Source organism: Bacillus rossius, chromosome 1 (assembly GCF_032445375.1).
Source record: "Bacillus rossius redtenbacheri isolate Brsri chromosome 1, Brsri_v3, whole genome shotgun sequence".
Taxonomy (NCBI): domain Eukaryota; kingdom Metazoa; phylum Arthropoda; class Insecta; order Phasmatodea; family Bacillidae; genus Bacillus; species Bacillus rossius.
In genome coordinates, this window is record NC_086330.1 from 213,390,285 (window position 1) to 213,534,463 (window position 144,179).

The window sequence follows — 144,179 nt, forward strand, 5'->3', positions numbered from 1 at the left end:
TCGGAAGAGCCAGGAACATTATTATCGTAATGCAGATCACTATTCCGTAGTCTAGTAGATTCATCGTTGTCCTCTAGCTTGTACGCAGGCTTGACGTTACAAGTTCTGCCATGTCTTTTTAAGCTCTCTCTCCGCGTAAACGACTTGCTACATCGAACTCAACTTATCATATTACGTAGTGGATTTTTAACACAGTCATACTTCTCGTGTTGTCTTCCATTCTTTCTCAAGATAAATTCTTTGCTGCAAAACTTACACTTGTGTTCTTTCGATACAGTGTCCGATCCCAAATCGGGATTCATATTAGTTACTGAGACTAATGTCAGATACCAATTGAGCGTTTTAAATAATATCAATTACTTAAATAGAAATTTTTTCATATTTCATCAGCGAGAATTAATATATCTCATGCAAAGGTACTTGATGCATGTAGTTATGCTTTTCAACAACAGATGTCGCTACATGTTGCTTGCAGGTAAATCATATTTAGCTCTTTTATGCGGGATGCGGGATGCTCACTAACGATCGCAAAAGAAGGATGGCTTCGCTAGACACCAAGGAGAAGGAATTTCGTCTTGTACGTTAAAGCTTCACAGAAGTCTCATGATATATTATTTGCCCGAGCAATGATTTTTTTTTATTTCCACCTGATAAAATCCTTCATGCACAGATCAACTTCTCATCTGTAACCAGAAGCACTCGGAGAACACAATCAAATGTCTAGTCAGGAATAATCAGTAGCACTCGGAGAAAACCACCAGATGTCTAGTCAGGAATAATCAGAAGCACTAAGAGAAAACCATTAAAAATATTGTCAGGAATAATCAGGAGCACATGGAGAAAACCACCATAATATTGACAAGAATAATCAAGAGCACACGGAGAAAACCACCATAATATTGACAAGAATAATCAGGAGCACACGGAGAAACCACCATAATATTGACAAGTATAATCGGGAGCACACGGAGAAAACCACCACAAGTTTTCTTTGATATCATTAAATTACAGAAAAAAATTTTAATAGAAAATTTAAAATAAATACAAAAAAATACAAAATCAAATACTACTAGCTTGTGAACTTATCATTGACGTGCAAAGATAGAGTTTCAGTACAAGCCAGAATTGTATTCTGATTTCTAACTAAGACTTAGTTCTTGTAACTTGTGCTTCCAAATGTGCTTCATTTTTTTGATGGAACTTCCAAATGTGCTTCCTTTTTTTTGATGGTGCTTCCAATATGTGCTGCCTTTTCGATGACGGTACTGCCTTTTCGTTGTCGGTGTTTCCAAATCTGCCGTCTTTTATATTTTATATACACGATAAAAGTAACGACGATGCCTGGACACAAACTGCTGCTATCTAGCGGGTATACCAGAATTTCAGGTGTACTAGAGTACATGTTCGATTTCAGTTGATGTTCTCGCTCATAGATGGTGCATTGGTCCAAAACTAAAACCTGGCTATTAGTTCAACAGTCTATCAGTTTAACATTGGTATAAACGGATAACGGATGGACAGTTGAACTGATCGCCGAAGTTTCCGGGTTGTGTTTTGCCCTTGCCTTAGGCACTTCTTCCCCGGACTACTTGAGGGCATGCATCCTCGATGAAGTCATTTTCATTGGCTGAAAATATGAATTCCCGCCCCATAATATATATTCCCCTAAAACTAGTAGAAGTGGGGGGTGACAGTGTCTATATTGGCTTACCAGAAAAGTACCGTAATGAAGGGGAAGGGCGGTCTCTGTCTCTATTGGCTCGGTAGAAAAGTAGGAGTGTCTTCGACTCACTGGCGATCACTTGAACAGTCTACCAGTTGATACCGGCCCCATCAAGTTCAGGGGACCTTCAGTGTTGATGTAGCTACTGTCAAGACATGCTCAGTACCACACATCTTCAAAATCCTAAGCCTTCTAAACCGATCCTTGTTAAACCTTACGACAAATGTCTCCGAAACAAGAGACCTACTCTATGAGTTTACAATAAATTTTTATGCGTGTCATAGCAAACATTGATAATTTTTTTTTAAATAAACCAAAATATTATCTAATCACTAGCATTCGATATATGTACATACAGTAACCACCAACATATCCATCAACACAAGTCCATTCGACATTAAGCTCCTCACTTACTTTAATCAGTCTACTTGGCTACACTCAGTACACAAAAACCAAAATAAATCAATTAAAAACCTATTATTTATTTACATTCGAGCATTCAACTGCATACCGACAGCTAGTTAAATAAGCCTGACAGTGAACATATTTATCAAAGTTTACATTTATAAAGTACCAGGGCCCTATTCCACGAAGGTACAAGTCTACAAGCTACAATTGTACACGTACAAGTCCTACTTTACACAAGTTACAAGTTACAGGCGTTCCACAGAGAATTGTTACAATTGTAGGAAATAAAAGTACAAGTACAAGTACAAAGTACAAGTGTACAAGTTGGCTGCATTTACTCTGTTGTTGTTGACATAACCAAACTTGTATGTATTTGTTTGAAAAAAGGAAATTGTTTAAAACGTGATGTCTGGAAAGACTATAAGTAAACTGTGTATTCTAAATGAGATTAAAGAAAAGAAGGACATACTGTTTTCTGCATTTTCTGACAAATGCAAAAACAAACAAAAATTGAAGGCATGGTTAGCAATTAATGGAAAGGCTTGTGGGTTGGGACTGATCCCTGCAGGCCAGGACTTCACCTACACCATAGACACATTTTGGCAGAACTTAAAAAAAAATGCAACAGTAAGTATATTTATATTACAATTTTTAATTTATTTTGGTACAGTCTTGTCAATATTTTGTGGTATATGTAGCCTACATTTGTAAATGAACTACCTAACCTCACTGGGGGAACAGCATTGGTTACGAATCCCATGTACAACTATAAAAGAAATGGAAACATTTTTGAAGGCACCTATATATCAAAGTCAACAATTCTTAAGTATGTTAATAGAGGCTAATTAATAATATGCATTTTTTGTTGCAGAAGAAAATTGACAACAAAAACAGACAGGTAGTGGAGGTGGGTTTGAAAGCAAAATAACTGATGTAGACAATGCAGTATTGGATATTATTGGCCGAGAAACGCCATCAGTTGTTGGATTATAATGCCCTGAAACATGGCAGGACGAACCTGTGTTAGAAAGTTGTGACCGTGTGTGGTCACAAGACGGTAATTTATGACCCTACACCACAAAACATTTAAGGACATGAAGAAGCTTACCTTCCATGTTGACGTGTAGGAATAAACTGACCTCTTGTGACGTCACGACTCATATATAGGCTACGGCTGTGTGCGGCAGAAGACAGTGCACTTTCAAACAAAATACCATAGACAAAGTGGAGACTTCATTCCTACACAACATCGAATTCAGTGTTACCAACTCCGGTTTTAGCAAGAAGAAGAATAAATCCCGGAAATTGGTTGTTTATCGATTATGTGAACTGGTATGAAGATCTTTCTAGAACATTCGAAAATCATCTTTATTAATCCCGAGATTTGGAGGGGAAATAGGAGGGAAAGGGGGGGGGGGTGAGAAATGGGTATATAAGCCCGGGATTTTGACCAGTTAAGCATGGAGCAGCAAGACCATCACCGACATCATTATGAGGCATTAGGGAGAGAGAGAGAGAGATTGACAGAAGGCAAGGTGTTTTGGAGAGCTAAGTATGAGTGTTGTAATTATTTGTTGTGAAATGGCCAGTAGAGTTTAAAGTTTTGATATGATGAAAATAACTTTGAGTAGTAACAATTGGACTTGTGTTATTTGCGAATATGATGCACCTGTTTAAACTTAGTGTTGCCTTAGGTGTTCATAATGTGGATTGGCACTTGGTAAAATTTGCTGCACCTCCTGTGCATTTTGCTTGTTGTTGGCGGCCATACTGCTTTCAATAATTAATTGATTTTAGCTCTCCAAAGACCTTTTCCTTGCGAGTTGATTAATAGTTTGTTTATTTTTGGTTTAAAGTCATTAAGCTTTTAAATGAACCTTGTAATAAATGTTGGCTCTTCTAGCCTAGAGTTTTGAAAACAAAGAAAGTATTAAAGTCAGGAATATTTATTGTGTGTAAATCATAAAATATGTTATTTATGAGATGTCTCTAGTCAATTATAAAATATTTGTGATATGTTTATGAGATCTAATTATTTTTGTACTATTTATGAGATATAAAGATTAACAATATTAACTTTGAAAATATATTTGTGTTCGGTCAATTTTTTGCCACCTTACATTTTTCAGCTTAGGTTTTGATTTTGGTTTTGATTTTGAATTTAATATGCAGGTTAGGCCCCATCTGGGCAAGTGTTACCTTGTGGAAGGAAACAAGAGTATGTGCTTGCAGTGGGAGTTGGGACTCTGATGGGGCCAGGCCTCAAAGTATAAACCATACAAGTAGTGCAGACACTTTGATGACACATGTCAGCAATAGCAAAACTCTGCCCTCTACGAGTTGCAAACAAGTTAACCAGCCCAAACCAAAAAGAGGAAATGATATGGGAGAAGAAATTAATTTACGGCTTAAGGAATTGAAATTACAGGTTGAACTTCTAGCCTAGAAAAAGTAAGCTATTTAAAAAGTCTAAAAATTTTAAAACTCGAGAAAGATCTGGGAATTTCTGGTTCTAATTTCACAAAGGACTTGCCTATCGATGGTGACACTTTTTATGTGACATTAGATGGTTCTATCCAAGAACACTGAGTAGTCACTGATCACAACTCTTGAATGGTTTTTCAAATTATTTATATTTTATGACTTTTTCGAAGTAATTTATTTCAACAATACATTTGAATGGAAGGTGTATTTGTAAAAGTGTTATTGAAATCTCAGCATTCCATTAACATATGCTATTATAAAAAAATTGAACAATAAATGAAATTGAAAATGTAGTCCTACATAAGAGTTTTTCAATTATTTCATAATAATTTGTATCTAACTAAAATTATGAATCATCTGTGTCAGCCGTTTTTGGGCTGCAGGGTGTATATTAACGTCATTGTGATCCATTTCGACATCGTCTTGCTCTTCATCTGCTTCTATCAAGGGCTGCACACCATCCTCACTTCGAGCAATGTTACACAGTACAGTGCAGCACTTAATACTTGAGCTTTAAATAATGGCTTTATGCATAAGTGCTTCAGACATGGAAATTTCTCTTTGCGAATTCCCAGTCAGTTTTCAACTAACCGACGTATGGATTTGTGTGCCCTGTTAAAACTTACCACTGCAGGATCTTTAAGGAGCATTCATGAACGGTGGAATCAACCATTCTTTCAATGGATAAACAGAGTCAGCCAAAATTATGGCACCAGGTACTGGTCTCCAACCTTTAGTCCAGTCAATAGAGGTAGAAAAGGAGGGTTCGCCCTACAAAAGGTGCGTCATTTTTAAATTTTTTAAATGTTGTTTAGGACCATTAGGTAGTGATTAATCCAAGTTTTCGTCATCCCCACCCTCTTGCTTCGTCCGCCATCTTGAAAAAACCGTACAAAATCGGCACTTTTTTCTGTTTTTGGAATCTAGCTCATTCCCAGTGCGGTTTTAGATATATATGTGTAAATATGAAAATGTAGACAACGAAATTTGCAACAAATCCGTTGCAGAAAGATTTGTTGTAGGACCAAACGTATTCGAGCTATGAGAAGGAGAAAAAGGAGGAAAATTGGCGATTCGGAAAATTGGCGATTCGGAAAATATTTCACTTTCTTTCCACTTCCCACCGCAAAAACAGGGGGAAGACTTTTTCTCAGCGAAATGTTTATTGAACGAAAGTTGTAGAAAATTTAAATACCTTTAAAACCCATGTTTCAAAAAAAAATTTACAAGCAATGGGTGGGAGTGGGGGCAAATTCAATGCAACAATTAGAAGTACAAGATTTGTTTACATAGTAAGTTAGTTAAAAGTGAAGTTTACAACAACGTGTCAATAAAATTATTATCGAAAATATATATCTACTGTAAATACTTAGGACATTACATTTACTCAAAAATTCCTAAACTATATTAAACTATGCCAAACATTTTCGAGAAATATCTGAAAGAGTAAAACATACATGGATAAATACATAAGCACAAGAAAAAGATTAAGATATTAAATTAAATATTGTTAAATGTTTAGGAAACTGTTCCAGAAAACCATTCTAAACCTAATAATGTCTATGCCTCCTACCAGAAGTTATAACTAGCTTAAAACTGCTGTGAAATATTATATATTTGATTGTTGGTCGCTGAAGTGGCGAGCCAAGGCAAATAAAAAAGACGGCAGGCCTCGTGTCCACCATGTGACGTCACGGCGTGCGGCGGAGAGAGGGAAATAAAAGCGTGCGAACCCGGAATAGCCTTGCCCTCAGTTAGTGTTAGAATCTCCAGTCGGTTACATCGGGTTCCGCCTACGTTTGGAAAGAGGGTTCCTGTGCAGTGAGTTGTAATGGTGAAGGATGGCTTCTTCATCCCTAACACCGGACAGTGACTGCTTCATATGCCGGAAGAGTTTGGACGAAGGAGTTGTGGTTACAGTGAAGAAGAAAGGAGTTCTGACTCTATTAAGCGCAAGTGTTAAAAGGAGACAAGACGACCATAGCCAGATTTTGAAGAATAGAGATGAAATTCAAGTTCACAGTGCCTGTTCGAAAAAATACCGCGATCCTAGACGAATAAACGTAGCTCTACGTTCAGAATCCCCTACACCTTGACCATCTTCTAAGCAACTCAGGTCAGTGAATAAGTTTATTTTCAAGAGTCATTGCTTTCTATGTGGGAAATAGTTCCTGAGGATTATTTGAAAACACAGAAAAAGCTTCCCATGAATTTGCGAAATCCAGTTCGCTTGGTAGAGAAGATGGAGGTAAGGGACATCATGTAGCAAGCCGCTCGGGCACGCGGAAATGAGTGGGCTCAACAAATAATTAATCGTGTTCCCCCCGAGTTGGATCTCATTGTGCTGATGGTCAGTACCACGATGCTTGTAGGAAAAAGTTATTCCAACCACCAAGATCCAGTCGGTATGCAAGAGGATACAGACCAGACCCCAAAGTAGACGAAGCAATGGAATGTGTTTATGCTTTTCTGGAGGGGAACAAAACAGAATGTCAATTCTCATTTGACACATTGATGGGGGCCATGAATGAAGGATGTGACATTGATGGGAGAACAGTAAAATTCCGTTTGCTGAAAAAGTACGAGAATGATATCATGTTCGTTGAAACAGGGAGTAAATCGACAGTCTGTTTCAAAAATACTGGATATAAAATATTGAATGACACTTGGTATGCCAACATAAAATCAAATCCCGAGGAAGAAAGAATGAGAGTGGTGGAAGCAGCTGCAGATATAATAACTGAGGACATTCGCTCCCCTGTGAACAATACCACTGACTATCCGCCCCTTGATCAATTTTTGAACACTGTCGAGTCAGACATTCCACCAACTTTACTGACACTGGTCCAAAAAATTATACTAAAAAACAAAAAAGGAAGTTTGGATAAACGGAAGAGGGTCAGTATTACCATTTCTCATGCATTCATAGCTGCTGGACGTCCTCGGTCGTTTCTCTCCTCCCTTCTTACAGGATTAAGTGTATTCATGTACAGAAAATTTGGTTCCAAACTTCTAATTGACATGATGTCATCGCTTGGAATTGCTTCCAGTCACCATGAGGCACAACTGCTTGAGACATCAGCTATTGCTCAACCTCAACCACCCCTTCTTAAACCTGATGCTCTGGGTTTTTGTCAGCTGGTTTTTGACAATGCTGACTTTAATGTCAATACCATAGATGGCCACGGAACATTCCATGCATGGGTGGAATCATGTGTGTGACTCCATTTGAGGCAGCAGGGGAAAGAGACAATATCAAATGTTCAGTGAGGATGACTGCCCCCCAGTTCGTAGCAAAAGCTGGTTCGACTGAGCTTCAAAGATTTGTAAAGAACCCACTAGGTGGCTTGAAAACAGTTGTAATCAAGGATCTTGATAGCCTGTCGTTGGCTCGTACTGACGTTATAACTCAGTCCACTGCAGACATCATGTGGCTTTATGGGAAGTCAACTGGTAGACATTTGCCAGGATGGAATGGTTTCTTGGAAAATGCCACAGAAAAAAAAAAGAATTCCATCGATCTAAAATCATATATAAATTGCCCCCCCCCCCCCCCCAAGCAACTATGACACTGTGTACACATCATTGCCAAAGGCTCGCCGAGAATGCAATAGTATCAAACAAAAAACCTGCTTTGTGACATTCGACCAGCCACTATATATGAAGGCACAGGAAATTCTCCACAATGGCACACAGCCACTATTGCTAGATGTCATAGCAAGACTTGGAGGCTTCCACTTGCTCATGTCATTCATGGGAGCTGTTGGCACTATCATGAGCGGCAGTGGAATCATCGAGCTATTTGCGACCATCTATGCTGAAAACAGCATTGTTAAAATGATGCATGGCCATGTGAGGGCTCATTTATTGACGCATCAGGCATTGGCCAAACTGATTCTGGATACGATTGAATTAACCAACGATGAAACGACTGTTGTCAACAGGCTACTAACAGAGGAGGACCAGTCCAGGGTTCTGGTATCAGGTGATCTTGAAGAAATCAAATCCATGAAGCAGCGATATATGACAACTGTCGACAATTTGCAAAGCAGAGGTCCAACAGCTCAGCTATGGATTCAATACTATAGAATGGTGACACTTGTGAATGAATTCATACAAGCAGAGAGGATGGGCGACTTTCAACTCCATTTAGACACTATCAAGAAGATAATGCCATTTTTCCATGTTGCTGGACATTGGCCTTATGCAAGAAGTGCGCATTCGTACCTTCAAGAAATGCCATGTTTGAAAGAAAGAATGAATCCGACCGAGTTCCAAAAATTCACAAAGGAAGGTTATTTCACAATCCGAAGGTCAAACAAATTTTGGTCAGGCATTTGGACTGACATGTGTATTGAACAGAAACTCATGAAAGATATGAAAGTTGGAGGTGGCTTGACTAGTGGAAGGGGAATGACAGACAGTACATTGTTGAAGTGGACTCTTGGAATGACTTATCTTCAGGATATAGCTCAACAAATGGAGCAATACACTGAAGTTACAGCATTGTCTTCAGAACAACATGTGGAGATGAGGCCCAGCAGGATCAGGCGAGACGACCAAGATGTGCAAAAGCTGCTTGAATGGTTTTCAAAACACCCCCCTTTCCCTGAAGCTGATGAAATTGTGAGCATAAACTCTGGTATAGTTGGAAGCGAGCAGGTGAATTGCTACAAGGCTCAGCAAGTCGGTATGGCTGGACTTTCAAGAATAGTGGGAACAACCTTTGGTGAAGTGTCCTTCAAAAAGAAGCACAAGGTGGTATCGTTAGCATCTGACAAGAACATCTTGAAGGTTAGGGAGAATAAGATAGCTGTGGACCCACTCACTCTCTATCACAGGATGTGCATCGCAAAACAACCCAGGACGACCTTAAGGAATACCTCTCTTATGAGCTTGCACCGATCCCTATGTCGTTGTTCAGCGAAGATGGCATGCGCAAGGGCACAAAGTCTGCTTTATATAGTGCATTCAGACCCCTCTCCACTGATTTTGAGCTCCCGTCAAATCACCTCACAGTCATTGATGGTCGGCATATGCTCCATAAAGATGTGTGAAATCGAAATTCGACTTTTGGGCAAATTTGTGAAGATTACATCAAGTACATCCACCAATATTATGGTACAGTGGTGGTGGTCATCTTTGACGGGTACCCAGACAATCTTCTAATGAGTACCAAGCATGCAGAAAGAGCAAGAAGGGGCAAGCTGAACGCCTCTGCAGATGTCATATTTGATGAAGCCACAGTGAATTCAACTCTTCAAGACAAATTTCTGTCTAATGAGCACAACAAAAAACGATTTGTTGCCTTCCTCAGAACAACACTTGATGCGTCAAACATAATGAACAAGCAAGCTGAGGAGGATGCTGACGTGCTAATTGTGACCACTGCAACATCGATGGTTTCTTCGTACGATGCTGTAATGATAGTGGGGGAAGACATTGATTTGATAGTCATCCTCACTGGGACTGCAAATACGATGAACAACTTATACCTTAAAAAACCAGGAATAGGCAATTCACCTGACATGTACTCCACCTCATCATTCAAGTATGACTTCGCTCAGAACCTACTGATAATCCACGCGATCAGTGGGCGTGACACCACATCAAACATTTATGGGTTTGGTAAAACCAAATTTTATACCCTGTTTCAGAGGAATCCATTATTGTTGGACGTAAGTGAGGTCTTCATGGACCCAGAAGCCAACATAGAGGATATCTCCGAAGCAGGAGAGAAAATATTGATCGTCCTCTATGGTGGGGAAATTGACCAATCACTCTCTGACCTCCGACACTCAAAATTTGTTGCCACCACCACAAACATAAATCTTGCAAAGCTGCCCCCAACCACTGATGCAGCGCGATACCACTCCTTGAGGGCATACCACCAAGTGATGGTGTGGATGAGCATCAAGAAAGACCCAAACATCTTCGGCTGGACAACAGGAAGCAGGGGCTTGATGCCTACAACCACAACAAGAGATGCTGCTCCTCTGGCCCTACTGAAGACAGTTTCATGCAGGTGCGTTGCAGGCTGTTCCACAACAGCATGTGGATGCAGTAAATCGGGTCTGCATTGCACCACACTTTGCAATTTCTGCCATGGACAGTCCTGCAGCAACCATCTGTTGGTCGTCGCCGATGAGGAAGTGGAGAGAACGTCGACGACCCGTCGATACAATTCGAAAATGAGGACCCTGCCGAAGAGTCAGCCTCCCCAATCGGCCCTGCGAAGCGTCCCCGGTATTTGTAATAACCCCCCCCCCCCTTCATCATTTTTTAAAGTTCGTATTTTACTGTGAATTCTTTATCATTGTAATGGAATATTTCATATTACACATTTTTTAAATACACACAAACTTTTCTTTACATATATGTATAACGAATATGTCCTCTCCTTCTTCCATGTAAATTATTCATACATGATTTATATGCATTGCTGTGATCTAAAAATGCTTGAAATATCTTGAGAACGAAAAACTTTCACCAAACGGTGCACAGAGCAAAATCACAACGTACACAGTTTTTCTGATTTTATTGAATTTTCCCCCACTCCTACCCATTTCTCGTAATTTTTTTTTTCGAAAGATGGGTTTTAAAGGTATTTAAATTATCTACAACTTCCATGCAATAAACTTTTCGCTGCGATAAAATCTTCCCCCGGTTTTTGCGGTGGAAAGTAGAAAGAAAGTGAAAAATTTGCTGAATCGCCAGTTAACCTCCTTTTTCTCCTTCTCGTAGCTCGAATACGCTTGGTCCTACAAAGAAACTTTCTGCAGAAAATTTGTTGCAAATTTAACTGTCTACATTTTCATAGTTACACTTATCTATAAAAATTCACTGGGAATGAGCTATAGGTCAAAAAGTGAAAAAAAGTGCCGACTTTTGACAGTTTTTTCAAGATGGCGGACGAAGCAAGAGGGTGGGGTTGACGAAAACTTGGATTAATCACTACCTAATGGTCATAAACAACATTAAAAAACAAAAAAAAAGATGACGCACCTTTTGTAGGGTGGACTTCCTTTATTGACTGGACTATCAGGCAAGTCAACTTCTTGGGGGAATTTTATTGCATTTACAGCAGTTACCACATTATGAACAGAACGACACACACTTGCCTTACCTATGCCATGCATATCTGCAACAGAATGATATTGTCCGCCAGTTCCCAACCAGTGTAGAGCAACACATCACTCCAATTATGCTGGTAATGCTTTACTCCTATTAGTGCGGCGATGAAGTCTATAATTGAAATTTGGCAGCACTCATTCTAAATCTCTCTTTAAATTCAAACATGCTTTCAAAACTGTGATTCGTGCATATTATGAATGTCCTTCGTCTAATAAGTGGATGAGAATTCTCATTTTCTTCATCTGATGAAGTATCCCACATGTTTTTTTCTGATAACAACACTTTAACCTACTTCAAGAGGTAGGTAGACTTGTATTAACTATTCTACAAGTTTAAGTTAAACCTTGTACTTTTTCTTTCCGAAGAGCTTGTACAATTGTAGAAAAACACCTGTAACTTGTTACAATTCAGTTGGATTTACAAGTCTTTACTTGTACTTTTGTGGAACACAATACCTACCACTTTTCTAAAACATGTGTATAATTTTGCCTGTAATTTGTAACTTGTACCTTCATGGAATAGGCCCCTGGGGGTTTATTCTAAGTTTCTCGGAAAAGAGTTCCCGATCGTGATTCCACGATTATCGGAAGCTTTCTACAATATAGTATTCTAAGTTACTTTCATCAACTCGGAACCTTTCGATTCTCGGAAGCCAACGATCGGTTTGTTTCGAGTATACAATTGCTGTCGAAAAGCCTTTGCCAATCGGGAATTAGCAGCCAGTTGAAATCATGGCGGATGCACGATTTATGTGTGCACATGGTCGAAAATAGTACATTTTTGGGCGTGATCTATATTTACGATATTTTACGTAGGAGTCAATTGTGTTTAATATTTTGTAAAAGGAAATTTTTTCCCAGTAGCATTGAATATGTATGTTTTTGGGGTCCTTTTCAAGTAGTTGACCTAACAGTCACGAGAGGGCAGCAGGGCTTGCGGGTGTGCGAGGCAGTAGCGCGCTGCGGCGAATAGGACTACTACAACACTTAATCGGAATTAAGTTTCGCGTCCATTACCGTTTCCCAAGTGGTAACAGTAATTACTGAAGATATTTGTAGATTTACTATGCATAAAATATTGATCCATAATACATGTACAAATATCTTCAGTAATTACTGTTACCACTCAGGAAATGGTAATGGAAGCGAAACTTAATTCCGATAAAGTGTTGCAGTAGTCCTACCGGCCGCTGCGCGCTACTGCCTCGCCCTTCCGCAATCCCTGCCATCTAGTAACTGTTAAGCCAACTACTTGAATACGCCCCAAAGTCACGAAAGTATTTCTTCATATGGAAGCTACTTCTAACCATATACATATCACAATGCCGTTTTATAGAATGATTTGATATGACGTATATAAGTAAAAGAAATGCATTCCGTTTTTTTTAGTTTTGCCTTCTTTCGGATGAGTCCTTACCATGGTTACCGCTTTAAGTTACAATAATTACGTAATGTAAGTAGTGCTCCAGATACATAATAACTAAGTGGGAATGTAAAGACGTTCTTTCTATAATAACAATATTATAACGGATATTTTATGCAAGTAAACTTAAAAATAACCCAACTTCCAAAATACATAGTCATAATTTATTCGCCTGTTTCAGATATCAAAAGTTTCAACAATAACTCAGCGTGTGTATTTTATTGCAGTCGTGAAATTCGATGAAAATTTTCTCCGCAAGAATTCGGGGTGATCCTCCATAAAATAAACCAACATTTTAATTTGCCTCTCACTCACACGAGATCGCCGAGCAGCCATTATTTCAATAATACAATGACCGACCACGTGCAAACAACTCTAAACATTTCACACCAAATATCCCGTAAAAATAATTTAAGAAATAAACATGTTTTCGCTTGCTCGAGCACTTTTAAAATTACTTAAGATTTTTATTAATACTTTTATCAACATTGAAACATCTGGAAAGTATATTGTCTTATAAAATCTGTGTTTTTATTTATAAATTTGTTAGAAATATGAAGTGTTTTTTGTTGTTATGTTGCAGTTTTCAAATCTCATCTTCGCTGCCAGAAAAATTGTAGAGGGGGAAATCGTAACCCTAACTTCGCCGAGATAGTTAGGCCTCGTAACGATACCGCGTTTAGAATAGCAATTTCAGTACCTTTCGATTACGATCGTTCGGAACCGTGTGTTGCCGATCGGCCAAAGAGCTATATGTCGGAATCGATATCGAAATGTTCCGATAGAAAACGCTTGAAACTTAGAACAAACCCCCCGGAGTCCAATGAACTTTCAGAACCTAGATACACATACACAGTGCTGGATGCAAGTAATTCTAAGCTCATTTTCCACCATCGTCACTCAATTTTATACTCATTTTCCATCATCGACATTAAATTTGACACTTATTTTCCATCATATACACTCATTTCCATCATAGACACACAATTCTACATACTCTTTCCAACTTCGGCACTCATTATCCATCATCTACATACAATAAAATGGAAACTTTCCATCATCCACACACACACGCATATATATATATATATAAATAAATTAAAATATTCATACCCAACTCAGCAACATTATAATGACTAAGAAGAGAAGGAGAATGAGGTGATGTTAAATGTTAAAGGTTTTTATTACACAATCTAAGATTTCGGTGCAGATGTAATGGTTAAAGGTATGATAATTTTGTCCAAGGTGGCGGTGGTGATTTCATTGCACATAAGTGTGACGTCACAGTCTAAGATGGTAGCGGTGATATCATAATTCAAAGGTGATGACGTTTACATAATCCAAGATGGCATAAAATTCTAGAGTTCAAAATGGATGGAAATGATTAAATACAAGAGAGAAGCAGTGATGCCATAGTTCAAAGGTGATGATGATAAAGCCCAAGAAGTTATAGGTCAAGATGGTGTTAGTAATGACGATAATCGTACTTAACAAAAGGCGATAGCAGAGCAATACAACGTTTTGAAATAGTGTTACAACATACCTAGATAATAATCTTATAATATTTAAATGTGATTATATATATATATTTGCAGATGCTTGGTCGTTTAAGTTTGCACAAACGAATGTATCGAACTTTAAAATGACATGTGTCAAAAAAGCAACAGCATAAAAACCAAAATATAGGACTTTAATAAATTTAACACCTTTGGTACGAGTATTATTATACATACACACCAAGGTTTTATTTTACACATTGGTGGTTATTGTTGTCACAAGCGTACTAGAGGTTGGGCTCGTGGCGGGTGAGTCAGCAAGGCCAGGAGGTACCGCGCCGTCCATCATCTTTTACATAGACCAGAAGAGATTAAAGCAATGAATCCCGAATAAAATAGAGCTATATGCATTTGTACAGTGTTTGAATATATATCTTTCTCCAACTGGCCATCTTAGCCTGACCAACCGACTTGACATGCGTGCCTGGCAAACCGACTAAATGCATAACTTACATCAAGGCATGACTGGTCACCAATTACATGCCTAGCCACTGAACAGAGATGCCTGACCACCAACTGGATGTGACTGCCCATTGACTGGGCGTACCTTGCCAACCTGCTTGATGTGCCTTTCAAACCTATCTCACGTGCCTGGTTAATCCACTGGCATGTAGAATGCCCTAAAACCAACTTGTCAAGGCATTTAAAGGTCTTTCTTCGTCTGTAGAATCAATGTAGAAATGAAAAAAATTCATGGACTTTGCTTTTTTTTTAGACTTGTAGAACATTTGTAAAATATTATTTTATTTATATAATGTGGTGTTTTTTAACCTGACATTTCTTTTGGTAATTAAAATTCAATTATATTTTATTGCATCAAACAAGAATCAAACAAAGAAAAAATTGGATATCTTTCGAATAAATAATTACTTTAAAAAGCGATTACTGTAATGATTTTTAGAATTATTTCGAAATTTCTAGCTTAAAATTTACAGAATTTCATGATAGTGGACAAGACGGCTACGAAGATGGCTGACGCCACGGTAATAAATACGTCTCCACTCTATCGGGCAAATATTAAACTAATATGGCGACAGTGCTCTCCAGCATACGAAAATGAGATTACGTCCTCCCCAAACGAAAACCAGATGGTGGCTCTCTGGCGGCTGGTGTATGAGGAATTGAAGACGCTTTAAGAATTTTTTTATGTTATTTTAAATAAGTTTTTTTACATAATTTTACTCTTATTTTTGTATCAAGCAAGGACCTAACCAAGGACAGGAAACAATAAAATTAATTGGTGGCTGAGAGATAAAAATTTATATATATGTACCTATATATCAGGATTTTTCACCATATTTTATTAAATAAATATATTTTTACCTGAAATAATTTTTTTTAATCAAGTATAAAACCAATGACGGGAATCAATCGAAACTATAATAATTTTTGTAAGAGAATTTGTTGATGATTTTTGGAAATAAATATTTTTTACCTGAAATAACATTTTTCTTTAAAAGGATCGAAACAAGGATGGGTATCAATCGAAACTAAAACTATTTTCATATAAGAATTGTTTGATGATTTTGGAATTTTTTTCCGAATTAACGGATAAATATTTACAGATATTCAAAATTTATGGATTCCATTATGGTGGATGTGGTGTCGTCAAAAAAGGGTGACGAGGTCCTGATCGTAGTCAAAAAGCAGCAGACACGCTCTTAAATTACCAATGCCTTACGATAGGCAAACCAAAAACGATCATATCATCAAGCTGTAGTCCTATAAGAATAAAATTGTTTTAGCTTACCCCATTTTCCATTTCTTTCGTTTATGAATATAGTTTAGGTAGAAAAATTATTACTGCGATGGATGGACATGTAATATTAAGCTCGCTTATTTCATTATAAAATATTTAGATGTTTTAAGTAAAATTTACAGAATTTGAACAACAACCGTAAGCTTCGGGCGTTATGATTTCATTGCTTCTGCACTTCAGTTAATGGTAGTACTTCTAATAATGCCGCACCACGCAATCGTCTCATAAGCGATTGAAGTGTTCGATGAATCAGTATAGGCTATGTAGACCGCAACTCTTAACTTAAGATAATTGCACGTAGTTAATTGACACCATGTGGCCCAATCTACATTTCTTGCGTGTTGGACTGTAATGCAAGCTAAACCAAAGTTTTGAACAATGGCAGAATACTAGACCAGAATATGTTTGATCCTTTTCTCAAAGTGTCAGTGCACAATGAGTGGCCTACCTCCCAGGTATATTATGAAATTTTGTTTAAACCTCGAGGCTTTCTTTACGACCACATTCTAAGTCTTTATCACATTTATTACATGTTTAACACTCGGGGGTATGTTAAAATATTTTACAAGTATGTATTCTCCATTCAACCTACAAAGTTAGTGTGCCGAATTTTGTTACATTCTGTGTAGGTTTGTTGCAAATATGTAGTAAACTATGTAAGTACTTAAATTGTTCAGCTTATTTACTTGATAATTTTGACTCATATTATGTACATCAGCACATAAACCTAAGAACGATTCGAGCTTTTCATGATAAAAGATATTCTAAGGGTTGAACCTACCACAGTATGACATCATTAAGATTAAGTTTATGAAAAGAAAAGTCTGTTTCAATTCCATGCTGCCCCTTGCAACGTGCCCCAACTTTTGAAGTGAATGCCACTCTATGGGGAGTTGCTGGGACGAACCAAGTGGCGCAGTCCTCGCGCCCACGCGAGTGGTAATTAATGAGGGGCGGAGAGAGTGCGAGGTGTTAACTGGGTGCTGATGACAGGGCGCGAGATGTGTCCAGTGCAACGAACGTGGTAATTGGCGAGGCAATTAGCAGCGCCCGCCGAGCACTGCAGCCAAGAGAGGGCCGCCTGATCACGGCGAGATCGGGGCCTGCTCTCTGCATACAAGGCCGTGTCCAGACATACATAGCTCCTTCCCCCACACAAAGCGTCCCTCGTCACCGCTCTATGGCAGTGAACACTTAGATTAAGTATGGTTTTATCCTTCGGAAAATAGAAAATTTATTTTTGAACAATTTTTACCTTAATATTCCTAAACAACTGAAGGAGAATAATTATTTTCAACATTGACGTAAAGACATTAATGAAATGAATTCGTAACAAAATAGAGTTCTATGTTTTTGTACGGTGTTTGAATAAATCTTTATAACAAAAAATTACATGTTTTAGCTGCAATGTAATGTCTAAATTTTAGACTTGCTGTAAAGCAAAGGGTTTCCCCTCTTTCAGTGAGTATTATTAAAACATCACAAATCCTTTAATAAAAAAAATTATGCAAAAATACACTTAACAACTCAAATATTCTCTACATTTCATACGAGAAAAATATAATAAAATTTCAAATAATACCTTAAGCTTAAGCCGTTCTTAGCCTTCATTGCTGCTGTGCACAATTTTCAAGTAAATAAGCTGAACAATTTAAGTACTTACATAGTTTACTACATTACTTGCAATAAACATACATAGAATGTAACAAATTTCGGCACACAATCTTTGTAGGTTGAATGGAGAATACATAAGTGTAAAATATGTTAACATACCTCCGAGTGATAAACACTAAATAAAAGTTATAGAGACATCGAAGGTGGTCGTAAAGAATGCCACTCATTGTGCACTGACACTGTGAGAACAGGACCAAACATATTCTAGTAGAGTATTCTGCCATTTTAAAAATTTGGTCTAGCTTAAAGCATTAAAGTCCACCACGCAAGGAATGCAGATTGGGCAACATGGTATCAATTAACTCCGTGCAATTGGCTTAAGATAAGAGTTGCTAAAATGGAAATATATCTACTCTCAGAGGTCAGGTCTACATAGCCACTACTGATTTATCGAATACTTCAATCATTAATCAGGCGATTACGTGGTGCGGCATTATTAGAAGCACTGTCATTAACTGAATGCAGAAGCAATGAAATCAGAATGCCCCAAGCTTACGGTTATTGTACAAATTCTGTAAATTTTACATCAAACAACTAAATCTTTTATGTTGTAGTAAGACCGCTGAAGGTTGTATGCCCATCCATCATAGCCTAAAGTTTTATACCTAAAATATATCCACTAACGAAAGTAAAGGAAAGTGGGGGAAGCTGGAGCAATGATATTCTTATGTTACTACAGTGTGATGGTTTGATGGTTTTTGGCCTGACTATCGTAGAAATGTGGTAATTTAAGGGCGTGAATGCTGCTTTTTGACTATGATCTGAACCTCTACGCCTTTTTTTGACGACACCAATTCTACCATATGGGAATCCATAAATTTTTAATATCTGTAAATATTTAGTTATAAATTCGGAATTCATTCCAAAAATAATAAAAAAAATTCTCTTACGAAAATAGTTATAGTTTCGATTGATTACCATTCTTGTTTAGATCCTTGCAAAGAAAATGTAATTTCAGGTCAAAAGATATTTATTTATAAAATATGGTGAAAATATCCTAAAAGAGTTATACATTTCTTATCTAACAGCCTACAAATAAATCGTTTGATTCCTGTATTTGGTTAGATCCTTGCAGATAAATAAAGGGTAAATTTATGTTAATAGGTTTGATTAAAAAAATCATAAAAAATTCTTTAAGCGTCTTAATTTCTTCATACACCAGCTGCCAGTAAGCTGCCAATGACACCTTGGCCGCCATTTTGTTGTCGTCTGGTGGAGGACACAATCTCATTTTTTGTATGCTAGAGGGCACTGTCGCCATATTAGTTTAATTTTTACCCGATAGAGTGTAGAAGTATTTACAAGCATGGTGTCAGAAATCTTGTCAACCGTCTAGGCTAATTTATTGAAATTCTGTAAATCGTAAGCTAGAAATTTCGAGAAAAAAAAGAAAATTAAAATCATTCAAAATCATCTCTTTTTTGAAAATAATGATTGATTCGATTGATATCCATTAGTCCTTTGTTCAGTTATTACTTGATGCAATAAAATATAATTTAATTAAAAAACCAAAAGAAATGACAGTTTAAAAATCATCACATAATATAAATAAAACAATATATTACAGATGCTCTACAAGACTAAAAAAACAAGCGAAGTCCATGCCTTTTTCAATTTCTACATTTATTCTACAGACGAAGAAAGACCTTTAGATGCCTTGACAAGTTGGGTTTAGGGCAGTCTACATTCTAGTGGATTAACCAGGCACGTCAGATAGGTTGGACAGGCACATCTAGCAGGTTGGTAAGGTACGCCCAGTCAGTGGGCAGTCACATCCAGTTGATGGTCAGGCATCTCTATGCAGTGGCCAGGCACATAATTGGTGACCAGTCATGCCTTGATGTAAGTTATGCACCCAGTCGATTGGCCAGATACGTAAGTCAAGTCGATTGACAAGGCATGTAGGTCAGTTGGTCAGGTAAACGGGCCCAGTCGGTTGGTAGGCTAAAATGCTCAGTTGGTGGCAAGGTGGCCAAGTCAGTGGCTAGATACGTGTATGCAGTAGCCAGGAAATATTGTCCAGCGCATCCATTAGGTAGTCAAACACAACCAGTCAATAGCCAAGAGGTATTTTTCATCAATACTCAGTGCAATTTTTAAACCAGTTCATGTACAAATAATGCATTAAGGCTAAGCATCTTTGCACCACGAGTCCAGTTCATATACATTGTTGGGTGTATAGGCCAAGCGGATTCAAACCAAGAGGTATTATTCCTCGATACGCGACCAACATTTTAATCAGTTCATGGTCAATGTCAGGTGTATATAACATTTGTCTGCGAGCCACAAGACCTATAATGTCCCGAGTAACATTTAAAAAAGAGGAATGTTCAAAAAAGAAAGCATATTCCTCAGAAAGGAACACTTTAAGAATCACATTTGACAAGATAAAAGCATACTTAACGAAAAGTACGCAATTTTGGCAGAAAATTCAAATCAATAGTATAGGATCTCATCACAGAGATACTATCTCATGGGAGGGAAAGGGACCGGGATACATTTTGATCTCAGGGATACGATCTAGTCGCAAGGATATTGCACAAAGATTAGATCTCGTTACAGGGATACGAGCTGATCACCAGTATATGATCTCGTCGCAGGGATACGGCACAATGATACGATCTCGTCACAGGGAGTAATCTCGTAACAGGGATACGATCTCATCACAGGGATACGATCTCATTAGTAGGATAAGATAATACAGGCTTGACTATGTACAGTTAACCAAAAGAATTTACCTTTTTAAAATAACATTTAACTAAGTAAGATACGATCAAAAATTTTGGCAGGAAACAATTCCTCCAATTTTCTTTGGCTCTAAACGTCATTGGTTCCAAAGGTCATCGGCTTTAAAAGTATTTGGCTCCAATGTTGTTAGGCTATAAAGGATTTGGCTACAACAGTCTTTGGCTCCAAATGTATTTGGCTGCAACAGTCTTTGGCACCAAAATACATCAGCCTAAAAGCCTTTGGCTCCAACAGTATTCGCTCCAATAAACATTGACTCTAAAAGACTTTGGCTCCAATAGACTTTGGCTTTAATAGTCTTTGGCTACAACCGTAGTTTTGACCAAAATTCATTGGCTCCAAAAGTTAACAGCGTTAAAAATATTTGGCTCCAACAGTCTATGGCTCCAAATGTCATCTGCTTTAATTGTCTTAAAAAACTGCTCTTGTAACATTTGGCTACAATGATATTTTGTTACGTAGCTACAAAACTTCATGACTACAAGACTATAAGGCTAAAAAACTACAAAGCTACAAGGATACGAGTCTACAAGGCTGCAACTGTCTACAGTAGTTTCATTCAGGAGCGAGAGTTATTTATCTCATGCAAATAACTTATTGCAAATAGTCCCTATTAGTCTAACAGTTGGCGCCACATACTATGTTATACAGACACCCGCTCATTCATAAAGGATGCGGAATACTCACTCACGATCGCAAGAAAGGAGGCTTCGCTCGGCATCAAGGAGAAGGAAGTTTGTCTTGCATAATAGTGATTCTCAGCCATCTTATGGCATATATTTTGACTGATTAATAAGTGCTGATTTAGTACCAGAAATTCACTAAGCTTATATAACTCTGAAAAATATTGCATGCCTAATTAGGTAAAACAAATTTTATGCAAAGATTGATTTCTCAGAATTAACTAGAAGCACTTGGAGAACATCAACAGACATATCGCTAGGAATAACCAGGAGCCAGGAGCACAAAGAGAAAACCAACAGAAGTGGTGCAATGAATAACTATAAGAATTTGGTCAAACCAACAATATATTGCTAGGAATAATCAGGAGCACACAGAGAAAAATAACACACGTTTTCCTAAAGCAGGATCAGTGAAAAACAAAACAAAATAAAATAAAAAATGGGTGCGTGCACTCGTGTACGCGCGTGAGAAGTTATACTTATTGACATCATTAAAAATATTTTTTAATTGCTTGCAAATAATTAATTACAATAAAATAATAAAAAGGCTGGAAAAGATAGTCAACACAGTCAATAGTTCAGTTTAAATTTGAAAAATTAAATAAATAAAATTTAGAGAATAATAAATATAAATGACATAATTTATACTACATATTATAAGAATCTAAATTTTAAATATTTATTATTGATTATTTAATATTTCAAAAGAAAATAAAAAAATTAATAATAAATTCAAAAATTTAATTTAAGTTTATTCTTTTTTAAGATATTTATTATTTTCTTAATTTATTATTCACTTTTTATTTTTATCAAAAGTTTTCCTAATTTGTTTATTTATATGTATAAATATTTATTATTTATTCCATTTAATAATAAATAATAAAAATTAATATTTTAATTTGACGTTAGATTTTGATTTACATCAGAATTTTTTTATTAAATATATTACTTTATGTTGTTAATATTAAATAACCAATAATAAATATTTAACATTATTAATTTAATAATATTTAGTATTATTATATTAAATAATAATATTTTAATTTATATAAATAAATAATACATACGGATAGTTAACCTCAATTATATTGTATCACTCGAAAAAGTATAAGGGCACAATATTTTTACTAATATCTACGAATGGTAAATAATATTAATCAAAATATTCAATTTAAATCACTACAGAATATAATTTATTAGCACATATATAATTCAAACTTGTATGAAAGTAAAACACGTGTTGTGAATGTAGAAACTAGAAACATGTGGATAAATATTATAAATATGAAAACAGTGATCAGAGTCGACGAGCGTGCCAATATGCGCGACTAATAGAGGTTCTATTTATATTTTGTTGGCAGCTTTTCTTCGAGACTTAATGAGCGGTTTAACGGGCAGCTTCAACCTGTTAATTTTGTGTTACAGTGATGCACGCCCATCTTAAAATTTCACTCTCATCATTTTTTCATAACGCGCCTAAAGAAGTATAACTTCAAAAAAAGTAAAAAAAAAAAAAAACCTACCGCCGAGTTTTGAACCACAGCCCTGCAGCATATTGTCACGTTCCAGAAATTTCTCGGTGTGGCCGGGTTCAGATTTCTGTGTTTCATGGCGCGAGCTGTGGGCGGGCCGCTGCGCCCGTGCGAGAAGCGGCCTCGTTTCGTCAGCGACCGGCCGGCGGCGCGGCGTGTCGTTTGTCCTCGCTGCACATTCCTCATGAGTCGCGTGGGTCATCGGCCCTCGCGAAGCGGCGGTCTGCTGGGTCGCAGCGCGGTGCTCGTTCAGCGGGCTCGGGCCCTGATTGCGAAGTTTGGGGGCGGCACCCGAGATTCTCTGGAAACGTCGGCGGGGCCAAGAGGGTTTATAAGCAGCCGCTGGGTTGCTCGGGGCTCACTCAGGGGGAGGTTATGCTTCTCTCCTGTGGTAACGAGTCGGTTAGGATGTTAGGGAAGTTAGGCTCTTTGAGGCGGAGGCTATGCTTCTCTCCTGTGGTAACGAGTCGGTTAGGATGTTAGGGAAGTTAGGCTCACTCAGGGGGAGGCTATGCTTCTCTCCTGTGGTAACGAGTCGGTTAGGATGTTAGGGAAGTTAGGCTCACTCAGGGGGAGGCTATGCTTCTCTCCTGTGGTAACGAGTCGGTTAGGATGTTAGGGAAGTTAGGCTCACTCAGGGGGAGGCTATGCTTCTCTCCTGTGGTAACGAGTCGGTTAGGATGTTAGGGAAGTTAGGCTCACTCAGGGGGAGGTTATGCTTCTCTCCTGTGGTAACGAGTCGGTTAGGATGTTAGGGAAGTTAGGCTCACTCAGGGGGAGGCTATGCTTCTCTCCTGTGGTAACGAGTCGGTTAGGATGTTAGGGAAGTTAGGCTCACTCAGGGGGAGGCTATGCTTCTCTCCTGTGGTAACGAGTCGGTTAGGATGTTAGGGAAGTTAGGCTCACTCAGGGGGAGGCTATGCTTCTCTCCTGTGGTAACGAGTCGGTTAGGATGTTAGGGAAGTTAGGCTCACTCAGGGGGAGGCTATGCTTCTCTCCTGTGGTAACGAGTCGGTTAGGATGTTAGGGAAGTTAGGCTCACTCAGGGGGAGGCTATGCTTCTCTCCTGTGGTAACGAGTCGGTTAGGATGTTAGGGAAGTTAGGCTCACTCAGGGGGAGGCTATGCTTCTCTCCTGTGGTAACGAGTCGGTTAGGATGTTAGGGAAGTTAGGCTCACTCAGGGGGAGGTTATGCTTCTCTCCTGTGGTAACGAGTCGGTTAGGATGTTAGGGAAGTTAGGCTCACTCAGGGGGAGGCTATGCTTCTCTCCTGTGGTAACGAGTCGGTTAGGATGTTAGGGAAGTTAGGCTCACTCAGGGGGAGGCTAAGCCTCAGAACAGAAATACGTTTATGTAAAGTTGGTTGGGGTCGCGGAAATAATGTTTAGGTTAACTTTAAGGACTTAGAATGTGTTTTAACGTCGTAGAAGATTTTGATACCCTCTAGCTGCTCGATGATAAAAGCGTTTGTAAATAAAGATCCCCTTTTAGTTCATTCAAGTTAAAGTTCTTAATTGTAAAGCAACTAATTAGACTGATTTTAAGATTACCCTAGATTGTATTTATTAAGTTGAAATGTAAAAGTTAATACTTCATGATTGACTCTCATAGACTAGTAACATTTTGTAAGAGTTTAAGGTCTCGTGTAATAAACGTACTTTCTTTAGAATTAAGTTTTAACTCTTTTAAACTAATTCCTTCTCTTTCCAGACCTCCTGTACAGGGGGCGGAACCTATTATTTTAAGATCCCGGGTTGTGAATAGTGTTGATTACAAAGTACCCTATTTTTATTGCCAAGCGAGTGTAGGTTTTAAGAGTTACGGATCCCCCCCTTCCCAAGTAAAAGATTTGTTATTGTTTTGATTAATCATCATCACCAATCTTTTGGTTCCTGGTCTCCCTCCAAACCTCCTGTTACAATATTGACCGCGCAGTATAACCACTGCTCTGACAGAAGGTTTCTCTTGCAGTTGTGAGTGAGCAACCCGCTTCTCACATAAAACAGGGTTTGATTGTACAGCACAGTATGTGGCACCAACTGTTGCAATAATCGAGACTACTTGCAACAAATTATTTACATGAGATAAATTAACTCTCGCTGCTGAATAGAGCTATTATAGCCACTTGAGGCTTGAAGATTAGTATCCTCGTAGCCTCGTATTCTTGTAAACTTGTAGTCTTGTAGTCCTGTAGCCTCATAATCTCGTATCCTTGCAACATTGTAGCTTTGTAGATGTGTAACTTCGTAGTCTTGTAGTGCTGTATATTCTTAGTCTTTTAGTCTTTGTTGCAATGCAACCACGTAGCCTTGCAGTCTTGTATTGTAGCTTCGTAGCCAAAAAGGCTGTAACCCTGTAGTCACGTAGCCTGCTACCATGAAGCCTCATAGCTCCGTAGCTTAGTAGGCTCTTAGTCACGTAGCAATTTGGAGCCTCGTAGACTCGTATTCGCATAGTCCTGTTTTCTCATAGTCTTTGTAGTTCTGTAGCCTCGTAGTCACTTATCATCGTAGACTTGTAGTCTTGTAGCTTCGTAGCCAAGCCACCTTGTTGCCAAATTTTGCTGGAGCTGCTAGGCCCAAGACAAATAGAGCTGATGACTTAAGGATACTATAACTTTTGGAGCCACAGTCTGTGGTAGCTAATGTCTTTGTAGCTCGAGACTGCTGGAGCTAAAGACTTTTCGAGCCAATGACTTTTCAAACCTATGAAAGGAGCCAAAGACTTTTGTCGCCAAAGCTTGTTGGAGCCAAAGACAGTCGGATTGAAATAATTTTTCGAGCAAAAGACTTGTGAAGCTTTAGAATGTTACAGCCAAAGACTCTTTGAGCCGAAGATTTATGGAGAAATAACTTTTAGAGCCAAAGACAGTTGGATGCATTAAAGTCTACTGTAAGTTATTGATCGCAACCTACGAAGTTTCAGTCTTCCTTAAACCATGAGTATCCTTCAATTTAAGTTCTTCGCCGCGATCGGGAGAGCTAATAACATCACTTTTCCTTAGTGTAGTATCTTTATCAATGTTCTCTATCCCGTAAGTGGGCTTGACTTTACATGTTCTACCGTGACTTTGTAAGCTTTCAATTCGTGTTAACAACTTGCTACACCGATTACAGCTTAATATTTAGCGTGGTGGATTTTTAACACAATCATTCTTTTCGTGACGTCAACATTCCTTCTCAGGTCAAAATCCTTGCTGCAGTATCTACACCTGCTTACTTCTTATTCAGCCGTAGACATCAAACCAGGAATAACGTTAACTTCGGTGACTAATGTTAGATGCCAATTGAGAGTTTTCAATTGGTTCAATTATTTATATAGTAATTTTACATAACTGAGAATTTTATTTCATACAAGAAACTTGTTGCAATAGTTCTGCTTTTCAACAACAGATGACGCCAGGTGTTGCGTAGTGGTCAAAATTATTATTTTTTGTGGGATGCGGGATGCTATCTCGCGATCGCAAGAGAATAAAGGTTTCGCTAGACATCAAGAAGAAGGAAGTTAATCCTGAATTAAACGTTTCTCAACCGTCTTATCACATATTATTGGAATGAAAAATTATTTTTTTGTTTCTGATAAAATTATTATAAGTGCTGTTTAAGTAGCAGAAATTCACTAAATAAATGTTAATCTGAATAAAATAGCATATATCATTAAGCAAAATATATTTCATGCAGAGATCTATCCCTCACAAATAAACCAGAAGCACTCGAAGATCATCAACAGATGTCTAGCCAGGAATAATCAGGAGCACTCGGAGTACCTAAACCAATAATAGATTGACAGAAATAATCAGGAGCAATCGAAGAGAACCAACAATATATTGGCAGAAATAATAAGGAGAATACGGAGAAAACGAAAGCAAAATTTCCTTAAGTTCATAAAATCACAGAACAAAAATTAAAAAAATAATAAAAAAATTGGTTGTCTGTAAAGTCGGTTTACGGAAAATAGTTTAACGTTACAACGTCATAACAAAACATTGATGAAATGATTGCATACTTTTATGAATTAAATTGAATCATTTTTATTGAATTATCACTATTTTGTTTAGATACAAAGAAAGAGTGAAATTAAATCTAGAATTTAATTGATAAATTTACTTTTATTTGCACTCATTAATTCAAATATGTTTATTACTTTAACGAAGAGATTATTTTAACTGTAACTTTTATACATGTTTGCTATTTAACTTCTTCCAATCTGTGTTATTCTGTTAAGGATAGGACGATGTTAGGAAAAGTAGGAAACGAACGGGAGTGATTCAAGGATGATGTGAAAAAAAAATGGCTTACCCAACACCAATATGCAGTAAAAAATAATATATTTGCGCCACGGACTCTGCAGCAATGCTAGGAGGAACGGGTTAACAAAGATCAATGAGAATATTACATTGAAATGCATGAAAACAGAATTACTCCACGGACTCGGTCGCAATGCTAGGAGGTTCAGGTTAGCAAAGAGCAATATAAATGAGCATAACGGGACACAACGAAACAGGACATTTTGCGTAACGGGACACTTTTTCGTGCGTGCAGTCGGCGTTCATCGATTTATTAGACGCTGTCACTTCAAAAATGAATTAAAAATTACTAATATCTGGCTTTCAATAGAACTATCCATGCTCAACAACGGAGAAGTTCATAAGTTTACGGCAACAGTTTTTGTAATTTTAAAATAATTTTTTTTAATTTAAATTATTATTATTTTGATATTAAATGATATTTTATTTTTTGGTACATACTGATATTAAGGAAAACTTGCGTTTGTTTTCTCCGGGTGCTACTGATTATTTCTGCCCATAAATTGTTGGTTTTCTCAGATTGTTCCTAGTTATTTCTGGTTAGACATCTGTTGATGATCTCCAAATGCTTCTGGTTATTTGAGAGAAATCTATCTCTGCATGAAATATTTTTTACCTAATGATTCATGCAATTTTATTCAGTGGTACATATAATTAATGAATTTATGCTACTAAATAAGCACTTACCATATTTTTTTCAGGGGGAATTCAAACTAATATATATTAACCCAGTCCAATAATATGCGATAAGTCGGTTGAGAAACGTTATAATGCAGGATGAACTTCCTTCTCCTTGATGTCTAGCGAAGCCTTCCTTCTCTTGCGATTGAGAGAGAGTATACCGCATCCCACATAAAAAAAGAATAGCCTATTATTGACCACTAAGCAACACTTGGCTTCATCTGTTGTCGAAACGAAGAACTTCATGCAACAAGTTTCTTGTAGGATATAAAGAACTCTCAATGATGAAAAATTAAAAAAAAAAAATTATTTCAGTAATTGTTTCAGTTGAAAACTCTCATTTTGCATCTAACATTTGTCACCGAAGCTACCACGTAACATGGTTTGTTGTCTGCGTCGGAATGGGAAGGACGCCGCTGTAGATACTGTAGCATGAATTTTGACCTGAGAATAAATGCTAGACGTCACGAAAAGAATTATTGTGTTAAAAATCCACCACGCTAAATGTCAAGCTGTAATCGGTGTAGCAAGTTGTTAACACGAATCGAAAGCTTACGATGACATGGTAGAACATGTAAAGTCAAGCCCACTTACGGGATAGAGAACATTGATAAAGATACTACACTAAGGAAAAGTGATGTTATTAGCTCTCCTGATCGCGACGAAGAACTTAAATTGAAGGATTCTGATGGTTTAAGGAAGACTGAAACTAATGGAAGTATCATCACCGTGAAAAGCGAGAAAACAATCAAGCCCATATTCAGTAGATCCTTCATACTTTGAAATAATGATGGACACTTAAAAAGGGCGATTTTATACAATGAAGAAGTTTCAACATCAACGATTTCGAGTTCTTACAGTAATTCAGGTGAAAACGCTGACTTCCATGGAAATGTTGACATTGACTCTGAAGCTGGTGACCTGATATAAGACTGTGCTGAAGCACGTAAAAAAATTAAATTATTATAATTTGATAATAATCACGGACATTTAAGATGGCAGTGGTAACGGTAACTGCAAGGGGCGACGTCATAATACTAGGTGAGGCTTATAGCAGGCTATATATGGAATTTAATCAGTTTTTAGGGATTTTGAAGCCATTAGGATTTTTAAGGACGAAAACGGGAAATGTTTCCTTAAAAACGGAAATTTTTCCTACGAAAATGGGATTTTTTAATTTTTCAAATTTTTTGAATTTGTTTGGCCAAATTTTTTTCTTAAAAATACTGGAAATGTTTGCAGATTTTGGCGTATTTTGAACAAAGTTTAGCAAATTTTGGCAAATTTTATATTTTAGGTCTAGGTAAAATGTTAAGGTCAAGTTCATACTAGTTGGTCGCTGTGACGTCATAATTCAAGATGGCTTTCGACACCACGGCACCACAGCCTGAAGGCAGGCGCCCGACCGTTAGTACATATTTATGTTCTTTCAGAGTTATTTGAATTTTCTAATTAGTTATTAAATCAGTGATTCAGGAAAAGGCACTTTCATAAATAGGCTTTCACCTTAAAAGTTCTCAAGTGTGTCGGTTGGGTCTTTCTTACGTTTTGGTTATGGAGATGAAGTTACCAGAATCTTTAACGAAGGCAGGTATTTGGAATGTGATAGATTCGACAAATTTTAGTAGATCTTTATAAGTATTTTGGCATGTAGAATTGCAAGCAAATGGTATCCTAGTTTTTGAAGAATTGGTTTGCAATAAATGCGAGGTGCGTGGTATGTTGTTCCGGTTATTTCTCAGAGAATAGTACAATCTGCATTCAGTGCTGGAAGTTGTATCTTTAATAAATTGTTTGCATTTTTCTGAGGTAATTATTTTGGTAATTTTATCATTATCATCTTTAATGTATGGTATGACTGCGTATCAGCTCTTTTCTGCAGAAAGGATGATGATGTCAAGTAGTATAGAAAAAAGGTTCCTGCGTCAGGCGCCAGGCGGAGGTCTGTGGCGGTTTCTGCTGCCTTGGAACTTACATCTCTGATGACGTCACGGCGGCCATCTTGTATGACCGTGACCTTGACCTTTATCCTTGACCTTTGACCTTAAACATGACCCCGGCTGACATCTTGGATCCGCCATCTTTAAATCGAGCGCCCCACTCACTATTGATGAAATTATCGTCATGGCCGCCATATTGATTATTTCTGTTCAACTGGAGGCTGCCATCTTGGATATCATCGACTTTGTTTCTGCTGTTTGTTCCTAGAGAGCGCCAGCGTCGCTCTGTCTCATCACATAAGGTCGATGTTCCATTACCTAACATAGCTATTATGGTCCTTATCGACATATTAAATTTAATTTTTTATGCAAAATACATTGGAAGCGCTGTGATTCGAACCATTGCAGCTCTGATCTCTATGTTGGAAAACTTACGCATTTAACCGCACGGCCATCGATACATTTACCAGACTGAGAATTAAATAAGGTATATATAAAAATAACATGCATATTCGTACTTGTAATTTTTTTTTAATTTGAAGTAATAATAGCACAACCTGTTTGAGACAGAACCACCATATTGAATCCTATTAATGTTACATGTTTCGTTACGGCCGCCATCTTGAAATTATTTATTTATTATCCGATGTTAATGAAAAAGTTCAAAAGTCATTAAAAAAAACTTATTAATATACTGATTGATTATATCGATTCTTGTCCTCGGTTCGATCCCTGGACGATGCAAAAAAATTAAATTTTATGTAAAAAATTTTTTTCAATAAATCATGATCAAAATTCTTAAAGAGGCTTAAAATCCTCTACTACCAGCCTCCAGTAAGCCGTTATGTCCGCTATCATGGAAATTTGTATTTATTGATGTAGAAATTCGGGGAAAATTCCATAATACACAGAAAAAAATCACTCATTAATTTACATATTGAATCAATACTTTGTTCTATCCCTGGGTGATACAAAACAACTTTAATTAAAAAAATACGACAAAATTTACAGGTTTGAGAAAATAAAAATACCACAAGTTCTTTTAAAAACAAAAATTTTATTACATAAATTCTACTCTACTCCAAGTAAAAAAAAAAACACAGGCAAATTACTAAAGTCTTGGTTTACCTAAACAAATTCTGTTCAAGATTTATTTTCACATTTAATTTTCTGCCATTCAAGACACTGTATAGCTTTGAGTCCTGATTTTAGAGGTTGATTAGTGAAATACTTAAATCACATCTTAGACACATAAATCTTACGTCCATGTTTTGTAATCTGAGGTCTCACATGTCGGGAGAAGATTTTGATGTAGCAGTAGTGTGCAGCACCGCTTTCATTTGCCACAAGCAACAAATCAAAATGATTTTTTTTTCCTTGTTTGGTTACCCGAATTGGACATACCTTATTATCCTCATTTAGCGCATACACATTAACTGAAACTTCAGGGTTAATTTTCTCAAAATTATATATTTGATTTAATGGTGGCGGATAGTACAGACCGTCAAAGTTGAACTTATACTCCAAAGCATAATACCTCTTATCAACACGGTTTTGATGACTTCCCTCGACCAATCTTGCCAAAATACTCCATTTAAAACAAAACTGATCCTTAAAGTTTAGGCAATTGACTACTGCTTTTTGTTGACTATTGTCTCAGGTAAAGCAATAAATGATGATGTCTGATGGTATGGAAGCATACTAGCGCTTGTTTCTTTTCCTATGCACATAATCTTGTGGCTATCCAGACTGTTACAATGCGAAAAAACTTTATCGAATTTGTCGCACTTATATGTCTTTCGAGAGATAGTCGGATACCTAATGCAGGTTATAAGATGTCTCTTCAAGTTATCATAATTATAATACAAATTGTTTATTATACTGGTTACACTGAAAATCAGTTATTTTCAGTAAATTATTCGTACAACTACTTCTTTAATATCCGCGCGCGCTTGAAGTGGTAGTGAATGATGCACCACAGTATTTGCACTGACGCGATGAACGTTCCTCATTCGTTGGAGAATTCAATGTTGCAGGCGAAACTTTAGCTGATAATGGAACAGCACATATCGAAGTCTCCTCTGCAGTCGGTATCGGGATCTCCGACTCCATCAACGTCTCTGTCATCGAGGTCCCTTTAGCTGACGGTAAACAGTCTATCCCGGTCGAAATGGGAACAGTAACTAAATCTCGCGAAACTAACTAAAGAGAGCAGGTACTGCACCGCGGCCAGCGGTGAACTGAGGGCTCAGTCGTCTGAACCTTGCTTATATACTCCAGGCCTAATGGTATAAAACATGAGTCAAAATATTGACTGTATTTAAAAATAATTTTTTATTAGGTACCTTAAAATTATAGCAATAAAAACACACATGTTCAAGTTTTACACATTTATTTATAAAAATTACACAAATGCATATTAGGTTAAGGAATTAAGCATTTTCGCAAGCAAAGTCTTTAATTCTGCACGAACTGCCTTGTCGACTCCGGTTCCAACTGGCTCGTCGACTCCTGTTCCAACTGCCTCGTCCACTCTGGTTCCAACTGGCTCGCCAACTCCGGTTCCAACTGGTTCGCAGGTCACGGGATCAGGAACACAGGTTTCCAGATGGTCATCTTCTGCGCCGACACCTCCGGTGAGACATGGTCGATGACGTCTGTGACCACGTCTGTGCCTGGGTTTTGGCTCAGTGCTAGTTGGGACCGATTCACTGCCTGAACTTCGACGACTAGACGCACGCCGTTTGGACGTCTGCGTAGAAGCATCACATGTCGCAACAGGTTGCAACACGCCCATGTTTGGTGTTTCACGTGCAGACGAGGCGACTACCTCAGCAATGCTAGCAGGAAGGATTGTGTGTAGTCTCATGTGATAGACGGCACAGTTTCCAGGTTCGCAACAATCTAAAATCTGCTGAGTTGATTCGTAGGACACAGGAAAGTACGCAAACCGCCAATGCTGAGCGCTTCCTACACAGGTTTCCGTATATGTACGTAGATACCCGGCATCCCAGTAGCTGTACTCGACACTGCTGAAGCTAGGTCTTATGCTCACGTACACGTTAGCAGGATTAAACGTAAACATCTTCTTGCAGGTCGAACGAAAACTGAAGGCATGGACGGATGTACGCCTTTTATATATGCAGGCTCCGACTAACACTGTGTGTGCCATTTCTGCATTAACTGTGAGTTTGTACCGGCACATACTCGTTCAAACTTGTCACATGGCTGCACGTCATATATTGCACTAAGCTTGTGCAGGGAAGGACATCCATAGTCGGTCTGTAGGTCTACAATTTCAAACTGACGCATAACACAACTTGCTCAGCAATTATTCTGCTCAGATCCAGCAAAATAAATTATTTCGTTTTGAAATAATAAATCTTCAATACCGTTTTTCAGTTGGTGGTACGAAATTTTACCTTCATCCCACTCCAGGCCATAGTATTAAGGTACCTGTACCGAATATGGCCCACTTAAGGTTAAAAAATCAGTTATGCCCATAGCAGTAATAAAAGTACTAAAACAACACATGGATGGTGTAAAATAGATGTTTGCGCATCAAAAAAATATATATGTAGTTTTATACCACCTCAATGGAACGAATAAAAATTCTGAAAAAATATGTGCAAATGGGACATATTAATAACATGGTGCTCCTAATATGGCCCACATTCATATTTGTCAAACGAAAGTTGAAAAAGTCTGAAACATGCATAATATACCATATTTATTATTATCATTATTACTTGTTAATTGTTATAAGTATTATTGACATACAATACAAATGAAAAACTTATTCCAGTGAATGAAATTTCAAGTGTCACAGTTAGGGCACAGGAATGACTCTCTGTCTTGTTTCGTCAGCCCGACACATTCTTCGTGAACATATTCTTCACACCTGATGCACTTTCGCATATCAAGAACACGATCCTCCTGACAAAGACCTCAAAACCATGACTCATGTTTGTGTTGACCGCTAACATTCTTCGCTGTGGCTATTCGTTTAGTCTTGCCTCGAACAGCAGTATGGGATGTGGGTTTTCTTTTTGGCATAGCACTATTTTTGCTGGTCTTCTTGGAGCCAGATGACCTCACAGATGCCGACTGTGATGATGTTCCAGGAATGGGATCTGCACGAGGTGCAGGGAATAGCTATTTTCTTAAAACTACCGCCTTGCTGTTGATGGCCAGTTTTCTATTGATGTGGTGATTTGTCTTCCTTTTAGGTGTTGGGAGTAGCTCATGAAAAGAATTATTGACATTCTGTTTCGGCTCCTCGTGTCTATCATCATCACTTGAGTCCTGGGCAAGAATTCTATGAATTATGACATCATCCTCCTCATCACTGAGAATTGCGACAGATGTGGCACCTAAGGGTTCTTCCGTCACTGCAGTTTGTGGAGCACTGAGAGACTTGGAAGTGATCGCTGTGCACGTACGACTAGACGTACTCGGTTCTGCTGTGTCAGGCACACAAGTGATACACGTAGATGGTATTTCCTCCATTTGTTGTTGCAGCTCTTCAATCGGAATTTCAGTCACGGAGCTTGGAGCAAAGGCTGCATCTGGAATTGAATCTGCATTGTAGGGGTATATACCGGTGGCACGGAAACCTGCTTTCACATTAGCTGGGGTTGTCGCCTTGTCCCACACAGGAGAAAAGAGAACTCCAAATCGTTGTTTGGTGATGCTACGATCACCATAATTGCTCCAATATTTAATAACTTCATCGTCCCAATATGATTCGAAGGCTCTGAATACTGCTTTGTCGAATGGTTGCAGTTCGTGTGTGGTGTTAGACGGGAGGCAATACAGTGTGACATTGTGCTGTGATGCTACCTTGACAATTTCATAGTCAAGGTGACATTTTGCACCATCAAAGATTAATAAACAAGGACCTGGAGTTTTATGATTGGCAAAATGGTGAAGCCAGTTCACAAATGATGTTGTCATCATCGAGCCTTTTGGTGTTATTTGACATACTGCTGATGGTGGCAGATTGTCGTCAAACTCTGGTTTCATCCGCTGCCCTTTGTACAAAATCATGGGCGGAATAGTTGTGCCTGTTGCATTTCCGCAAGCAACCACTGTTACACTTTCACCATGTTCATTTGCAACAATATGAACTCGTTTTACACCTTTGGTAGCTAAAACATAAGGTGGTTTGTGTACACTTAGACGACAGCCTTTCTCATCCATATTATAGATATGTTCTGGCCGGTTTGATATGTTGAGTCGAGCTAACTCGTAATGCAGCTTCTCAAAATGGTCGGAAACTACGGACCTGTTGAGCTTTTGTGCTCGAGCAGGATTGAGGTTCTGTGCCTTTCTCGTGGATATTTGTGGATTCCGAGCAAGAAATCCACGTAACCTCTTTCTCCCATATGAGGTCTGGACATCTGAAAATTGGTGCTGGATTGCATTCGTACAACAATATTTGTACACACAGAGACAGATCACTTTCGATGTCATTGGGTAACCCACTGCTGCCAATAGTCCTATCCGTGCACACAAGTCCTGTTCTTGGTCCTTTGTTAGGGTTGCCTTACGACCTAATGTACACTTTACCTGTTCGTTGGATTGCACATATCTTCTCAGTGTCCTCCGGGGAATTTTGTATTCAGTAGCTGCTTTCCTAACTGACATTCCACCTTGCTGAATTGCAGTCAGGGATTTCCGGAGATTCTCTCCTTCCCATTTGCCTCTCCTGCTTTTTGTCGTGGTTACTGCCAACATCTGAAACATATCGCAACCATACAGTCATAATTTGCATTTTACTTCAATTGTTCCCTAATTTACGAACATTCTGTGGATTGTTCTCAATATGGCCCACCCGGGCCATATTGCGTACATACACTTATACTTCGATTTACAATGACACATTCCTGACAAGTAAATATTGCTAAATAACAGAAATGTTATGTGAAAATAGAGTAACACAGCTATGCGTTACAATATTACAATGCATTACAACTTTCATTTCCTATTGAATATAATTATATACTTACCGCAACAGTATTATACTAGCAGTATTTAATAAACACGAATAAACATCACAGCTGATTGCATCCGCAGCCGAACATTTGTGCGACTATAACATCTATGGATGGTGTATATGCATACCCGAGACTAGTGTGTGGCGTTCCCACATCGTTCCCTGCATTACCTACAAAATTGCGACTAGTGGGCCATTCATTCGTGGGTTTACTTTTTTCGTCTAATAATTTCCAGGGATACGGATGTCGGAACCTGCGGGTTCGAGTCTTTTCTCCGGAGGTGACGCTAATTTCTTTGAGTACGAATCCATTTTGAGTCTGGAAACCTTGCAGGTTGCAGTACATCTTGTCGCTAGCAATGCTCGGTCTTAACTGAATTATTCTCGCAAACAAAACAGTATTTATGTCAGAATTTTCACAAGTTTGTCTCGACAAATGTAGGTACGATGGAAGCCGATCGTGAAGTATGACAGAAAGCATAGGTGTTTCGTGGAATATTTCCGCTAGTCGATATCTCGATTCTACAGTCGATGATGATTGAATTTATTAGATCATCCTGTTCGGAAATGTCAAACACCATTGACAGAGCCTTGTTCCTGAAACTGTCGGGACTCAGTATCGGTGACGGTCTCCGCCCACAGTATTCTTGCTGAAACTTAGAGTACATTTTGCACGATAACATGGTTTTCGTTCAGATATTGTTTATTTATTATTGTTAAATTAATTGTTTGATGTTAAGATATTAGTATTGTAATATAATTGTTAATTTATATTGTTAAATATGTTTCTATTAGATCCAGCCACGAACAATCTAAACTCTTTTTTATATTACATCAACAATAGACATTACAGCATTTACATAACATAATGTTGGAATCTATCCTGAACTGGATTTATTTTAAATTATTTTATGTTATTTTCTTATTTAACTGTCATTTATTGTAAGTTTATTAATTATTATCACTTACCTGTATCTTGCTGCTTACATGTGTACGAAGGCCTCCTATTATGTTCTTACAGCAGCCAATCAGCAACCATATTTTAAGTTAACAATAAGACTTTTGTTCAACAGGGAGGAAGTATTAGAATAGAAAAAAGAAATGTCTGAGGCGTACATCGTAAGGTTTAGCCCGACGCCGCCGTGTAGAAATTTTGATATTATATAAAATATTTATTACGTGTTGTGATAATATATTGTGCATCAGAATCTACACTATTCTAAGGCGTGCCGTGAGTAAATGTGGCAAGAAGAAACTATGTTGTACGTAATTATTTCAATATTTCGATGGAAGCCTATGCCATAGCCATTAAAGCCATGCTTCTCTAGTAATGCCACTTACCAATTTAGTAACTTCGTGGTAAATTTGTTTTGCATTACTAGCTATGCAACATATTGAAGATAATTGTAATTAAATCAGTTATAGCATTTTAAATTAAAATTTCGAGGACATAGTAAGTTGGAATAATATACCAGAGGTCTGTTTGTCATGTAATCATCGTTCACTCTGAACTAACTAGCCGTGGTACATTATAATAATTAATTGTGATACAACTGCAAAAAGCTAAATAAAGAAATATTTAAAGCTGAGTTAATCTTTTCTGGACTTATTTTAATTCCGAACTCAAGTAAAGAACTTTTGAAATGATCTATCGCACCGTATATCCTGTCAATTTGATCCAGTTACACATCACCAGGTCTGCCTTAATTACACTAAATAACAATCATATTTTTTTATTTTAATTTTTGTCAATCCAAAGCAAACTACATCAACGCCTGTGTTCTTGTGTTTACATTAGTTCTTAAGTCATTGTAAGCATATATGCATGTGTAAGTGTAGTGTTATCATTATATTAAATGTGTTTTGTGTCCTGTGCCCCAAACCATCAAGAACTTTTTACTACAGTATATATATTTATCCTATACCTTTTCCACACCATTAACATATTTTATTATATTATCAACCTATCTCAGTTTCATTTGTATTTATAAGCAATTTATGTCAGCTGTATCAATATTCTGGACGTTATCCCCTGGTGATCTTGATACGATCACAGTACAACACTATAAGTAAATCTGTACCGATATAACAGAAGAAAAATGGCGCCCAACTATACTTATAACAGTAATAGATCTAAATACAACGAGTATCAGCACAGAGAGAAATTTTTCTACCTCAACGTGGAGTCGTAATCAAGTACACACCAGACACATCATTTCCAGTAATAGTACAATTTGATATACGAGAAGAAATCTTTCACTTTCAAAGTCCATGTTCATATCAACATATGAATAGCCTTTTCTGCTTAAAATTATTTTTACATTATGTATTTGACAGTTATCGACTTACTCCTGCATTGAGCTGTCTTCTGGTCTGAATGTATCTTGGTTTTTTCGTAGCGAACCTGAACTTAACTATCCAATTGATACGCTGACTATGAAGCAAGCCAGGATAAGTTTCCAGGCTCCCAGATCGGGATGGCAAATCGAAGTTCTTGCCATTTTCTATGTTCTTCAACATCTTGACTAGTTCAACGGTCCTCACTTGGATGTGGGGCAGCTTACACTTGATAGACTGTAGTGCTAGCGAGACATCTTGAAGGTTTTCTGCAGTGGCAACAATTGCATTAATGTGCGTGTTGGCTAGAAGCAGTACGAGCTCTTGTTTCGAATTAATGATAATATGCTTGTAGTCCTCAGCGAATCCAAGAAGAATGGACAGAGGAACACAAACTTCGAATTTTCCTTCTGCATTAACCGGAAGCTTATAATCATCCTCAAGAGACCAACCGGGCATCTTTGCAGCAGACAGTTAATTTGGTGTGAGCGAAAGGTAATTTTTCATAGCAGATGTTATGACTACATCTCTCGTCTGGTCTACCTCCACACCATTGAGTATATATGTAATGCGCTCGATTAGGTGAAGAATACAATTGCAGGATATTGACGTTGTCGGATGTGTACCATCCGCTTTTGTCAACGTGCCTCTTATATGAAGAAATGACTCCGAAGGTAAAGTACAGATATCTAGATGCTGTACAGCAATACGTACTTTTGATGGTAGTCCGTACGGTCCGAGCCGGAAAGATTGTACTCGTGTAATTCAGTGGCGTCTCGTCAGGGCAAGCAAGGCAAGCAGTGCTTGCCCAGGCAGTTTCCAGACATTGTATTTTTTAAATAAATATTTTATTCAGAATAGTATTTTACTTTGGCTCGTGCAGTTAGGTGTATGTATTTTTTACACTATCTTCTTGGGACCCAATACTGTGCGCTGTGCGCTATAAAAAAAGAACTCGTTGACACAAAAACATGCTGTTTTAGAAGCGTTGCTAGGTTTAGAAGCGCTGGTAGGATCGCTTTCAGCAGGAAGGCTGCCGCAGTAGTTTCCTTGCGGTAGGGGGGTGGCATGGTACAAAGGTTCAGGGAGGAGATTGGCTGGAAAAATACGCGGTAGAAGCTACGAAGGTAACGCTTTCTTGCCGAACTGGAGCGAACATGGCCGAAGCAGACGGGGGAATTTTTCCGCCGACTGCTTCGGCTATGTCCGGTACAGTTCGGCACGGCAGGTGGCGATGTCGCGTTTCAGTCGGCGGTCGTCTCTCGGGGCGCGCGCATCTCTCCCGCGGGCTGTTGGCTGGCAGTGCGTGGGGGATTTGTGGGCGTACGATGATACTACACTCCCACTTAGTATATAAGTAATGTAGAGTAGGTATTTTACTATCAGAATAATTTAAGTCAATCATTATTTTTCAAAAATAATGTATTTAAAAAAAATGTCAATTTTTCTACCTGTGGAATAGTCAATGTTCAGTTAAGAAAACTACTTAAATAGCACCATTTTGTACCTTGAAATCCATATTTTCCCGGCGGAGGGTCCCCAGACCCCCCCCCCCCCCCAACCTCATCATGTTTTGGTGTGAACGGAGTTATTGCTTCCCCTCATGTAAACCTCACGCCTCGCCACTGGTGTAATTTCATTTTCGTAATGCTGTCATCAAAAATGACCGGATCTTCCACGTTGAAGATTTCGTCTTCCATTTATTCGGCGCTTGTCCAATACTAAAAAGATACTTTATGCTGTCAGGTGTAAATGCACCGAAGTCTGGTAGAGGACTGTTCTTATTCAAGCCAATCTGATTTCTTTTATAACTGTTTGGTGTTACGAACTTTATGCGCAACGCTTCAAGTGCAGACGTAATGTAATTTATTCGTCTTCAAAATTCACCAATCGTCCTCGATGGTCAAAAATTCTGACGACGACTTCCTGTGCGAACTTCACGAGGACTGAAACGTAAATGATACTTTGCGGTACTTCAACCATTTTATATCCTGGCGGGACCATCGGCGAAAAATCGTGCAGCATGTTGCTTAGTCTTCCGTTGAGATAAGACCCACTTGCCAAATTACATTTTATTCTTATGACATTCACAGGCAAAATGTTTACTGTACACGTAGATTCGTATGTTCTTCCTGTATCATACACGTTTGGTTCGATTCCGAGCATCGTACCTTTGGTCCCAGGTTATGTAAAGTCGACATTTACACTGCATGTTAGAATGCTTTCTTGAGTATTTGGATTTCCACACATTTGAAAGTCTACATTATGTGGTAACATATCCCTGATGCAATTTGCAATGTCGTCAATTTCATAAGAGCCAACAGGTAACTGTATTTCATGGACGGTCCCATCGCTTTTCAGGAAGCAGATCTTGCAATTTTCCTCGTCGATATTCGGTATGGCATTATAGGTTTAAAAATCTACGAGTCCGATACACTATTCTCCGTCTAAATCCAAAGGCAGGAAATGAACCGCCCGCAGCTCTGATGCGTGACCTGTCAAGGTAAGTGTCATCAATATGACTAATAAATTATCATCACTGCACAACATTTAAGTTGTGAATTTTTTTTTCAGCAAATCTTTTTATTTTATTTAAAAAGCAAAGGCACAAGTGTCCGCAGTTTGTTTGATTAGTTGACTGTTCGGTTTCGTAATTGTAGAACAATGTAGTGGCCCAGCCCAGGTACCACCTAAGTTCTGGCGGAGGCTGTAAATTTCCAAAATTATCGTAATACTCGGCCATGTTTCCAGACTTTATGTATGCCTCCCAGTGCGTGCCACGACACGACAATGTTTCTAAATTAATTATGGCGCACTCACGTGTCTTTGGCTTGCTGGGTAAAGTGTCTCGCATAAACACGCATCGGAAATTTGTTATTTTCAGTTTTCGAGCGTACTTGATTAAATTTATATTGGTGAGCGGACGTTTCAGCAAATAACTTAAGATATTTCATTCGTTTCTTTCTCATGCCTCGACCTGATTTGTGTGGTTGTAAGTAGAGTCCTGCGCCGTTTTTCTTACCCATGGCAATGGCTTCTAATGGCTGGCATTGTGTTGTTGTGCTTCTTTTAACTGCTTGTGCTCATTCTTCGAAGTGTTGACTGCCCGCACTATACCGTTCGTTGCACCGATGAGGCCGCCGAGAGCACCCAATGCAGGCAAAAGCAAAGGAAGAAATCCTCTTATAATCTTCTTGTCGAGAGTCTGTAATTTTTGCTTGGCTTTTTGCACGCCTGCACCAGTCTTGCGTTTGGTCTTGCGTGAATTAGTCTTTGACTTGATGGAGCCCGCTCGACGAGCATCCAGTCCTAATTTGGTCTTTGCCTTCATGATTTTGTAAACGCCCCAAGCTGCGATTTTCTCTCCTATTCCCGAGGTCGACGATTTACTAATATCTTCGGCTTCCTGTGCCAATATCTCGTCGGCCCGGTGTCTGGATTTTAGATCCTTGCTGAGTGAGTATGCAATATCGTGCTGCTTGCACTTTTCGTCCAGAGAATTAGTGCCCACGTCACCGTCAGCTAACCTTTTCGCTAGTTTAGTCCTGGGGCCGAAGAATCTGTAGCCGGAAATGTGTAGCTCGAAGGGTAGGTTGTTTATCAGCGAGTGAACGGGTCCTGAATCGATGTGTTTATTGTTTTCACCTATGCGAGTCATTGCGTACAACTGACCAGAATGTATAAATACGCTTCTTTTATACAATTTTTTTGTCAGTACAATGCATGTCGTCAAGCAAGAAGTGTGTTTGCCCGTGCGCATTACGCAAGAAGATGTATTTAGTGCGCGTGAATCACGACATGGCTTACTGTTGCCTTCTGCCATACGATGCATAATGACGGGTCCATTCAACTGCGGTAAAACATGCGTTCTACTGAATTTATTAAAGGAGCCAAACTGTCTTAGGTTCGAAAATGTTTCCCTCTATTCCAAATCGTTGCAACAGCCAAAGTACCAGCGACTAGCAACAGTTCTACAATCGGTGGATGGTCTGGAGTATTTTCCATTTAATGATAATGCGGATGTGGGACCTCCAAGCGAAACAAAAGCCAATTCCGTGTTTGTTTTTGACGATGTAATGTGCGAGAAGCAAGGTATAATACAAGATTACTTTTCCATGGGTAGACATGCTAAAGTAGACTGCGTTTACCTGTGTCAGACATACAGTCGTATTACAAAACATCTCTCTCGAGACAACGCGAATGTCATAGTACTTTTTCACATGGACGAACTTAATTTACGTCACGCTTATGGCGATCACGTAAACACCGACATTATATTTCAGGAATTTAATGACATGGGCTCCTTGTGTTGGAAAAAAGAACACAGATTCCTAGTTATAGTCAAACACTTGCCTCTATATAAGGGTGGGTACAGACAAGGTTTCGATCAGTTTATCGTCAAACATGAGTCAAAGAATTTCGAAATTCGGTCGTAGAAGTCGAGATTACGAACTGCTCTCAAGTCTCATGACGACGTTTCCGCAAATACATTTCGCTACTGGCTCAAAAAGTATATATTGTGAAAAACGAATTACTAGAGTACCTGCTAGCCATCGACCAGCGTGTGGAGGCTTCGGATTCTCGAATTAGCGACATGATTGAAGTACCAAATGCACAAAGACGCGACATTTAATGATTTTCCAAAGTAGTCTGAATGCATCACTACCTCACTTGTCAACAAATTCATATTTGGCCAAATACAAGAAAGAAGGTTATGCGAACGAATAAAAATGTATAAAAGGAGGTATTACAATATTTTTTCAGCCAGTACAATGTCGGACCTGGTCAGTGACCTTCATCGAGCTATACAGTCTGTTCGTGAAAAATATCAACTTGCTAGACGAAACAGACTTGCACGTGTAGTGTAAAATGAAGAGATATTTAAACCAACCACTAGTCGCCTTGACGAACTTAAAAATAAGGAAGAACCAGCCATCAATGTGAAGACAGAAGTTGAAGATGAAATGCCAACTGTAAATAAGAGAAAGTATGAACCAAATTGAGAAGAAGAGGACTTAACGGGTACAGAGTCCATGCACAAGAAAAAAATACGAAAATTGGACACCAAGTTAATGCACTGGTCCGACCATACCTGATATTGTTTACGAGTCGGAATAATGACACGACCTATGTAGTGTACAGAAAACATAATAAGTGGTTCCTCGGTTCTAAAGAAATATACTTTCTACCAGGAAATATCGTGCGCGTAGAAGAGTTCAAAACGTGCGGGACTCCGGGTCTGTACGAAATGCTGTTTCGCAGGGAGCCTAAAGGATATTCACCAAAGATTTACAAGAGTGCAAAAAACTGCTTGAGCTAACCAATGCACATTTTCGCGATAATAATCCAGATATTGCCGTATATAAAGACCAAGAATATGAAAAAATCGACATTCTCGCTAATTTCTTCAGTGAACTAACAATACATGTTGAAGGTTTAAAAAAGCTAGAAAGTGGTCAGAAATTTAACTGTGTATATTGGGACGACCCCAATGAATTAGTTGATCGTCTTAGATTTCTACATGCTTCGCTTAGTGTAGGAAACTATTCGCACATCAACGAAGTAGTCTCCATAATTAAAGAACTGAGGGAAGCCGGCTACATACAATGAGTCGAACTGAAATAGCTCGCGAACTTCATGCCCCTGCTAGACGAAAATACCTTCGTCGCAAAGCCATAGTTCGCGGAATTGATGATTTATTCCAGGCGGACCTTGTTGAGATTATACCATATACCCGATTGAATAAAGGTTTCATTTACATGTTGACAGTCATCGATGTTTATAGCAAGTTCGCTTGGGCTAGATCTGTAAAATCAAAGACTGCAGCTGAATTAGCTTAGGTCATGGACAATATTTTGCGTGATGGTCGTGTACTGTCGCACCTGCAAACATTCCTCGGGAAAGAAGTCTTCAATGCAAACTTCAAGACTTTGATGAAGAAGTATGGCATCAAACACTACTCTACATTTTGTAATGTCAAAGCCTCCGTTGACGAAAGGTTTAACAGAACTTTGTGTTCCAAGATGTGGTGATAGTTTACGGCTAACGGAAATTGCAAGTGGCTTGGGATCTTGCCGAATAAATAAGCGAGTACAGTGCATTCAATAACGAAAATGAAGCCAAAGGACGTAAAGGACAATCTCCTACTTCAAACAGTGTTTTCCAACACAAAGAAGAAAGATCCACAAAAGCTAAAAGCTAACGTCGGTGACATTGTGCGAATCTCCAAGAAGAAAGATACCTTCGAAAAAGGTTTCACAGCGAACTGGAGTCCCGAACTTTTCCGTGTGACACATGTTCGTGAATCAGAGCCTAGGACCTACTACCTCGAAGATTCGGACCACAAACCTATTTATGGCGGCTTCTTTGCCGAAGAGATTCAGCCTACGTTGTATCCCGATATGTACTTGGTGGAGAAGATTATAAAACGAAGATATAGGCAATCCTACGTTAAGTGGTGGGGCTTTCCACCTCGCTTTAATTCGTGGGTAGCAGATGCAGAAATCGAGTAATGCTCAACACTTTAGCAATTTGCAGGTGTTTTTTTTTTGTACTTGAAGTAGTGTAGAATTTATGTAATAATATTTTTATTTTTAAAAGAACTTGAGGTGTTTTTATTTTCTCAAAACTGTTACTTTTGTGGTAATTTATTTAACACTAAAGTTGTTTTGTATCACCCAGTGATAGAACCAAGTATCGAATCAATATGTAAATTAATGAGTGATTGTTTCTGTGTATTATGGAATTTTCCCCGAATTTGTGTGTCAATAATTACAAATTTCCATGATGGCGGACATAACGGCTTACTGGAAACTGGTAGTAGAGGGTTTTAAGCCTTTTTAAGAATTTTGATCATGATTTATTGAAATTATTACTTTTCCATAAAATTATTATTTTTTGCATCATTCAGGGATCAAACCAAGGAAAAGAGTCGATATAATCAATCAGTATATTAATAAATTATTTTTAAAATGAATTTTCAACTTTTTTTCATTCAAATTTTATAATGAATAAAGATTTTCAAGATGGCGGCCGTAACGATACATGCAACATTTATAGGATTTGATATGGCGGTTCTGTCTCCAACATGTGGTGCTATTATTACTTTAAATTAAAAAAAATTACAAGTCTGAATATGCATGTTATTTTTATATATAACTTATTTAATTCTCAGTCTGTTAAATGTATCGACGGCCGTGCGGCTAAAGGCGTAGTATGTTTTCCAACCTAGAGATCAGAGCTGCAATAGTTCGAATCACAGCGCTTCCAATGTATTTTGTATAAAAAATTAAATTTAATATGTCGATAAGGACCATAATGGCTCTGGTAGGTAATGGAACATCGACCTTATGTGTTGAGACAGAGCGACGCTGGCGCTCTCTAGGAACAAATAGCAGAAACAAAGTCGACAGTGTTGGCGGCCTCCAGCAGAACAAAAAAATACCAAGAGCGACGCTGGCGCTCTCTAGGAACAAACAACCGAAACAAAGTCGACAGTATCCAAGATGGCAGCCTCCAGTTGAACAGAAATAATCAATATGGCGGCCATGACGATAATTTCATCAAGAGTGAGTGGGGCGCTCGATTTAAAGATGGCGGCTCTAAGATGTTAGCCTGGGTAAAGGTCAAGGTCAAAGCCAAGGTCAATGTCGAAGGTCAAGTTCAAAGGTTAAGGTCATGGTCATACAAGATGGCCGCCGTGACGTCATCGGAAATTTAGGTTCCAAGGCAGCAGAAACCGCCACAAACCACCGCCTGGCGCCTGGTGCTGGAGCCCCTTTTCTATACTACTATGTCAGAATAAGGTTTTAATGTTGTGATCGATTCAAGCTCATCAGATAAGGTAATTGTTTTAGTGACCTTGCCAATGGAATGGTGGTCCGCACAGTAGTCCAAAACGTTTTCTGTCTGCAGCAGGTAGGTGAAATATTGCCGTTTCTTCAGCAAAAACGTATTTCATTTTCGTTTTTTTTTAAATTTTAATACCATTTTACTGAATGAACAAATGAATGTTTTTAAATTGTCTGTGCCAAACGTGTTTTTTCGTCTGTTTAGCTAAAAGACTTAGTTTTGTTGGTATTTGGTTATCTTTGTCAGTAATATAGGATTAGCTGCTCCGAGTGCTGGGTTCTGGGTGTGGTGCAGGTGACCAAGCCGCCATTTTGCATTGTGATTTTACGGTGGCTATCTTGGAAAACCTTGACCTTAACCTACGACCTTGACCTTTACCTTAAAAATTTGCCACTATTTGCCAACAATGACTTAATAAAATGCCAAGTTGTGGCCAAAATTCACCAACATCTACCAAAATTCCCCGATTTTTGGATAATTTTAAAAATTAAAAAAAAAACCTATTTCGAGTGAAAAGTTCCAATTTTGCGTGAAAATTATCCCTTTTTTAGTCTTAAAAAATGCAAAATGTTTGAAAATTCCTAGAAGAATTATTAATAGTCCTAAACGCAAGCCTTCATATGCCGCTTAGGTAATGACCTTGACAATAAGGATACCATGACACCATTTTGAATTGTTACATAAACCGATGCAATTTTCGTTATTGTTACCACATCGAAAATCCGTATTTTTAAGCTAGAAAATCGAGAAGAATTAAAAAAGTTATAAAAAATAATTATAAGAAATTTTAATATACATAGTTCCACCATTTTGGATTACGACGTAACTGAGCCATCTTAAAAAGCAGTAATTACTATCCATAATATTCTTAAAAAATTTATAATCTAAAAAATTAATAAATAAAATTTTTATAAAATTTTAATTTTAAAACGCATTCCCTAAATGGAGCTCAAAGACCTCGGTTTTAACCCTGTGAGGGCAAAATAAAAAAAAAAATTATGGCAGATCCTGCTTCCACAAAAGCCAAAGACAACCTTGCCTCTGTTATGACATATCGGATCGTTTATATTTACAGTACTCCGTTATTATGCAAATGTATTGCGTACACATTCGATGTAATAAATATAGTTATATCAATAACAGATTGTGGTCTGTAGCACATTGAAAAGTAAGAATCAATTAACAAATGCAAATCAAATGATATTGAGATAGGCGTTACAAAAGTACCTAGAGAATCTAAGAATTTATAAAGACCAAGGATTTGCTGTTAAAAAAATAAAAATAAAAATATCTTTATACATAATACTATTTATTTTGGGATTTATTATAAGCATTTTAACACTACGTTGAATTATCAACATTATCAAGCAATTAATAGAAATAAAGGGAAGCCCATTTGTACAAAATGTACTTAAAATAATAAAATTGCAATATAATAAATTATTGATTTTAAATAGTCATAAGTATAGAATTTACAGTGCTTCTCAGATATTTTAATATAAAAAAATGTGCTTCCCTTAAACAGGATCTCACGAGATGTTCCGAAAGCTACGGATTGAGTGGACTTCCTTCAGAAATGCAGTAGAAAAGAGTTGAAAAACTTGAAAATCTTGAAATATTGAAACTTCTAATATTCGCGAACCCACTGCACAAAAAAAATAATGAAGCATATTAACATCAAATATATAAGAGGAACAAAAAACCGACGCAAGTCGTTACGTTACAAAAAGGGTCGATAAAGACGTTATGAAACTTCAAGTTCCACTTACCAATTATGTGGGTAGAAAACATGTCGTCAAGACATGACTAGAAGTGGTTGGAACATGTTAGTGTGCATGTTTAGCAGCGAGGTTTTACATACTTGAAGATTAAAAAAAAAGATGCCAGCAAACTAACTACATAATAAAAAGAAATATATCTATCCCATCCTGGACTATTCACATCCGGCACTCAAATTTGTACAACAGAACTCAGACGAGCACCGTGGTTGCGTCTGGCGCGAAGGATTCACTATATAGCGTCATGGCGGTAGCCGATGGACATGGGATACATAGTGTATCAGTGCGCAGGGAGCCGAAAGTAGTGGGAGAGGTCGAGGCAGGTCAAACATGTAAGTATTAGTGCCAGAGGGGGGAATAAATACAACTTCACAAGAAGTGGTCCGCGGAAGGGTAACAGTGGGCAGGCCAGGACGCTGCCGAGTTGGCGAAGAGGATTATGACGCGTGGCACGGGGGGAAAATGAGGCAAGGTGCTATATCTGCAAAGTTTCAGATGAGACTCTGGGAACGACTTGGGGAACTAGTCTGACAAAGATTAAGTGGGTGTGTATAGTGGGCTGAACAAGTTAAAATTCTTGCAGCATAAAATGACTGGCAAAATTATTTTTCAAAAATTTTAACTTAGAATTGTGCTAAATACTAGTTGGCGGCACACCTCCCACTACTAATGCCAAGTTATCACCAGCTAGTATGATGTCACGTAAACCATCCTGATCCCGTCTGCGGGAGGCCGCCATTTGGTTTTCTTCTGCTGGAGGCTGTCATCTTGATTTCGTCTTTTGGAGGCCATCATCTTGTTTTGGTCTACTAGAGTGTGCTACCACTATGTTAGTTTAATATTTACCCACCACAGTGCAGTAATATTTTATTCTCACGGCTTCCTACTTGATATTTGGACGCCATTAAAAAAAACTTCCTAATTTTTAAGTTAGAAATTCGTGAAAAATTCCTTAATACATAAAATAACACTTGCTAATATACTGAACATTTCATGCCCTTAATCTTTAATTGACCAAATCAAAAAAATTAAGGAAAAATATATATTTTTAATACATAAGGTGAAATATTATAACAGAGGTCTAAATTCCACAATTACAAGCCTCTATAATGCCGATGCCCATTGTGAAAATTTGTAATAATTATCCTACAAATTTGTAAAAAATTACAAAAATATAAAAAAATGATGTTTAAATGTTACTAATTGAATAGATGTAATGTTGTTCTTGCTTCAACCCTTGGTCAATGGAAAAAGTTTACTTAATTTAAATTTTAAAGAATTATATGTTCCATAAAAAAATACAAAACATAAACACTATTAAATAATTATTAATCGACCACAGTAACACTTGTGAAAATTAGAAATTTTATAAACATTTTTTTCAGAATTGGCTTGAACTGACTAATACTTAGTTCCAATTGGTTTACTGAAGACAGAGACCAGCCATATCCTTTGCCTACATAGTCTTTTTCTTCCCGACATAGTTTCTCGATACTGTGTTCAACAGACTGCTTCACATCGCCGGAATTGTAAATGGGAGTATTCAAATTCTTCAATGGAAACTTTTAAACTTTGACCTCCAACGGATACGGTTTACCGTAGACAGAGTCCAACCACAAGCTATATTTTGAAGGTTCATATGTAGGTACTTCAACGGTTAGCTGATTGATAATTTTCTGCCAGATATCGTCAGAAAAGTACAAAGTATTTAAACTCATTTAAAGTATTTACATAATAGCAGTATTTCAAAAGTATACGAAATGCGGATTTTGCCAAGTGGAATCCATTCTTATTTAAATGTAATGCACCGAGCACAGTCATGTGTTTCATGTCACATACAGATGTCGTCGCAATCAGTTGCAGAACATCTGCTTGTTTGCTTGTAACCATACGATTCTTCAACCTAAACCGAGGAGTCGAAATGTCTGCAGGTATATTTGCAGTAGGCACATGGATTTATCTTTTACAGCTGATTGCGTGTCGTCTCAAGCTGTCAATACGAGTAAACAAAAAACATTGCACTCACCAGCGAAACTTAATACAATAAGGATTCTTCGTACATTGACTTCTCTCGTATATACGTGCATCATGGGAAAATGCGATCGACATATCTCAGTAGCCGCAAATATGTCTAGTCGATGAAGACGAATCTTTAAGGGGCCTCCCTAGTAAAAATTTTTAGCGCGGTGGGCCGCTGGCTACGTGCTACGGCCAGTGGTTGGGCGGGGCGATATACCTGAGCCTGTCGCCTGCGCCGTGGTGGAGGGGGGAGAGGGCGTTTCAGCGAGGGGGGCGGAAAAATGGTAGGGTTGTCATTGTGTGGAGTCCATTTACTACTTATACCTGCGTTATCTGCGAACAAGATCGTGGCAAGAAAGGTGACTGTTTTTCCCTTTCGCTACATTCAACCAAAAGGATAATGTTCTCGCATTGCCTTGCTTGCTTCCTGACAGTGTTTATTAACTTGAAACATTAAATTAGTGTTGCGATCCAGTCCATATCCATGAAATGCAAACAATCGTCAATTCTGTTTAAAACATGTATTTTTATTTTTTAATTAACGTTCTACATAATTAAGAGATTTACATACATTACAAAAAATGCTGTCAACAACAATCGATGTGTTAGCTTGTGTTTTCAGGGGGGAAAAAATGCAAAAATTATATCATTAAAAAAATTTCCAACATTATACTTTCGAACTGACATTTGTGTGATGAATGGTTTTGCACGAACAGTTATGCTTTCATTCATAAAAGTATTCCGCACCGCGACGAGAAATCACGTCCTACTAATAATTGAGTAATAAAACTGGGAATAAAATGATGAAAATAATATTAATTATTTTTACTCTTAGACACAAATCAACTTTTTAAATCGCAATAACGACAAATACATTTTTAACTTACTTCCTGAATAAAAAGTGCATGTCAAACTTACTTTTAAATTCTGTAAAGAAAAAAAATGTGAGGAACAAACAAGTGTTCCCACCAACGACACATCGTCAACTTTGTATTCTAGGGTTCACGTCGTATTTAGTTACACTAAATATTACTGCATATTATTATTTTCTGGCTCTTATTACATGTTTAGCATTTTATTTTATTTTTGCATATTTTTTTAATGACTTTAACGTTGCATAATATGATGAATAAGTATACACGAATGAACTGGAATCCCGTTTCGAGTTACATACAGACTGTTCACTACGAGCAGTGTACATTTCTTAGCTGTTGCAACAGCGGCCTACAGGTGGATTCAGACTGCAGGCTTAGTCAGTCACGCTGAATCCACCTGAGTTCAGATTTTATCGAAGACAAGTGCGGGTGGTATGGAAGAACTCAGTGTGCACTGACTGTTGTGCTCAAGGTGTCAGTGAAATGTATAGCTGGAATCACGGGCGAAAATTTGTAGGATTCCCATGAGGCCCACGGGATAACGTGAAGATTTTGCAAATGCAAGCGGGCCCCCTGAGACGGACTTTTTTATTTCAGGGAGGTTCGGGCCACCCTGAGATTCTCCCCTCCTCCCGGAATCTACGCATGCAGCTGGAATTAATTTTTAGCCAAGTACGTCATTTGGTGCTGTATTTAGGCTGTCAAAGAAGATACGAAATATGGCTGCTTTGATAATTGACGATAACTCCTTTTTATTGTGGAATAGTACCCATCTACAAAGAAATCCCTAAATATACCACCACTACTGTTGGGGATTTTCTAAACAAACTATCTAAATAATTTTGGTTTCGTCACTGTCACTAGCTATTATTGTATCATACGAAAACATGTATGTTTTGTGTATTAATTTACGGTATTCATCTCTGTCAAAAAAAATAAATATTTTTCGATAATAGAGTGTAAGCAAGGTAGAATACAATGGCTAATTTTAAAATAAAAATGGAATAAAGTATTTTTTGCTTGCAGTAGTTCAAATTTTTGAATTAATTTAGTTGTTTGTTTAAAAAACCCTTCTAAAATCAAAGAAACTACCTACTTCCTAAATAGATAAATAGTGCTTTAAGATCACACGCTTTCATAAATATTTAAACGCCAACATTTAAAATGTAGATTTCACATAATGATAAAATCTTATCTATTTTCATGGTCACGCCTAATGGAAATAATACACAACAATTCGTCATATATGTTTTTTATGCTTTTAATAACTACTCTACACATGAGCAAATTTCAATATACATAAAACTGAGGAACTCTGCATTACATTTTTAATCTGTGTACGACACTAACAGAAATTGAAGCATAAAACAACATTTTAATTTTTTAATTAATAAGTATTTCATCAACGTGAGCTTTGCTTTCATCTCAATGAAGCCACTCTACATAGAGGAAGTGCACATGTATTCAGTCTTAACATTAGACCCTCCGGATCACAGAGTAAACGAATGAATGGAATTCATAACATTACGCAGGGTTTTAAGACATATTTTCCCTTCTACTCAATCGCAACATCTCACTTAGCGCGTAAAATGGTTTCAGTAAACATAACATAAAAAATATTCGCCCCATGTACAGTAGAGGAAACTAAAATGTTTGGAACACTGTAAACTAATTGTATTGTCATTTATGTAGTCGATCGAAGTGGCAAACTATGTATATTTGTTCAATAAAACGAAATATTAAAACAAACAAACAATAACATTACGTTCAGACAATTCGTTACGTGAAGTGAATGTAATAAAATACACAAGACAGTTACACACACCATTACCAAAACACAATCCCATAAAAATCATAATATTACATGTCGACTTAAAATTATTATTATTCACCATGATAATTTCTTGCGGGTAGCCAGCAACAAAGGGACACAATTTTTATTCATTTAATTAACTTTGACAAAACTTGTAAAACCTGGCATGAGCAAAGTAAGCTGATTCACAATTTTATTTTGCGTCAAAATATTAAACATAAACTAGTAATGAATTAAGAGTATGCTTCGCTTGGTAGAACACCGAATATAGTCATCTCCAGGTATTAAACTGAATTTTGAAAGAGGGACTCAAGTTTCTGAAGAAGTTGTTAACTTTCCTGATGATCCATCGACAGTTCGTAAACGGTCTCATCGTCGGGATGTCGAGCTTGGGACCTTTTTCCTCACCATAGTCCCGTGGTCTGTTCTACCATTCGCACAGCTATCCCAACCTATACAAATAGCCGAGTGATACTACTCCCGTTGCTTCTATCATGGAGCTCGCCCGCAGTCGTACTTCCCTATCCAGCCTGCGTAATACACGCGTCCTACCTGCTAGCCGCCAAGAACGCGTCCATTTGTGAAAAAGCCTCACCCGCCAACAATACTAACTCATTAATTATAATATGCAAAACATAAAAACATTACATATGCGATAAAACAAAATTTTCTGCTGTCATAAGCCGAAGAAAAAGAATCAATTTGAAATATAACATAGACAGATAAATCTAAAATGGAGTTATCGATAGTAATGTTTTAATAAACAGAATAATATATGTCGTATTACACTAAATACGTGATCTTACTGACAACCGAATTTAAAAATAAATTAAATTACTTTTTTTTTCTTTTTAAACCATAACCGCATAGAAGAAACAATACTTTTGATACAATTTTTTGCATAACTATACGACAGGACTAAAAGTACATTGTACGTAATAAGTATTTGCTTATAGGAATTAATGCTGCAGAATATACGAATAGATTCAAATGCATAGAATTTAATATATTGTCACATTTATTTGGAAATATGCATGTAACAAAAGATTGAATTTGAAATGAATTATCTGTTTTTAACTACAAATATAATTTTATCATATCTCACTTTCATTCAAACTTAAGAGTGTCATTTTCAACAACAAAATAGCCACAACTACACTTAAAAATATTTTAACTTGATACTTATATTGTACAACTTTTGATGAAATTAAATGTTAAGAGGTTCATTTAAGTTTGTAAGGAAACATAAATACAACGTTCAAAATAAATAACAAAAATTTTGTGTGTGTAGTTAGGAGCTCCGCTTCATGCAAATAAAGGAAAGTTAAACTTTTCAGTATACGGCTGCAATAATTATAGAGGAAAATGTTATTTATTCTTTACTTTTAATTCCCGTTTGGAGAAAATAAATCGAAAAGTGCTATACCGAAAGTATAAAGTTGAAGTTCAATATCGCTTGTCAAGTAAGTTCAAGAACAAAATTAAAAAAAAAAGAAAATTTGTTTTCTTGAATCTACTTTTTCAGAAAAGTATACATACATACATACATACATACAATATTATTATATTATAAAAATAAAATTTTTTAGTCCTTAAGTATAAATTACTGAAATATTTTTAGTTAATTAATTTTTTCATGCGAAGAAATAGATAATTGTTAAAATCACGAGAACATAATTTATTATATTTATGTATTCCAAAAGCTTATGTTAAAGATCTACTATATGCTATTCAATTTGCCCAAAAATTTTACTGAAATAGGAGAGCATTACAAAAACACAATTTAACTAATGTAGGTATTATAACAATAAGTTATGTTCATAAACTATATTAATGGGAAACAAATATTTATCATTTAATGATATGCAACTATTTTCCTTTGAGGTAAAAAATGAGGTATATTTAATGTAATAAGTAAATCCTCTCATAAAATTTACTGAAACTAATATTCTTCATTGTCCGTCATATTATGATTCCAAACAGTTTAAATCAACTGAAACATGAAATAAAATAGTAAGGTTAACCATGAGGTGTGGAAGAAATTAGAGATTACTTTGTAAAATGTTTTAAAAATTTCTCATGAAATATTGTGATTATTATGTTCGTACATAATGTAAAAAAAATTCAATACATGAAATTCAACACATACTTTGTATTGCAAGTTATTAAACATATATTTTAAAAACACATGTGCGTATCTAAGTCGAATTGTTATGTAATACATGATGAACATTACCGATACAACTTCCCTTACAAATAACTTTCACCCAAAGATAAGGCCACGGACAAATTAGGTATACACACTGGTCGCACGAGGAGCTGAAATAAGTCATATAAGAAAGCCGGCCGGAGTAATTCTTTTCAAGCCAAAGCTAAAAGTAATGGATGTTGTTTGTCTAAAGCAGGCAGTGAAATGACATACAAGTTTACAGAATAGCCATATAAGATCTTTGACGCTTCTTATCCCGTCAGTGGACTGTACGCGAAGAACCAACTGCATCATGGCCCGCCGCCAGTTTTATACTTACGTATGAATACACTTGTAAACGTTGGTTTGTATACTTATGTATGTTGCCAACATCGATAGGTATTCTTTGGCAGCTCGATGTGGATTCATTCGAACACGTTTGCGCTAAACACGACATATTTTTACATGAGAGTGACATCGCGCACTGAAAAAAGTTGCAGGTCTGTAACGCAACAGTGATTCAAATATTACATAGTTCGAACATTTTCTGGAGCACGACATTCACTTTGGGCATTGAATATATATAATGTATAGAAGTCGCGAGCCCAGGTTAAATTTTCTGTCCGGTTTCTCAGAAGAATTGTTGTAGTTCCAAGCTCCACCGCTGCGATCGCTTTCATCGCTGGGTATCGGCCGTATACGCCCCTGGTGGTATTTGGCAGAACTTGGTTAACCAGCCCAGTCGTGACATCATCCTTCACACTCCCCCCCCCCCCCCCCCACACACACCCAACCTTTCGAAAATCCAAGACCAACGATTCAAATTACCCGGCAGGTCTTATCAGAATCTTTAGGCGACCTTGAAGAGGAGCTTCCTTTACCGTCGTTTGAGAATGATGAAATCCCAAAAGAAGCTAGCCACGGAAATCACTGAATGATGGGATTCTGTACCCGAGTGAAGTGAAAATTAGCTATTAAAACTTTGTATTGGGCCAATAGTCAGTGTCCCGTTCAAAATATGGTTTTATTTTAAAAGTAAAATACTTATTTTAACTATATTTCGCGTTTGTACAAATTTACTTTTAGATATTGGCAAGGAAAATCAGCATACCTTAAACAACCTTCTCTTATTCAACGTTATCTATTAAGTAGTAAAAGGGGTAGATATTATTAAAAAAAAAAAAAAAAAAACGGAACTCAATAAATAAGTATTGGCAAGATATATATAAATTCAATAATAAAATATGCATATTAAAATTTTTTGTATTTAACTTTTTTCGGTAATAAAAATTCAGGATGATTTTGGTTTAATTGGTTTACGTATATTGCAATATTTTCTCAATCACATAGAAAATGGAAAAGAGTACATCAGTGAAAATTCAAAAATTTAGTTTAAGTAATACTAGCCATTCCAAAAAATCAACATGCGAGATAAGAAATTTGGTAACTGCTCTACATTTCAAATAAAAATGCATTGGTTTCATGAATACTGAAATGTATGCGTAATAAGGCATATTATGTTATTATCCTAAGCATGACTATAACTAAAAAAATTACAGTAATTTAAAACGATGGCAGTCTTAACATACAATAAGTGCGCGAGTCTTAGTTTATATTTTAATTGGCTTCTTCGTCAGATGGAAAAGAGTTAAGATTTCATCAAGGAAAAATATATTCTCAAAGTCACTAAACCGGGAGATAGAAAATAAGGTAGGTACTTAATTTTAAATAAAAGTTAAAATAGGCTTACGCTAAACCAATTAAAAATAAGTCGTAAAAATATTTTTATTTATTAAATATGTTCTATACTTGACAGTTCTTTGTGTATAATTCTTCAAAAATCTTTGGAATTTAATACATACTTTTCTTAAAATGGTAGAATATCAGCAATACCCGGAAATTACGTGAGCAAAGCCACGGGTTATTAGATATACTTTTACTATAAAATAAAAACAACTATACATTTGTAGTTCACGAATGTGATATTTTGTTTATTGCTTCACAACATTCATTTGCCAGTCTCAAATTTCATCGTACCACTTGTCAGAAATGTCACCAAAAATAAGAGATTTTTTTTGACGAATTTCAATTACGAGGAAACCTTTCGCAAGATTTTTTTCTTCGCAGTAGTCACTGGGACACCATTAATTTAAATCCACTAAGATAATAAAATTGTATGTATAATGATTTGTTTTTGTATATTTATATAACTTCCCAACCAATTTTTAATGATTTTCATGTGATTAAAAACTTGTTAAGCAATTTAATTAAGTGTGTCATAATTCTTCTGATTAGATGGAAATATTAACTTTTCATCCGTGATATACGATGATAAAATATATTTATTATTGCAAAATAATATTCACTGTTCAAATGCAAATTTAAATAGATTATTCATACATGTTTCCTGCTAATTAATGGTTTAACATAATAATTTTTAGTATAAAATCCTTTTTCTTTTGTGTTAAAATAGGTTGCTAAAATGAGGAATTATAAATATATCACTTACTAAGTCCGTTTACAGATTTACACAAAACAGCAATGTAGATAATCTTTTTTGGTAGTTTCTAATTTTCTGCCCTGAATAACATGAATTTGGTTGAATTCATACCAAAGTGAATTTTTTCAACAACTTAAATTGATGTCATAAATAAATATTTATTTTATAATAAAAATCCACAAACTGTTTTTAAAATATAATATTTTTCACGCCAGATGAAATAATAAACAAAAAATAGCTCTTTTATGTTGTCTGTGTTTAAATAATTGTATTATATTTCATGGAAATAATATTTACCTTTCGGTTATTAAAAGAAAATACATTTGTATTCAAAATACTTGCGCATCGTTTTTACGAGCATAACTTGTGTATCTAACCTCAAAGCAAGGAATATAAAGAGTGGCAACTCAATGCTATAACAAAAACTCTTATTTTCTTTAGAGATCAGGAAATGTGCGTTATTTATAAGCAACTTAACATAGTAAATCGTTAACTTTTCAGATCTATGTTGGCAAAATTGATTTTTTTAGTGGTCATTCGTTACTGGGAATATTCACCATATAACGTTTAAGATTATTTATTTTGAATTACGAAACAACCAAAACATTATGTAAAAATGCTTCATCTTATGTTAAAAAAAATTATAAACTGCATAGCCACAAAGTATGACATCATACCATTAGTTTCAGTTACTAATAACATTACGTGCACGCGTTTGAACAGTCATCGCAGCCATAGTTGTTTCATAGCTACCAAAATCATTCAACGTTGTCAAGAATTATTCCAAATTATGTTTTGCCATTTTACTCAATGCGCCACTCCGTTAACACAACATTTTATAAATTCTGAACTACGAATGTCAGTATTTTTTTTTACGTTATTACGTTTAAGAAATTTCTGTAGTTTTCTTATAATTAAAACTTAAATTTTGATGTTGGCATCTTTTAACCGCACTTTTTTTTTTCCGGTGGTCGTACTCCTCCAATTCAGTTGCGCCCGCCCGTATCTAAGCGCTCGGATTTCAACAAAAGGCACCGCCTCTCGATAGAGTGAGACAGAGAATTACGCGCATGACCTTGAAAAAAGCGACGCTACAGCGCTCTGGCGTGGAAGCTGGTAACTACGAGCACCCTCTTGTGGAAAGAAGAGCTGTCTAGCGGCGGAGCTAACAACTACCACAGTTTTGGATCCGAAAATTGGAATAATAAATCCTATCCCCTCGCGACTTCTATAAGTTATATATATTCAATGCTTTGGGTAATGCTAAGCTACTTGATAGGTACCCTTTACCCACTTTAAAAGTGATAACTTAAAAAAAAAGTGTACATGAAAGCAGACTCAGCCATATGTTTATTGCTGTTGTATTTGTCATAAACCTACCCTATGTTCAATACGGCCTGTAAGTAGAACCATGTTTTTTTTTACTTGTGTACAAGCTGTGGTTGTAAAGCGAATTTATATTCTTAGTTAACTAACGTCTATCATAACATATTTGGAATAAGGCTAACTTAATATTTTTTTTAGATTGCTATATTGTTATATATATAAGTATTACTTAAACGGAAATATCTGGTAATAAAAATAAATGAAAAAAAGCATGAAAGGTTAAGGATTATTTTTTTTCAACAACAAATAATTTATGGTTTAACTGCTTTGTGTACTATGTATATAAAAACAGAACAAAATTTCAAAATTTCAAAATTTCTTTGATTATCCGTTATAGTTATGTTTGGTTTTAACTCATAAATATTTAAGTTGATTGCCAACGTCACGAATGTACAATAATTTATTTCACACCGCTCCGGGTTGCAGGTAAAGTAACAGGCGTGCAATTTGATGAGAAACGCGTTCTACTTATTCAGGCCCTTTAATTGGGCGTGACGGACCATGTGCCAAATATGTAACAATTATAAGTAGGTGAAGTATAAAAAAATAAAGAACTTGAATGCAAAATAATGCATCTAACAAAAATAATTTGCAAGGTTCTTTCGTGGATGTTGTAATGTGTGGGCAATATTTACTTAATTTTGGTTTTTGGATAAATTAATTGTGGTTTAAAATTTTTTAATAATTTTGTATAATTGCTGTAAAAAATTTATTTCCTGCCCTTATTAATTAATTGAGCTGTAGAAATAAGTTTATCTGAAAATTTACGTCATCTTTATTAAACATTGCCACTAATTATACTTTTTAACTTCAAAATGGTTTTTGAATTTTGTAATTAATAACGTACCATCCATAACTACATATGTGAGCGATCGGTCTCTGACCTCATCTTCAATCCTCCTCGTGATTCCTGCGCCAGGAGGAACATTTGCATAATTCTGACTAGCTTATTTAATATAGAACTTCCCTAGTTTTTATTTTTTATTTATCATTCCATGAACATTTTTAAAACAGTGCAGACAATCAGATATCTATCTTACCAAAAAGCATAGCAAAATGACATTTAGTTTTCAAAATACGATTTTTCTTTTAATTTAATATACATTTTATATAAAACCTACATTTTTAAGTATCAAAACTTTTGTAAATAGTTAACCATTTGGTTAATACCAGTATAAAATTTTTCCCCGGCGTTGTAAGATGTGTAAAATCATTTTGGAAAACTAAAATAATTTTAAAAAATATTGGGTAGTATAATAATTGTTTCTTGAATTTTTATTAAAAATAAAAGTAAAAACAATGAAGTGTATTTTCATGTTAAAAATTAAATATAAATTTTGTCGAATTAGCTAGCGAGACTGTAAAGCCACCAATAAATAGTTTGTAGGACAACTTTCAATGTGTTGATTGATTAGTTTCAATACTTTATTTCGTAATACATGATCTAGTATGGTAAGCTTTAGGATATTTGTAGTTTAAACAAAAGCAATTTTTTAGAGATACACGAATATAGTCACAGAGTAAGTCGAGCACATGGTACTGTGGCGAGGCACACTAAAAGCAATTCTGAGAATTTCTTTCGGTCACGGGATTATCTTTTACCGGTGCCGGTTGTGGGTTGTCTCCCTCTCACGCACGCACGCACACACAGGTAGCCTGGCCCGGCCGCGAGTCTGTGCGCTACAGCGACGAGCCAGAGCACTGGCTGTGCTACCACATGGCCGGCAGTCTCCTGGAGCGTGCGAGGGACTCGAGTGGCGGCCTGTCGCGGGGAGAGCTCCCAGGGGTCGTGTTGGGCGGGGCTGTCGCCCTGTGCAGTGTGTCACTTCACTCATCTCCACAATAATTCACATCAGTAGCGGGAAGCATACCTGGAAGCAGGGGCTGGGCCTTTCACTCCCGCGCGCCGAAACCGATCATCAACATCATCATCACATTCTGAGAGCCCAGAAATGAAAGACTCAAAAGTAAAAGAAAAAGAAAAGAGGAAGGAAGGGAGGGAAGGGGAAGGGGAGGGAAAGAAGAAAAAAAAATCTAAAATGACAAAACTACACAATCTTTCAACGCTGACACACATACACGCTCTCTGCATATCCAGGCTGTTAACTCTGGCAACTAGAGCACCGGGCAGGCAGTATGACTGAAACTGCTCACATTGGGACTCGAACCCGTTTCTAAAGCTTTTTTTTTTTTTTTTTTCCCTCTCCCCACTTTCTTATCCACAAATAGCCCCCAGCAGGGGGTAGGTTTTGAAAGCCCCGACCGCCCCCACCAAAGGATACAAGTTAAACAACACTATAGAAGTAACTCAGCATCATATTTTCACAGACATCCACACATAAACTCTATTTTAAAACAAGAGGTAGTGGGCGGCAATCCGCGGCCTGGAATTCTTCGCGGGCCCTTGGTTCGATGCTTTGTTCTGGCATACGGACCACGAGGCCCGCAACTGCTATGATGACAATACAGTTTGCGGCACACTGTGTCGCAGTGTTGTCTGATAAGCAAAAAGTCTGAGCAGCCTCCCCTCCGGGAACGGGTTCCTCCACCACGCTACCTGAGATGTGGCCTGCGAGCTGGCTTTGCCGAGCGGCAGCACGAGACGGTGGAAAACTTTCAGGATTTGCGGAAATTGTGGAAAAGATATCTCGGAATTCAAAGCGATGACTATATGTTTTAAATACATGAATTTCTTCAGAAAAAAATTATCTTTTTTTCTAGACTTGTACTTTTTTTCTGTCATTCTCCTAAGCAGTATAAAATGGCCCCAAAGTTGGACAAGTTGGTGATTTTTTATTTCATATTTTGATAGAAAAAAACAAAAATGTAAAAGTATACAGACAATTCGTGTATTATCTTCTCGTGGGTGAAAAATTTTCAGATTCGTAGTGTCGATTAATAAAGTCCCATCATTATTTTAAAAACGTAGTGTTCCGCTAACTTCTGATGCTACTAGGGAGGCCCCTTAACACCCAAACCATATGCTGATATTACTCTAGTTTTACCAATGCCCTGTGTAATCTTATGCACATCGATACATCGTTGTTGCAGCGAAACATTTATTTTCTGCCGTGCAGCTCGAACTCTGCAAGTCTTCAGGTGATTTTTCATATTGTCTTTTTTGGCAAAAAGGTTATGGCATTTCGCACTACCAAAGTATTTTGCTAAGAGGATTCTTATCATATTCTCTCTTCCCGTGTCGACGAGAATATGTTGTCACAATAATGTCTCTTGGCATTGAAGTCTCCTTTGTTGGCAAAACATAATTCATCGTATTTTCCTCTGCAGGCAGCACTACAGGAATTAAAGTCACTTCTGCTAATGTAAAAATGCCAATTGAAGTCTCCTCTATTGTTGCTGTAATCACTATCATTTGTATCTGCGCCGTTGTCGCTGACTAGAACTAAGCAGTCGATGGTACAGCTTCCATTAAGGTCTTCGTGGTTGTCGTTGACGATACGAATGGAATCTGCGTTCCCATTGTCGTCGCTGCCATCATGGTTCCTGTAAAAGATGGTAAAACTTTAATCGAATTAGACGTTTAAATTGGTAAAGATGCCATCCATATCACAAAAAATAGGTAATTATGTGACTTATGTAGCATATGAGTTAAATTATGTGAACCTTACACCGTCGTAGGCAGTAACAAACTTAAAATCCTTTCGTCTGGGACCCTCTTATATACCCGCGACCAATTGATTAATATACTAGTCAAAACAAGAACCATTCAGTATAATATTAAACGTGTCAAAAAATAATTAATAAACGGAGCACACACATAAAAGGAAAACACATTTAAAACAAATATGATAAAAGAAATGGGCACGCAATACATAGAATGGACACGCAATACATACACTGTACACGTCATGTACAAACAATACTCACAGAGGAAACGAAGTGTACACACAATTACACATACAAGACACAGAGTGTATACACAATTACACAGACAGGACACTCCATGTTCACACAATTACACACTGGACAAAGAATGTACACTCATAACATACTATAGAAACTCAATGAACACACAATACACACAATGAACACACAGTGCACACACTTGACACGCAATTAGCACCCAATACACACACACAGGACATGCATTGGTCTAAAAGAAAGCACAGTTGTTCGAAAATTCAACTTGGTGTAATACGATATCATCAGTAGGATACGAAAATCCAGATGTGACTACGTATATTTACAGAAAAGGGCAGCTATTTTCACGAACATTTAACTCAGTAGGATGCAATCGCCATTTACTATAGAATATAATGCCTCAAACATTAGTTAACTCCAACAGTCTTTGGCTCCAGCTGTCTTTTTCTCCATCTGTCTTAGACCTAGATGTTATTTGGGTACGAGACTAGGTACCCACGAAGCTACGAGACTACTGTACTGAAAGATTTCAACAAGGCTTAAACTGGCTACAAGGATACAAGGCTATTAATCTACAAGTCTACGAGGTTACAATTTTACGAGGCTACAAGTCTACGTGGCTACTAGGCTACGAAGCTATAAGACTAAGATACTTCAGGACAACAAGGCTACAAGTCTTCAACTGTCTACGAGGCTACAAGGCTACTAGGCTACAAGTCTATGTGGCTACAAGTCTATGTGGCTACAAGTCTCCGTGGCTACGAGATTACATGCTCTAGCTGTGTTTGACTCCATTCAGCTGCGAGATTTAATTAACCTCATGCAAGAGAACTTGTTGCTAGTATTCCCGATTATTACCAACATATGTTGCCATGAGTTGTGTTAAGGTAAAAAAAATTATTTATTTTATGAGGGATCGAAGGCTTCGCTAGATATCGAAGAGAAGGAAGTTCAGCTTGCATGATAGTGCTTCTCAGATGTCTCGAATCACTTTATTTGACTGAGTAATGAGTGTTTTGTTTTTGAATTCTACCTGATAAAAAATTATAAGTGTTAATTTGGTAGAACAAATTCACAAATCATATTTAACTCTGAATAAAATTGTGTTACTCTTTCGGTTAAAAAAATATTTAGTACAGATATCCTACCCTCAGAAATAACCAGAAACACTCCGAGAACATCAGCAGAAGTTTCGGCGGGAATAATAATGAGAACATGAAGAATACCATCAAAATATTGGCAGGAATAATCAGGAGCATAAGGTGTAAACAAACGCACGCTTTCCTTAATGAATATAAGCAAATCTCAGGAAAGATAATAATAGAAAAAATAAAATAAATGCAAAATATAAAGAAAATAATAAAATTAAATAAACATAATTAATAAATAAAAACAATTAAAAACAAAAAAAAAACTTTAAAAAAATTCTGGCTTGTGCTAGAACTCTGTTCTTGCTTAACAATGGAAAAGTTCACAAGCTGATAGAAGCTTTTTCAGTATTATTTTTGTTTTTTATTTAAGTATTACTATTTTAATTATTATTTCTATTATTTTGTGATTTTTTTAATTTTAATTTTTTTTTTTTTCTGTGATATGTGATATTAAATGAGGAAAACTTTTGTCAGTTTTCTGTGTGTGCTCCTGATCATTTCAGTCAATAATTAAAGGTTATTCTTCATGTGCTTCATATTATTGCTGTCGAGACTTCTGCTGATGTTCACCGAGTGCTTCTGGTTATTTCTGAGGAATCTAGCTCTGCCCGAAAGAAATTTTTCACTAAATGATTCACACAATTTTAATTAGAGTTATATTTGATATGTGAATTTTTTCAACCAAATGATTACTAAATATATTTTTATCAGGTGGAAATAAAAAAAAATCCATTACTCAGTCAAATAACATGCCCTGAGATAGCTGAGAAGCACCATCATGCAAGACGAACTTCCTTCTCCTTGGTGTTTAGAGTAGCCTTCCTTCTATGGCGAATGTTTGTGTGGATCCCGTATCCCACATAGAAAAAATAAATATTTTTACCTCAACACAACACATGGCGACATATTTTTAACGACAGGCATCTGAATGGAGTCAATTATAGTTAGAGGCATTAAATATCGTTGTCACGTATACTTATAGCCTCTTAACTTGTAAACATGTAGTATCGTAGACTCGAAGACTTTTAGCCTCGTAGACTTTTAGCCTCGTAGACATGTAGCCTCGTAAATTTGTAGCCTAGTAGCCCTGTAACTTGGTAGCCAGGTGAAGCCTTGTAGATGTGTAGTCCAGTAGCCTCGTAGCTTCCTAGCATCCTAGTGTCGTAGCCAAAAAGCAGTAAGGTCTAAGACTGTTGGAGGCATTTTTTCTTATAGTTAATTGGCAATCGCATCCAACTGAGTTGAATTTTCGTGATAATGTACGTCCTTTTCGTTAAATGTATTAAGTCTATCTGTATTATCGTATGCTTATAATAATATCTTATCACACTAATTTAAATTTTCGTCTAAATGTGCTTACTATTAGTCAAATGTGTGTCTTGTGTGTGTGTTGTGTTCATTGCATGTACTGTGTGAAATTTGCTTGTCCAATGCATGTACAGTGTGAAATTTGCTCGTCTTTTTCATGTCCTGTGTGTGTACTGTGTGTCTATTATGTGTAAATGTGTGTCCATTGCATTCCAGTGTGTAATTGTGTTCATTTCATGTCTTGTGTGTGTAATTGAGTGTACAATTAGTGTCTAGTGTGTGAAATTCTATGTACACTTTGTTTACTTATTGTGTATTGAGTTTGCGTTGCGTGTCCAGTGTGTGTATTCCGTGCCCAATTATTTTGTCTAATTTGCTTCCAAATGTGCTCTCATTTTTGAATGTGCTTCCTTATTTAAAAGTTGTTTTGACTTGTATATTATATTAAATGTGCCTTGTTTGGACTTTCATTTTATTCAATCAGAAGAGGGTTTATACGCGAATCCCAGATGATATGATAATAATTTTGTTACTGGCTACGGCGGTGTAAGAATCATCTTATGTATTCATCTGATACATGTCAAATTAATTACCTATTTTTTGAGATCTAAATGGCATATTTAACATATTTAACACCAAACTCGATCAAAGTTATACCATCGTCTACGGGAACCATGTCAGCGACGATGACGACGTCGACGCAGATCCCGTTGGCATCGTTGTCGACAACCACGAAGACATTATAGGAAAGTGTACCATCGACAGCGGAAATATCGTCAGCGTCGAGGCAGTACTTGATGGAAGCTGTACCTTCGACTGCGGAAATCTCTCAGTGACAATGGTTCAGATCCCAATGTTACTGATGGCAAAAACAATAGAGAAGTCTTCAACTGGCGTTTTTTTTCCACCAGAAAAAAAGACTTTAATTCCTGCAGTGCTGTGTGTGGAGGAAAATATGATTAATTATGTTTTGCGAGCGAAGGGGACTTCAATATTTGGTGATTCGTCAACAACTAACGATTATTGATACCATTACTGTGACAAGATATTCTTTGACAATAGTAATGCACTTAGACACGAGAAGTTAGAATGTGCTAAGAATCCTCCTCGCAAAATGATTGTCTCTGAGAAATGTTATAAGCATTTTGGCAGAAAAATAATATGAAAACTCACTTGAATAAATGGGGATGAGGTCGAGCTCCATGGCAGAAAATAAATATTTCCTTGCAACAACAATGCATAATGTGCATAAGAATACACCAGGCATTGGTGCAACTGCAGTAACATCAACATCTTGTTTGTGTCTAAAAGGTTCGTCTTCTACCACTAGACATCATTGTGGCAACTGTGAGATATCTTTCGCATTTTCATATAATGCACGAAGAAACGAGAGAAGTAGATGTATAAGAAATCCTTCTCGTATGAAGTTTCACTGGCATGAGTGACATGTTTGGTTAACTCGTATTGATAGCCTGAGACGACACGCAATTAACTGTAAAAGCTAAATCCATGTGCTTGCTGTGAATCTACCTGCAGACATTTCGAATCCTCGGCTTAGGTTGAAGACTCTTAAGTGTACAAGCACACAGTTAGGTGTTCCGCAGCCGATTGCGATGGCATATGGACATGACACTAAACACACGGCAGTGCTCTATGCATCACAGGTAAATTATAATGGATTCCACTTGTCATAATATGCATTTCGTAGAATTTTGAAAAACTACAATTGTCTAAATACGTTTAGTGAGTCGAAAGACATTTGTTCTTTTCTTGACGGTATCACACAGAACATTATCAATCAGCTTACGAATGAACTATAAATGTACAGATCTTTAACATATATATTGTATCCGATCGAGGACTAAGTGCAGAATAATTCATTCAAGACAGTGAATATTTCTATTTGAAATTCACACGATGTGAAGCACTCTGTTAAACACATTATCTAGAAACTATGTCGTAAGATAATGACTATGTGGGATGAGGATATGTTTGGTCTCTTGTCTTCGGTAAACTGTTTGGATCTGAGAATCAGTCAGTTCAAACCAATGTAGAACTAAAAGTTTAATAGATTATAGTTTTAGGAAGTGTTCCTATAGTTGTGTGGGATTTATGTTATAAATATTTTGCTTGTAATTTCGTTTATTTAGTACTCGAAACTGTCACTTTTGTGGTATTTTTAATAAAATAAAGATTTTTACATTTGAAAAAGAATCAAAGCAGGACAGTAAACATTGATTCAATCAGTAAATTAATGTGTTTTATTTTTTGATGATGTTTGCAAATTTCCCGAATTTCTATATTAATTATAACAAATTTACAGGATGCTAGCCAATACGTCATCATCGGCTTACTAGAAGCTGGTAGTAGATAAATTTAGGCCTCTTTGAGGTTTTTTTCACGATATTTATTGAAATCAATGTTTTATTTAAAAAAAAAATCGTCTCTCAAGTATAGAACAACGATAGTAACTGATCGAGTCAATAAATATATTAATGGGTGTTTTTTTATGAATTTGGGAGTTTTTCCCGAATTTCTAGCTAAATTATTACGAATTTCCAAGATGGCATCCAAATGTGAAAATGGCAATCGTTGGGGAAATAAATTATTACTGCACTCTAGCGGATCAAATAAACTAAAATGTTGATAGGGAACTATAGCAGACGAAAACAAGATGGTAACCTCCAGCAGACGAAAATTAGTTGGCGGCCTCCAGCAGATGAAAACAAGTTGGTGGCCTCCAACATTCGAAAAAAAGATGGAAGACGTGGCATTACATTATATGGCGATAACTTGGTATTAGTGGTGCGAGGTAAGGTTGTCGGTGGCTTCCGTGGAGGAAGGATCTGTCATCAATTTTAATTTTGCCTTTTTCCGGGATCGAAACGAGTACTTCGAGCTCTTTGAGGTAAATGCGTGTTATAATTACATTTTTAAAAATAATATATTGCTTTTTTTTACCTTACAAATTATTCCAATTTTTGTGGATAATAATTACAGATTTTCTTGATCGCTGCCATGTTGGCATATTCTAAGGTGGATTGAATTTTATTTATATTAGAATTATTTTTTTTAAAAAATTTTAAACATTTTTTTTTTTTTTTTAGTTTTTCTAGCATCAAAAATATGAATTTTCGATTTGGCGGCCATAACAATAACAATTAAAAATGGTGTACATGACATCCTAAATGTCACGGTCATGACTAAATGAGCTTATGACAGCTTATTTTAAGGAGTATTAAGCCTTATTTTAGGAAATTTCAAGCAATTAGATATTTGAGCATGTGCCACAAATTTGTTTTTCACCTAAAACATTAATATAAACCTTGTCCTTATCAAATATTTTCTACTAGAGTCCCGCTACGTTTTCCCATCTCCTCAACCGAGAGACTGGTGCGATTTGCTAGCCAAGTATAAGACATCATTATTCTTCGTGCCTCAGGCGACGAACGCGACCAGTAACAGTGTCCGGCTTCGTGACAGAGAGTGCTTTCTCAGCATCATACCAGGGTAGCCCTCTAAGGTTAGCAGCTCCAGCCATGCCCCATTGCAATATTCGTGGGCTGTCGGGCATGTATCGGTGTCCGTCCTAAGACATTTCTCACGAACTAGCAGATCCTATTCTCTATCTTTTCCACAAACTTCACCTAGAGCACTGACCGGCACTTTAACCTCGCCTCTTGGCGAGCCTGTATCAAGAATATTTCGCTATCCGGGGAAAGGCCTGCCAGTAGTATGTGAATGGGGCTCCGAGCCGAGGCTTCAGGCTGTGGTTGTGGTATCGGTCCGCCATCTCTGATTGTGACGTCATGGCGGCCATCTTGGATGAGCGTAACGCGACAAGGCGTAACGGGACACAGCCTAACGGGACAAGTAGATCACGGCCGCCATCTTGGATGACCTTGACCTTTGACCATGACATTGACTCCGGTGGCTATTTTGGATCCTCCATTTTGGATCCGCCATTTTGGATGACGATGTGTTGTTTTCTCGAACTTTCCGGCATTTTGTTTGCCGCCATTATGAATTATGACGTCACTGTTGCAATTTATGTTACGGTCCCCAACTTTAACTTTTTTATTTATTATCCGATTTTATTGAAAAAAATTTACTATTCATAAAACATTTCAATTAATAACATTTTAATAAAAAATATTTTAAAACATACATTTACGGCATGGAGCTCGGAGTCCTCGGTTTGAACCTGACGAGTGCAAAAAAATTAAAAATTGCGACAAATCCTTCCCTCACTGTGGCTGCAGGCAGACTGACCCCCACCAATTTTTACCATGCATATATATCATCAGGTAGTATGACGTCATGTCCGCCATTTTTAAAATCCGTAATTTAAATGTTAGATATTCGGAAAAATATAAAAAAATCAATAAATAAATTAATCAACCAAATTAAATAATAAAATTTTTAAAAACACCGTTGCACTTATCGTTACGGCCGCCATCTTGAAAATCCGTAATTTTAATGCTATAAATTCCAGAAAAATCCCAAAAGTCACCGAAAAAATCAATTATTACTTTACAAATTGAATCGATGGATTCTTGTCCTTGGTTCGATCCAAGTGCGATAGAAAACAACTTTAATTTAAAAAATACCACAAAAGTGACAGGTATGAGAAAATAAAAACACCACAAGTTCTTCTAAATAACAAACATTTTTAATACATAAATTCTACACTACTTCAAGTACGGTACCAAAAAAACAGGCAAATTACTAAAGTCTTGTGGATTTCTCGATTCATACAATCTTCTTATTGTACGGACTAAGGCCTTTACATGTCCGTAAATGTCTATTCAATTTATCAGGTCAACATATTGGTACACCACAATTTTCACACAAAGACGAATTATAGATTTAATTAAAAGGACAGTGATATATTTCATGTCGTTTAGCACTTTGAATATTTGCTAATGTTTTGTTACAAAATATACAGATTGATTCTGATGAATGTACAGCCAGTCTATCACAATTCCTGTCGTGTCGTTTTAATCTTCCATAGTGTATAAACTTGCTTAAACACCTGTTGCACTGATATTTAATGCATTCAGATTTATTACTACAATTGTGTATTACATAATCCTGTAATTTCTAGTTTTTAATATTCTCACAGTACGAACAGTTGGGTGATGGAACACCGTTTGATGCTCCTTCCTTCATCAATGTCACTGGAACTGTTGACAACCATTGTAACACTGCTGACATGTTAACTTCTGAAGCCTTCGAGGTCTGCTCTGCGGAAGATGTTGCACGCGTCGAAATCTCTTGCTGTGCTGAGAGAGTAGGTGTAGCTGTAGACGACGTTGTCATCGGGCTCTGCACTGATGATGGTAGACCGTCGATCCAGACCGGTTTTGATAGTGGTAATGATGCCATCGAGTTATCAAGAAGAGCTAGATACTGGTCTAATAGGTTAATCAAGTCTGACTATCCGATCCATTCATCACCGCAGCCACAGGCGGACTGAAGTTCAATTCACCAGGGTCTCACTTATATATTCTCATTAGCTGATACAACACATGAGTCAAAATAATAACCATGTTCATTATACTTGCACTTAACTTTCTCAGAGCATTTTTTATAATGACGATGTAAGCTATCGAGACGTGAAATTAGTTTATTGCACTTATTGCACTGAAATTGTATTCTTTGAACATTATTAGAACAACCGCTTCTTTCATGTCTGCAAGCATTTGAGGTGATAGTAAATGATGCGCCACAGTATTTGCACTGATGCGAAGTACGCTCTTCATTAATTGAAGTATTCAATGCTGATGATGAAACTTCAGCTTATGGTGGAACAGCACATATCGAAGTCTCCTCCAGTGTTGACATCGACGATGCCAACGGGATCTGCTCCACAATCGTCGGCGCTGACGTCATGGTTCCCATAGTCGATGGTACAACCTCCATCGAGTTCGTCATTAAAGCCGGTAAAGATGCCATCGAGTTCGCAAGAACAGGTATTTGACACGACTTATGCACCAAATGAAACAGACTAGGTGATCCTTACACCGTCGACGTCAGTAACAAACTGAGCGTCCTGCTGTCTAGGACTCGCTTATATACATGCACCGAATGGAATAATACACTATTCAAATCAAGAACAATTTACTAAAATACTAGAGTCAAAACAACATAAAAATAGAAACACCATCAACAAAAAGGAAGCACATATGGAAGCACCATCAACTAAAAGGCAGCTCATTTGGAAAAACCATCAAAAAAAAGGCAGCACATTTGGAAAAACCATAAACAAAAAGCCTGCGCATTTGGAAGCACCACAATCAAAAAAGGCAGCACATTTGGAAGCACCATCAAAAAAGACAGCACATTTGGGAAGCACCATCAGCAAAAAGGCAGCACATTTGGAAGCACTATCAACAAAAAGGCAGCACATTTGAAAGCACCACCAACAAAAGGCAGCACATTTGGAAGCACCATCAACAAAAAGGAAGCACATTTGGAAGCACCATCAACAAAAAGGCAGCTCATTTTGGAAGCACCATCAAAAAAGGTAGCCCCTTGGAAGCACCATCAAAAAAGGAAGCACATTTTGTTTTTTGTTAGTGCTTCCAAAATGTGCTGCCTTTTTTTGATGGTGCTTCCAAAATGTGCTGTTTTTTGTTGAATGTGCTTCCAAAATTTGCTGCCTTTTTTATGGTGCTTCCAAATGTGCTGCCTTTTTGATGATGGTGCTTACAAATTTTCTGCCATTTTTGATTGTGGTGCTTCCAAATTCGCTGGCTTTTTGTTTATGGTTTTTCCAAATGTGCTGCCTTTTTGTTGATGGTTTTTCTAAATGAGCTTCCTTTTTGTTGATGGTGCTTCCAAATGTGCTTCCTTTTTGTTGATGGTGCTTCTATTTTTAATGTTGTTTTGACTCTAGTATTTTAGTAAATTGATTTGACTAGCGTATTATTCCATCCGGTGCATGTATATAAGCGAGTCCTAGACAGCAGGACGTTCAGATTTGAATGAAATGATTGCATACTTTTATGAATAAAATTGAATCATTTTTATTTTAATAATAAAAGAAAAAATACTTGAAATTATACTAGTAATCAGATTTTTAAAATTCAAGAATAATTAACCTTTATTGCCGAAATTGTTGTAATAAGTAATGAAAACTATAATAACTTTTCACTTCACTTTATAAACAGTCGACGAAACAGTTCACGTGTAGATGATTTGTAATTAATTTTAAATACTGGCGTTTAGCTATAAAGTTTAAATATAATTATGATAAAGTTTTCATATAAATAAACTGTAATCAAATATCTATCATCAATTATATGGATCACCATAATTTTTTAGTCAATTGTAACATAACCTATTATTACTGCACTCGCTGACAGCATAACGGAACAATGAGCATAACGGGACACAGCGTAACGGAACAATGTGCGTAACGGGACACTTTTTCGTGCATGCAGCCAGCGTTCATCGATTTATTAGACATTGTCACTTCAAAAACGGGGGTCGTAAGGGATAGCACAATAAGGTTTTATTAATTATTAATATTTATATCACTAATAAAAGTTGTACATACAAATGTATAATCTCCAATCACTGGCACTTAAAAATGTTTATTCACATGTCAATTAATGGCTTAACAGGGGTTCGCTCCTTGCCACGAACCTGTTCACACACACAATCTCACACCACTCAGTCGCACTCTCGATCTCGTCGCTCACCGTCGCGCCACTCTCGAGGGGGTCTCTCACTCTCTTCGCCGATGTCTCACTTCCCTTCACTCGCGGAACTCTCCAAAATCGCGGAACTCGTCGCGAGACTCCCGCGGAGGCCGGCGTCGCTGCTTAAATACTTGAGGCACCCTTCTCAAACCAACGAGTCGCGTCGTCCTAGGCCAACCCGACGCCCGAAACATCGAGTAAGGTGGAACCCATTCACGTCACTCCGCGCGGTGGCCCGCGGAATCCTAAGGCCTCTCAGTGATAGGTAACAGCACCGAGGAAAGACGTTGCGTGTTTAGCCGGGGTGGGGAGGGAGTATTGACTACACTTGTAATCCGGCCTGGCACGCATGGCATGGCTTACGTCAGTGGACGGCTCGTGACACGGCGCGTGACGCCAGTGGCCGTGCAGGGCCGCCAGCCAGCTCCGAACCTAACATCGTGGTCTGCTCTCTCGCGTTCGTAACCTATTACAAAGATATTTAAATAAATGGTTATAGATAAAGAGAATATTACAGCAAATTTATATAGCGATATATGTATAAAGTTATATGAAGATGTATATAGAGATACAGTATTATATGGATAAATATAGTGAGATATATAGATATATAGATAGAGATAGAGAGGTAGAGAGATATGAAGTGATATGGAGGAATGAATATAAATACATAAAGTTATATTAAGAGATATATAAAATTACAGAGGGATAAAGAGATGGAGAGAGAGATACTTTCTATGTGTATACAAACTTAAAAATTAAAAAAAAAAAAAAAAATTACAAGGAGGCATTGCAACACATGGCGGGAATTAGCTAGTGGTTGATAAAAATATAGGAAATAAAAGGAACTTACTTAACTATAGTGAGAGTGGTAACGACGAAAACATTACTTTATTTCACCATTAAACGAGACCAAATAGGTTATGAAAATCATTAAACAGTTGAAATTCTCATTGCTTATTAAGAGACATTACGTAGACACTAGACCATATTCCATTTATGCCTGATCACTTATAAAATGTGCTAAATCTTAGAAAACATAACCAAATTATCGTCTCCATATTCAGACCACCAAAAGAAAAATCATATGTAGAACTAAAAATTGTATAAAATAACTGTGCAAGAAGAACTAGGCTTTATAAATCTTGGCCTAAACTCCAACCCAACGTTCAGTCTTATAATATTAAACCCTTTACGACACTCCACGCATATTCCTCATTGAAGGGCGTTTTGTGTCACAGTTACGTCGAAACACAGGCGGAAAACGCTTGGTTTCTTCCCGGCTTGTGAAGCTTATTGCGTGTTTGATGGTTAGGGAACAGGGGCGAAGAGGTGGCAGCAGGGTGCCAGAGAACCTTTGAGGTCGTTAATTCTGCCTCGTCACTTTTATTGGCCCGGCTGTTCTGCTAACTACGGGCCTCACAGCGCGCAGTCGCGCTCCTTCAGAGACGCAGACGTTCATTAGGCGTCACCGTCCCCCGAGGCACTCTTAATCTCTCGCTCCCTGCCGCCTTCTGCTCCGCTGCCAACAAAAATTACCAATATTTGGAGTCCCCAGAGCGTAAACCTCTCACATAAAGGTGCTTATCTTGCTGTAAATCTCTGCATGCATAAACAAAATATGTGATGGTAATTTGTGACTTGTAACGCATTCCCTCCCGAGGAACGGATCATAGAATTTACATTCATACATGGGTAGATATTATTCTAATCAGTCAGAATCAGTGACGAAACACGGAGAAGACTGTTGCCAGTCTCATCTGACACACAGCGACGTGTTCTAGCAAAGCAGAGTAGCAACAGGTCAGAAAAACGAAGATTAGGTGCAAAAAGGTGTACATTGTTTAATAGCGTTTGGCAGGATGCATTACGTTTGAAATTAAATGGTAATAATGAAAAAAAAGAGGCGTATAAGTCTATAAATGGACAAGAAAGAAACATCTCACGAGAATAAAAAAATATTTATTTTTGTTATAAGATAATGCTAACAGTTGAAGAATATTACACTACACTATCCGTGGTGTGGAACAACGCATATATAGATTTGGAAGTCTTTTTTGCTGTTTTGGAGTTCATTTAATTTACAAATGCTTAATTACAGCAACTTAATAGATTACCGTAAAAACGGAAAATGCCTTTTTAAGTTATTGTATTTTTTTTTCACAACTGTATTGGTACAATTAAATTTATTTAAAACAATTGTTCTAATTCAACTACAACAACATACTATAAACAAATATCAAAATTTCTAACTTTTGAGAAGTAGGGACTCGGGTCGTGTTAATGAAGCAATCTTCAACCAATCAAATAACACCCGTTAATTTCATTTGTTACGATGAAATGATACCGTGAAGCAAGAGGGCTCTTACATACTGCCAAAAACCGTTACCATTTGGAGAAGGACATTGTGAAAGCCATGGAATGTAAGTGGTCTGATTTCAGAAATATTTTATTTTAAAAAAATATCTGAGATATCATACTACCAAACATGGCACCATATCCAGAGGCAGAATCCCAGTAACAAAATAGAAGTTTAAGGACTTGAAAAGGTTGTTCTGCTACTTACCTAAAGACAATTTGATTCCTACGAGTAAATTTTGTCGTCAAAAATGATTGCAGATCGCATATACAATGGGTCAAGAACAAGATAAAAATTTGTATTAATAACGTTTGAAAATATCTTTATAATAAATGACTTATTATTTAATTGGTATTTTGTATGTTTGTACCTAATAATAAGCAATAAAATGATTTTTATGGTTAAGGTGACCCTTCACAATCACTTTCATAATGAAAGCCATTATACCATTAAATTATCCATTTTTTAAACTGCGTCAGTAAAAGATGTAAAGTTTATATGATTAAAAAACGTTAATTACACATGTTACCAAAAAGCCTCAAATAAGCATGGTTTTAAAATTAAAATATAAAAATTATTTAACGGATCACATTGGTATTAAACCACTTGGTCGTTTTAGATATTAAAAATAGTGACACATTAAACCCGATGTAAAGACAGATATAACTCATAGTAGTATATAAATGTCCCTCCAAGCCCTGGGTTATGAGTAAGGAGCCGAGAAGCCGACAATCATATTGGGTTTGTGACATCATGGTGGTCCACCATGATGTCCACCATTTCTAATTATGACGTAACGTCAACTATTTTTAATTACAGTTCATGTCCAACATTTGGTTTTAAAAACTTTCCGCCATTTTAAATAATTATGATGTCACATCCACTATTTTTAAAATATGTAACTAAAATTTAAAAATATTGGGAAAAAATTTAAAAAAGGATAAAAAGTTATTTTATTACAGTTATTATAAAATTGTAATTAAAAAGTCCACCAACTTCATCGAGCTCAGAAACCTAGGTTTGAATATAAAAGTAAAAAATAACAATAGCGGTGGGTCCTTCTCCACGAAGGCCCCCGGATGACTAACCTCCCACCACTTTCATTAATGCAGATATTACACCAACTAGTATGACATCATGCCGGCCATTTTGATTCCATGAGCTTATTTTCGCCTGCTAGAGTTTGCTGCCACCATATTAGTTGATTGTTTATCCGTTAGAGTCATTAGTACTCATTATAAGATAATAAAATATAGTCAAGTCCGCCATATTGTAGGTCATCTTGAAAGCCACATAAAATTTCTGTAATAATTAACCTAGGATATATTGCAAGATTCCAAAATATACTAATTAATTTACTCATTTATATTATTATTGAGTCGTTCGATTACAGTTCATGGTAAGGTCCTTAAACTACCAAAAATATAAATATATGTAAAATTTATTAATTTAATTAAAATAAAACTAGTAGTGTAGGAAAGATGGACAGGCACAGGCTTCAGGCTGTGGAGCCGTGGAGCCGACCACCATCTTGGATTTTGACGTCATGGCGGCCATCTTGGATGACCTTGACCGTGGACCTTGATATTTAACCTTCAAAATTTGCCAAAATTTCCAGTTTTTTGGAAATTAATTCCGCTAACAATTCTCAAATAATTTTAAAAATAAAACATTTCTTTTTTCGAGGGAAAATTCTCGTTTCGAAGAAAAATTTATTGTTTTTAGTCTTTAAAAATACCAGACGATAGAAATGTCCATATTGAGGCTTAAGCAAAAATGTCTACAGCCTTCGATAAGCCTCTGACAACATCATGGAATATGTCGTCGCCGTTGAAATTTCCGTTACGGCTGCCATCTTGAAAATCTTTATTTATTATCCGATTTTAATGAAAAAAAAAATAAAATTTATAAAAAAATAATTAATTATAAATTTTAATAAAAATAATTTAAAAAACGCACTTATGTATTGGAGCTCGGAGTCCTTGGTCCGAATCCGATGAGGGCAAAAAAAAATGGCGATCGATACTTCCTCAACGGTAGCCACCGGCAGACTGATCTCCTACTACTTATGTCAAGGTATATATATCGTCAGCTAGTATGATATCATGTCCGCCATATTAAAAAACTGGAATTTTTATGCTAGAAATTTTGAAAAACATTCAAAAAATTATAATAACATTTTATTAATCAAATTTAAATAAAATAATATTTAAAAAAACCTTACGCCTTAAGTCCTCGGTTCGAACCCGGTAAGAGCAAAAACCAATATCGACAGATCCTTTTCCCACGGAAGCCACTTGCAGACAGACGTCCCACCACCAATACCTAGGTATATATTATCAGTTGGTATGATGTCATTTCCGCCATATGGTTATAGTATGCTGGAGGCCTCCATCTTGTTTTCGTCAACTAGAGTGACTTACCATCATATTAGTAAAAAATTTACCCGCTAGAGTGCAGTAATCATTTGTTATTACTTAGCCGCCCGCCATCTTAACATATGGGTGCCATCTTGGAAATTCTTAATTATTTAGCTAGAAATTCGGGAAACATTCCATAATTTATTAAAAAAATTTCAACAAATATACTGATTGATTCGATCGATTCCTGTCCTTGGTTCCAACCCTGGACTATGCAAAAAAAATTGGTTGTCTGTAAAGTCGGTTTACGGACGATAGTTTAACTTGACATCGTCACAACAAAACATTGATGAAATGATTGCATACTTTTATGAATAAAACTGAATCATTTTTATGGAATTATCACTATTTTTTATGGATACAAAGAAGGAGGGAAATGAAATCTACAATTTAATTGATACATTTACATTTATTTGCACTCATTAATTCAAATATGTTTATTACTTTAACGAAGAGATTATTTTAACTATAATTTTTATACATGTTTGCTATTTTACTTCTTCCAATCTGTGTTATTCTGTTGAGGATAGGGCGATGATAGGAAAAGTAGGAAACGAATGGGAGTGTTTCAAGTTTAATGTGCCTCGAATAAATCAAATCGATGGTTGTTCCAATCGAGTAGAAGAGATATAGATGCGGCGCAAGCGTACAATGAGCGTAACGGGACACAGCGTAACGGGATAATGTATTTAACGGGACACTTTTTCTTGTGTGCAGCCGGCGTACATCGATTTATTAGACGTCACGTCAAAAAATAATTTTATGGAAAAAAAAGAATATTTTAAATAAATCATGTTCAAAATTCTTAAAGAGACTTAAAATACTTTAATACCAGCCTCCAGTAAGCCGTTATGAACTCCATCTTGGAAATTTGTATTTATTGACCTAGAAATTCGGGCAAATTCCATAATACACCGAAAAAATCACTCATTAATTTACATATTGAATCGATGGATTCCTGTCCTCAGTTTAATTATCGACCAGTGACAAGTGTAACTAAATATTAAATAAATTTTATATTCTGTTTCACATCACCTTTAGGGGATTTTATTTATCATCCACTCTTAGAAAACAACTTAAGATAATATACCTGTCCGACGAATTAAATACGTTTTCGATAAGCCTAACATGTAAGTCTAATTATCAATACTTAGAATAACTTCTAAACTATTCATTAACAAAACCATACATACTGACCAAGCGTCTTCGGACCACGAGACCAGGTAATGTACAATGTTATTCGTATAGAACAGACGTTTCCGAACCACAACACATTCTTCTTTGATAGCTAATATAACATATTTCAATCAGTAAAAACAAAGTCTTCATCGTCAGCTAATTATATTCAACTTAACCAACGTAACATGTCTTATGCTTACAAGAGGACCAAGAATCCCTGAGAAATTGTTTTATCAAGACATATTGGTTTTGGACTAGTAAACATTCAGAGATACTACAGATTTGAATACGCGTATTGAACGAAACGTCACACATTAAAAAAAGATCACACTGAACATACAGTACACACAGTAAACACAGGAACAGAACGAACCCACAGTACACACAGTACAAAGGACGAACCCACAGTACACACAGTAAACAGGACGAACCCACAGTACACACAGTAAACAGGACGAACCCACAGTGCACTGAGGAAACACAGGAAACAGAACGAACCCACCGTACACACAGTAAACACAGGAAACAGAACGCCCACAGTACACAAGTAAACACAGGAAACCGAACGAACACACAGTACACACAGTACACACAGTACACATAGTAGACAAGGAATAAACACACACATTAGCAAGAACACAGGCTTAGTTAGAAATCAGAATACAAAAATTTAAACATAAAATTTTTGTAATTTAAACTATTTATTTTATTTCTTAACATTATACAAATGCAGGTAAAACAAGTAATTATTGGAGATAGCTCCTACTGAGTTAAATGATAGTGAAAATGTAAAATTATTTTGTTAAATTTACATAATCATGCCTGTATTATGGTATCGTAATAATGAGATGGTATCACAATAAGTAGAATTTTCGACCAAATGTTCTTCTTTTTAGTCAAATATGTGTCCTGTGTTTATATATGTGTGTGTTATGTGTACATTACATATACTGTATATACATTGCGTGTCCATCACATGTCTGTGTGTAAACTGTGTGTCCATTTGTCCAGTATGTGTACTGTGTGTCCTTTGCATGCCCTGTGTGTGTATTGTGTGTCTATTTTTTTGTCGAATTTTCTTTTAAAAGTGCTCCCCTTTTTAAGTTTATTTTCATTATTGAATGTTGTTTTGACTGGGTATTATGGTAAATGGTTCTTGTTTTGACAAGCATATTAATCGATCAGTCACAAGTATATAAGTGAGACCCCTTCAAAAGTACATTAAGTTTGATCTTGGCTACGATGGTGTAAGGTACACCTAATTTGACTTTTAATACATGGACCAGGTAATTACATTTTTTGTGATCCTTATGATATCTTTACCATCTTTAACCGCAAACTCGATTAAATTTTACCCTCGTCTAAGGGAATCCTGATAGCAGCGACGACGACGGTGAAGCAGATCCCATTGGCATCGTTGATGACAACTACGAATATCTTGATGTAAGCTGTAGTATAAACTGCTGAAATCTCGTCATCGAGGATGTAGATTCCGATGGAATGTTTATCATCGACGCCAACAACAATAGAGGAGACTTCAACTGGCGTGGTTCTACCAGCAGATGAGACTATGATGTTAGCAGTGTTGGCTGTTGAGGAAACCTCGTTGAATGACGTTTTGCCCTAGAGAGAGACTTCAAAGTTTGGTGATTCGTTAACAACTTACGATTATCGATGCCGTTACTGTGACAAGTTATTCTATTACAATAGTATTGCACAACGACACGAGAAGAGAGAATGAGTTAAACATCCTCCTCGCAAAACGTTCTACCATGAGAAATGCCTTAATAGTTTGCCAGAATAGCTAATATGAAAACGCACTTGAAGACTTGCAGAGGTCATGCTGCATGATAGGAAAAAAAGGTTGCTCTGCAAAAACGATGCATCGATGTTCATAACGTACACCAGACATTGGTACAACTGCAGCAACATCAGCATCTGGTTTGGGTCTGAAAGTTTCGTCTTCATGGACTAGAAATCCTTGCGGCTACTGTGATATGATGTATCCATTTTCCCATTCGTCACAGAGACACGAGATAAGTAACTGTACTACGAATTCTTCTTGTATGACAGTTCGCTGTGTTGAGTGTCATATATGGTTTACTCGTATTGACAGTATGAGACGACATGAGAAAATTGTAAAGTGGAATCCACGAGCCTACTGTGGAATTACCTGCAGACATTTTAACACCTCGGTTTAGGTTGATGACTCGTTTGCGTACAAGCTGACAAGCAGATGTTCCGCAACCGATTGTGATGACATCTGGACACGACATAAAATACACGACGGTGCTCAGTGCATTAGAGGTAAATGATAGTGGATTCCACTTGACAAAATTTGCATTTCGTTGAATTTTGAAAAACATTTATTATTAAAATACGTTTAGTGATTCAAAAGACATTTGCACTTTATTTTACTATATCCAGTAGAATAAATTAGCTTTTTGATGAAGAATAAACGTAAGTGCTCTTAATGATTAACTCGTGGCTGGACTGTGTGTAAGGTGAACCGTATCTGTTTGAGGATAAAGAGAAGTATTACCCATTTAAGACAATGAATACTCCCATTTACAATTCCGACGACGTATAACAGTCTGTTAAACACAGTAAAGAGAAACTCTGTCGCGAATAAAATGACTATCTAGTATAAGGGTATGGCTGGTGTCTTTCTTTGGTTTAACCATTTAGATCTAAAAATTATTCAGTTCAAGACAGTGCAGAACAAATTGTTTAATATTTCAGTAACTATTGCAAGTGTTTTTGTAGCAGTATAGGATTTAAGTAATAAACATTTGTTTGTAATTTTGTTGTTTGTTTTCTCGAACTTGACACTTTTGTGGATTTTGTAATTAAATAAATTTTTGCTTTGACTATGGATAAAAGCAAGGAAATAAAACATTGGATTCAATCAGTAAATGATTGTTTTTTATCATGTTTAAAATTTTTTCCTGAATTTCTATGTTAATATTAATGAATTTACAAAATGGCAGTCAATATGTCATATTCAGCTTATTAGAGGCTGCTAGTAGAGAAATTTAAGCTGCTTTTAGGACTTTTCACAATATTTTTTCCATAAAAGTAATTTTTTTATCGGTTAAGTGTCGAAAAAGGTCAGCAACTATTTGAATCAATCAGTATATTAATGAGTGGTTTCTTAATGAATTTGGAAAATTTCCCCAGAAATTCCAGCTAAATAATTACGAATTTCCAAGTTGGTGTCCAAATGTCAAGATGACAGGCTTCAGAGTCATAAATGATTAGTGCATTCTAGTGGGTAAAAATTAAATTAACATGTTGGTAGCGCACTCTAGCAGACTCAAATAAGATGATGGTCTCCATCAGACGAAAACTTGATGGCTGCCTCCAACAGACGAAAACAAGATGGCCACTTCCAGAAGATCAACACATGGTGGCTGTCTCTAGCAGACGAAAACGAGTCGGTGGTCTTTAGCATATGTAATCAAGTTGATGGCCTCCACAGACATAACATGATGGTGGCCTCCAGTTGACGAAAAGAAGATGGCAGCCTTCAGCAGGTGAAAACATGATGACGGACATGATATCATACGAGCTGGATATATATATTTATATATTATATATATATATATATATATATATATATATATATAGGCATTAGTGGTGGGTGGCTTCCGTGAAATAAAGATCTGTCTTTTTTTCTCTCACCGAGTTCGAACAAAGAATTCCGAGCTCCATGACGTAAGTGATTTTTTTTAATATTTAATTAAAATATGATTAATTAAATATTATAAAAATAAATTTTTTTTACAAAGTTTTCTTTTAATCATTTTGGACTTTTAAGATGTCAGTCTTAACGACAATTGCAATGTTGATGTCACAATTCAAAATGGCGGATAATTCTAGGATACAAAAATTAGGAATCCAAGATGTCTTGTCTAAATGGTAGATCCAAGATTGCGGAATCAAGGATAGTAGAATCCAATATGGCGGATATAAGATGGTGGTATGAAGATTATGGATTAATTATGGTCTAAGGGGTCAAAGTCAAGGTCAAAGGTCAAGTTCAAGGTCATCAATAAAGACCGCCGTGTCATCCATATCCAATATGGTAGACCAGTACCTGTCATCAGATCCTTACTCCTGGGCCAGAAAATACTTTTCTCCACTACTAATGCACATTTTAATGAAAAGGACTTACTTTTGCATGAACATTGAACTCATTAGGGTACTATTTCATAGATAGTATACGATCCAATCTGTATGATCCGATCATATCAGTAGGATACAATCTCGTCAGTAGATTTGATCGGTCGCAGGATACGATAGGATACACTCACATCTGTACGATGCGATCCAACAATATGGTAGTATACGATCCCAACAGTAGGATATGATCTGTAGGATACGATCGAAGGATACTGTAGGGTATGATCTTTATGATACGATCGCAGGATAAGATAGGGAACGATCTGTAGGATTCCATCACAGCATGGTGTTATGGCATTAACATTTTCTTTTCAGCTTGAGCAATTCTCTCGTTTTTTATTAAATGGTGGAATTGGTATAAGTGAAAAAAACCTTGAAAAATGGGACATACTTTCAGCCGAATCCATTTAGTTGTTATAGAACAATATCAAGGGCTGGGTTGTAAACTTACACTTGAAGTCTCGCTTCAGGTGACTTGAAAATGTACACTTAAACACCTGTTTCGTCATGAAATCTTATTTTTTCGGGAGCATGGTCACTTTTAACTGGTGAACAATTTGAATTTTAAAAGCTACAATTTTTGATTCTTCAAGAACCTTAACTCTGAATTTCGACCTTAAGTTCTTTTATGTATTTTGTTGCTTCAGGAAGGCAAATCTTACGACTTTGAAAAATATTGTTACTCATGTCGATACACCTGAAAAGTGTGTACCACTTTGTGGTTGAAATAACAAATTCTTTAGAATTCATTCACACAATCAAGCCATTAACATCAGCTTGAACTTAAGTTGATAGGTCAATATATTCCAATGTATTAAGTGCTGGCAATGCGTTATTATAATTCTTTGCTAAAAGACTGATAGCTTCTATTCTTGCACTACATAATTTTTGTGAAGTTCATTCAAAATAAATTCCTTCTTCGTAATTATGAATAGTATTTCATTTTGCAGGTTTTTCTGAAAATAGGTTATACAGCTTTTAAACGTTCCCAAAGTAGAATTTCATCTCAATACTGTTTTAACTGCATGCGTACCACATAAATTTAAGGCATGGGCACAGCAAGGTGTGAAATAGGATTGTGCATTTTCTTCCTAAATCCTCGTCTGGAAATCTTTAAACTGGCCTGACATGTTAGAAACGTTGTCATAGCATTGGTCTCTACACAAACACAAATCAAACTGAATTTCACTTAAGACACCTTTAACTTGGTCCGTTATTTTCTGCTCCTGTTTTCTTTTGAAAGTCATATAATTTTATATATCTTTCGTAAATATTCCACTATTCATCTTCGCATAGGACATATTAAATGACAAATGCAAATTGTTCTTATGAGACACACATTATGATGTAGAAGTGAAGTGATATTTTTCCCTTAAGTATTGAGTCTTTAACTTCATTAGCACACACTTTCAAGAAATCATTCTGGCTCGACAAAAAATATATTTGCCTAAAGGTTTTTTTGCCTGATTCTCTGCTATCACTGATATTTTGAAGGTGATGACCAACATCAACATTGTATCTTTCGACTAACATCAAGATCGCTAGAAAAAGCCCAGTACCATAAATAGTTAAAGCAGAAGCCGCGAAGAATGTGTGTAAGCCTGGTGAGTGTGGGAACCTGTGAAGGCGCAGGATCCATAGGGATAACTGTGAACTCATCGCATAACAAAGGTATGCAGTCAAAATAATTACAAAGAAATTTGCGGAGCTCAACGCTAAGTCGAGACATTAAAAAGGGGGAGAAAGGATATAAAAGTCAGCTTCTACTGACCAGTTATGTGGGTAAACAACTTATGATTTGGAACAAGCCTTGAAGACACACGAGCACAGAACACTTCATTATTAAATGTGTGGCATAACATACTTTAAGAAAAAGAGCGAAAAATCATAATAAATACCAGCAAAGGAACATTAAATATCGGCGCGAAAAGTTTTCGGGAAACTGTCCCATCCCTTACTTTAAAACTACATGTCGCACGAAAAACTGCTGCACTGATTTTACACTAGTCTAAGAGTACAGAAACTGCATCCAGTCAAGGTGGCGGTACAGAGGCTCCTGCTGCTTCGTGACAAGAAGCTGAGGGTCTAGGCCAAACACATGTATTCATGCGCAGGACGTCACAAGGAGATCCAAAAAGTAATTGGCGGGGGGGGGGGGGGGGGGGGGGCAATCTCGACAGAAAAGTAGTGTGCGGAAAATCACAGGTGTGGGCGGTGAAGTCCCGTAAGTTGGCACCCCTTGGAGGACATAGAAACTATGCGGAGAGGCTTCAAGCAATACGTTTGGTGGTTAAGCCGTTATATGGCACCCTAGGTCAAGAAAAGGCCTACTCTTGCAGGGTTGAAATGCCCCGGGGAAGTGGCGCCAATGGTGAAAACAGGAACTACAAAGGTTCAATGTTAGTAGTAGTATAGAATAGTATGACCTGGCACAGGGTTCAGGGTGAGGTGCTGAGGTTCCGACCGCCATCTTGGATTCTGACGTCACGGAGGCCATATTTTATGACCTTGAACTCTGACCTTGACCTTTGACCTTCAAAATTTGCCAAAAATTCCTCAAAATACACCAAAATGTCCAGTTTTTTGGAAGAATTGCGCCAAAAAATCTCAAAAAATTTGAAAAATAAAAAAATTCTCTTTCCGAGATAAAAATTCCTGTTCTGAGGGAAAATTTCCCGTTTTTAGTCCATAAAAATACCAGCGGCTATAATTCTCCATATATAGGCTTAAGAATCCATGTATACAGCCTCCGATAAGCCTCTGACATCATCATAGATTATGACGTTACCGTTTAAAATTTCCGTTATGCCCGCCATCTTGTGAGCCGTTTTGGCTGCCGTATTGAAAATAAAAATTCATTAGCCATAAATTCGGGAAAAATTCCCTGATTGATTAATAAATTTTCAATTAATTTATTCATTGATTAGATCGCATCCTGTTCTTAGTTCGAACTCTGGGTGTAACAAAAATTAGTTTTATGTAAAAAAAATACTTATTTTAAAAATAATGCTCCAAATCATAAAAGAGATTTAAGTTACCCATATACCAGCCTCCTATAAGCTGATGTGACCATCATCTTGGAAATTTGTATTTATTGATCTAGAAATTTGGGGAAAAATATACAAAATTTATCAAAAAATTAATTATTAATTTTCTCATTGAATCCATACTTAGCTCGATACTTGGTCAATAGGAAAAAAAATAATGTAATAAAAATATCACTAAATTAATATGTTCGAGAAATAAAACACTACAAGTTCTTTTACAAACATAACATTTATAACTTAAATCCTACACTAATACAAGTACAAAAAAAACACAAACAAGTTACTAAAATCTTGAGTAATTCTTGATTTTTGCATCCGCTACCCGAATTAAAGCGAGGTGGGAAGCCTCATCACTGGACTTTGAATCATCCATTTCCTTTTTTTTTATAATCTTCTCCACCAAGTACGTATCGAGATAAATCGTAGGCTGAATCTCTTCGGCTAGAAGACGCCACCCAAAGGCTTCAGGTAAAAATCTTCGAGGTAGTAGGTCCTAGTCTTTGATTCACGAATATGTGTCACACGAAAATGGTCGGGACTCCAGTTCGCAGTGAAATCTTTCTCGAAGATGCCTTTCTGTTCGGATAATCGTATAGTGTCACAGAAGTTAGCTTAATGCATTCGTGGATCTTTCATCTTTTTGTTGGAAAACACTGTGTGAAGCAAGTGATCATCCTTTTAGACTTTAGGCTTTATTTTTGTGGTAGAATGCACTATGGAATTGTATTCGCTTTTTAGATTCGGCAAGATTCAAGCCACTTGTAATTTGCGTTAGCTGTGAACTGTCACCAAATCTTGATGTGAAAAGTTCTATTACATTCGCCAATGAAAGCTTTCACATTACTTAATGTACAGTAGTGTTTGATGCCATACTTCTGCATCAAAGCCTTGAAGGTCGCAGTGTAGAAATATTTACCAATATCAGTTTGCAGGTGCAATGGTACACGGCCATCACGCAAAATATAGGGCATGGCCTTGGTTACTTCAGTTGCAGTCTTCGCTTTTACAGGATTAGCCCAAGCGAACTTGCTGTACACATCGATTACTGTCAACATGTACTTCAAACTTTTATTCAATCGGAAATATGGTATCATCTCAACAAGGTCCGCCTGGAATGAATCATAAATTACGCGAACTATGTCTTTGCTACGAAGGTATTTTCGTCTCGCAATAGCGTGAAGTTCGTGAGCGATTCCTGTCCGACTCATTGGATGTAGCCGGCTTTCTACAGTTCTTCGAGAACGGAGACCATTTCGTTGATGTGCTTATAGTTTTTTGCACTAAGCGAAGCATGTAGAAGTCTAAGACAAATAAAAATTATAGTTGTTATCAAGCTAGGTGAATGTTATTTTACTACCGGTAGTAAATTATACCTAGGTGTTTTCTTTCAGAGTCGTGTTTTTTTCCCACTGGATTCTTTGCGGGTAAGATGATTGCACGCAAATAATTCACGTTAGATGTAAAAGTGGTACTATTTCTGAGTGACCTTGACCAAAATATAACTTTTTTTTCTGTAACAGGTAGCGGAAAAGCGCACACGTGAATCTGCACGTATGTTTGGAAAACAAAGAAAAGATAATTGTCTACATGAAATTTCGCAAAAACCAACCCTCATTCCCTTCCCATAAAACAGAATATTGTTACGACTTGATGAAACTGTGCCCAACTTATGAACAAAATAAAATTCAAAATTACTTTATAAATATGTTTACTAAAAAATTGGTTGTCTGTAAAGTTGGTTAACGGACGATAGTTCAACGTGACAACTTCATAACAAAACATTGATGAAATGATTGATCCAGAAGAAAAGGAAATTTAATATTCGGTCTGAGACTGAGCCGTAATAGGTTTTTGCAACCAAACCATTTAGGCATTAAAAATATTTTATTCTTTGAGGAAGACATTTGTTTTAATTTTTCTATCTTTTATATGATAAAATCTACCTCTGCATAATTATATGAATAAAATTGAATCATTTTTATTGAATTATCTCTTTTGTATGGATACAAAGGAGTGAAATGAAATGTACAATTTAATTAAAAAATTTACTTTTATTTGCATTAATTAATTCAAATATATTAATTACTTTTGAAATGTTGCGTGCGCCGTATTAATTTTCACAAGTACAATAAAAAGAGTTTGCAGCTGCCGGGTTTCGAACCGACATTCTTTGGTTTGGAAGTTAGCGACGCTGACCGCTCAACCACGATGCAATACTTCAGAAATAATAGTTTCAGGTGTGATATACATCTTTATATAAATTTTGTTCACGGTAGGGGAATAATATTATTTCTTTTTTATAACACGATTTTATAACAAATACGCATCCCAAATACACCAAACTTATTTATTATGTGTTACCATATTTTTTAAAACATTGTGCAAAAGATCCCGGGTGTAATTTTAATTATTATATGTAACTGTAAAACACCATTGTTGGTTCAAAACGTATTTGAATATTCAACATTACTTTTAAATAACCGTACCGAGTGTGCTGAAAATCGGTGGACGATCATTAAATTACATATTATTAATAATTCAAACGACGAAAATATAATTGAAAAGTCAAATCGATAGTTGTTCCAATCGAGTGGAAGAGAGATGCCACGCATGCGTACAATGAGCATGAAGAGAGATGCCACGCATGCGTACAATGAGCATGAAGAGAGATGCCACGCATGCGTACAATGAGCAAACAGGACACATCCGTAGTGGGACATCCATAGTGGGACACTTTTTCGTGCGTGCAGCCGGCGTACATCGATTTATTAGACGTTGTCACGTCAAAAAATAAATCATTGGGGTCGTCCCCATACTTATAGTCAAAGATCCATCACTTTTTAGCTTTTTTAAACCTTCACTGAAGAGATTAGCGAGAATGCCTTTTTTCCCATAATATTCGTCTTTATATATGTCACATTCCGGATCATTATCGCAAAAAAAAAACCGCATTGGTTAGCTATTGCAGTATTTTGTACTTTTGTAAATCTTTGTGAGAATAGCCTTTAGGCTCCCTGCGAAACAACAATTCATACAGACACGGAGTCAAGTGTGTTTTGAACTATTCTACGCGCATGGTATGTCCTGGTCAAAAGTTATTTCTTTAGCACCAATGAATTACTTATTAAGTTTTCTGTACACTCCATAAGTCGTGTCATTATTCCGACTCATGAAAGATATTATGTATGGCTGGACCATTGCACTAACTTAGTGTCCCTTTTTTTGTAATTTATTTAACCGACTTCAAAAAAGGATGAGGTTCTCAATTCGTCTGTATTTTTTTGTGTTTGTAACCTCAGAACTTTCGACTGGGTGAACCGATTTTGATGATTCTTTTTTATTTGAAAGCTGGTCTTCCTGTGTGGTCCCATTTCAATTTGGTCCAGTTGTAACAATGGCATCCATTAGAAAACCACATAAGTCTTAAATTTGCATTAAGTGTGTGCGCGACAAATGGATTATTAACTCAATATCACGCAAAACCGATTTCGATGATTCTTTTTTTATTGGAAAGAATGTACTTCAAGGGTAGTTCGATGAAAGTTTGGTTAGGTTCTGATTATGGGATCCATGACAAAGTAACGGAACTCTACAATTCTTAGGAGCAAATTAACGATACTCGGCCGAGTCTTTTGTAGGCTATCCGGATATTTTTGTCACCTACTGTAACGTGGATCAAGCTGAGACGGTTTGCACGTTGCTCTTCTGTCTCTTTGGATAGACGATCGTGTATCACGCTGAGTCGGTGGGCACGTTGCTCCTCCGTCTCATTCGATAGACAATCATTGATCAAGCCAAGACGGTGACTACGTTTTTCGATATTTTCCCTGTTCAAAACTTTTTCATGTAAAGCTGCATTTTCGAAAGTCTATTATTTCGCTCTTCGCAAGTCTCTTTTGAAATAAACCTCGTGATAGATTTCCTCTGTTGAGATAGGCGTTTCTCCCTGACTTCGTTTGTTTCATTTAAACGGCGCTGTCTCATATGAGCAGCACGTTTAGTAGGTCTACCCATATTCAGATAAATTATTTAGTATACTTCCGATTCACTAAAAATCAAAAATAAACACAATTTTAACAAAAAACAGATTAAAAAAACTATTTCAAAACAAATTAATATGCATTAAAAAGGTTTAAAAAAATAATTGCTTATTCTTCTGCAACTTAATAGTCAACATACTTTTTCTACTCATCAATATGTAGGTACGATTTATGTGTTTACCACGCAAGAGGGTAGGTATAATGTAGTTACAATTAATGTTATTTTGGAGTCGGTGGTAAACACATAGATTGTACCTACATATTGATGAGTAGAAAAAGAAAGTTGATTATTAAATTGTAGAAGAATATGCATTTTTTTTACTTTTTAGTGAATATTAATTTGTTTTGGAATAGTTTTTTTGAAGTCGGTTTTTTTTTGACACGACAACGTCTAATAAATCGATGAACGCTGGCTGCACGCACGAAAAGTTGTCCCACTACGGATGTGATTGTTTTTTCCTAGCCTAAGTTAATTCTAAGTGTGTAGGGGAGGGTCCAGGTTAGGGGAGGACCTAAGTGTGTCTCAGGCCGAAGCCTATACACTCTACCATGCGGGTTTTTAACCATGCAGGACAAGGGCGCGTGCATCATGTGCTTATTGGGGTTTATTGGGGTTTATTGGCCAGCCATGGCTGCGATTGGCGCCATGACTGACGCCCCATTGGTCGCCTAGCTTAAAAGCTAGCTAAGTGTGACCCAGGTAAAACCTGCATAGACACAGGGAAAACCCTGGGCCGGTTCATGCGGGGATCAATTAACATGCATTAAGCAAGCAGGTAACTACTGGACAAGAGGAAGAAGGGTCCAGGTAAGAAGAGTTGGAGGGGCTGAAAATCAACCTTGGTGGAGTTGGGTGCTTGGGCCTTGCGGCCCGCATTTAAAGTTGGGAGCTCCTGGGTTATTATTAGCCAGGGGCGCATGCGCCCCCAGGGGCGGGCGACTTCACGTCAGCCCAGCCACAGCTGCCCAGGCAGCCACAGTTAAGACAGAAGTGGGCAGACGAGCCAGTAAACCGGCTCGAACTGCTGGCTCTCGGAGCGAAAGGCAGCCTGACGTTGCGCCATCTTCATCTTCCTTCTTCAGGTCAACAGCAGTACTTTTCAAGCCAGGGTGGGGGGAGGGAACCAACCTCGCCACCCAAAATCCCCGAGACGGTTTAAGGTCGCGCCGCTCGAGGCTACTGCTGCCACACCTACAGCAGCCCCAGCTGAAGGTTCCTGATGTCTTCCTTCAGAGTTCCGATGCATTTCAATTCCGTTGCGCGCACAGCAGTTCACAGCTCCGCAAGTTCCAGCCCGCAGTTCGTCTACACTTCGCATTTTTTCAGCACATCGAGCTCCCCTGCGGGCCTTCGCCGACGAAGCTGCTTCCTGCCACGCGCCGAGCTGCATTCAGGCTACCTTTCACACCGACAGCCGTAATAAAGACTCCGCAGGCCGGCCATTGGTCCGCGGACTGCTATTGGTTATTCACAGCCACCCCAGCGAGATTGCAACTCTCGAGCTGGGCTCCCGTATCCGCCACCCGCGGGACGCGGTCGGTAGCAGTTGGCGCTGCTAGGCCGCCCCCAGCACGCACACAAAACCAACACGCACTGCCAGCCTTCGGTTACCCAATAGGTCGCAGGGAACTCCCAGCCAACAGCCCGCGAGAGAGATGCGCACGCCCCGAGAGACGACCACCGACTACGGATGTGTTTACGCATGTGTGGTATCTCTCTGGTATGTTGCGGACGGTACAGAGAACTCGGCCGGCATGTGGTGGCGTACTGGTTCGAGGTTATTGTTGTGCACCGCGCCACGGGAGTATATTCGCAAGGAAATGGCGTTCTTACAAGTACGTATTATTTTAATTACTAGTGTAAATCAGTATATTTAAACAGTGTTGTATGAGTATTGTTTTAGCTGTGTAACTAAATATTTATTGCTGGTTTGAAACTTTTAACGCTTTAGTTTGACATTGGTAATTATTTGTCATGAGTTATTATTTGATCAACTAAATCACGCACTGTATTATAGTTATGAGCCCATGAGCGTTAAAATATTTCGAGTCCAACAGAGAATATGCTAGTTAAAAGAAATTCAAACAAATATCGTGCGTGGAATATTTTTAATTTATACCATCTGAAACAAATATTCTCAATATGGTCTCGTGGCCGTGTGGTTAGCATGGATGACTCTCAATCCAAATGTTATCGGTTTGAATCTCGGCAGCTGCAAATATTTTTTGTACTTGTAAAAATATATAAGGGGCACACAACATTTCAAAATTAATAAATATATTTGAATTAATGAATGCAAACAAAAGTAAATTTATTAATTAAATTGTACATTTCATTTCACTTCTTCTTTGTATCCTTACAAAATAGTGATAATTAAATAAAATTGATTCAATTTTTTTCATAAAATTATGCAGAGGTAGATTTTATCATACAAAAGATAGACAAATTTAAAAAAAAATTCTTCCTCAAAGAATATATAATTTTTAATGCCTAAATGGTTTGGTTGCAAAAACCTATTACGGCTCAGTCTCAGGCCGAATATGATATTTCCTTTTCTTCTGGATCAATCATTTCATCAATGTTTTGTTATGACGTCACGTTAAACTATTGTCTGTAAACCGACTTTACAGACAACCAATTTTTTTGTTAAAATTATGTTTTATTGTGCATGGACTCTGTACTCGTAAAGTCTAATTCATACTTTCTTTTCTTTATAGTTAGCATTTCCTCATCAACTTCTGTATTCACAGTGATGGTTCATTCTTCCTTATTTTAAAGTTTCTTCGAGATGACTAGTGATTGGTTTACGTGCTAATCTGGTTGTTCTAGCAAGAAGATATTTTTATGAACATACTGTAAAGCTCGATGAATTTCACTGACAAAAGGCTGAAAAAATTTTGCAAGACCATCTTTTATTTGTCCGCAGAAACATCTTTATTGTGTTTGGCAAGGGCTAAATTTGTTGACAAGTGAGTAAGTGATCCATTCAGATTACTTGGTAAAGTCCGAAAATTATCACGTCTTTGTGCATTCAATACTTCGATCATGTTACGAATTGGAGTATCCGAGGCTTCCACGCGTTGGTCGATGGCTAGCAGGTACTCTAATAATTCGTTTTTCATAATTTCTACTTTTTGAGCAAGAAGTGAAATGTATTTGCAGATATAGTCGTCGAAGGGCTTGAGAGCAGTACGTCAGTCTCGATTGCTACGACCGAATTTCAAAATGCTATTACTCATGTTTGACGATAAACTGATCGAAACCTTATCTGTACCTGTCATTATACAGAGGCCAGTCCTTGACTATAACGAGGAATCCATGCTTGTTTTTCCAAAACAATGAGCACATGCCCTTGAATTCCTGGAAAGTCATGTCGGTGTTTACGTGATCGTCATAAGCGTTACGTAAATTAGGTTCGTCCATGCGAGAAAAAGTACTATGACATTCACGTTGTCTCGTAGAATAGGTTTTGGAATACGACTGTACGTCTGACATACATAAATGCAGTCTACTTTGGCATGTCGGCCTAAAGAAATTACTCTCGTATTATGCCTTTTTTCTCGCATATTACATCTTTGGACACAAACATGGAATTAGCTATTTCTTTACTTAGAAACACCATATCTGCATTATCATTAATTGGAAAATACTCCAGGCCATCCACTGATTGCAGAACCGTAGATAGACGCTGGAACTTTGACTGATGCAACAATATGGAATAGAGGTACATGTTTTCGAAATTTAGGCCGTTTGGTTCTTCTAGTAAACCCAGTAAAATACACATTTTACCGCAGTTGGACGGGCTCGCCATTATGCATCTGTTACGCCCCTCGTGCCCTAAAATTATATCATTTTAATTTACTAATAAAAACCTAGGAAACAGCTGGTCAAAATTATAGAGAAAAAAAATACAAGAGTTTTCAGAAGGGGCACGAGGTGGTGAACATGACAAATTTATACTCCCTACACACACAAGCAACTTGGGAGCTAGTGGATCGTTTAAATGGACTAAGGAATATGAAAAAATAAATAAACACTTAATAAGTAGCTTGGTCTATAGGTTCCCTGGTTTGTTTAAATAGGTTTTGTTTTGGCATTGCAATAAGATATTAACAAGTTACAAAAATAAGGGGCCGCCCCGAAATCATTTAAAACAATTTATATTAATTAAACATCATCACAGAACAAAAACATTGAAATATTCCACCTAATCAGATTCTTGCGATGATTACATAAATAACAGTCTGATTGATTTTACATATTCTCGTCGATTAAGTTCTTAAGGCACGGTTCGCTGGTATGCATTAAATTAATTTAGTTAATTCTATTTTATGGGAAATATATCTTTAATAGCACCCGGATGACGTCGGACCGGGAAGAAAACTCTTCTTAGGGGGAAAATCAGCTGGAGGTCCTGCACAACATGATGGGTGTAATTTCGGCACCCAACTGTTGGACCCTGTCTGAAACACAAGCCAAATTCCAAACGAATTATACCTGCTTCCAGACATTCAAACACAGTCGGCGCGAAGGCCAACAAATGGGAAATCGGGGAGGAAAAAGATCGAAGTTCCAGGGCTCAGAAGATGTCTCGCACCGACATCCAAATGGCGTGGACCGAGAATACCACGGATGACGCGACCAATATCATCGATAAGTGAAATAAAAACAATTAATAAAATTTTTTAACTAATACATGACTTGTTCTAAATGTTCCTACTGACTGGCTACTGAAAATTTTAGCTGGGATAACATCCCTTAAGCCAGATGACTACATTCTTGATTCGAACGAGTACGTCGTTGCCGAAAAGCCTCTTAGCGCAGAGGACGCCGAGAAGACGTGGTAAGTAGCCGAGGTCAGAGTTCTAAGTGCGGCGATGGCGGACAAATCTCCTAATTAAAACGGGCGCTAGGGCCCTAGGGAAAAGGAGGGGGAAGGTTCGGCATTGGACCGAACATATCCGGAGGTGCCCGACGTGGTCGTAGCCACGACTTCAGTTTTTTTTTTGCGCCAAAGGGCGACTGCTGCGGTCTCTATCGGCAGGTACAGAAATCAACATACAATCGACTATTACAGGCCGCGAGGAGGAAGCATAGGGACTTATGGCGTAGCTGGTGGTGCACTCTAGGGGCGTAAAGGGGAACTAACGGGGATGGTGAGCTTACTTGCCACCAGGTGTCACGAGCGTGTTCTCTGCACGCTGGCGACCAGGGCCGGAGTTACAGTTTCTGCCGCTAGGTGTCGTGGATGTCTCTGTAGGACAAGGGATAATGTCCTTGGAGTAGGCCAACGCCTTGGCGGGGTTCACCACAGGTCAATGGTCCTAGGTTAATTTCTCAGAACTGAGTGGGGCGGAGAGGGGAGGTTGGACAGAAAAGCGCAGATATGGCTGGGAATGAGCATCTATGGGATACTCGTTCATGCTGAGACTCGCTAGTCTCAGCCGGTCTCTAAGAAGTAGCAGTTTGCAGGCCAGAAGCTGCTCTATGCGATTTTAGTCATTAAGGAAAGTAATGTTACAAACCCCGGACGTGACTGCAGGCGAGAGAAATTTCAACCGGGCTGCCAACGTCCACATTAGACTAGCAAAATATCAGATAGGTCCCTGAGAAAGGTGCCTCGGTCCACTGGCACAAATCTTAACTACGTGGTATACACCAGCCGAACAAATTGTAAATCACCTTTTTAGTAACCAGATTATAATAAAAATAAAATTTCCAAAAATAATTTAAAATTATAATAACAAATTTAAAAAAACGTGTAGAAATGCCTAATTTTCGGCACACATCTCATGGTAGAGGGCAACAGTAAGACATGTTATCTTTGAAAGATTTGTGCAATGGGAGTGCATGACTTGATGTAGGCTTTTGGACATACACCATTGCTTAGCACATGTATGTCTGCAGAAGAAAACTACAGAAAAAAAACCCATCACAAATGGCAAAATAGCCACAAAATTCTCTGGGAAGACTCCACACCACTCATACAAGAACCCGATAAAATAAAATGGAAAATAAAAGAATCAGCTTTCATTATTAGCAATAAAAATATTTTCAGCCAGCAGAGCATTGAATTAAAAAATATTTGGATCCTTTTGATAAAGAGAGAAACATCCCTGCCGCACAAAACAATAGCCAATACTCAACCTACAATAACCAATCTGCTTAAACTCCATGGTGCACAGCCAATGAGGAGTCAGCTTGTCTGCCATTGGCTCAGCAAGATGTAGTCCATTTTCTGATTAATACCCTCATTTTTCCAGCCCCTTCTCAGTCGCACCTGTGTTTCCGTACCATGTGCGTCTCTGCCTGAGGACGGGAGCAGATAGCAGTTCCCGAAACGTCGCTTGTTTCTGTTTTAGAAAACTGTTGTGTTTGTTTCGTCTTTTCGTTTGGTCGTGTTTTTGTCTCGTTTTGACTGCTGTGCTGAATTTTTTGGGTTCAATATTTTTAGTGCTGTCATAATTTGTGGGGGGTTTTTCGTTTCTCTTTTTGTTTTTTGTTTTTTTGGAAAACTATTGTGCAGGATTGCGGGGAGGGGGGGTTCCACCCAACCGCAGCGTGGCACCTCGGCGCTTGTGTACAAGAACCTGACCAAAACTCTAGCGTTCTAAAGGTGATACAAGGAAAGTAGTTCTCCTTCAGATAGGAAAAATGCAGGGCTAGTGTGGTGACAAGCAAGCAAAAACAACGCACCCTCAATAATGTTTTATTAAGAACAAGAATCCAGAAGTAACAATAATGGGGAGAGAGGGCACGGCCTCAAACCCAACTAAGGCACAAACCCGAAAACAACATTCCATTAAAACGCCAATACTTAATTTATTCATACGAATTAAAGCCTTAACCAGATTACTATAATTCATAGCCCATAATGCACATGAAAACAGATAAATCACAAGTATCATGCCGGTTATTCGATAAGGCAAAATTGCCCGGTTAATTTTAATGGCACAAGATACCATGAGTCAAACAAGGTATTTCCAGACACATACCCCTGAAAGCATTTTTAATGTCATTAAATTCATACCCATTTACATCGACCTCGGTTATCACTCGCCACATTGCCGAGATCCATTAGTCTAAGGGTAAGGTGCGGCTGCCCCGAACACCGCCGAAAGTTCAGAGCAAGACGAGTCAAAAATATGGTAGGTTAAACTTCATTACACTCCTTATACATGAGCGAGTACATTCACGCAAATACAGAACTTGCGAAGACAAAGCACATGACAATAGCTATAAAAATACTGATCTGAAACCATTATGATACAAGCAAGATGAAAGTTCGCCCGCGCAAGGGCATAAATAAGCTCACGAAAACAAATAGAACATCTCTACATAAGCCAAATTAATTAGTATAAGTTAATTTAATTCTCTAGATTACACATTAAACACTATACACAACTCTATACACATTAAACCGAACCAAGAAGCACGATAAATACGACACCTCGCTTCTCGTTCGGTCATAAATCATTAACCTGACAAGAAACCCAGCTACAAAGAAAAATAATTATATGTCAAAACGGGCGATCAAAAACGAAGGGAAATAGGCACTGGAAAAGCAGATACTGGCATGTTGGCGGAAACAAGATTATTATCATTAACCATTGAAATCGTAGAATGCCAAAATGAATTTTTAGGGGAAAGGGCCGAGAGGGAATTTCATCACAAAGGCCAGCAATAAACGCTACGATACAGACGTGTTCAACTGACACACCTCCTACACTCCATCGCAAACAGTTGTTATCAGTTGCCAACCCTACCTTTGTCCTGCCTCCGAGCAAACACTCACGACCAAACCAGACAGAGAAGTGGCGTCAACCCCGCCGGACAGCTACAGCACTCTTCTGGAGGGGAGTCAAGAAGGGGAAACAGGGGTGGAGCAAGGAGGGGCGGAACAGAGGGGGGGAATGGAAGGGAGGGCCGTTTAGCACGAACAGTCTAGCTGTCCGTTGCAACCCCCGCCCCTTAACCACCGCACCACGACCCCACCAGAGAGAGAGGACGGATGATCAGCTTCTTGAGAAGACGCTCCCGCAGAAGGCCGCAGTCGAAGATCCAGAAGCAGCCAATACCCTTCATGTAGCCGGTAACACACGTGGCAGAACGAGCACGAAGGAAGCAGTGCTCACTGCATATGACGATCAGGGGAGGGTGATCGCCATCCCCGACGGCAGCAACAGACGAGACAGCCTGATGGCTTACGCCTCAGGAGGCACGAAGAGAAGGTCGATGATCACCCTCCGCGAACTGACTCAGCACCCAGCATGGGGCGAGCCCGGCTCCAGCGGAGGGAGGGAGATCGGGCAGTCTTACGAGGCCCAATGCAGAAAGGCCCGAGAAGGCTCGTCAGAGCGACGAATACAGGAGGTAGACTCGACCAGGGCAGGCCTTCGCTGGGACTCCCGGCGACCAAATACGCAAATGGAGCGGCTATGCCTGACACAGGCAAAGACGCATTCTCTCTCTGGGGGCGCGGTGGTGTGGAGGTGGGGACACGACAAGGGCGGCGATGGAGATGGTGCAGCCCAGGCGGCTCTCGACGAGGTGGCGTTCCAGTTGATGAGCGAGATCTGAGCACGGCCCAGGAGGGAATTATAAGGAGCGGAGGTGCGACTGCGGGGAAAGAAGAACCCAGGCACAGCACACAACACTAAGACTCCACGAACATACAAACTGCACTCCTAGAGAAAAAGAGACCCCTGAGCTCAGGGATAGGAAAAACACCTAACAGATTACATTACAGGTCATCATTCTAACTTTAACATAATGGTAACCCTCCTAAACCCAAATCCAAAGGTCAACAGAACACACATTACAAAATTAACTGACATATTTCTTCAGTTGCATGACGTGAGCGTTACGAAATTTAGCCTTAGCATCACATCCACGCAACAACATCGTATTGGCACCTAACAGTTTCACAATTTCGAAGGGACCTGCAAATGGGGGTAACAATTTAACATTAATAGCATCCTTCAAGGAAGGTAAAATGAAAGACCTACAAAGCACCTTATCATGCAAGTTAAAATGATGTGCTTTCCTGGAGGCATCATAAGTGTCACGCACACTGTTGCGAGCTTTTGTTAAGATGGTGGAGACGCTTTTCAAGATCTTATCCAACTCCGCTTCCTTAAATTTACTTTCCAGCGGAGGCAGTCCCCACTGGTTTAGGATAGGATGGAAAAGTTCCCTCCCCAGAAACGGAACTGACGGAGGGAACCCAGTGGAGGAGTGATAGGCAGAATTTTAACCCACATTAATGAATTTCAGGTCCTCGTCCCACAACGAATGATCCTGATGGTAAAAGACCGTTAATATCCCCTTGATGACCTTGTTCAACCTTTCGGATTGGTTTCCCTGTGGAAAGTACGCAGTGCTGTAAATTTGCTTAATGGCCTACCCAAAGCACATGTTCTTGTATGTGGAAGAACGAAAATAGGGGGCATTATCTGAAACTATGAATGCAGGTGGACCACAAATCTTCCACACCTGCTCTCCAAGAACCTTAACGATGGAGGACGCCTTCATATTCCGAAGGGGAATGAGGAAAAGAAATTTAGTAAAGATGTCCAAAACAACCAACAGACAAATATTTCCCCGACGAGAATGTGTAAGGGGCCCGAAAATGTCGATGTGAACCACGTGCCAGGGGGCTACCGGGGCATCAGCACAATACAATCCCACCTTAGAGTTATGTGGAGGTTTAGCAATTTGGCACAGATGACAAGACCTCACGAATGTACGCACTTCATCCTTGAGGTTGGGCCAGAAAAAGCGACTAGCAATCTTACGATATGTTTTGTCAATGCCCAAGTGTCCCCCAACCAGGGAGGAATGAAAGTACGATAGGAGCATGGATCTTAAGGCTGCGGGCACCACTACTTTCCTAGCACGACCAGACGCACCGACAAAGACTAACAGGCCCCGATCCTCCAAAAAGGGGACAGGCTTACGACCTTTAAGATCCTTGATTATTTGGATGCAAAAGGGATCCACGGACTGGGCTTGCTGAATGTTTACGTATGATTCAGGAAAAACCTTACATACTGCTAAAAATTCCTCGACCTCAGGAACAGCCAGGTCAGTGATCTCAAACTCCTCGGGATTGAAAATGTGGAAGAGAGTGTCTGCCACTACATTCTCTGAGCCCTTAACGTGGTGGATAACAAATTTAAACATAGACAGATGCAGTATCCATCAGCCCAACTGGTGTGGATGATTGCACAACCAAGAAAGGGCCCGATTGTCCGTGAACAAATCGAACTCTTGGGTATCAAGGTAGCTCTCAAATTTCTTCATACCAAACAAACACGCCAGGGCCTTCTTTTCGTACACCCCCAGACGTCGTTCAGACTCCAGAAGGGTGCGACTCGCAAAGGCGATGGGTCTTAATCTTCCGTTCTCGAAATAGCCCAGAACGGCTCCCAGGGCGATGGAGGATGCGTCAACCTGAAGGCAAAACACTGCTCAAAATTCGGCAGAATAAGGACCGGAGGGCCAGCCATTCTACGTTTCAATGTCAAAAAGGCCTCCTCTTGCTCCCGACCCCAAACAAACAGAGTGTTTTTCTTCCGTAATTTATTTAATGGGGCACTGACAGCTGCGAAATCAGGTACAAACCGAGCAATGTACCCCATCATGCCTAGGAATTTCTGAACTCCCTTTAGATTCTTAGGCCTAGGGAAATTAACGACGGGCACGATTTTCTCCGGGTCCATGATGAGACTACCCTCCGCGATGACAAACCCTAAAAACTTTTTATATGATTGGGCCAAGGAAATTTTATTTTGATTGGCCGTAACGCCAGCTGACCGCAAATGGAGAAACACTTCTCTCAGGTGTGACAAATGCTCTTGAAAGGAACCACTATAAACAATGATGTCATCGATGTAGTTGAAAACAAATTTAAATTTCAAATCAGATAGAACATGATCCAGGACTCTACTGAGCTCTTGGCTCCCGAAATTTACACCCATAGGGATGCGGTTGAACTGGTAATGGCCGAAAGGAGTGTAAAAGGCAGTGTACTTTCTACACGCAGGATCCAGAAGGCACTGATGAAAACTATGGTTTAGATCGATCACTGAAAATTTTTTGGCTCTGCCCAAATGCTGCAAGGCGCTTTCCACCATGGGTAACGGCCACACGTCCTCCACTATTTTGTCATTCAGGGGCTCAAAATTATGGACAAGGCGCCAACTGTTGCCATCCTTCTTCCGGACTAAGAAGGTAAGAGTACCGTAGGGCGAGGATGAAGGAGTGATGACTTTCTCCTCCAGCAGTCGCTGAACAATATCTCGCAGGGCTTGGAGCTTAGGAGATGAGACCTTGTGATATTTTCTGGAAACAGGGATTTCATCCTTCACACGAAACCGGTAGGGCAGGACCTCAGATTTACCTAGTTTACGCGTTACCACATCCGGAAATTGGTCGATGAGTTCCTGAATCGCTCTATCCCTCTCCGTATCTACGGTCACCAGAACCATAGGACCTGAGGACTCGAACTTGTAGAGGAATTTTAACCTCAAGGGCGAAAGAAAAACACAAGTCCCTGGTGTGACAGTTTAAGACGCCTTGGGCATGACTCAAAAAGTCCAACCCTATGATGAGTCCCGGTGACAGTCCTGGCACCACTACTAACTGCCAATTCCATGAAAAACATTTTATTTTGAAATAAAGAATTACAGATCTGGAGGCCCGGACAATCTGACCATTGGCCACACCGAACGCGATCTGGGACCCGTCAACCACACGGCGTGCCAAACCCGGGAGAGATTCCAGCAACGAATCCAGGAAATCCTCGCTGATGACTGAGCGGGACGCTCCAGTGTCCAGCAAGGCAGGATGAAAGGCATTACCCAACTACACAGGAACACAAAACAAGCCCATTCGCTGATAGGATTTTCGAATAGTCCGACAGAAGCGACCCCTTTTACGCCCCGTCAGCAGTCGTTTCCCGGGCACTCAGCACGCATGTGCCCCGGGCGACGGCATAGGAAGCACCTACGGTCACTGGGCTCCAGACGCGGCTGTGGTTATGCCCCCGATAGGTGTCCAAAGGCAGTGCAGTTGGCGCACCTGCCTCCCTGCGTCGCTCCTCCGGCTAGTGATCGGGGATTTGCGAATCTCTCGCTCGAGCCCTGTCCGTAAAAAGGAGTCCCTGCGTCCCCTTCTCTGCGACCCGGACCTGAGGCCGAGGCAACCCGCAGGGGTGCTTCCTGCCCATGTTCCCAAGCCTCGCTCCTTTGTTCATCACGGGGACGAGACGAGCCCATGCCGGCCCGACCTGGAGACCGAGACCCCACCCCCCGCGAAGACCGGGACCCAAGAGCCCCGATTTACCGCGAGGCAGACGGGATCCCGACCCCCATCCGGCCGAACAAGAAAGACCACCTCGCACGGAGGAGTTCTGGGCTGACTCTGACCCTGCCTAGGCACCTGAGGAAACTCAGCTAGGTACCTCTCATGAGCGATCCTGTGACTCTCCACCTCACCCCCCAAACCCTTAGCCCCTCGAAGGAGGTGGGTGGGGTCAGCATGGCACAATGCTGGAGCACAACAGGGGAAACGTTGCCCAAAATCAGCTGAACGAACTCGCTCTCGGGCAGTCCAAGATCCATGGCCTCAGCGTAAGAGGTCACCGAGGTAACGAACTGAGTCACAGACTCCTCTGGTCGTTGAAACCGCAGGAACAAGTCCCTCTTACAAGAATCAAAAACCCGGGGCGGACAAACTGCTGAGACCAACGTCTTTTTGAATCTGGGAAAGTCTAGCCCCTGCAAGACTGCCTCAGTGATCAGAGAAACGAAGGTACCAGTGGCCTTGGTAAGCAATGCCTTCATGAAGGCCTCCTGAGACACCAACTTGAGTTTATTTAGCCTGTCCACCTCGATAACAAAGTCCAAAACAGATTTTGGATCACTTCCACCCAAAACAGGAAGGGTTTTTAATGATGAAAAAAAAAGTTTCTCATTAAAACTGGATGACATGGTCGGACTCACTACCAGTGGTGACTGCCGCAGCAGGTCTCCCGTGGACAGAACAGCCGAGTCCCGAAGAAACTGGACTAGGCGGGACCGCATTGACGCGACCGTCTCCCCCTCTGCCACCAGAAGGTTGTTCTACTCCAAGTATTGGGCCAGCTCCTCGCGGTGTAGCTGGTACACCCAGTAACTCCACCGGTTGTCGCCATAGCATGTAACAAAAGCTCACCACACTGTAAGCTCTGCACCAACAGAGTAGCGCAGAAGTTGCTGGCTTGCGGGGAGGGGGGGGAGTTCCACCCAACCGCAGCGTGGCAACTCGGCGCTTGTGTACAAGAACCTGACCAAAACTCTAGCGTTCCAAAGGTGATACAAGGAAAGTAGTTCTCCTTCAGATAGGAGATATGCAGGGCTAGTGTGGTGACAAGCAAGCAAAAACAATGCACCCTCAATAATGTTTTATTAAGAACAAGAATCCAGAAGTAACAATAATGGGGAGAGAGGGCACGGCCTCAAACCCAACTAAGGCACAAACCCGAAAACAACATTCCATTAAAACGCCAATACTTAATTTATTCTAACGAATTAAAGCCTTAACCAGATTACTATAATTCATAGCCCATAATGCACATGAAAACAGATAAATCACAAGTATCATGCCGGTTATTCGATAAGGCAAAATTGCCCGGTTAATTTTAATGGCACATGATACCATGAGTCAAACAGGGCATTTCCAGACACATACACCTGAAAGCATTTTTAATGTCATTAAATTCATACCCATTTACATCGACCTCGGTTATCACTTGCCACATGGCCGAGATCCATTAGTCTAAGGGTAAGGTGCGGCTGCCCCGAACACCGCCGAAAGTTCAGAGCGAGACGAGTCAAAACTATGGTAAGTTAAACTTTATTACACTCCATATACATGAGTGAGTACATTCACGCAAATACAAAACTTGCGAAGACAAAGCACATGACAATAGCTATAAAAATACTGATCTGAAACCATTATGATACAAGCAAGATGAAAGTTCGCCCGCGCAAGGGCATAAATAAGTTCACGAAAATAAATAGAACATCTCTACATAAGCCAAGTTAATTAGTATAAGTTAATTTAATTCTCTCGATTACACATTAAACACTATACACAACTCTAAACACATTAAACCGAACCAAGAAGCACGATAAATACGACACCTCGCTTCTCGTTCGGTCTTGAATCATTAACCTGACAAGAAACCCAGCTACAAAGAAAAATAATTATAGGTCAAAATGTGCGATCAAAAACGAAGGGAACAAGGCACTAGAAAAGCAGATACTGGCATGTTGGCGGAAACAAGATTATTATCATTAACCATTGAAATCGTAGAATGCCAAAATGAATTTTGAGGGGAAAGGCCGATAGGGAATTTCATCACAAAGGCCAGCAAGAAACGCTACGATACAGACGTGTTCAACTGACACACCTCCTACACTCCATCGCAAACAGTTGTTATCAGTTGCCAACCCTACCTTTGTCCTGCCTCCGAGCAAACACTCACGACCAAACCAGACAGAGAAGTGGCGTCAACCCCGCCGGACAGCTACAGCACTCTTCTGGAGGGTAGTTAAGAAGGGGAAAGAGGGGTGGAGCAAGGAGGGGCGGAACAGAGGGTGGGAAGGAGGGGAGGGCCGTCCAGCACGAACAGCGCTAGCTGTCCGCTGCAATTGTGTTTGTTTCGTCTTTTCGTTTTGCTGTGTTTTTTGTCTCGTTTGTACTGTTGTGTTGAATTTTTTTGGGTTCGGAATTTCTGTGCAGTCAACATTTGTGGTTTTTTTTTCGATCTGTTAGTCCATCTTTCTTTGTTTTTTCCTTGTTTGTTGACCATATTCCTGTTGTGGAATATTGTGTGGCGTCAAATCCTGACAACAGCAATTTTTGCTTAATTTGTGTTTTTTGTCATTTTTGTTTTTTTTGTAGTTTTCTTCTGCAGACATACATGTGCTAAGCAATGGCGTATGTCCAAAAGCCTACATCAGGTAAGACATGTGATTCACGCGCACTAAATACGTCATCTTGCGTAATGCGCATGTGCAAACTCACTTCTTGCTTGACGAATTGCAGTGAACTGGTGAAATTGTATAAAAGCACACACCTTTACACTTTCTGGTCAATTGTGCGTAATGACTCGAAGAGGTAAGAACAAAAAACACATTGGTGCAGGACTTGTAAACTCGATGATAAAACAATCTACCTTTCGAGCTTAACATTCCCGGCTACAGGTCTGCGACCCCGGCATTAAACTAGCCAAACGAATAGCTCCCGGTGACGTGGGAATTAATTCTCTCGACGAAAGTGCAAACAGCATGATAATTCCTATTCAAAAAATTTAATATAACATTAATTTAGCATAATAGTGACAGGTTAGAAAAATAAAACAGCACATGTTCTTTAAAAAAAATAACATTCTTTAATTCATTTATATTCTACTATAGGATAACCCTGCGAAGGTTAGAAATCTTATAATCATTTAGGTCTGCATAGGCATGAAATGACTAATTATTAGCTCCAATCGGTTTATACTAGACAGAGACCAGCCAGAACATTTACTGACATAGTCCTCCTCTTCTTGACAGTGTTTCTGGACACCATGTTTAACAGTCTGATTCACGTCGTCAGAACTGTAAATTACTGCAGCCAACGTCTTGAATGCACACTTCTTCACTTTGTCATTGAACAGATATGACTTTCCATATATAGAGTCTAGCCACACGTTATATTTCAAAGGAACGTTTGTTGCTACATCATCAGTAAGCTGATTTATAATATTCTGCCTGATACCGCCAAGAAAAATAAAAATGTTTTTCGCTCTAAATGCTCAATCGGCTACAAATGCTGAATCAGCTCCAAATGCTCCAACAGCTACAAAGCTCAAAGCTCGAACAGCTATAAAGCTCCAAAGCTCCAACAGCTCCAAAGCTAAAACAGCTCCAAAGCTCAAACAGGTCCAAAGCTCCATCAGCTCCAAAGCTGCAAAGCTCCAACAGCTCCAAAGCTCCAAAGCTCCAACAGCTCCAATGCTCCAAAGCTCCATCAGCTCCAAAGCTCCAACTCCCAAAGCTCCAAAGTTCGAATAGTTATTGGCTCCATCAGTCTATGACTCCCAACAGCCTTTGGCTCCAAAACTACAGTTGCTAAAAGAGATCCAAGGTTCTAACTGTTCAAAGTGGTCCAATTTCTCGAAGTGTTCCATCTGCACCATCTACATTTGGCTCCAGCTGGTTTCAATTACTTTTTTTTATCGAAAATGTAATGATTACTTCCATGACTATTAGTCTACATTTTGTCTGTCAATGGTGACGATTTTTATACCTTTCAGTTATAAGTTTACTTTGAAAATCAGATTTCAAGAAATGATAGAATCCATTTTGAAAAAAAAATCATTTTTCTTCAAGTTTATACACATGTATTTAATTTAAGCCATTATTGAATGTAGCCAGCTTCCCTCAGTTCTTTGAGTATGAAGGATATTTATTTGATGCTCGAATAGTTTCCTGCACAAAGCGAACCATGTAGAAGTCTTAGCCTGTCAACCAATATGTTAAGATCTTCCCATGAGATATAATCAATCTCTTCTGCTACGTTCCTGCCACTATATATATAAATAAGATCGAAGTCACTCACCAAACAGGGTGTAGCTCCAGGGCTCATATATATATATATATATATATATTGCAATTTTATTTTCGTCTGAAAGAAGACGTTATGGCCATGTAAGTTTAACTTTTGCCCGATAGAGGACAGTAGTATATATTACCATGGCATTCATCTTGATATATATGTAATTGTAAATGGGCTGTACCACTACACTGTTTAGCAATAAATTACGAAACCGAACAGTCACCTAACCAAACAAACTGCGAACACATGTGCCTTCACTTTTTGACTAAAAAACTTTAGTTAACAAAAAAAATTGCATATAAAATAACTTTACAGATATCAAAACAAATCAGTCATGTCGATAAATCTTACATAGACAGGTCATGCATCAGAGCTGCGGGTGGTCCTTTCCCGCACCTGGATTTTGACGGTGAATGGTGTATCGGACTCACTATATTTCCAAACGTATAGTGCCGTACCGAATATTGACAAAGAAAACTGCAAGATCTGCTTTCTCAAAATTGATGGGACCACTCATGAAATACGACATTCCAAATTACATCAGAGAAATGTTACCATAGAATGTATACTTTTAACTGCGTGGAAATCCAAACACTCAAAAAAGCATTCTAACATGCAGGGAAAATATCGACTTAACGAAACCTGGGACCTTAGGTTCGATGCTCGGATGCGAACCAAAGATGTATGATGCAGGAAGAACGTACGAATCTACGCGTGCAGCAATCTTTTTGTCTGTAAATGTCATAAGATTAAACTGTAATTTGGCAAGTGGAATGTATCTAAACGGAAGATATAACAAAATGCTGCACAAGTTTTCGCCAATGGTCCCGCCAGGATATAAACTGGTCGAAGTATCGTAAAGTATCATTTACGTACCTGTCCTCGTGAAGTTCGCACACGAATTCATCGAGAGAGTCGTTGACCAGCGAGGACGCTTGGTTAATTTTCAAGACGAAGAAATTACATTACGTCTGCACTTAAAGCGATGGTCTTAAAGTTTATGACACCGAACAGTTATAAAAGCAATCGCATTGGCGTAAATAAGTTCAGTGCATAAGATAAGATATTAGTGTATTAACACCTGACAGTATAATGATTCTTCTTAATATTGGACAAGTACCGAATAAATATAGAAGATGAAATCCTCAACGCAGAATATCTGGTAATTTTTTATAACAGCATTACGAAAATAGAAATGCACGAGTACCAGCCTTTCTTGCTCTGGCCGTACGCAATACCTTCAATGGTACACATTGGTCTACAGCACTAAGGTATCTGTACTTTAACTGCACAGTCTTTTCTACATATAAGAGGCATGCTGACAAAAGCTGATGGCACGCATCCGACAACGACGACAATAACCTGCAATGGTATTGTTCATCTAATCAAGCGCATTACATATGTACTCAATAGCGCCGAGGTAGATGAGACTAGAGATGTAAGAATAACAACTGCAATGAATGAGTACCTTTCGCTCACTCCAAACGAACTCTCTGCTGCAAAGAGGGCCAGTTGGGCACTCGAGGATGAATATAAGCTTCCTGTTTATGCCAAAGGAAAGTTAGAAGTTTGTATTCCTGTATTCATGATTCTTGGATTCGCTGAGGACTACAAGCATATAATCGTTAATTCGAAACAAGAGCTCGTACTAATTCTAACCAACACACATTAATCCATTTTTTGCTGCTGCGGAAAACCCACAGGATGTCTCGCTAACACTACAGTCAATCAAGTGGATGCCGCCTCCCATCTAAGTGAACACTGTTGAATGTATCAAATTTCTAAAGAATGTAGAAAATGGTAAGAATATTGATGTACCATTCCAATCCTGGAGCCTGGAAACTTATTCTGGCTTGCCTCATAATCAGCGTATCAATTGGAGAGTAAAGTCCAGCTTCACTATGGAAAAATCAAGATACATCATCGTAGGGCTTCAGACCGGAAGACAGCTGAATACAGAAATGAACCGCTCCGTATTCGATAACTGTCAAATACGTAATTTAAAAATAGTTTTAAACAGCAAAAGCTACCCGTATGTTGATATGAACATGGACTTTGAAAACGAAACATTTCCTCTCGCATATCAAATGTATGATACGTTTCAGCAAGCATACTATGGTTTCAGACAGTCACCAATACTGAATATCTACAGTTTCAAGAACAAGACTATGTTAATGGTGTTTGGTGTTTCCAAATAGGATGTTCGAATAAATTTTTTAACATCATCGACTATAGGATCGAGATATCGACGAGTGAAAATATTCAACCATACACCTATTCTTTTTGTATGATACTTCACGATTGGTTTGCATCGTACTGTTGCCGAGTCAAACTTGTGAGAATTCTGACATAAATATCTGATAGTTTGCGAGATTAATTTAGTTAAGACCAAGCATTGCTGGCGAATAGATTTACTGCAGCCTGCAAGGTTTCCAGAGCAACACGTATTTTGTTCAAAGAAATTGGTGTTACCTACGAGAACGATGGTAGGACTCCAATGTGCACTTCTGACCTCCGTATCCCTGGAAATTATAGGACGAAAAAAGTGAATGCTCAAACGAATGGCTATGCAAATATTTTCGTGGTCTGGAGAGGGAAGAAGATAAAATTCCATACCACCAATTTAAAAACACTATTGAAGATTTATTATTTCAAAACGAAATAGTATACGTTTGCTGGACCTAAGCAGATGAAATGACTGAGCCAGTTTTGTGAAGCACCAGTTGAAATTGTAGATCTACAGGCAGAATACGGCTGTCCTCTGCGCAAGCTTTCTGCAATGTACGATGCGCAACAACATTTCGAACGAATATGTGCCTGTAAAAACTCACACCTAATGGGAAATGGCACTTGCAGTATGAGTAAGAGCTTGCATGTATAAAAGGCGTGTAACTGTTAGTGCCTTCAGTTTCGTTCGACCAACAAGAAAATGTTTCCTTATCGTCCTGCTAACGTGTATGTGAGCGTAAGACCTAGCTTCAGCAGTGTTGAGTACAGCTACTGGGATGTCGGGTATCTGCGCAACTATACAGAAACCTGTGAAGGAGACGCGCAGCATGGGTGGTTTTCGCACCTGTGTCATACGAGCCGAATCAGCAGCTAATAAATTGTTGTGAACTTGGAAACTGTGCCATCTATCACATGAAATCACCCAAAACTATTCCAGCCAGCATAGATGAGGTAGTCACCTCATCTGCTCGTACAACACCAAAAATGCGTGTGTTGCAACATGTTGAGACCTGCAGTGCATCTACGCAGACGCCCAAACTACGTGCATCTCGTCGTAGTTTAGTCAGTGAACCTGTCTCAACAAGCGCCGATTCAAAGCCCATGTGCATTCGTGGTTGCAGATGTCATCATCTCTGTCTCACCGAAGCAGTCGTTGCTAAAGAAGATGACCAGTCGGAAACCTGCGTTTCTGGGCCCGCGACCTGCGAACCAGTTGGAACCTGAATCGACGAACCAGCTGGAACCGGAGTCGATGAGACAGTTCGTCCAGCGTTAAAGACTTTGCTTACGAAAATGCTTAATGCCTGAACCTAATATGCATTTGTGTAATTTTTCTAACTAAATGTGTAAAACTTGAATTTGTGTGTTTTTATTTCTATAATTTTAATGTGCCTGAATTATAACCTAAAAAAATATAAATTTTAAATAATGTCAATATTTTGACTCATGTAGTTTACCAGTAAGCATCTGGTATATAAGTGAGGTTCAGACGACTGGAGCCTCAGACCACCTCTGGCAGCAGTACAGTGCAGATTGGCTCTCTTCAGTAAGTTTCGTGAGTTTAAGTTTCTAGTCCAATGTCAAACTTGATGTACGATCTACCATCAACATCACGGAACATGATGGCACCGACGATGACTACAGACACGGCGACAGCGGAGAGATCAATGGCTGTGGTGCTGGCATCCGCGGAGATCCCGACGTCATCAGTAACATCAACTGTAGACATTTCGATACAATCTGTGGTACCAACATCGACTTATGCTGTTCCATCGGTTGAAGTTTCGCCAGCAACATTGCAGACTTCAATGGACTGCGGACATTCATCACGCAAGTGCAAATACTGTGGTGCGTCACTACCACTTCAAGTGCGCGCAGACATGAAATAGTGAATGTTCAAGTTATGAACAAAGAACAATTTTTTAATGCAACAAATGTAATTATCACTTGAACGACATGATAACTAAAAAGACAGCTTATAATCTGCAGTAGGTCTCTGAAATTCTCACGGAAGACATATAAGTGCCATAAATGCGATTAGGATTTTTCACATTGTAACAGTCTGAGTAGTCACTAAAATATTTAGATAGGAATACAAACAAGTGCTAGTATGCTTTCATAACATCAGGCATAATCATTCATTACTTTACCTTAGTCGATAGTAAAAAAAAAACAGTAGTTAATTGCTCAAACTTGAACAATAAGTTTGGTTTCAAATGGAGTATTTTTGTAAGATTTGTCGAGGACAGTCATCAAAACCTTTTTGATATGCGGTATTATGCTTTGGAAAAAAGTACGACTTTGATGGTTGTATCATACAGAACCATTAAATCAAATAAATATTTTTGTTAAAAATAAGCCTGAAGTTTCAGTTAATGTGTATGCACTAAATTAGTACTTATAATAAAGTGTGTCCGATTCGGGTAACCAAACAAGAAATACAAGATCATTTTGATTTGTTGCTTGAGACAAATGAAAGCAATGCTGCACACTACTGTTATATCAAAAACTTCTCCTGACTTGTGAGACCTCAGGTAACATTTTATCAGCGCAAGATTTATGTGTGTAAGTGGTGCTTTAAGTATTTTGCTAATTATCAACGAAATCTGGCCTAACAGCTATACAGTATCTGGAGCGACACCAAATTAAACGTAAAAATAAATCTTGATTAGAATTTGTGTAGGTAATCTACTTTTCAAATAATTTGTTTGCTTTTTTGTACTGGTAGTAGTGTAGGAAATTATGTAATAAATTTTATCTTACTAAAATAATTTGTTGTGTTTTATGTTTCGAACCTGTTTCTTTTGTGACATTTTTTTTAATACATTACTTTTTTTCCCCATTGTTAAATCAGTACATTAATGAGTGATTTTTTCGATGAATTTCTAGGTCAATAAATAAAAATTTCCAAGATGGCGGTCGTATAGACTTATATGAGGTTCGTAATGGGGAATTTTAGCCTCTATTAGGATTTGGAACATGATTTATTAAATGAGTATTTTTTACATAAAATTAAAATTTTTAACATCACCAAGGGATCGAACCAAGTATAGAAATCGATCTAATCAATAAATAAATTAAGTGCCAATTTATTTAATGAATTTGGGAATTTTTCTCAAATTTATAGCTAATTAATTTCGATTTTATATATGATGGCCAAAATGGCTGACAAGATTACGGACGCCACGGTAATAAATAGTATTGCACTCTATTGGGCAAAAATTAAACTTACATGGCCAAAGCATCTTCTAGCAGACGAAAATGAGATGACAACTACATCAGACGAAAATAATTTGGCGGATATGATGCCATACTAGTTGGCGATATATATACATTATATATATATATATATATATATATATATATATATATATATATATACGTTGTCATAAATGGTGGAAGGTTAGTCTGCCGGCATCTTCTGTGGAGGAAGAACCTATCGCCATTTTTTTACCTCACCAGGTTCAATCCGAGGACTTCGACCTCCATGATGTAGGTGATTTTTTTTATTAAAAATTTATTTATTTACTTTTTATTATTATTTATTTTATTGAATTTTGATTAATTTATTTTTTTATAAATTTTAGATTTATTTAATGAAATCGGATGATAAATAAATATTTTAGAGACGGTGGCCATAACGAAAACTGCAATGGTAACATTATTATTCAAAATGGTGGAAATTCTTCAGAAAACAAAATTGCGGAATTCAAAATGGCGGAAAGTTTGAGAAAAAAAGGTGGATTCAAGATGGTGGATTCAAAATTGCCATCGGGGTCTAGGTCAAAGGTCAAGGTCATCCAAGATAGCCGTCGTGATATCACAATCAAAGATGGCGGTTGGTACCACAGCACCACATCTTGACGTCTGGGCCAGAAAATACATTCGTACACTAGTAACCTTGCATCCTAAAACTAACTATGCTGAATAATAGTTAATTAAATATATCTAAAAATAAAATAATAACAGGAAAGTTTTTAAATAAGTAATACTCTATTTAATTAAAATAATGGTCAGATATTAAATACAGTACTGAAACTACACACTGAGAGTAATGTTTAAACAATAACCTTTGTATAGGTATGTAATTTTGTATTCATCCTGTGACTTTGTGTCAGTCATTCTATTGTATATTGTTACGAACACGGGGGACCAAACTACGATGCCCCGCATGGTCACTGACGTCATGCGCCATCCTTGACGTAAGACATACCACGCGTGCCTGGCCGGATTACAAGGATCGTCGCTACCCCCCTTCTCACCCTTCATCTAACGACACACACAAATGATGACAGCACAAAAATTCCGAAACCAAAAAAATTCACATATTTTTAAGAAAAAATACGACTATTTCTTTAAGTATTTTTTTTTCATAACTTTCGAAGCATAATGATATTTTTATAAATTTTTGGGACAGTTTGATTCATACGTCAACGGTTATTTTAAAAAAATGTTCAACTACAAAAGAGTGTTCAGAGTCATTGTTATTCTGTCCTATATGTAAATGAGTACGGCGTAAAGTAATTCTCATTGAACAAACGAATAAATTAAGTTGTTCCTTAAATTAGGTAACAAACGTGCGCTATAAAATAACATCATTAATAAAAAATTGCAAAAATTGTAAGCTCCATACAAATAAATAATTTCTCAACGATTTTTCTGAACGTGTAGTAAGATTCACGAACAATTTACAAGAGTGCACGCATTGTATTATATTTAACGACGTAAGATGCACATACCACCCATATGACACTTGCTTTGTTTCGTTTTACAAATACAGTAGTTTTAATTATTGAGCTACAAATAATTTTAACTTTCGCGTACGAAGCCTCCGACTGTGAGTAATAACTTCACGGGCAAATTTCATTAAATATCATGACGTCACTCTGTGCTTTCGTTTTAGTTTGGAGAAATAGGGCTTTGAAAATAACCGTTTTTGGAAATATTTTCTTCAGAAAACATTAGTATAATTTTCTTTAATATTTTGATTTTTTTTCTTTTGTAGAAACACATCGCGCTTACCCTAACATGCCAATTGTTTTCACATGTTGGGTTACGGTAATATGTTATTCAATAGACGTTAACCTAATAAAATTAATTCAAATCTCTATTATAAGAATCAAGAATCTACTAAAAACGATCTTCACCCACGAATTTCGTTAAGCCATTCAGTGGGTTATGCTTTTTTGGATACAAAAAGACGTTAAATTTGACTTTGTGTGTAATATTTTTTTGTAGGATACACCAACTGTACAATACGTAAATATCCAAGCAGTAAAATAATTTTCTTGCAAACACTATTGATATTGGACGTTGTGCTGGCCGCTTTCTTAACGTTCGGAACGACTCAATGTCCTTTGACGACGTAATGTTTTTAAAATTATTTAAGTTAAATGTTCGAGGCGGGTCAACTGTTTAAATTGATAAAATATTTACTAACAAATTCTAAAACGCGGTCGTTTGAAGCCGCTATATGGCCGTAATAAATATGGATAATATGCGATATATCCGCGGCATATCTCTCGATGAAGGCTTGCTTTCCTCCCATTTAAAAAATCCAACTCAAACTTATAACTGAAATACGTTTTTAATTAATTAAATTTTCCAGTAACGTAACTGAAGAAAGGCTAGTTTCGAAATGGTTAATTTGAGGTCAAGAAAGTTGCTTGGCAGATTAGAATATTGATATATGATATTATGCATTTTATTTTGGTGGCTAAATTAGAATATATGTTATGTCACCAAAAATAAAAATAACTACTTTCTTATCCTACGAATCTATTCTTACGAAAATTACCTACGAAAAGACCTTACTAAATTTTGAACATAATAGGTTTTAATGCTCTTTATGCTACATATGTAAGTTAAAAACATTTGTTATGATAAAAAGAAATAGTGTTTTTTTCCTTCATAATTTCACACTCATATTCACTGTAAGAATGTAAGCTCTGCCCAAAAACACACAATTTATTCAAAGAGGGCTTATCTTACCTGAATTGATCCTAAAAATATACTCTTTGCGTCACATTCGATATATTAACCACTGATTTTCTTAGTGAAAACCCTAGACGTTAAACCTTTTTATTTTATTTCTGATTTGTTTTTCCTAACATAATTAAAACTAAGAGTGTGCGGGAGGGGTCTGGGTAGGGACGACTCTAAGTGCGTCTCAGGCCGAAGCCTATACGCTCTAATCATGCATCGTGTGCTAGGAGGGGATTGGCCAGTCATGGCAGCGATTGGCGCCATGGCTGACTCCCCTCTCTGACAATACTAGACTAAAACTAGATAAGTTGGGCCCAGGTAAAACCAGCATAGACACAGGGAAAACCCTGTGCTATTTCATGCGGGTGAAAACAAATCATGCCTTTTGCGTGCAGGTGGTTACGGGAAACAGAAGGATGGATCTGGAAGAAGAGTTGGATTTCTGAGTATGTATCAGTAAAGTTACCACATAGTACCAGGAATCACTTTTCTTTCACGTTATTCTTTACTTAACAGGTGTGAAGTTCAGTATTTAGGTCAGTTTAGTTTTCAAATTGGTTGAAAGCTAGATACATTTAACATGGATAGTTGGGTATTATTAACGTACAGAGAGTGAATACATTGTGGATATGTAAGTCACTAGAGAAAATGAGAGATGAAGTGACGGTAAACGGGTTTATTGAAGCGTGTCTCTCACTTCCGAGGACAACCATTTATGTGTTCATATATTGTGTTTTAAAACAGAATTGTGAAATGCGCAATATACAAAGTCTATTATGCCTGATAGCAGGATTGTAAAAGAATAAACTAAAATCTTTAGCAAAATCTTCCACGAAAAATCTTTAGCAAAATTATCACAAAACAGAAATTTTTTCAACTAAAAAGTTAAAACCTAAAAAAAAAAAAATTACAACTTGTGACTAAAAATAAAATAAGTATTAAAGAATGATGTATTTTGATAAATATTACTGAAATAAACTGTCTTGCAACAGATAAAATGTCCTTTATCAAGTATGTTTTCAAATCACAGAAAGCTTATTATACATATCCGATGATTTTTTTTACATTTTTGTGTACGCCTTGTTTTTCGAATGAAGTGTATTAAATATTTTATTTTCAGTATGCTTATAAGTAGTATGTAATAGTATCCGAGCACAGGCTTCAGGCTGTGGTGCCTGTGGTGCCTCCCGCCATCTTGGATTGTGATGTCACGGCGGCCATCTTGGATTGTGACGTCACGGCGGCCATCTTGGATTGTGACGTCACGGCGGCCATCTTGGATGACCGTGACCGTCACCTTGTCCCCGGCGGCCATATTGGATCCGCAATCTTGGATCCGCCATATTGGATCCGCCTTATTGGAACCACAATCTTTAAATCGAGTGCCCCACACCAATTCAAATTTCAAGGCCAAGGTCAAAGTTCAAGGTCAAGGTCAAAGTTCAATGCCAACAGTCGAGGTCAAAGGTATGGTGAACAGAAAATTATACTAACATGTTGCCAGCACACTCTAGCAGACGAAAACAAGATGATGAATTCCAGCAGACGAAGACAAGGTGTCGGACATGACGTCATACCAGCTGACGATATAAACCTTGTCTGTAGGTGGCTTCTGTGGAGGAAGGATCTGTCATTTATTTAATTTTTTGCTCTTACCGGTTTCGAACCAAGGACGTAAATCGATCTAATCAATCGGTATTCTAATAAGTTAACTATTTTTCATTAAAATCAGATAAAAAATAAAGATTTTCAAGATGGCGCCTTTAACGATGATTGATACAAGTGGTGACAATTCAAAATGTCGGGTGTGGTGTAACATGTTTTTATTAATTTATATTGAGAATTTTTTTAAAAATATTAATAAATTACTGGTTTACTCTCGTCGGAAATCAAACCGAGGACCGAAATCGTTTAAATAACTAAACATTTGAAGTTGTCAATTTTTGAAATATTTTTTTGAAATTTTTTCGGAATTTATAGCATTGAAATTACGAATTTTCAAGATTGCGGCCGTAACCCGAATTGCAACAGTTGTGACCTAATACAATATGTCGGTTCTGCCTGGAACAAATAATTATGCTATTATTACTTAAAATAAAATAAAAATTACAAGTCCGAATATGCATGTTATTTTTTTATATACCTTATTTAATTCTCAGTCTAGTAAATATATCGATGGCCGTGCGGTTAAAGGCGTATGTTTTACAACCTAGAGGTCAGAGCTGCGATGGTTCGAATCATAGCACTTTTGATGTATTTTGCACAAAAAATTTAATTTAATTTGACAATAAGGACCATAATAGCTCTGGTAGGTAATGGAACATCGACCTTATGTGATGAGACAGAGTGACGCGGTCGCTCTGTAGGAACTAACAGCAGAAACAAAGTCGACTGTATTCAAGATAGCAGCCTCCAGTGGAACAGAAAAAAGTTAAGAACGATGCTGGCGCTCTCTAGGAACAAACAGAAAAAACAAAGTCGACTGTATCCAAGATGGCGGCCTCCAGAAAAAAAATCGATATGGCGGCCGTGACGAAAATTTCATGAGTGAGTGGGGCACTCGATTTAAAGATGGCGGATCCAATATGGGGGATCCAAGATGGCGGATCCAATATGGCCGCCGTGACATCAGAATTCAAGATTACGGTCGGATCCTCCGGCTCCTCCTGGGGAACCTTGTCCCCACACCGACGTTTAGGTGAAAGTGGGGAAATACCGCACAGGTGGGCAATACCTCACAGCCCCTTTTTTGTGTTAACTGTAGGCTGAGCGCCGCCTCGTAAGTGGCACGCTCTAGCGGGAGAGTGGGTGAACTAAGTAGTAAGAGACTATTTTGGTAGTAGCCGTATGAGTGTCGCAACCTGCTGCGAAAGTTTAACATTTCCTTCTTATTTTGTTGTTTCTTATTTAAGAGGTAAGTACTATTTATATTCAATTTAACTTTAATTCATAAAATTGGTTGGATTCAGCACTTTTTTACGGTAGTCTGCTAAATATATAGTTTGAATAACGAAATATGTTTCTTGTTTAGAGGAGCTAAAATGGCGGAACACATCGTGGGGTAATACCGCACAAGTAGGGTGGGTAATGGCGTCCACTGTGCGGTATTGCCCCTTTGTTGTGGTTTATGACTAAATATAATTTTTACATCAATTTTTCCAGATAGAAAACTTATTTATCATAAAGAATTCCGTTAAAATTTTCTTACAGTCATTTATTTAAAATAGACTAACATAAATCATGTGTAGGTGCAAAACATTATTTTTAAGCAACTTTGTGTTGCCTGTCAATAAAGGTGAATAATAAAATACAATACATTAACAATATTTTGGCTTATTTTTCATATGTTTATGCAGCAAATTTTTGATAAATCGTCGTTTGGACTGTAACAAGGTGTACCCGCGCCAAAGTTTTTTTACTAGTGATTGGCGGCCGTCTGCGAGAGAAGTCGTTGCCTTATTTGACCGAGCCACTCAGGACGCGTTTGCTTCCCCACTGAGTTACTGTGATTGGTGTTGTAACAATCGACATATTCCTGAAAGAAACTCACCGAATCACGAAACACAGACGATGCTACAGTGTTTTAACTTACATTTCGTCTCGGAATCTTTTCGCGAAATATGCATGCCCCTAGTAATTAGTAACCAGCGTTCTGCGTAATTAGTAGGTGAAAATTTCTAACAGTGTCAAGACCCTTATAAAACTACCTGGCATGGTCTTATAAGCCAATTTGGTCGGCTCTTTTAGGCCAACTGTAAGGATTTGTTTTCATGCAGTTGTATGTTACGATAAAATGTTACATATTGGATATGACTCCTACAAGTATTCTTTTAAAACTGTTTTCACAGATGGCGAGGAAGAGAGTGAGAACCACAAATAGAGCGAAATGGACTGCAGAGAGTATGAAGGAAGCATTGAATGCCATGGCAATGGGTCGAGGGCTTATGGAAGTAGCAAGATCTTTTGGGATTCCTGTATCCACTCTAAAAGATCGGTACAAATCTGGACACTCACGAAGCTAGCTTCGGTAGAAACTCCGTCTGCTAAGCAGCGCAAGAAAATGAACTAACCAATCATATAATAACGATGGCTAGAATGTTTCATGGAATCACGCCTGTAGATTTGTGCCGAATTGCTTTCGAATTCGCTGAGAAAAATTTCTATCCGGAATGATTTTAATGCAAGTTCTTGAACAGCTGGAAAAGACTGGCTTCGAGGGTTTCTTAAGCGAAATCCACAAGTCAGCCTTCGCAAGCCAGAAGCAACAAGTATGAATAGAGTTATTGGGTTCAGTGAAGCAGCTGAAAAAGAGTTTTCTTCAAACCTTGAAACAGTGATCACAAAACACAAATTTCAGGGGTCAAGAATATTCAATATGGATGAGACAGGAATATCTGTTGTTCAGACTCCAAGTAAAAAGGCCAAAAACAAGTTGGATCACTAACAAGCCTGGAAAGAGGCAAAAGCATTTCTGTATGCATGGCTTTGAGTGCAAGTGGGTCATACATACCACCGATGTTTGTTTTCCCAAGAGTGAGGATGAGTCCAACTTTGAAGGGAGGTCCTGAAGGGGCAATATAACAGAGAGTGCGACTTTTTTTTAAGGGAAATGCATTTAAAAGAATAAGGACAGACGATGTTGCAATGTTGTTCAACAAAGCATTTATGAGGTTGCGACTATTGTGAAAGGAGTTTCTGTATTCTCTGCTGCAGGAATTTATCCCATGAAACTTGATAAATTCACAAAGGATGATTTTACATTCCCTACCACTCAGATAAGTTCCAGGCGTACGTCTGACCTTGTAACTGTTTCTGATGATGTCGCAGAGGGAAGTGAAGTCGAGAATAGTCATGACCATACGGTTAGGCCTACAGTCAGTGACAACGAAAACATTCAGGAAGAAAATGTTGTGAATGAATCGAGTGAAACGCTGAATGTTACCAGCAATATGTCATTAGGCCTACTGAAAAGGATTTATCTACTGCTACAAATTCCATTAGGTTTTCTGATGTAAATCCCATTCCTTGTCTTAGACCTACAACTGGACCTTCAAAGGCCACACCTAGGCATCGGTATAGGCAGCATTCGGTAATTTTCACTGCAACTCCAACTAAAGTCGTGCTTGAAGAAGCTATGAAGAAAAAACAAGCAAAGAACATAAAAAAAACCTAAAAGCTAAGAAAAGAGAAGCGAATCCTGACAGGCGTATGAGCACCAGCAATAAGAAATTGAAGCTTATAAAGGGCAACCTTAATTAAATATATGTATGTCATGTTTATTTTAATATTGTTTAATATCATTGATGTGTTAGTTATAATTTGTGTATTATCATCGATCTCTATGGTTGTTTAAAATTTATAATCAATGCTGTAGTCTAGTACGATATATTTTATCTTTGTAAAAATAATGGAGAAATAATAAGAATTTTTGGCAGAGCCATTAGCTTGTGAAAGGGATATCATGAATAAATGTCAAGTCTGAGGTTAGTAATACTAAATGTTCGTAAGTTACTGAAGTTGCATCATAAGAATTTTTAGTATAATTATAGAAATAGACTATAAAATTACTTCAGTATATTGAGTGAACTCTCAAGATTACTATAACTATTGTCGTGGACGGATTCATCCATGTCGGTACGATTGATTTGTCGCGCTAAAGAATAAATTCCGACTTTACATGTGCATTAATCGTACGATTATACATACCAAGAGACGCACTATTAAAATTTGATCTACCTTAACATGAGTCTTTGAGAACTGATGGTGAGCGTGTAATCACTTCAAGAGCCGCACCTTTACCATTCTATGAATCAAAGGAAGAGTCTCCGAACCAGCACCAGTCTTTCGAAAGCTACGACCACCAACCTATATAAGCCGGATTCGAGCATCATCCATGTTAAATATTACCAAACTGTGATAGATGACGCGAATTACGTTGATTTTTGGTGACGTCGGCGATTAGATTGTCCGAAACGAAAATACAGACTTCGGTATTGATATGCGGTAAGTGCAACATGTAAATACCAGAAGACGGAACATGTTCGAGGTTCTAACCCCGGGAATATCAAGAGGAAACTACGGCCGATACAGAGACTAAAACTTCAACGCTAGTGCGAAAGCTGGACATCGTTGAACTAGAGATTATTTTTTTTCATAATCCTGAAGTAATATTGAAAAGATATGAACTGAGTAAATAATTAATTTTATGTCTAGAGTCTTGTTAACATTGAGTTCAAATTATAAATAAGCCTTACTTTTCGAACTTTAAGAATTTAAGAATTTGTTAAAGTAAAGAACCTAGCTTCTAAAATTTGCCCACGAATACCCTGCTCTTTAACTAGCCGATGGCAGATATAATTATATCTATAGGAATATTTTACCGACTGAGTTTAAAATTTTCAAATAGTTATGTAGATAAACAACTCTCAACAAATTACTCGTCACAAGCTTGAGAAGACAGTAAAAAAAAAGTAAGAAAAAAAGCAAATCTGGCCCAAAGAAGAAACGTTTTGACACTGCCAGTTCCGATGAAGCAAGTGATGCAAATTCTTTTGCACATTTATGCGATGACAATGATATTAACGATCTTGACCAATTATTTAACCAATGTGCAACTACGCCTACAACTGATTCAAGTGACACGTGCATGTTTTGTAGGGAGTTTGGCAGAAATAAGGAGTTGTGGCTCAGATGTGATTTTTTTTTGTTCGGAATGGGTACATGCTGACTGTAGCGCATCTGATACAGCAGAAAATTTTGTGTGTGACTTTTGCAAAGCTAATTGATTTGGTGGACTATGAGAGGAAAACATAAAAAAATAATAATTACTTATTATGTAGAAATAATTCTAATGTGCAATTTTCTGGCCTGATATAGGTACATGTCTTACTTTTATATTGTTCCCAAAGGTCTAAATGTAATAGAAAGTTTAAATGGAGTGTGTAATTTATGCTACATAGTCGGTAGTTAGTTTATGATGTGGTGCTTGTACATAATAATATGGTATGCGACATTGCCCCATGGTGTGTGCGGTATTGCCCCATGGGGTAGGGAATACCGCACAATTGCATCATTTTGTTTTGTTGTAAAATGTAAATAAACTAATTAGATTTTTGCAGATTATATTATAGAGATGCAAAAGGTATTGATCAAGGTTCGTTTAATTAGTCAGCATATTTTAAAGTAAATAATAAATTTCAATTTATAGCACTTATTCCTTAAGTGTGAGGTATTTAGCCACTTTCCCCTACATACTACTCTGAGGCCCAACATCACATTAGGTATTTGCTTAATTTCATGTTCATAAGGTACTCAACTTGAATGTAAGAATCTCTATAATTAGATAAAGAATTTTTTTTTTAATGGTTTGAGTAAGAGAACCTGTTAAGATCAATGTAAGGTTCTATTGTGCAAGTGTAAAGTTATTGTATTATTATAGTGCTATGTTGTTAAAGTGTTAAATGTTTTAGGTTAGTTTTGAAGTTAATGAAAGCTTCTTTTTTCTAAACGCTGTAAAAACAATAAAAATTGTCTACACACTTTTGGTTTTGTTGTAGTCAGAAAATATAACATTTATTACTCACAAATACAATAATTGCATTGAACAAAATCCCTATGATGACACAAATATATGTGATAATTTATTACTTAATTTTGCGAAGTAATTTAAAGTATTGAAATATAATGTTTGATGTGTTTGTTTTAACTACCGGGTACTATTACATTTTCAAGTTCACTAAGGTTCAAATTATAGGGTTAAAAAATGTTTTTCGATTTGGTTCAATATATCTGAAAAATATCGTTATGTTAAAGAGAACAACTATAATTTTGTTGTAGAGATAAATAACTTAATATTTATGTCACTACATATGATACGATCCCAACAGTAAAATACGATAAAACAGACTTCCCGCATTTAACGAAAAGAAGATCCATTTCCAGGAATATTTAACTCAGTAGGTTATGACCCCATCAGTAGGATTTGATCGATCACTACAAGGATAAGAATCTACTTGGCTACGAGGCTACATGGCCACATAGTTTTCAATCAATTAGTACATAATTCTACAAGGATCCAACGGCCAATGATTCTACAAGACTTCAATGCTACAAGGCCACGAAGTTTAAAGGGTACGAGCCTACAAGGCCCCAACTGACTACAAGGCTACATGTCTACGAGGTTACAGGGTTACTAGACTAACTGGTTAGTAGTCTACAAGTATCCAAATGTCTACAATAGCTACATTAAACAGTGAGAGCTAATTTATCTCATGCCAAAGAACTTGTTACAAAAAGTGCCGATTCTTGCCAATATATGACGTCAAATGTTCTGTTGAGGTAATTACTATTTATTTTTTATGTAGGATGCGGATTACTCTCTAATGGTCGCAAGAGACGGGGGATTTCGTTAGACATCAATGAGAAGGAAATTCGTTTGGCATGGCAGAGTTTCTCAACTGTTTTAAGACATTGCAATAGACTGAGTAAGATTCTTTTTTTATATTTTGTACAGACAGTGGCTTTTCATGTGAAATGTGGAATGGTCACTCACGTATGCAAGAGAAGGAAGGCTTCGCTAGACATAAAGGAGACACTGCATTGCAGTGTTTCTCAAGTGTTTCAGTGCATAGTAATTGGCTAAGTAATTAATCTTTATTGTTTGAACCCCAACTGATAATAAATCTTAGTTGTGTTAAGTCCAAGTAATAGACAGCTAATAAAACTATTTAGTTTGAATTTCACGAGATAAGGAATTTTAAGTGCTCGTTTTGTAACAGAAATTAACAAATTAAACTAAACTTTTAAAATAAATGATTGTCTGATAACAACTAATAACATGCAGAGATTTTTTTTTTTAGTAATAACCATATCAACTTGCAAAATTACAGCAGAAGTCTCGTCAGGAATAATCCGCAGCACACGAAAAAAAAAAAATATATATTATCATGAATAATCAGGAGTACTTGGAAACACCACAGGAATAATAAGGAGAAAACACGCATATTGCTAAATCCAGATCACTGACCCACAAAAATTATATTAAAAAAAATACAAAAATTTCTGACTTGTGCTAGAACTATATACATGCTGAACAAAGATAAAGTTCTGAAGCTAGCTACTTGTATTTTTTTCTCGAAATCTGATTTCCAACTAATTCTGAGTTACCGCGACTGCGTGTCCAGTGTGTGTATTGTGAGTCCATTGCATGCCTTATGTATGTATTGCGTGACCATTGCATGTCCTTTGTGTGTATTGCAAGTTCATTGCGTGTCCAGTGTGTGCATTGTATGTCGTTTATTTTTATGTATTTGTGTCGTTTATTTGAATGTGCGTAATCGTGTCTGCAGTCAATTCTGGATACTTACTGGCTAAAAAAAAACTTTTTTGTCTTTATCAAATTGTAACGTGCGGCTGCGCTCAATATGACATTTCGTCTAAAGAACAAAAATATATTGGCCGTGGAAGCGCCAGGCAGAAACAGTACTAAACACATTACCCATAGGGGCACAGCGCACGCACAACAAAATGTATGATTAACCTCCTTAAACTTGGGAAGGTTATGTGGATCGTGATCACAGGATAAGAAAATAATAAGATCTGGTTTGGTTTATATAGGCATTTACTAAATCTTAATTAAAGATTTTGTTGCTGTTATTTTTGACTTTACATATATTATCCCACTGAAGATGACCCATGGTATTATAGCTGAAACAAAATACCAAGAAAATTGTTGACCCTATTTGTTATACTTAATACATTAAACAATAAACAAAATGGGGAGGCCCCGGGGCGAGATATTATAATAAGTACCATAGTTATACTTTACTGAATCTTAGGTCATTTGGTCTCTTAACTTTACAGGCCATTGAATATTGAGCGTGCTGGCTCTTCATATGACAAATTCTAAAAAAAAATTACATTTACTAGTTAAATTAATGTAAAGTGTCCTGAAACTGGTTGTTTGATTTATAAATTATTTTGTGGTTCTTCCACTCAGGGGAAAAGATGTTGAAAGCTGGAACTCTTGAGAAATTCTCCGATTGCAGGAGGCGATAAATTTCGGTGAACTAACCCATGAACAGCGCATTCGGGAGTTGAATTTGGAGCGGAATTTCTCGTCCTAATTCTTTATCCCCGCCTGTAACCAGTATTCCCATCAAATTAGGTTTGTTAACAGGCGGCTGATGTTGGGCGAAAGTAGTATAGGTTGGCCGGTCCTGAAACTGGCTTCTGGCTGTGGTGCCGGTGCCGGGGTCCGCCATATTGGATTGTGACGTCACGGCGGCCATCTTGGATGAGCGTAACGGGACACAGCGTAACGGGGCACAGTGTAACTGGCCACAGCGTAACGGGACAAGTATATCACGGCGGCCATCTTAAATGGTTGTTACCTTGACCTTTGACCTTGACCTTGAATTTGATCCTCAAAATAAGTCAAAATTGGGCGAAATTTGCCCAAAATTCCTCAAAAATCGCCAAAATTTCCATTTTTTAGGTAAAAAATTACGCCAAAAAATCTCAAAACATTCCACAAATTAAAAATTACTCTTTTCGAGGGAAAAATTTCCCGTTTCGAGGAAAAATTTCCCGTTTTTAGTCCTTAAAAATCCCAGCGGCTGAAAATTCCTAAAACTGGCTTAAAACTCCTAAGAGTTAGCCGCTTATAAGCCATTTCTAGGGATAAGGATACCATGACAGACATTTCTAATTATGACGTCACCGTTGCAATTTCCGTTATGGTCGCCATCTTTTAAATATTTAGTTATTATCCGATTTTAATGGAAAAAAATTTAAAATTTATAAAAAAATTCAAATAATAAAAATTTAATAAAAAATATTTAAAAAACAAACATTAAAGACACGGAGTTCGGAGTCCTCGGTTCGAACCCAACGAGGGCAAAAAAAAAATTAAAAAATGGCGACCGATCCTTCCCTCGTGGTGGCTGCAGGCAGACTGACTCCCACCACTTTTTTTTTCAAAGTATATATAACGTCATCTAGTATGACGCCATGTCCACCATCTTGTCTTCGATGATGGAAGCCATCATCATTGTATCGTCGGCAAGAGTGCGCTGACGCCATGTTAGTTTAGTTCTTATCCGCTAGAGTGCAGTAATCATTTATTACTGTGACACCCGCCATCTTGAAATTTGGCCACCATCATGAAAATCTGTAATTATTTAGCTAGGAATTCGGGAAAAGTTCCAAAATTCATTAAATAAATCACTCATTAAATTACATACTTATTCGATCGATTCCTGTCCTCGGTTCGATACCCGATCCATGCAATAATGTTTAATTTTATGAAAAAATAATAATTTCAATAAACCACGTTCAACATTCGTAAAGAGACTTTAAATCCTCTACTACCATCATCCTATCAGACATAAAGACCACCATAATGGAAATTTGTATTTATCGAACCATAAATTTATAAAAGTATTAAATTCATATAAAATCAAACAATAATTTACCTATTGAATAGTTACTTGGTTCGATCCTTGGCCGATACAAAAAAATTGGATATAACATCAATTTAACATAATAGTAACAGGTTCGAGGAATTAAACACCACAAGTTCTTTTACAAACATAATATTTATTACAAAATTTCTATTCTACTACAGGATCATTTGCGAAAGCCAGCAATCTTATAATCATTTAGTTCCGCAGCGATGTGAAATGACTAATTCTTAGCTCCAATCGGTTAATACTAGACAGAGTCCAGCAAGAACCTTTACAGACATAGTCCACCTCTTCTTGACAAAGTTTCTGGATACCGTGATTAACAGTTTGCTTCACATCGTTAGAACTGTAAATTACTGCAGCCGATGTCTTGAATGCACACTTCTTCACTTTGTCATCGAACGGATGTGACTTTCCATATATACAGTCCAACCACAACTTATATTTCAAAGGTCCGTTTGTTGCTACATCATCAGTAAGCTGATTGATTATCTTCTGTCTGATATCGTCAAGAAAATTACAAATGTCTTTCGACTCACCGAACGTATTTAGATAATAGTAGTCTTTCAACGTTCCACGAAATGCAGACTGCGCCAAGAGGAAGCCATTATCGTTCTCTTGTAATGCTCCGAACACACTCTTAGGTTTAGTTCCATGTTCAGACATCATAACAATCGGTTGCTGGGCATCTGTTTTTTTAGTTGTACGCTTTCGTGTCTCCAATCTAAAGCGAGGAGTCAAAATGTCGGCAGGTAGTTCAGCAGTAGGAGCACAGACTCCACCTTTACATTTTTTTCGCATGATGTCGCAAACTGTCAATTCGAGTAAACCATATAAGGCACTCATCACAGCGAAACATCATGCGAGAAGGATTCTTCGTGCATTTGCTCTGCTCATGTCTTCGTGCATCATGGGAAAATGCGAACGACGTATCACAGTAGCTGCAAGGATAACGTGGTGATGAAGACGATCCTTTCAGAACTGATCCAGATACAGGCGTTGCAACATTAGTACCATTTCCAGGCATACTCTTATGCACATCGATGCATCGTTGTTGCGCTGAAGCCTTTACTTTCTGCCGCACAGCAGGACCTTTGCATGCCTTCATGTGCGTTTTCATATTTTCTTTTCTGGCAAACTGCTTATGACATTTCTCACAAACAAACATTTTCGATATAGGTTCTTGGCACATTCGCTTCTCTCGTGTCGCCGAGCATTGCTGTTGTTTGAGAAAATCTTGTCGCAGTAACAGCGCCGATGTTCGCTAGTTGTCAAATCAGAATCCATTGAAGTCTCCATCGAGGTCGTATCGTCGATCGTCGTGGTTACCTGCACATCCAGCTCTGTAGTCATTAAGCTATCTTCTGCTGGTGGTATCACATATGTTGAAATCTCCTCCAATGTTGACGTCGTCGTCGTTGCCAACGGGATGTGCTCCACCATTGTCGTCGCTGACGTCAAGGTTCCCGTAGACGATGGTACAACGTCCATCGAGTTCGACGTTAAAGTCGGTAAATATGCCATCGAGTTCTCAAGAACAGGTAATTACGCGACTTATGCACCGGATGAAATAATCTAGGTGATCCTTACACCGTCGATGACAGTAACAAACTGAGCGACCTGCTGTCTAGGACTCGCTTATATACATGCACCGGATGGAATAATACGGAAGTCAAATCAAGAACAATTTACTATAATACTAGAGTCAAAACAACATTAAAAATAGAAGCACCATCAACAAAAAGGAAGCACATTTGGAAGCACCGACAACAAAAAGGCAGCACATTTGGAAGCACCGACAACGAAAAGACAGCACATTTGGAAGCACCGACAACGAAAACACAGCACATTTGGAAGCACCGACAACAAAAAGGCAGCACATTTGAAAGCATTGACAACGAAAAGGCAGCACATTTGGAAGCACCGACAACGAAAAGGAAGCACATTTGGAAGCAACAAAAAGGCAGCACATTTGGAAGCACCGACAACGAAAAGGCAGTACATTTGGAAGCACCGACAACGAAAAGTAAGCACATTTGGAAGCAAAGAAAAGGCAGCACATTTGGAAGCACCGACAACGAAAAGGCAGCACATTTGGAAGCACCGACAACGAAAAGGAAGCACATTTGGAAGCAACGAAAAGGCAGCACATTTGGAAGCACCGACAACGAAAAGGCAGCACATTTGGAAGCACCGACAACGAAAAGTAAGCACATTTGGAAGCAATGAAAAGGCAGCACATTTGGAAGCACCGATAACGAAAAGGCAGCACATTTGGAAGCACCGACAAGGAAAAGGAAGCACATTTGGAAGCAACGAAAAGGCAGCACATTTGGAAGCACCGACAACGAAAAGGCAGCACATTTGGAAGCACCGACAACGAAATGTAAGCACATTTGGAAGCAAAGAAAAGGCAGCACATTTGGAAGCACCGACAACGAAAAGGCAGCACATTTGGAAGCACCGACAACGAAAAGACAGCACATTTGAAAGCTACGAAAAGGCAGCACATTTGGAAGCACCGACAACGAAAAGGCAGCACACTTGGAAGAACCGACAACGAAAAGGCAGCACATTTGGAAGCACCGACAACGAAAAGGCAGCACATTTGGAAGCACCGACAACGAAAAGGCAGCACATTTGGAAGCACCGACAACAAAAAGGCAGCACATTTGGAAGCACCGACAACGAAAAGGCAGCACATTTGGAAACACCGACAACGAAAAGGCAGCACTTTTGGAAGCACCGCCTTCGAAAAAGGCAGCACATTTTGGATGCACCATCATAAAGGCAGCACATTTTGGAAGCACCATCGAATAAGGAAGCACATTTTGGAAGCACCATCGAATAAGGAAGCACTAAGTCTTAATTAGAAATCAGAATACAAGAAATAAAAACTTTAAATTTTTATAATTAAAATTATTTATTTCATTTCTTTACATTATACAAAATCAAGTAAAACAAGCCATTTTTGTATGTAGCCAGCTTTTCTCAGTTCCTTGAGTATGAAGGATATTTCTTTGATGCACGAATAGTTTCCTGCAAAAGCGAACCATGTAGAAGTCTTAGCCGGTCAACCAATATGTTTGGATCTTTCTATGATTTGTTATCATTCTCTTCTACCACTATCTTCCTTGCACGTTTATAATAAGTATTATGATCTCTGGTGTCTTCCGTTATACCACCAACCTCAGGGTAACTTTCATTTTTGAGACGGTGATCATCACAAGCTTGATCAGATTTATTTAATATATCACGTCGTTTCCATCGTTTCGGTCTCAGGACACCAACACATTCTTCGATCTTGTCAGCTTTAGGTGCTTCATCATAGTCTATGTCTTTTAAACAGCCTCAGAGTCACTGTAACAATCACCGTAGAAGGTATCGTCTTCACCCAATTTACCGTAAGAATTCGATGTTAATGATGTTGAAGTGTCTTGATCATCTTCATGCTTCCTTTTTAGGAGTCCATCATTTCTACAAAGTAGGAAAGATCTACTTGAATTCGGCTGGAATATATTCTCACTTTTCACGTTAAGGATTCTTCCACTGTCTTCATTCTTCCATAAATCATCAACCTCCTTCAATTAAGTTCTTTGTCGAGATCGGAAGAGCCAGGAAAATTATTGTCGTAATGTAGATCACTCTTCCTTAGTTTAGTAGATTCATCGTTGTCCTCTAGCTTGTAAGCAGGCTTGGCATTACAAGTTCTGCCATGTCTTTTTAAGTTCTCTCCCTGTGTAAACGACTTGCTACATCGAACACAACTTATCATATTGCGTAGTGGATTTTTTTAACACAGTCATTCTTCTCGTGTTGTCTTTTATTCTTTCTCAAGATAAACTCTTTGCTGCAAAACTCACACCTATCTTCTTTTGATACAGCGTCAGATCGTATATCGGAATTCATATTAGTTACCGAGACTAATGCCAGATGCAAACTAAGAGTTTTAAATTAATAACCATTACTTAAATGCAATTTTTTAAATATTTCGTTGTCGGTGCTTCCAAATGTGCTGTCTTTTCGTTGTCGGTGCTTCCAAATGTGCTGCCTTTTCGTTGTCGGTGCTTCCAAATGTGCTGCCTTTTCGTTGTCGGTGCTTCCAAATGTGCTGCCTTTTTGTTGCTTCCAAATGTGCTTCCTTTTCGTTGTCGGTGATTCCAAATGTGCTGCCTTTTCGTTGTCGGTGCTTCCCAATGTACTGCCTTTTTGTTGCTTCCAAATGTGCTTCCTTTTCGTTGTCGGTGCTTCCAAATTTGCTGACTTTTCGTTGTCGGAGCTTTCAAATGTGCTGCCTTTTCGTTGTCGGTGCTTCCAAATGTGCTGTCTTTTCGTTCTCGGTGCTTCCAAATGTGCTGTATTTTCGTTGTCGGTGCTTCCAAATGTGCTGCTTTTTCGTTGTCGGTGCTTCAAAATGTGCTTCTTTTTTGTTGATGGTGCTTCTATTTTTAATGTTGTTTTGACTCTAGTATTATAGTAAATTGTTCTTGATTTGACTTCCGTATTATTCCATCCTGTGCATGTATATAAGCGAGTCCTAGACAGCAGGTCGCTCAGTTTTTTACTGTCGTCGACGGTGTAAGGATCACCTAGATTATTTCATCTGGTGCAGAAGTCGCGTAATTACCTGTTCTTGAGAACTCGATGGCATATTTACCGACTTTAACGTCGAACTCGATGGACGTTGTACCATCGTCTACGGGAACCTTGACGTCAGCGACGACAATGGTGGAGCAGATCCCGTTGGCAACGACGACGACGTCAACATTGGAGGAGATTTCAACAGATGTGATACCACCAGCAGGAGATAGCTTAATGACTACAGAGCTGGATGTGCAGGAAACCACGACGATCGACGATACGACCTCGATGGAGACTCTAATGGATGCTGATTTGACAACTAGCGAACATCGGCGCTGTTACTGCGACAAGATTTTCTCAAACAACAGCAATGCTCGGCGACACGAGAGGAGCGAATGTGCCAAGAACCTATATCGTAAAATGTTTGTTTGTGAGAAATGACATAAGGAGTTTGCCAGAAAAGATAATATGAAAACGCACATGAAGGCATGCAAAGGTCCTGCTGTGCGGCAGAAAGTAAAGGTTTCGGCGCAACAACGATGCATCGATGTGCATAAGAGTATGCCTAGAAATGGTACTACTGTTGCAATGCCTGTATCTGGATCAGGTCTAAAAGGATCGTCTTCATCACCATGGTATCCTTGCATGTTCTCGGGATACATCGTTCGCATTTTCCCATGATGCACGAAGACATGAGCAAAGCAAATGCACGAAGAATCCTTCTCGCATGATGTTTCGCGGTGATGAGTGCCTTAAATGGTTCACTCGAATTGACAGTTTGCAACATCATGCGAAAAAATGTAAAGGTGGAGTCTGTGCTCCTACTGCTGAACTACCTGCCGACATTTCGACTCCTCGCTTTAGATTGGAGACACCTAAGCATACAACCAAAAAACAGATGCCCAGCAACCGATTGTTATGACGTCTGAACATGGAACTAAACCTACGACTGCGTTCGGAGCATTACAAGTGAACGATAATGGCTTCTACTTGGCGTAGTCTGCATTTCGTGGAACTTTGAAAGACTACTATTATCTAAATACGTTCGGTGAGTCGAAAGACATTTGTTATTTTCTTGACGATATCAGACAGAAGATAATCAATCAGCTTACTGATGATGTAGCAACAAACGGACCTTTGAAATATAAGTTGTGGTTGCACTGTATATATGGAAAGTCACATCCGTTCGATAACAAAGTGAAGAAGTGTGCATTCAAGAAATAGGCTGCAGTAATTTACAGTTCTAACGATGTGAAGCAAACTGTTAAACATGGTATCCAGAAACTCTGTCAAGAAGAGGTGGACTATGTCTGTAAAGGTTCTGGCTGGACTCTGTCTAGTATAAACCGATTGGAGCTAAGAATTAGTCATTTCACACCGCTGCGGAACTAAATGATTGTAAGATTGCTGGCTTTCGCAAATGATCCTGTAGTAGAATAGAAATTTTGTAATAAATATTATGTTTGTAAAAGAACTTGTGGTGTTTAATTCCTCGAACCTGTTACTATTATGTTAAATTGATGTTATATCCAATTTTTTTGTATCGGCCAGGGATCGAACCAAGTAACTATTCAATAGGTAAATTATTGTTTGATTTTATATGAATTTAATACTTTTATAAATTTATGGTTCGATAAATACAAATTTCCATTATGGTGGTCTTCATGTTTGATAGGATGATGGTAGTAGAGGATTTAAAGTCTCTTTACGAATGTTGAACGTGGTTTATTGAAATTATTATTTTTTCATAAAATTAAACATTATTGCATGGATCGGGTTTTCGAACCGAGGACAGTAATCGATCGAATAAATATGTAAATTAATGAGTGATTTATTTAATGAATTTTGGAACTTTTCCCAAATTCCTAGCTAAATAATTATGGATTTTCAAGATGGCGGCCAAATTTCAAGATGGCGGGTGTCACAGTAATAAATGATTACTGCACTCTAGCGGATAAGAATTAAACTAACATGGCGTCAGCGCACTCTCGCTGACGTTACAATGATGATGGCTTCCATCATCGAAGACAAGATGGCGGACAAGGCGTCATACTAGATGACGTTATATATACTTTGAAAAAAAAAGTGGTGGGAGTCAGTCTGCCTGCAGCCACCACGAGGGAAGGATCGTTCGCCATTTTTTAATTTTTTTTTTTTTGCCCTCGTTGGGTTCGAACCGAGGACTCCGAACTCCGTGTCTTTAATGTTTGTTTTTTAAATATTTTTTATTAAATTTTTATTATTTGAATTTTTTTATAAATTTTAAATTTTTTTCCATTAAAATCGGATAATAACTAAATATTTAAAAGATGGCGACCATAACGGAAATTGCAACGGTGACGTCATAATTAGAAATGTCTGTCATGGTATCCTTATTCCTAGAAATGGCTTATAAGCGGCTAACTCTTAGGAGTTTTAAGCCAGTTTTAGGAATTTTCGGCCGCTGGGATTTTTAAGGACTAAAAACGGGAAATTTTTCCTCGAAACGGGAAATTTTTCCCTCGAAAAGAGTAATTTGTAATTTGTGGAATTTTTTGAGATTTTTTTGGCGTAATTTTTTACCTAAAAAATGGAAATTTTGGCGATTTTTGAGGAATTTTGGGCAAATTTCGCCCAATTTTGACTTATTTTGAGGATCAAATTTAAGGTCAAGGTAACAACCATTTAAGATGGCCGCCGTGATATACTTGTCCCGTTACGCTGTGCCCCGTTTCACTGTGTCCCGTTACGCTGTGTCCCGTTACGCTCATCCAAGATGGCCGCCGTGACGTCACAATCCAATATGGCGGACCCCGGCACCGGCACCACAGCCAGAAGCCAGTTTCAGGACCGGCCAACCTATACTTCTTTCGCCCAACATCAGCCGCCTGTTAACAAACCTAATTTGATGGGAATACTGGTTACAGGCGGGGATAAAGAATTAGGACGAGAAATTCCGCTCCAAATTCAACTCCCGAATGCGCGGTTCATGGGTTAGTTCACCGAAATTTATCGCCTCCTGCAATCGGAGAATTTCTCAAGAGTTCCAGCTTTCAACATCTTTTCCCCTGAGTGGAAGAACCACAAAATAATTTATAAATCAAACAACCAGTTTCAGGACACTTTACATTAATTTAACTAGTAAATGTAATTTTTTTTTATAATTTGTTATATGAAGAGCCAGCACACTCAATATTCAATGGCCTGTAAAGTTAAGAGACCAAATGACCTAAGATTCAGTAAAGTATAACTATGGTACTTATTATATTATCTCGCCCCGGGGCCTCCCCATTTTGTTTATTGTTTAATGTATTAAGTATAACAAATAGGGTCAACAATTTTCTTGGTATTTTGTTTCAGCTATAATACCATGGGTCATCTTCAGTGGGATAATATATGTAAAGTCAAAAATAACAGCAACAAAATCTTTAATTAAGATTTAGTAAATGCCTATATAAACCAAACCAGATCTTATTATTTTCTTATCCTGTGATCACGATCCACATAACCTTCCCAAGTTTAAGGAGGTTAATCATACATTTTGTTGTGCGTGCGCTGTGCCCCTATGGGTAATGTGTTTAGTACTGTTTCTGCCTGGCGCTTCCACGGCCAATATATTTTTGTTCTTTAGACGAAATGTCATATTGAGCGCAGCCGCACGTTACAATTTGATAAAGACAAAAAAGTTTTTTTTTAGCCAGTAAGTATCCAGAATTGACTGCAGACACGATTACGCACATTCAAATAAACGACACAAATACATAAAAATAAACGACATACAATGCACACACTGGACACGCAATGAACTTGCAATACACACAAAGGACATGCAATGGTCACGCAAAGTAAATTATTTATCAAAGTATCCGCGGCCGGCCTGCGCGTGTTAAAATTCAATTCTATTATAATTTAATGTACTAAACTTTGAGTTTACTGAACCTGTGGATTTTGATAAAAATATATATTGTCACTAGTTTGTAAGTCATTAAAGTGGTGACCAAAAGTATTAACTACAATACCTATTATGAAAAATCTGGCTTGTTCAAAATAAAATAAGTTAACCATTAAAATAATCTAGAAGTAACCAGATTTAATTGTTTTATTTATATTTTTATAGATTACGATCCACCTTAACAGCCACCAACCTTTTGGGGTGTTAACACCTAAATTCTTTGTATTTTACCTGTGTTCCGCCTCTGTTCACTGTTCATATGTCTTCTTGACGTATGCCATGGCCCGTACGTTTCTAGGCCTTTTTGTTTTTTTAAGTACCTACTAAGTCTACAGGAACACAGGTTAATTACAAATGGTAATCAGAGCGTGGTTTCTTACAAAATGGTAGCATAATTGGTTTGTTGTCTTTTGGTTGTCACTACCTTTTTAATATAGGTATAACTTATAAAACTTCTTTATGTTATAAGATTTTTTTGTGAACTGCATGCGAGCGTTTTGTCGTAATTTCGCGCCGCGTATCTTTTCTTTCAAGTGAGTCCATTACCCCTACACTAAATTATAAATTTTCTTCATTGATTCTGGCTATGCATCTTCTTGCAGGAATTCTTGTATGTTTTTCTCCCGTTATCATTTCCAGCCAGCTGTGTCGTAAATGATACATTTGTTTACGTTTTGCCTCTTACCTTAGGCCCGCAACCATTTTGACAAGGCTGCCAACTTTGCACACCTAAATGTTACGCCGTCTAACGCCACGTCTTTTGCCGTGCGTGATGCCAGCACGCCATTATCTTTGTGCGTTGGCAGCCCTGGGCCAGCTATCAGCAGCCACCCCTTCCCCCTCCGGCAAATGGCATGGCGCGCAGTCGCCAGAGCGACGGAAGTGACGCGTCTTATCACCAGACGTAAACAGACCCCCCCCCCCCCCCCATCCTTTGTCCCACCAAAAGGTGGTCGGCGACCTGCGACACCCACGTGGTCTACGACGTTAGTCCTTGTTGATAAACTCCTGTCAGCTGCTAGCTGTAGCCAACACACAAGCCCTGTGTCAGGGCAATTTACCATGTTTCCTTCACTATTATTAACCTAATAATGTGAGAAATAATGAATACATTATAAAATTTTCATTGTTGAAAATTTGTAACTTCAAATAATTTTAGTAATAATAATTATAAAATAAATAAAACGAAAAAACTCCCCTATTTTTTTATTTATGTGCAAGGGCATTTACTTTTAAGCATGTAAGATTAAAATAAGGTGTTTTATACTTCATATATTAAATTTTATAGATTTTAAGTATACACTAACATTAATGTATAAATGTAGAACATAATATCAAAATACATTGTCTCATAAAATAATATAAAAAAAAAACAAATTTAATATTTTACGCATAATTTTTTTTAATCTTTAACTACATTGAATTTAAGTGTATGCTGAACAGTATTGTTATAAAAGAACATATACTAATAATAATAAAATTAAGAATTCTTTTGAAATTCAGTTGAATACGTAAATAACAATTAATTTCTCGCCCTATGTTTATAGATTAGTATATTTCCTCTTAAATACATAATATTCAGAGGGAATGTTTTGTAAATTATATCCAAAAAAATCACTTAACATTTAAAGAGGTATCTGTATTTTTTACTGAGAACTTAATTGAGACTAAAGGGACTCTACACATTACTTCAATAGATGCAACATAAAATAATATTAACAATACAGTATTATTCCCATCATATTTAGTTGTTTACAATGATACAAAGATACCTGTGATTTAATTATGTTACTATACAATTTTATAATAAGCACCTTTCTATGTGTCTAGCTTTGTTTTGATAATTTTTGTGAGAGCTGTAAGTGGCGTAATCACACTTGCCTTTCATGAAAAGGTTCTTAAATAAATTTATGTATGTGTAGGTCATGATTTCAATACATTCCCTAGGCTAGCAAAATCTTGGTGACTCTCAAAATATTTTATGAAATTTTTTATTCACATCGAAACGTCTATCTGCCATTAAGCAACAAATTTAATTTTCTCATATGGATTATAAAACATTATTTTTTTTTAGTAATCTTTTACTTTATTGACTTTGTTCATGTCACTAATGTTGACACAGTTTTGATCGTCATTTTCTTTCTCTCTCGTATGTGTTTAAGGTAGCTCAGCGAGGCCTCTCTGATAGCAAAGTTTATTTTAACCTAATTTTCAATTTATTATTTGACTGTCTATATTTATTTTGATAACATACTATAACATTCAATGTGTAAAATTATTTTGTACATTTTAATTTTGGTATTGCCAAGTCAATAATTTACAAAGTAAACAAGTAATATTTTTTTTTAGGAATGGAATGTTTCCTGTTCATGCATTTAGCAGCGAATTTTAAGTTTAAATTCTGGCAATATATATTGATTTTTCATTTTTAAATTTAGATTAAAAAACATTTTAAAAAAATTAAATGTTGATGTACAGCTATGTACACAAAATCTGAGCACTATAGCTGGTACATCTAGGTACATAAAAACAGAGTTTTTTAATTTTTTTTCGCACTCGCCCCAAAGTTCGTAATTTGTTTTTCATAAATAACATGACCTTGTTTATATAGTTTAGAGCCTTGTGACTTCCAGATGGCAAACTGGTTTTTATTTTTGTGTGTTCTAAAGTAGAACTTAGGTTACGCTAGCCACAGTGCAGCACTAAATTGGTCACTGAGCCAAAATGCGCCAGGATCCGGGTCCTCTGAGTGAAATATCTCATGACCACTCGAGTGTTCTTTGGGTTCCAGTCCCACCACTCACGTTTGGACGACCTCTGTTCAAATCCCATTTCAGGCAGTGTAAAACCTAAATGCCTGCCATGGAAGTTCCGATTGCTCAATTAAGTAAATTCAACACTTTAGATTTATAATGTGGTTTATTTTAGATTTATAATTTTTACATAACTATTTAAATTTGAGTGCTAAGGGTAATTGATTTACGTTTATTTTTTTACAGAAGCATTTAAGTAATTAATATTAAACTAACTATTTTCTAAATATCAGAGTCGTTTTAGCGGAAACTCCTACACCTTTTTACAGGAATATATATATTTTTTCAATTTATCATTCTAGAAATTGTAGTTGTTCTCTTGGGTTTCAAACCCAATCTAGCTTTCGGGAATTTCCCGCTTAGGCATCACTGTTCCAGCCCATTGGACTGATCACCCTTCAGAGTATGGACAATAGGATCCTATGTTAAGCTAATAAGTGCCATTCTGGGACCGAGGTTTTGCTTCGCTTTTGAGCAACCGTCAAATTTATTCCGTCCTATCCATAGCCTGATTGAGCGGGCAAAGTCCTAATGCCTTCGGCTTCTTGTGGAAAGACGTTTTGTACAGGGGTTATATTCCCATTTAGTTTGTAAATTACAGAGCTATCATGCTCATATACGGGTTACCAAACCCATTTACAGGGGTTACAATCCCCATTCGTCACTGAGTGCTCAAGGATGCATTTTCCTTGTTTCGACCTCAGTGTTTTTCGGCCTTCCTCATAGTGCCCATTTTGAGAATGTACACCATGTCCAACATCTGAGATCAACTTTTTTAGAGTTCCTCATTCACCATAGAGTTTTTTTTTAACAATCTTTATTACAGATATCTCAATTTTAACCTTTAATATTACATTAAAGTTTATGCAAATTTAATCAGGGTATTTACCTCATGAGTCTGTCCTATTATCTACCCTGGGCTCCGCCATCAAGCGGGAGAGTATGAGCCGAAAATCAGTAATTTATTGGCTCAATTTTTCAACTTTTATTTATTAAAATATTTTTGCTTTCCCATAAGCTAGAGTACCTCATCAAAATTTATTTTCTCATCTATACCACCCAGGGCTATACATATTAAAACTTTACTAGTGGGTTTTAGAGTGTCTCAACGTCTCAGCAGAGACATGCAGACGCTTACACGCAGCGTAGGCTAGCCGAGTCAATTTTATCTCACCGGCATGCAGGAACAGACATGATAACTCTCCCTGCCTGACGTGCCTTCCGCCTTGTTTCTCACGCAGGGGTACCTGCCTCGTCAGGCGAGCCTAGCTCGCTTTCCCAGGCTCGAGGCCCTGGCGAGCAAAGCGGATGTGCTGGTCTCGGCATAAAACAAGCACTTCCCCGCCACCCCTGGCCCTCTTAGGTTTTCTGCTATGCTTCCAGGAACCATGACCGAGGCAAGACCATGCCCCTTCCCTCGTCAACCCCTCCTCTCCTTTAGGAACAAGCCACGCCTATGCTTGCGCTCCACGCACGAGGCTTGTGCGCGATCTCTCGAGCACAACCGAAACTAAGCATGCTAATGTCAGTTTCTCCCGCCAGGGAACACCACCTTCCAATCCCCCTTGGCCTTAGACGGCATACAGCAACGCCACCACTCGGTGCGCTATCTCATGGCGCCTGTCCCAACTAAAGATGGCGCTCATAGAGAGTTTTATATTTTTCTTGTGGCACAAGCCCTGACCAATCCCAAGGTACTTTTCCTCCCATGGCCCGCTTAGCTCCGCCCACTCTGTTTCTCTCTTCCCCCCTCCCCCTTTTCGGTTTTGAGCCCATGCAGGAACTAAGGGACTCTCTCAAGTAGAGAGAGTCGACAATCTACTGTGGTACAGGGAGCATCCTACATCTGCCGCGCTACTTCTATCGCGACCGCGTCTCTCCTACTGAGAAGTCGGACATCAAAGAATATAGGATGTGGTCGCGACGACCAGGGGAAAATACCCTTACAATTTTAAGTTTAAACATCATATTAGTGTTAGTGTTTTTCTGGCGAATTAAGTGCGTGCAACCGCGCTAGTGGACGTCTACCATCATGGATAGATAGTACCACCGACCTACCCCACAATTTGGTGAGTAGAGATTTTAGTGCCCTTTTGATTTCCTGTTTTCTTGAGCCCTTTGTGGCCGAGAACTTTCCCACTGGCCATAACCACTTAATAACGCTGTGCGAACTTTTGTTTTCACAGTGGGGGTTTCCATCCCCAGTGATGGGTAGACAACCACATCCACCCGCACTGAGTTCCTGATTTCGGCCATCTAAATTCCACGCATCGTGCTGTCAACTTTAGTCCGCTATCCGCCCTGTCACGCCGTTCGGATGTCAGCACTTCGCATGCAGCTAAGTCTATGTTTGGAAGACACAAATTAATAAATCTTAAAGTTTTAAATACTCTACGAACAATTTGCGAACTATTCAACTACCATTTAAAGAAAACGGTATAAAATATATAAATGAAAAGTACTTGTCAATCCAAATAATGAAAAATTATTTATTTTTGATTTTATTACTCTGGAACCTTGTTTGTGCAACTTGCTTTAAAATAAATGTAATCTGTAAAGTAATTCTCAAAGTATCCGCGGCTGGCCTGCGCATGTTAAAATTCAATTCTATTATAATTTAATGTACTAAACTTTGAGTTTACTGAACCTGTGGATTTTGATAAAAATATATATTGTCACTAGTTTGTTAGTCATTAAAGTGGTGACCAAAAGTATTTACTACCATACCTACTATGATAAATCTGGCTTGTTCAAAATAAAATAAGTTAACCATTAAAATAATCTAGAAGTAACCAGATTTAATTGTTTTATTTATATTTTTATATATTACGTTCCACCTTAACACCCACCAACCTTTTGGGGTGTTAACACCTAAATTCTTTGTATTTTACCTGTGTTCCGCCTCTGTTCACTGTTCATATGTCTTCTTGACGTATGCCATGGCCCGTATGTTTCTAGGCCTTTTTGTTTTTTTAAGTACCTACTAAGTCTACAGGAACACAGGTTAATTACAAAAGTTTGTAATATTTTGGAGGTGAGCCTGATTTTATTTGGTTAATTATGTCTGACAATTGTGTATCAGAATTTTGATTTGATTGTATGTCAGTAAATGCTAGTGGAAAATCTGTTAACAATGCGTGGCAGGCAAAGGATTTTTTTTCTGATAATCGGATTTGGAAGGGTTCTCGAACATTCGAGAAAGAGTGTCTGCCACGATGTTTTGTGAACCACGAATATGTTGGATGTTGAATTTGAGGGAAGCAATTTTTACAATCCAACGACCTAATTTACCTAATTGCTTAGGATGGGCTAAAAGCCAAGCAAGGGCCTGGTTGTCTGTTTCTAGTAGAAATTCTTTATGTTATTAATATGGCCGAAACTTATCTATGCCGACAACTACGGCAAGGCACTCAAGTTCGTATACCGATGAGGCTTTTCTCTCCTGGTGTGTTAGGGTGCGGGAGGCAAAAGTCATAATTTGCCTGCAACCATCGAACTCTTGGGATAACACTGCACCAATGGCCACGCTGGATGCATCGGTTTGCAGAATGAAAGGCTTACTGAAATCAGCCATTCGGAGCACTGGAGGGCTAGCTATTGCCTGTTTTAGGAAATCGAAGGCTTTGTCCTGTTCTGGACCCCAATTGAAAACTGAATTTTTCTTATGTAGAGCATTCAGTGGTGCTGCATGCTCAGCAAAATTAGGTATGAATTTAGCGTAAAAATTTGCCATGCCAATAAATATGGAAATGCCTTTAGCATATTTAGGGGGTTGGAAATTCTTTATCGCTTGTGTGCGACTTGGGTCTATGGTTACTCCTCTACTTGAAATCAGGTGTCCGAGGAAAGAGATTTCCTGCACTGAAAATTTTACCTTCTTTGTATTGACTGTTAGGCCGGCTTTACGTAGTCGCTCAAGAACTTCTTGCAAATGAGCAATATGCTCTTCAAAAGTTTCTGAATAAACAACAACGTCATCAAGATAATTAAAAACGAATTTGAATTTCAGGTCACTGAAAATTTGGTCTAGAAGGCGTGTTAACACTTGCGCGCCTGTGGCTAGACCGAAAGATACTACTTTGTATTGGTAGAGATTCCACGGAACGCAGAAACCTGTGACGTGTTTTGACTCTGGAGTTAGTGGTATTTAATGATAGGCCGAGTTTAGGTCAAACACACTGAAAAATTTGGCTTTACTGAACTGGTGACATGCCGAATATAGATCTGGTAATGGCGTCATTTCTACTTCAATTTGACAGTTGACACGGCGAAAATCGACCACCATGCGGTGACCTTGACCTACATCTTTGGGTACCAACAATGCTGAGGAGGCGAAACTGGAGGTGAAAGGTTTGACGACATCTTTGTCTAACAAATTCTGTATGTGATCCCGCATTATCTGCATTTTAGGTTCTAATAATTGATAATGATGACACCTAACTGGGGTTTTGTCCAAAAGCTTACTTTCAAATTGTGTGAGATGGGTGCATCCTAATTTTTCATTCAAAACACCAGGAAAGTTCCTGCATAACTTTTCTATTTATTGTCTATGTTCGGAGTTAAGGTGGGTTAGCGAAATGTTGTTTTCACCTTTAGCAACTGCGTGAATGGCATTTACATTGTTCTGACCTTTTGCGTCAGGTGACACAAAAATTTGTTTGTTAAATTTTAAGTGAAATTTTCGTGCTTTCAAATCAATTATAATACCTGTTTTAACAATGAAATCTGAACCAAAAATTAAATCTGTGGCTAAATCATCTGCTACTAAGAATGGGAAAGTCCAAGAAAACAAGTCGATTTTTACTTTAACAAGGACAATGCGATTTACTTTCAAAGGCTGTTCAACAGCTGTAAAACACTGTATTTCTATTGGCTCCCCCTTTTGAGTCAAACGGTCCTGTTGAAATTTCCTGAACAGCTGGCCTGACACAAATGATCGCACAGATCCAGTATCAATTAGACCTGGTAATTCCTGTTTTCCAATTGTTGTGTTTGCACAGGGCAAAACTGTGGGTAGATTGGCGAAAATGTTATGACATGTTCATTTGTCAGTCGTGCGAGGACAGTTAAATTTCTTACACCTGGGTGTAACAGTGTTGCTATGATCAGTTTGATTTATTTTGTTAATTCTGACTTTCTTGTTTGTTTTGTGTTTTTGATTTCTTTGTTTATTTTCCCACCGATTTGGGGAAGCTGTGTTTTGTTGTTGTGATTTGTTGCTGTCAGATTTATTATTTACCTTTTTGTGGAAGAAAATATTTCTTACAGTTGTTTGGTGTGCTGGTTCAGAAAGGATTCTTTCTGGCCAGCGATTTACACGTTTTTTTTTGAATTTTTAGAATAGTGAAAATTTGGCTGATAGTTTGTTGCACGACACTGTTCAATGTAGTGCCCAGACTTTTTACAGTATCTACAAACCGGTATGCTCTCATCTTTGTACTGGGGCTTAGCAAAGGGTTCAGAGATGCGCCTTTGTTGAAATTGTTTATTAGAAAATTGCTGTTTATTATCTGTTGCTGTCCGTGCGTTGTTGTGGGCGTAGGAATTAGCTTCTCGATTTCGCTGGTGGTCAGCGTATTCTACGTTTGTGTTGGAGATACACAGGCGGTCAAGCTCAGCAAAGTTTTGCGGTCGAGACTGGAAAACTGCCCGCGATTTTTCCTGCGGATTAAATCCATTAAGGATGTCTGAAAATATCTCGTTCTCAGACACTCGCAACCGAAGAATTTGTGCAGCTAGATTGATTTCTGCTATGAAATTTGGTAGGGCTTCACTTCTTTGTTGTAGCCTGTTGTACAATTCCAGCCTGATGTTGGTCATCAAACGGACTGGAGTAAAAAAATTTAGTATGTCTTCGTGAAATTGGTCAATTGAATAATTTTGCTCAATGGCGAGTGTAACTCGCTCGCTCAAGGGAGGTTGTGTGAAGGGAAAAATGATTTCCAACAGTTCCCTGTCTGGAATAATAGCCTTTTGTTTGATTCTGAATAAATGCTTGAGGAACTCGATTAGGCTCCTGGGCTCCAATCCTCTGGTTTCCTTGAAATTGGCTAAGAGCCTCTCCACGGGATGTGGAATCTTAGCATAGAAATTGCCTCCAGCTGCTTGATTGGAGGTAGAAAATACAGGTACTGGGTTCGGTGCTAGGGTAGAGGTTAGAGGTGGGGCTGGTTGAGGTTGAGGTTGATTTTGAGGTTGATATACCTGCGGGGCCAATGACAGGTATGTGGTGGCGGGGCTGATGTATGGAAGTTGGGACTCTACTCGGCCACCGGGAGGCACAGATGCTGCATGTAGCAGCGTAGCTGCCAGGGCGGAAGGAAAGGCTATAAGTGGCAAAGCTGGCCTTCCAATTTCCAAGGAGGTGGGGTGGGCTTCCAGGGAGGTCTGAAGGGATGAAAAGGCGGACCGGAACTCACGATAGGGGTTGAACATTGTGGGTGTGG